This window comes from Lepidochelys kempii, chromosome 3 (assembly GCF_965140265.1).
Source record: "Lepidochelys kempii isolate rLepKem1 chromosome 3, rLepKem1.hap2, whole genome shotgun sequence".
In the NCBI taxonomy this organism is placed as follows: Eukaryota; Metazoa; Chordata; order Testudines; family Cheloniidae; genus Lepidochelys; species Lepidochelys kempii.
In genome coordinates this window covers 147,341,487-147,461,673 of record NC_133258.1, presented here as the reverse complement: position 1 = coordinate 147,461,673, position 120,187 = coordinate 147,341,487, and the positions used below count along the sequence as shown (strand labels likewise).

Here is a 120,187-nt window from a genome sequence, read left to right as displayed (position 1 = left end):
CCCTCTCCACCGCAAGCCTTTATAGCCATTCTGAAGGAAATGGACCCTTCCCACTGAATGCCTCTGTAAAAAATTGATTGTAAATGACAGCTTGTCTCTCTGCCTATAGCAGACTTGAATCATTTTACTATGGACGATTTAGTCAAAATCGCTAAAAGAGGGGTTTCCATTTGAGCGTGACTGCTTCCGAGTGTACAAGTAGGGAAGGATATCTGGGTACAGTTCTCTAAAAAAGTAATAATTAGAGCAATGTAAGGGGTATTGAGCAAAAATGTTTACAAGAAATACAGATACACTTGTGTAATTATGCAAAGTTTAAAAACCTAAACAAACACTCCTTGCTTGTCAAACCCTATTTTGTATATGTGAAATGAATGGGCTTTTAAAAGATTTCACTACAAATCTATTTGAATCTTTCATTTAAAGTTGCAAAACTGACACTTATTGCCAAACACAGGTAGCAGGTGTTATTTGGCTTTGTTATTTAGCATTTAACTCTTTGGGTACCTCAGTGCTTTTTTAAAGTTCAACCTCTTTCTAAATAAGGACTAGAGGAAATGGTCTTGACTGTGGCACAAGTGGCCAGAACCAGAATAGTGGGGAGAGACCCTGATTTATTATAATAAAGCATCAGCTAAAATAGCTGCAGGAGAAGAATGAAAAATCATACGACATCATGTATCTCGAGCAGCAGGGTGGGGGGCAGCACAAGAGAAGCCATATTAGGAACACTGAGCCTTAAGGAGGCTCTGGGTAATCAGACAGTTACTTTGATAGAAGTAACTGTAAGAACACAACCCACAGTTCCACTTTATGTGAAAAGTGATATGGCTAATATGACTTTATGGCAAATAAAAGATGGGGGTCAAAATATGGAAGGAATGTGCATTCCCACAGAATATGCAGCATATACTAGAAAACGTGTAAAAGAAATGTAAATATGACATGTTATTTAATTAAAATCATATAAAAGCTCCAAAGGGGAACCAGAGTCTGTTGTGTTTTCTTTTTCTGAGGGCTGTATGCTTTGACAGCAGAAAGCAACCCAGCATCAAGCAACATCAGCGAATATAAGAAATCGAGCTTAACCATTAAAAATCCTATCCGATCCAGTTTTGTTCAGCTATGGTGTAAAGTAAATGTGATGACGGGAGTGAAAAACATATGTGGTGGTGTTTTGTAAATGGAAAAAGAATAATTGTATCAAAACAAAAAAATAATATTTTTGGTCAATTGTATAAGAAAATGTAAAAAGAGAAACTGAAATGTGCTAGATTGGAAACGGGTCCAAATAATGGCTTAGGGTTAAATCTATTAAAGAAATATTGTATAACAATGTTCAGTTTATTCATGTACCAGTGTTATTGAATTTCACTAATTTGCATTCCCTGGAGTTTAGTCAAAAATTATTTAAAAACTATTAAAAGGACTTTTAAAATGTATAAACCTGCCAAGGTGGGCAGCAATGAAACCCAGAGGGGACTTACTAGAAATGGTATGGAAGCTGAACTGTTTGGGACTGGTATGTCGCTCTGAACCCAAGCTGACGTATAGAGACAATGTGGGAACATGACCAAGCATTTTAACAGAAGCTAACAGCAGAAGTACTGGATTTATTAAATAAGCAAGTGTTTTAGCAAGAATTAGTATCTAGAGAATTGCATTGCATTTTTAAAAATGAACAAAGCAAAGCACTGATTGAGAAAAAGCTTTTAAGTGTTTTATATGCATCCTGTTGTAAATGATTTTTTTACAAATTGTAAGATAAAATTAATTTGCTGTCATGAAAGGTAAAAAGCAGAAGTAATGACACATCTAGTATGTGGTATATATATGCTGTGAAATCAGCCTTAAGTGACAGAGAAAAGTTAAAAATTCAGTACAAGGGAATACTAATTGGTACACGGTAAGAAATTAACAAGGGTCCCATAAGCCTTGGTCAGAGTGTTACCAGTGAAATACTGGAAAATGCTGCAACCCATATGGTGTGGAAGGAGTGTGTTTTCCTTTCTCACATATTGTTGCAGACAATGACAAGGTCTGTACTGCTGTTTTCACCTGGGGGATACTTACACGTGCAGGTGTAATGTCTTACAAACAGAGTTGCCAGCATGTAGGTTCACTATGGGGGAACAGTCTCCAAATTGCATAGTATGGTTGAGACACTGGGAAGCTGATTAAGTAAGAGCTGCCTATGCTGGAAATTAAAGAGACAAGGGGGTAAGGTAATATCTGGGACTATGCTGTGAGAATGGCAAATATTGTGTGGTGACTGGAAACGACCACTTTCCGTATGGAACCAGCAAATGTTATTTTAATTGGCCTAAGTTCTGTTTCACACCTGAACTTCCCATGGCAATAAATGGAAATAAAATATTTTTGTACTAGTTTTTCATAATGTAATTGAAAATAAAGGCAAAGTTAAAATTGCAGAAAGGTGCTGTAAAGGCAGATCAATCTTATAATGTGGGATTATATCTATGGTGAAGGTTATCATTAGAAGTTTTGGTAATGATCAATATTATTGTGGTGATTGATTCTATACTGCAGAATTTAGCAGTTGTATTAACATTTTGCAAAATTGCAGAAGTCTGTTTGAAATGATTAATGTCCTAAAACCCACATTAGTGCATAGGGTTTTAAGGTGGGGAATGTAGGAATATAGGCCCCCATTAGATTTGGGTTAACTATAGTTTTTAAAACTATAGTTTTAAATAAAGTAATAGAAATCAAACACAGTTAAGTATAAGGTGCAGTAAATAATTGTCTATATAAGAAATTACTTCATCTGGCCTTAGCTAAAGTCTGATAATTGGCAATGGCTCCACTTGTTTGTTAAAGGGTATACAAAAGTAAACTCTTAAAGAGTGCATTGCTAATACCTGGTTGGAGCTGACCATTATAGGTCTGAACACCCATGGCGTTAGCCCGTTTGTAAGTATCTTGATCAAATGTTTTGTTACTGTTTGGATGTAATAAATTGCTTATTATTTAGGCTTTTTAGGCATGTTTAGAGCACTTGTATAAATACCATTTGGCCTTTGGATTTAATAAAGGAACTTATGGATAACTGAGTGTGGTGGTGATAGCCTGCATAAACAATAACTGCAACAAAGTGAGTGCAAAACCTTACCAGATCCAAAGAGTTGCGCTGGTGTGCATCACTCCACAAAGTGCTGGCAGGGCAACAGAAAACAAGGCCTTCTGTAACCATGTGCTCTGGTTACCATCCCCCTCATGCTGGCTCCTACCCCCACCCCCCCCATTCTGCTCGTTGGTTACACTCACTTGTTCCATCTTGCCTTTAATGAGGCTGCGATCTTGCAATGAGTTCTGCATAGTTGGACCCCTCCACCTTCACAGATCCCTGTGGAGTCAATAGAACACAGCGATCTACCTCCAGAAGTCCAGTTGCAGTACTTGGTAGTTCGTCAGTGAAGGAACTGTGTCTTACTATATGTTTGTACAGTCCCAGCACAATGGAGCTCTGATTTCAGATGGGGTTCTGGATGCTACTACAATACAAATAGTAAACATTAAAATAATAACTATGTTGCAACTTGCCACTGAATAAAGAACACAGGGAACTGACAAATGGATCCAGGGTGTTAAACTTCAACTACACGGTGAAGCCCTGTCCTGGGCAGAGGCTGGAGGGATTGTGTCTGCCTCAGAAAGAGCCTCCAGAGGTTCTGGATCTGTTACCTTTGTGTGAAAACTTGTTTAGCTTGTCCTGCTAATAAAGTGTTTGAAATGAACTGGGTTCAAAGTACACAGGGGTTCTCCTAGGGTTGCCAACCCTCTAGGATTGTCCTGCAGTCTCCAGGAATTAAATACTAATCTTTAATTAAGGATAATGTCATGTGATGAAACCTCCAGGAATACATCCAACCAAAATTGGCAATCCTAGGCATGGCTACACTTGCGGATGTAGAGCGCTGTAAATTAAACCCGCCTTCATACAGCGGGAAAGCGCTGCAGTCTGTCCACACTGACAGCTGCAAGTACACTGGCGTGGCCACATTTGCAGCACTCACAGCGGCATTGGGAGCAGTGCATTGTGGGCAGCTATCCCACAGAGCACCTCTTCCCATTCTGGCGCTGTGGCTTGTGGGAAGGGGGCGGGGAGTGCAGCGCATTCTGGGTCCTGTCCCAACCCCCTGTGATGCATCGGTTCACATCCCAGCATTCCCTTTGCTTCCATCCACATTTGGCGGTATCTTTCAACGGTTTTTGTACTGCGCTCTCTGTCTTCCCTTTTGGTCTGCGGGAACGGAGCCCGAACTGCTGAGGAGTATGCTGACGAGTCTTGCCAGCGCGTCACGTTTGGCAGTCGAGTTATTCCTTAAGATCCAAAGTGACAGTGAGGACTCCAACGATGATATTGACTTGAGCAAACAACATGAGTTTGCTTGTGGCATTCATGGACATGCTCACCATGGTGGAACGGTGCTTTCGGGCTCAGGAAACAAATACTGAGTGGTGGGATCACATCATCATGCAAGTCTGGGATGACGAGCAGTGGCTGCAGAACTTTTGGATGAGAAAAGCCACTTTCATGGGACTGTGTGAGCTCACCCCCACCGTGTGGCGCAAGGACATGAGATTGAGAGCTGCCTTGACTGTGGAGAAGTGGGTGGCTACTGCAATCTGGAAGCTGGCTAACCAGTTTGGAGTGGGGAAGTCGACCGCTGGAATCGTGTTGATGCAAGCTTGCAGGGCCATTAATCGCATCCTGCTCAGAAGAACCGTTACTTCGGGTAACGTACATGACATTGTGGCTGACTTTGCACAAATGGGTTTCCCTAATGGCAGAGGGGTGATAGGTGGAACGCATATTCCAATTCTGGGACCAGCCCACCTAGCCTCCGAGTACATTAATCAGAAGGGCTATTTTTCTATGGTTCTCCAGGCGCTTGTGGATCACTGTGGGCGTTTCATTGACATTAATGCAGGCTGGCCCGGAAAGGTGCATGACACACGCATCTTTTGTAACGCTGGCCTGTTCAGGAAGCTGCAAGCTGGGACTCTTTTCCCAGACCAGAAGATCACTGTAGAGGAAGTCGAAATGCCCATTGCGATCCTTGGAGATCCTGCTTACCCTTTGATGCCATGGCTCATGAAACCCTACATAGGGAGCCTTGACAGCAGCAAGGAGTGGTTCAACAACAGGCTGAGCTGATGCAGAATGACTGTGGAGTGTGCTTTTGGCCGTTAAAGGGTGGCTGGTGCTCTCTGTATGGGAAGCTGGACCTGGCCGATAACAACATCCCCGTGGTTATATCCGCGTGCTATACCCTCCATAACATTTGTGATGGGAAGGGTGGAAGATTCACTCAGGCATGGAACTTGGAGGTTCAACACCAGGAGGCTGAATTTGAAAAGCCAGAGAGCAGGGCTATTAGAGGGGCCCAGCACGGGGCTGCAAGGATTGGGGATGCCTTGAGGGAGCAATTTGAGGCAGAAAGCCAACAGTAATGTCTGGTGTGGTGCCCTGCACTGGAGTGAAGTGCGGTAGGAATCTGTGTTTGCTACATATGATACGCTGACTTTCAGTGCCTGTTGCTTTCCTGGGCTAAGGTTTCTTTTACATTATGCAATAATAAAGAATGTTTTCAAAGCCAAAAAAATCAATTGATTGAAAAGAAATACAACACAACTGTTTGGGAAACACAAAGGGCAAGGGGGTGGGGTGGGGAACGGTACAATCACAGATTTGCATATGTCCTGTCTGGAGTGCTGTGCAATGCGTGCTACACTTCAGGATGGCTACACTGCATGGTGATGGGGGTTGAGTGCCGTGGGTAAGGGTCGTCGTTTTCAGGGCTGGGTGATGAAGCTACAGGTATTGGAGGCAGCGGGTGGTGGTAAGAACTCGGATGTTGGGGAAAGTGGGTTGGAGGTGATATGGTGGCACAAGGGAAAGAGTTTTGGGACAAGGACTGCAGGAGGGGGAGGGCGGGTGCAGTAGTGCTCTGCCTGCATGGCTATGAGCGCCTGGATAGAGTCTGCTTGGCGCTCCATCATGCTTATCAACCGCTCCGTGCTTTGGTGCCAGGGATCCGCATTCTGCTGGCAGACCCTCCTTTCACTCTCCCACCACTCCTGCACTTTTTTATTTTCATTAGTTGAATGCTGCATGACTTCCTGCAGCATGTCCTCTTTGCTTCTACGTGGCCTCTTCCTGATTCTTTGCAGCCTCTCGGCTGTTGATAACATGGACGGCTGAGATCTCAAGGTTACATCTGTAAAGGCAAAATGCAACACTTAACAGAGGCAGCATTGTTCACACCAGACAGAGCAATGACTCCCCCATACTCAAGGGCAAGCACAGGCTACACAATAGCATAATTTTCCTGTCCCAAAGCGAGTGCACATAACCCATGGGAGCCCCAAAATTATGAGTAAGCACAGGGTCAAGCGTAACTGATTGTTTCATGGCTGTACTGTCCTCTGGATTTCTGTGCCTTGGGGAGAGACAACAGTGGCAGGGAGCCCCTATACTGAACACTGTCCCCACATTTTCCACAGGAGTTCATCCTGGAAGATATCTCGCTGCTGAGGTGACCAGGGAAGCAAGAGAGGGTCTTCTACTGCAATGTGGCTTCCGCCCTGGCCCATATGCAGCTTGCCTGTGTGCACCAATGGTCCCCCCACCCCTCATGGGACAGTGGTGCGGACAAGTTAGCCTTACTGGGACGAGGACAACAGTGGCTCTCCCGAAAAACCTGCGCAAGAGCATTGCCCAAGTTCTGGCTGAGACCTTTGAAGAGATCATTGAGGCCGATTACCACGATGTGAGAGAGCATGAAAACGCCCTATTCCGCATCTAGGCATGCATGCAGCCCTAACCCTTCTCGCCTCAAGAGCCCGCACTGAATAACTTCCTTCCCAAAATAAAAGCCGCTTACCGGGAAGCTCCTCTGGTGTTTGTCCTTCCTCAAGCACCAGCCGCCGCAACTGACTACCTTCCTCCTGGCTTGAGAACAGCTCCTGGCTGCATGCATCTAAAGATTCTGGGGTGTCTTCCTCTGCCAGAGCACCCTCACTCCAGCTTTGCTGCTCCTCCTACTCCTCCTCCTGCCTTGTTGTACTGGCCTCTGAGGTGTCCATGGTGGTACTCGGCATGGAGGCAGGGTCGCCCCCAAGTATCGCGTCCAGCTCTTTGTAAAAACGGCAGGTCGCAGGGGCAGCACCAGAGCAGCTGTTTGCCTCTCGGGCTTTGTGGTAGGCATTCCGCATCTCCTTCACTTGAACCCTGCACTGCAGTGTGTCCCGCTCATGGCCCCTTTCCAGCATGGCCCTTGATATCTGCCTGAAGGTATCGTAATTCCTGCAGCTGGAGGGCAGCTGGGACTGGACAGCTTCCTCCCCCCAAACACTGATGAGGTCCAGCACCTCGCCATTGCTCCATACTGGGGATCTCCTAGCGCATGAAGGCATGGTCACCTGGAGGCATGGTCACGTGGAAAGTTGTGCTGAGAGCACTCCACGCCTGGCTGAGCAAACAGGAAGGGGATTTTCAAAATTCCCAGAGAATTTAAAGGGCGGGTCTGACGGTTGGTCACCTGAGGGCAGGGCAGTAGAGTTCAAAGTGATGACCAGAGTGGCTAGAACAGGCATGGTGGGATACTTCTGGAGGCTGATCACAGTGTATTAATGGACCAGGGAGTCCACACTGGCGCCGCGGCCCTCTAGTGGTGGTGCAGCAAACGTTATTCCACTTGCCAAGGTGGGGTACAAGCAGCGCTGTAGCCACGGAGACAGAGCACTCTGCGAGCCTTGTCAGTGTGGACAGGGAGTGAGCTAGGGCGCCCGGGGCTCCTTTATTGCACTGTAACTCACAAGTGTAGCCAAGTCCCTAGTTCTCATCTGTGTGTGCAGGAAGGTGGCTGAGGTCTAGGTATGATGATGGGACTCACCTGTCTGCATACCCAAAGGGGGCTTCACCTGTCTGCATACCCTATAGGTGGGGCAGAAGAATCACCATGGGTGTGCAAAGGTAGGGGAGGCTGTCTCCTGTGTATGTTTGTGTAGAAGGTGGCTGCCTCACCTAGCTGTGTGAATAGGGACCAGGGGCAGCCTCACCTGTGTGTGCAGGGAGACGGGGTGCTTTCCCTGTGTGTACAGGGAGACGGGGTGCTTTCCCTGTGTGTACAGGGAGAGGGAGGTCTCACGTGTGTGTGTGGGGGGGGTGGTCCTGTTTACCTTTTATGATGATGTTATTCTGTAATGTGGGCCATCCATACCCGCAGCCCTGCACAGACTCAGGCATTGCCCTGATCCTTGTCTGTCCTGAGCATCTGTCAGACAGGGGTATCTGGATACCTGGGCTCCTGAAGAACCAGAGCTTGTCTGAATTTTTCTCCATTCCTAGCTCACTCCTCCAGCTTGGAAGAGATGTTTCTTGTGAAATCCGTAACACCGCTTTCCCTGGGGAGCCCTGGCTGTTGATAGGGACAGGTCCAGGCAGGCCAAGAAGGAATTACCTTTCCTTAGGACACACTTGGCGTGTGGCTGAGTGTGCTGGTTCCCTGCTTCACAAGAGTTCTTGAGGCCAAGGAGCCAGTCAGTCTGGAATCAGCTTCCTGCCTTACCATCTCACCCCCAGAGGCCTGGGCACCCCTAGAGCTTTGGCTGGAAATGGTGGGCTCCTCCTTATCGCTCACAGTGTCTGTTCTGAGCCCTTCTAAGGAGAGGCTGCAGTTGGAGGAAGAGAGCTTGGCATCTACTGTAGCTGACACTCCTGCCAGGCCTCACTGTGAGGGTGAGGTACACTTAGGGTGTCCAGGTGCCTGGTTTTTGACTGGAAAATCCGGTTGAAAAGGGGACCTCACAGTGTCCAGTCAGATCTACTGATGGGACAGCAAAATTCTGGTTACTGTGGGCAGGGGAGGCAGGGAGGCAGCAGGTCATCACCCATGCCAACCCCTACTTAGTCAGGGCTGCCTCCTACCTGTGTTGGCTGCAGCTCCCAGCCCCTGCTTCACAGATGAGTCCCTCCTGAGCCGGGCAGTGGGGTGGGGAAGAGCAGCGAGCAACACGGAGAGGGGGGAAGAGGAGCAAATGGGGCCGGGGCCTTGGGGGAGGGGGCGGGCCATCAGAGGGAAGAAGTGGGGAGGGGGAGGTTCTGGCGCTCCCACTGGAGTGTGTGTTTTTTAAATATTACAAAGTTGGCAGCCCTAGGTACACCAGCCCTCGTAGAAGATAGCTGGAAGCATGCTCTGCATACCACAAGCTCAGACGCCACAAACACTAGACTTGGAGGGGAATTCATTTTAGGGCCTCCAACAGGAAGAAGAGTGGGCAAATATCCTAGGAACCAGCCTAGAGATTACAATAAAAGATAAACACAGGAGCCCCTAAGCTAGCCACTGCCTGTGAGACTCCTCCTTTCTGGCATGACCTGAGTAGTCCATCCCTTGAGGGCAGCTAACCACCATCCCTTGAGGTGTCGCTAGGGCTTCTTACACACTGTTGCCCACCAACAGCGATTGCTTCCTGTCTCCTACTTGCAGGCTACTCCCCAGTGCTACCAACTTTCCTGAGTTCAACCTGAGCAACACAATGTAGGGCCCTTGCTGGAGCCAGTCTCGCCAGGCAAAAGCCCCTCTGGTCAGTCAGCTGTCTTCCCCACTTGCCTCCTCTCCTGGGGAAGAGCAGCAGGTCAGGGCTGCTGCAGGAAGCAAGCAAAGCTCTACCCCAGCAAGGAAGGAGCAGAAATAGCCCAACAGCTCAGGGGGCCTCCGCTCCCTCCTCCTCTCCTGTAAATAAGGGGTCAGTCTGATCCTCCCCTCTCAATCTCAGCAATGCCAGGCTTGAGAAGGAGGAGAGGAGAGTGAAGAGCCCACGGAGCTGTCCCCTGTCCCAGGCATGAGAATGGGGAGAGGGGACCCCACTGCAACTGCCCCCCAGGCCTGGGAGAGGGGAGGAAGTGCCCTGGAGCTGCAGGAGGAGCAGAGGTGGGACTGGGGGGATAAACTTTTAGGCTGGGGAATGGGCAGAAGTGGGGTGGGGGGAATGTTGGGGTTTGGGAAGAAGCTGGAAGCCCCACACCACCAGGCAGCCTGCAGCCGGGGCCCAAATCACCCTAGTGAGTATCTTTGGAAGAGTGGCAACATGAACTGTGTCTCTCACACACACTGGGGGTGGGCAGGGGAAGCTCAAAAATCAAAAGACGGAGTAAAAACCTCAGCCTAACCTTTAAAACAATCTCATGATTTTTTGCAGTTGGATTTGTGAACATGTGGGGTGAGAAATACCGCTTCCCTTCCCAGTCAGCTCCCAGGCTGCTGCCTATAAGCACCTCTGCCTCACTCCTGGAGCCTCAGCCTCTGAGCCCGCAAGCTTCCCTTTTCTTTTTCTGGTCCCTCTGCCCTCTCCTGGCTAGAGTGGATCTGGGGCCCTGCTCCTCCCAAAATGACCTATGACCCAGTCCTTCACTCCAGCTCATTCTAGCAAGGGTTGAGGCTACCCAGTATTGAGCAAGCAGGTTTGTTCGTAGGAACTGCCATACTGGATCTGCCCACAGGTCCATCTAGGGCCCAGTTAGTTTTCACCCTGGAGCCCCTTGCACCAGCCAAGCTACAGCATGGAGTCCAGAGAGCAGACATAAACCCCAGAAGGAATAACCCCAGCACAGGAGACCCCTTTGCCTGGTGCAGGGCAGACAAGAGGCAGGGCATGGGCAGGCCAGAGGAGGGAGGATTGGATACGGCTTGAACGGATCTTCACTTTTGGTGATTCTACACCCCTACAAAGCCCTGTGGGGCCATTCAAGCAGGGGTGCAACTTAATCACCATTGGCCCAAAGAACTTCTGAATATGGGAATTGCAAGTTGCCTCCCCTCCATTCAGATGCTGGCACCTATGCAACTGCATGGATGGATTTGCCCCAAGTCCAGAATCCTGTCTCCAACAGTGGCCAGTACCTCATGCTCCTGGGGAAGGTACAAGAATCCCTAGTGAACATTTATGGAATAACCAGCATATATAAACTGCTTCTTCCTAATGACTCTGAACTAGAGAGTGGCTTAAGAGCCCAGGAGCTGGAGGGTTTGTATCCCTCCTGGAACTATTTTTTATATCCTTATTATCATTGCCCTGGTTGTTCTCATTGTCCATGTAAATGTCCGATCCTTTTCTGAGTTCCACTGAGCTCATTGTCTTGATATCTTGTGGCAGCGAGTTCCAGGGGTTATAGACACATAAACTTTAAGGCCATAAGGGACCATCATGATTATCTGGTCTGACTTACAGCACATTGCAGACCATAGAACCTCAGCCACCCACTCCTGTAATAGGCCCCAACAGGTTATTTATGTTCTGTGTGGAAAAGGGTTACCTTTTATTAATTTTAAATATACTGCCTTTCCATTTAATTGGAATGTCCCCACCCTTGTTCTTGTATGGCACAAGAGGGTAAATAGAAGTGCCATCTGGAAGGGCCAAAAGTGATGTGAAGTCCCATGAACTAATGAGTCTGGTGCTGAGTCTAGGCAATGGCAACCGGGACGTCAAGGTCAGAGAGAATCTGGCACTGGGTTTGAACAACATCCCCAAGGACTTTGGGGTACAGAAAATGTAGCATTAGGTGGCCCGGGGGCGGGGGGGGGTTAAGATAGCAGAGAATGCAGAGCTGAGCCAGGGGGTGTCCCAGCCCAGTTCCTCTTATGCCAGTGTGCATACCACAAACCCACCATTGCTAATGGCATTAGTTGCCCCTTTGCTTGTCCTCAGTGGCAGCCTCAGCAGCGAGGCCAAAGGACTGAAAGGGCCTTGGAGACTGAACTCCATTTGTACCATCGGAGGACGACCACCAGAGCAGGCTGAGGAAGGGCAGGCAGCGTGAGGGAGTTAGTACTATCACTTAGGCCTTTCCCATTCTTCCTCCTCCCAGGATCTGCTCCAGGCCCCAACCACACTTGTCGGGTGTGTGCATAGTTGTATTTCAACACAGCCACTCTCCACAGGGTGACAGATTGTTGACATGGTGAAAATTACCCAGGAAGAGCCAGAAGCTGTTTCACCTTTGCCCTTAACCCTCTCTCCTGTTTCTGCCACCCCCCCCCCTCCCCAGTACACACACTCACGCTCATATCCCTGCTGCCCATGGAAGCTATTTCTAAGCAATCCCGGGCATCTGGGGAATGAGGCTCTGAACAAATATCGGAGCGTGCGCGTGCACGCACACACAGAGACACAGACACGTGCTGCTGCTGCTGCGGAGTCAAATATAGACCTTGGGGAAGGGGGAACAATGGCAGGGGGGTTGGGTTACATTGCCGCAGGGCCAGCGGGCTGCGGGTGTTTGTTGTGGGCCAGGGTGGAATGGGAAAAGCGAGGGGGAGGGAGAGAACATTTGTTTTAATATATAGCCCCCCGCCTGGTGCTGTGCTATGCTGTGCAGTGTGTGTGTGTGATTGACCTGGAGTGAGAGCCAAGCTATGGGATGATAAATTGAGTTGGCAGCTCAGTGGCTTTTGTGGTCTCTCTCCAGCTGGTTTCCGCTACTCCCCTGTCTCCTGGCCTGGAGGAATTAGAGGGGGCAGGAAGGGGTGAGTTTCACTGGGCTTCTGCACAGAAAAGTGTTTCTCTCTTTGCTTTGGAGAAAGTTTCCCCAGTGGAGGGGAAGCCGCAGCATCACCTGTTCCCTCAGCCCAGCATCTGCTTCATGCCCCTGATGTCCAGTTGCCTCCAAGGAACAGGCTCCAGACAGCAAAAGAAAGGGAAGCAGGTCCAGCTGGTTTTGACAGGTAATTTTTCTGGCTGTATGTGAGTGGTGATAGCACTTTGGAAGTGTGGCCTGGGAGGGGCTGTTTAGCTGGCACGTGCCAAAGGAGTGACAGGTCACCCCATTCCAACCCCAGGTTCCCACTTTGTGGGATTTCCTTGAACAGGGGAAAATCTCTGGACAGATTCTTATGGCTAGAAAAAAAATCCTTCCTAATTCTGACCCAGCAGCTGTTCAATGTGAGAAGCCGCTGGGGATGGTATAGCAGTGATCAGAGGCGAGCAGAGCAGGATCTAAGCCTGAGCTAGGGGGCAGGAATCCCAATCTCCAATCTCAGGGGCTGCAGAAAGAGTTGTCTTTCCTGACTAGGTCTCAAAGAATTGGACATTGTTATAGCAAGTCCTAGACCAAGGATTCAGCAGGGGAAGGTTGAGAACCCTGCACTCCTGGGAAAGTTTCACTCTGAGCCCCTAGTGCTAGACAAGAAGCTGCAGGTGTTCTCCCACTCCTTTTTCCCCTCTGTCCCCTTCCCCCACTTTCTTTACCTCCCTTCTCCCCATCTCTTACTCTCTGTAAGAATCATACAAGGACCATGGTTAAAAAGTGAAAGGAAAAGTGTCATTTGTTTAAATTCACCCATTTTTTCCTCTCTCAGTTATTGAAATGATTTCTGTTCCCTACCCTACTGCCTGTGAGTTTATATCTCCAGTGACCAAGTGTCACCTCATGTACCCAGATGGCACTCACTCAGTGCCACGGCTCTCACGCTTGAGAGGAACAGAATGGAGAACCCGGGGTCCTGTATTACTTACTGCAATCTAAGCCCATCTCCCCCTCTTACAGATCCTGGTGAGTTGTATGTACACGCACACGCTGATCTTAACATGGAGTGCTTCTCATTATATGGGTACACACACATTCACTCTGTCAGAGCAGACACACACACTGATGCCACCACGGCTACACAAATACATAACACACACACTCAGTCCAGCAGCACACACAATGCCACTGGCACTCAGAGGTCCTTATCACTCAAACTAAGAAAAATACAATGTAATTGTATGGGACCCTGTTCCCATAGTGGCCTCGCAATGCCCAGCAGTCAGTCCCAGGGCAATATCACAATAAGAGCATGTGAGAACAGGTGAGGACAGGGAACAGGGAGAGATGCGAAGAGTGAGTAATAGCAAGCGCCTGCTACACCAGGGTAGTGTCCGAGGAAGCTGGTGCAGGCAGTACCATTTGAAGGAGGAGGAGGGAGGGAGGTGAGAAGCCTAAGCCCCATAGCAAAGGTGCTAGCAGTGCCAGGCGCTGCCTGGGCTTGGCAGAGCAGAGGGAGCAAGTGGGGATATTGGGCAATGGTCAAAGAAGATTGAACAGCAAGGGAGTTCTTCCTGTTCTTTTAGCAGTGCCAGCCAGGGAGGGAGAGCTCTCCTTCTGCTTTTAGCAGAGGAAGGGGAGATGTACTCTCCTCCTCACTGCTCCCCTTTACTGTAATGCCTAGTATCAAGAGAGGTAGGGTCACACTTGTAGACTGAGTCGGAACACAAAGGGCCTTGAAGAACAGTGCCTTCCATGACTAGGTCTCCTAGGCGCTATGATAATACAACTACTACTACAAAGATGAGGCTAGTGACTTTGCAGAAGATGGAGAACCAGTGAAGGCATCCCAGGATAGAGCTGGAGCAGTTCTGTTCCATGCACATCTGAGCAGATGGCTGAAGCATCCTGAAGAGACTGAGGTATGGATCTGAGGGGCCTCTGGAGACCATGGAAATGGGTGCTCATGCACCTGACTTGTGAAGGGAGCGATTCAGCAAAGAAGGTCTAGAAGATAGATTGAGGTGCAACAGTTTGCTCAGAGACTAGGGGAACTTAGGGCCAAGAGGAGAAAAGAGACCAGTGAGAAGGGAGGTGGTTGAATTGTGGTTACAGCTGAGCATCCTTCTCTATCCAAGAGGGAAGGTGTCTGTCTTGTTGATGTTTGAGTGGAGCAAGTTAAGAGCCAGGTGTCACCGTGTGTGACAAAAGGGGAGGGAGATGCAAGGAGAGGGAGTTGAGGGTGATTAGCATAAAAGCAATAGTTGAGGTAAGTGAAATGATGTGCCCAAGTTGGAAGGGGTGGATAGAGAAGAGAATGGTGTCTTGTATGACAGACATATGAGGCACAGTTATAGAGACAGGTGAGATCCCAGGTAGGGAGGGAGCAGAGACGCCAGCCTGAAGTCCAAGAGGGATGTGTAGCCCATGTCAAACGCGACACTGAGGTCAAGTGTGAGGGAGCCCTAGACAACAGAGGGGAGGAGGAGAGTGCCTGAGGAGGGTGCTTTCAGTGCTCTGGAGTTCAAATTGAAATGGACCAAGGATGCTGTGGGCACTAAGGGTGTTGCAGAGATGATTTTCAAAAGTATTTTGCTTTGAAGAGTACATTTGATCTGGGGCCACACTTGACAGCAGTGGGGTCAAAAGTGATTTCTTGAGGAGCACTGCAGCTATGAGTGTGGTAGGGATAGAGCTGCCAAGAAATGAACGGACGATCATAGTGCTGGCAGAGAGAGCCAGAGTGGAGAGGACAGGGCCTGAGAGAAGGTAGTCAGATGTGATGAGCGTGGATATGGTGATTTGGGAGGATTGGGAGACAGGAAGCGCGGAATTAGTGGCTGTGTGCTTTTGTTAACTGATGCAGTTCTGGAGTGGTAGGAAGTGGCAAACTCTGGGCAAGAGGTGAGGGGAAGAGGAGAAAGTGGGCAGGTGGCGGAGCAGATTGGTAATGCTGAAGAGTGAAACTTGCCAGGGCCTTTGGATGTTACACAGCAATAGACAGGAAGGTGCCTTCCTGGGTTGGAGAGAGGCCTTGCAGAGGACTAGCTGTTCTGTCTATGTCTGATGAAGAAAGCTTTGGGGCACCAGTACCTCTCCAAGTGATCTCTTAAGGGCTTAGAGCTTATCCATGTAATGGAAGGTTCGGGAGGAGCAAGGAAATGTAGAGTTTTTAGAGAGGCAAGTTGGTTTGGAGATGCAGACAGAACAAACAATCAGATGCTCCCCAGGAGTCCTTGTCACCACACATAAAGATCCTTGTTATACACGCACACGCAGACACAAGCAGTCAGCTGACTGAAGATGGGACTGACACACCAGTAAGCTTCCTGGAGATCCTTGCCGTCTTGAGTGGATGGAGAAGAAGAAGTTGGTTAATGGCTTGTGGATGGTATGAAGAGGAGGGCTGGGATTCACAGAGCATTCAGATTGCTTTTCTGATGGGAGGTGACTGTCAGAATTACTCTGTCTCTGCTTTAAGCAATGGACTATCCCTTGGGGTGAAAACTGGAAGAGCTTGCAGGGCAGCCTTTAAACTAGACAGGAAGGGGCTGAAGGAGGAGCTTTTACTTAATTCAGATAATTTTGCATGTACTTTCAATATAAACATCAAAATAGAAGATGGAGACATTTTTCAAGAGATGATTGATAATGGCGGAAATGAGCACTGATGTATGAAAAGGTATGCAGAAAAAAGCAGCAAGTGTGAGCAGGAAGACTTGATCAAGGCAGGCCTAGATAATGCAGTGATTAAAATGTGGCATCTTTGTGTGGTTGATTCACACAAGGACTTCCAATGTTGCTCCTGTTGCTGGAGCGGTACTGGTGCTAGTGCCACTGGGAGAAGGAGAGAAATGCCAGAGAAGCCAAGACCCTGCTGTGTTAGGGGAGTCTCTTGCCCCATTCTCCATGTGGATCTGAAGCTGCTTGCAGTCCTTGGTTCTCATCTTCCACTCTCAGCAGGAAGCCTGGGTTGGTGTCTCTGCTGGTCAGTCTCCATGAAGCAGATTTTGGCTGGCTGCCAAGCAATATGTGCGTAGTTAAAATCTCCATGACCACTGACCAGCATCCTGTGGCATGGGGCAACCCAAGAGTTGTCCTGGGGGTTTCTCCTTGTTTCACGTCTGTTTCTCCAGCCCTTGGTACTGGTTCCTGGCACCCAGTGGTTTCTCCTTCCTTGGCTTTTCATTCCTTGTATCCTTCCCCCCCAGACGTCATTCCCCACTTCCTCTCCTCACTCATATGGGACGGTAGCACCCCATCAGTGGGAAGGGGTTGTCTATTCAGCCCTGCACTCCCTTTCAGTGTTTCCTGGGCAGACCCTAGAGGGCTCCAGTGCCATTCCAGATCACAGGGGGATCCTCCCCCCAGGACTGGGACAGAGCTAGGGGGCTCGGGCTCTGTAACAGGGCACTCTCCTCCCTCCTCCTCTCCCCTGCTCCTGCTTTGCAGTGGTGTGTGGCTGCCCCCCACCCCCTAGGTGAGCAAGCACAGGGACAAAAACCTTGGGGCAGATTCTGCGGGGGAGGCCGGAGGGGGAAGATCTCCTGGGAGGGGGCAGGGAGGCGTCAGCCCAGCTCTCGGCTCAGGCAGAGGCGGCTTCCCAGCTGCCAATCGGGCTGGAGCAGGTGAGAGGTGAGTGGGGCAGGGCAGGGGGCTGCCTGCGGCTGGGGGCTCTGGGTTTCCTGGCTCCCGCTCGCCGTCGGGCTGCGGGAGGCGGCATGTCCCGGGGAGGGCGCAGGGATGTGCAGCCACACGCAGCCCCTGGCAGCCGGCCTGAGCGCACGGCAGCGGCGGGAGGAGCAGCCGGAGCGGGGAGCCTCGCAGCAGCTCCGCAGCCCTGCGCCTCCCGAACCCCCCGCAGCCGGGCCGGGCCGGGCATGGCAGCCCCCCTCCGCCGCTCCCCGAGTTAGACCCCGGGAGCCAAAGGAGCCGCTGCGATCGCCGAGGTGAGGAGGCGGGAGGCGGGCAGGACCGGCGCGGGAGATCAGGGGGCGGCCTGCGGGCTGGGGAAGGAGTAGGGGGCGGTGGGTTGGGTGCGGGGCCGCGAGGGGAGGGAGGGAGGATCCGGCTGCCTACGGAGGAGGCGAGCAGGCAGCTGCGCGGAGGGCAGGAGCCGGCAGAGGTGCTGCCCCACCGCCAGCTGGAGTCCAGGCTCTCGGTGCCCGGCGGCCTTTGCTGGCTGGCTGGCTGGCTGGCGGGCGGGGGGGAGGCGCCCCCTGCCGGGCCGGGCGCCTGGGGAGGGGGATGTGGCTGAGGTGAGGCGGGGGCAGCACGTGTCTGCACTAAGCGAGCCCCTTGCAGCTGGCTCGGGGGGAGGAATGGAGGCGTCTGCAGCGATCTCGGAGACCTGGCTCCCAGGTCCCTCTCTTCTCGCTCCATCCCGCGGGGCAGAGCCGTTCTGGGCTGGGGGTCAGGCTGGATGCAGAGACCCTGCCTGAGTGCACAGGAGTCAGGGGGCTAGGCAGGGCTGACAGTGCTCCTCTCCCCAAAGCACTGAACCTCGAGGGGTGCACCCCAAGGGGCACCACCCCCTGCACACTCCTTGCTGCCCAGGGGAGATCGGGCCCTGGCCTCAAAGAGCCAGAACCTGGAGCTTGAGCAATATCAGGATGTGCCAGAGAGAGATTCAGGGCCATCCCCTCCAACAGCATCTGGGGGCAGGGGACAATCCTCCTACTTTGCTCTGAGGTGGTTGCTTTTTTCAGCTGATCCACTTTGTGCTCTGCCTTCATTTACAGCTAGTTTAGTTTAGCTCCCTCTCCCAGAAAAGAGAGAGCTGTAGGGAGCCCGTGCGCCCCCACCTCCAAAGTGTGACGCTCGCCTAGTGAGCAAACTCGTGTGTCTGTGAAGTCAATGCTAAGGAAGCAGAGAGGTCAGGAGGGCAGCTCTAGGTGGGGAGTGGAGCTTAGAGGTGTAAGTCATAGCCCCTGGAAACCCCAGCCACCAACCCCCCCAGTAACCGTCAGCCACCAATCCCCCCATCCACCAATTCACCCAGAACCCGCTGATCTGGTAGCCCACAGAATCCCTACTCAGCAAGCCTAATAAATACATGAGTACAGTATTGAAAGGAGAAAGTTCCTTCAGTTCATGAGAGTGACCTAGGGCTTGGAATAAAGACCTAGCCCCAGTCCAAATACTGCTCATACTGCCTTTGCATTGTCAGAACACCTTATGTTTATTTAGAGCCTTTAATCCCAAAGGCTCGCACGGTCTCTGCATGCTGCCTCCCCACTAGTGCTGGAAGGTTCTACCTGAGCTGCAGGTACAGCGTTGGGAATAATGTCCACATTTTGATGGTCATGCCTCAAACTGGGACACTTCATGAGAAATCTAAGGGAAAATGACCTTTTCAATGACATGTGGTATGAGGCTCAGCTCCTAATGGCCCCGGAGGAGCAGGCTGCCAACTGTTCAATCATAATCCCTAAATTATTTTATAAGATTCACAGGAATCACTTCACCCTCGCCTGAAATGCAGCAGCTGTTCAACAGCTCACACCAACACTACATAGCACTTTAGGACAGGAAGTGAAGGAGAATCCTGTGCCCAAATGTAAACTGCAAGGGGGAATTCAGGGAGGTAGAATGTAATTATCTGTGGTGGAATTTGGTCAGGCTAATCAGAAGTGCCATGGGACTTGTAATGGCCACAGGTGGTTAGAATCTTTGTTCTGCAACTCATTTGAATGATGCTTCTAGCAGCACCGTACCTCTAAGACAACAGGACAGTCCAGACTCAGACCAGCCCGCTGCTGAGGTACCAGTGTCACTTCCTGAAGAGTCTGTCCGCTGCCTGAATCCTAGGAAGTCTCCCATCCAAGCATTAGCTCAGCCCAGCACTGCATTGCTTGCAAGCCACCCTTAAGGTAGAAGAGCCCCTGTCCTTCCCATCCACATGTTTGGGTAGAGTCCCTCCATATGCTCATCATTCTCCTAGGAAAATTGCCTGGCCCTTCTGATCTGGTTATATTTCTTTCCCTATTGTGTCAATTGCTTGCCCATAACAGTCCCAATGTGCCCCAGAAAGCTATGAAGGAACAAGGCCTTTTTGGGAAGTAGTAGTGCTGCTCCAGGAGGGCAAGCAGTGGATGGAAAATAAATGGCCTCAGAAACATTGGAGCTACCAGTGGCGCTGCAGGAAGACAGGAGAAACAGGAAAGAATGAACTACAGTTAATTAGGAAGGGAATCTTTGCTTTTGCTTCTTTAAGCTTTAACCCCAAATCTAGGGGCTTTTACCCCACTCCCATGTCCTGCAAATGTTGCTCCTGGCAGTACTGACCGCCTGCCAGAGTTGGAGGGATTTATTTTCCTCCCTCCCCCTTTTGAGTCTGGCAGAGACAGAAGCAATTTCCCTGCTTAGCCATCAGCTTTATTAGGTTTGCTAGCTGCAGCTCAGAGTCTAGTGAGAGGACATAAAGTCACCAGCTCTACATCTGAGTGCAGTTGGCTGCACTGATTGCAGAGGCAGTGAGGACTGAGAAGCAATCTCCTCAGCACAGCCTGAGCTGCACCTCAGAGTGTGTCACCTGTCCATTCAGACTGCAGTTAAGATGCATTGGTAGAGTCATGTGGGTGATCTCAGTATTGAATAAAAATGGGTATGGTTCCCCTATGCTGGGGAAGTGGGATTGCTGGAGGGGAAGGCTGAGATACATGGATGGGCTCCAGTTTAATATCCTTAGTCATTATATACAGTACACAGATATAATTCTGCTTTATACATTTAAAGGAGGCTGTTTGGACCCTGGAGCGCTGGTTGTCCCCATGAGAGGAGGTAGCCCAGAAAGACCTGGTAGAGAGATGTAGTGAGAATGTGACAAGTGGACAATCCTTGTAAAAATGCATGTGAACTTAGAGAAATAGGATGATGGGGAGAAAGGGATGTGTGAAGCAACCCAACAAGGCTGCAGGGGGGTGGGTGTAGGGTTTTTCTGACTGTTCTCTTTATGTCTCTGTAGGTGTTCATCTCGGTGGGGCCACATTGACCATGCTTAGAAGTTTCTGTCTTCAGCTCATGTCCTTGGTTTGGATCCTCTTGGCCCATCACCATCTTGCCCAAGGTGGGACTCAGTAGACATGTGTCTTTCTCCTGTGTCCATCCTTCCAAACCCACTTTGGTGCTCCTGAAGTCTCCTCACATCACTGTTGTCCAGCAAAAGGAAGCTGATCCGACAGATGAGAGCAGCGGCTCTGCTTAGCCAGTAGGCGTACTGTGCATGACTGGCTGCTTTCCAGAAGTGTTATATCAGTGCAGTGCTAGGCAATGCCCAAAGGGACAGAGGGTAGGACTCCCTTGGGCTGCATAGGGAGCTCACTCACTTTCTATAAAAATGGCTGGATTATGGTAATGGACACAAAAGTTCCAAGAGGCAGGGAAAGGCAGGAGGAGTGCAAAACTCCAACTTGGATCCTGAATTTGCCCTAGTTAAGTGGTGAAGCCACAAAGCACCCACCATTGCAGAGTGCTTATAGACATGAAACAAGATAGTACTCAGCCACAGGCTGAATTGGCCCCTCATGCTGCTCCAGATTAGCCATGGCACATTATGGGAGTTTCTGGTCTTGGTCTGGGCCAGAGGGAGTCTGCCTCCTGCTTGCAGTGAAGGCCGTTAGGATGCAGTGAGGAGAACACGCCATCCCCTCTGACTTCTCATGTTCCAAAAGTCTCTTTTGCTGGCAGCCTGATATAAGCTCTGCTGATGGGATTCGAGATTCAGCACAGGCCAAGGGGAGATGGACTCAATCAGCTACCAGTCCTCCATCTCCAAGATGGGGGCTGAAGGAGGCTCAGTCCCCGAGATAAGAGGTCCAATTTCCTGATATTTGCTTCTGCTCTCCCATTCCTACCCCATGCGGGTCTCTCTTCCTGCTCTCTTTGTCTGACTCCAGCCCATGTTTCAGGTGTGCAGTGACACCTGCTGGACAGGGGGCAGGATGAGAAGCTGTTTGCTTTGTTCTTGCCTCTGGCTCTCAAAGCCTAAGAGTAACAATGATGGGGAGTGGAGCTCCCCCAGCTTGTCCCAGCCACAAGACTATGTGGGACTGAGCGCTCTAGACTGAGTCTAATGGCCACTTCTGAGCCCTGGAAAGCCATGTCTCAGTGATAATCAGTGAATAGGAAGAAGAGAGCAGGTGACCCGAGAGGGAGAGGCAGAGAGCAATGAACAGGAGGGAAGAGGGCTGGAGATGAAAGGAGACACCTGACTGAAGAAAGGAGGCCAGTGTTGGAGAGGAGGAGCAGCGCGGTCAGGCCATGGCTCAGTTACAGCCTTTGGGGCCTTTAAATAAATAAACAGAACTTGACACCTGTCAGGTAATAATGCCCCACTCTTGCCTTCCTCTCTGCAATAGAGTGAGGGATTGTTACTCAGAGCCTGGCCTTGGCAGAGCCTCGCAGCATAGCACTCTGAAAGCATCTGCAGCCCTAGGGATAGAGGCCCTGCTGGGGACTGAGACGGTGCCAGTCCAGCCTCACTCACCTCACATCCTGGGGAAACTTGGCTTTTCCCAAAGGACACAAATGTTTAGAATCTTTAGAATAGAAGGAATCCTTCTCAAGGCCCTTAAGCTCCTCACATTTCTGCTCGGAAGCTAATCCTAGACTTTACTATCATTATTATTTATTATATTATAGTAGCACCTGGAGGCCCCAGTAGGATGAGTCCCTATTGGGCTGGGTGCTGTAAACCCACAAGTAATACATATTCCCTCCCAGAACAGCCACAGTCTTAGGAAAAAAGAAAAGGAGGACTTGTGGCACCTTAGAGACTAACCAATTTATTAGAGCATAAGCTTTCGTGAGCTACAGCTCACTTCTTCAGATGCATATCGTGGAAACTGCAGCAGGCTTTATATATACACAGAGAATATGAATGGGTTAGTCTCTAAGGTGCCACAAGTCCTCCTTTTCTTTTTGCGAATACAGACTAACACGGCTGTTACTCTGAAACCAGTCTTAGGAAAGTGCCACAGACAGGGTGAAGGACATGATCCCAATATGTAATTTTCAAGCACATTGTTAGTTTTCTGAACAAAGACGCAGTGTTTCAGCCACCTACCTGCTGTGTCTTGTCACAGCCCTAGATTGTGAGCTCTCTGGAGCAGGGATTGTCTTGTTTATACAGCACCTAGCACACCAGTGCCCCTAATTCTTGATTGGGGTCCCAAAATGCTGTTGTCATACAAGTACTACCTGTTTCTGTGCACCTGCTCCTCACTGTCTGATCCTTCCCTGTGCAGATGGTCTCTTGTAAAGCCCTCACACCCCATGCGGTAGTGACATAATGAGGGGCAGTCAGAGATAAATGAAGGAGGGGGAAGTGAGCACTTGCAAGATAAAAGGGATATATCGCCCCAGGGCCCTCAGCGTGGATAGATCTGACCTAATAGGGGCCCTTGGCATGAGCAGTTCTGGAACCCTGGGGCTTGCATGCACTGGTTTATGCTTGCTTTTCTGACCTCCTTGTGCACTAACTCCCACTCTCTGCCCTGTCCTGCAGGTGATGACTGCAGTGAGCACTGTAACTTGGCCCACGGCTGCTGTGACCAGGACGGCAAGTGCAGGTATGGTGTCTGGAATTCCAGTGTGGGTGCATTTCAACTTTAACCATTCCTGGGACAGCTGATCTCTCGCTCCATGCACTGTTTCCCTGGGACATCCAAACCCTTTCCTAGGTCAAAGAACGCAAAGGGACTCATCCTACTCAACTCATCCAGATCTCAGTCCCCAGGGTCCAAGAGTCACATACTCCAGCCAACTGGATGGACCACCCTCGTTGTGGGAAAGGGTTGTGGGCTTTGCTTCAATGCCTTTAGATCCCACCTGAAGCCAACAAACTTGCACAGTTCTGCAGAGGCAAAGTGGCCCCTATAATCTCAACAGCAGTCTGATAGGCAGCACAGCAGTGTGAGAGACACTAGGGATCCTCAGGGCTTAGATATTACAGTGATGGGTATCCTAGACAGAGAACGATAGCCACCCAGACAGCAGGAAAAGGTTAATTGTAAGCTGCTTTAGACTCTGAGCTCTTTGGGGCAGAGACTGTCTTTCTGTGGGTGTGCAATGTGGGTACTTGCAGAACACATAACATACATGATAACAGAAGGCCACAGTAGCGTTGACACCCACAACAGAAAGAGCAGCATTAGCTAGAATCCTGGCTTAGGGTTCAGTTATAACAGTGTCACTGGAGCCGTACTCTCTCTGTGCTACTTGTTTCAGGTGGGAATGGGGGAACCCACTGTGGCTCAGTTCTGTAGTGATGGCCTCTAAGACAGTGATGTGGCTGGTTTCAGGGGTGGCAGGTTTGTATAATTTTTGGTGATGCCCAGAACAGGTTCAAGTCATGCTCCCCTCCCCCGCCCCACCTCCCTAAGGGTCTGGGAGGGCGTTTGGGTGCGGGCTCTAGGCTGGGACAGAAGGTGGGCTCTGGGAGGGAGTTGGGATGCAGGGGAGGGGTTGGGGCAGGAGGAGTGGGTGCAGGGGATGGGCTCTGAGAGGGAGTTTTGGGTGCGGGGGATGGGCTGGTGCAGGAGGGGGCTCAGGGCTGGGACTGAGGGTTGGGGTGCAGGATGGTGAGGGCTCTGGGATGGGGCAGGGCTGAGGCTGAGGAGCTTGGGGTGCAGACAGGCTGCCTCGGGGCTAGGGCCAGGGAGGAGGACTCCCCCCAACCCTCTCCTCCACTGGTACTGCCCCTCACTGTAGCCTCACTGGGGGTGGGGTATGGGGCTGCTGCTTGCCCAGCATGGGGCAGGAACAGTGACTGTGGGCGGGGGGGGGGGAAGGGTGTCACAACACTTACCCAAGCCCCAGCTGCTCAGGTCCAGGAAGCCCCCTCATCTCCCCTGTGGTTGCTGGAGGGGGAGGGAGCTGCCATCACATGTGGCTTCCTCCCCTGCTGCAACCTCCTGCCCCACACCATAGTCCTGCAGGGCAGGATCACAGGGTCAGACACTCAAGGAAGCCCTAGCAGCTGCTCAGGTGAATGAGGTCCAGACGTATCCCGGCTGGAAACCCACTCTGGGTCACCTCCCGGTGGGTGGCAGGGGAGGGGAGGGCTGGGCTGCCAATAATGTGTGCACCTCCTCAGGTGCAGCAGCAGCCAGCTGCCGCAGGCCTGCTCTTGTGCTGTAACCTAGCCTCAGGCAGCAGCAGCAGCCGGCAGGGCAGGTGAGGGAGAGCAGCGCAGAGCGGCAGGGCAGCCCCCAGCTTTCAATCAGGCAGGGACGCTCTGGGGCCCGGGGGGAGGCACGCGGGGAGGCACGCGGGGGGGTGGCAGGCAGGGGCCAGGCCGGGGAAGAGACCTGGCTCCAAACATTGGTGGAGCTGGGCCCCTGGCCTTGAATATTCCTGGAGCCCGGGCACCACAGACCCATGTAACTCGCTGCCCCTGGCTGGTTTGGGGCACAAGAGGTGGCAAGGGCAAGTCAAGGGTGCTGTGCTAGTCAGGATGGTGGTCTTGCTGCCTGTTATTGAGGTGGTTACAGAGGTGTTAGTTACTGCCTTCCCTTTTCAGGTCACCCTTGTTCTCTGAATCCTCCTACAGCTTGGCAGCCTCTTCTCCCCATCATCTGGTTCTCAGAGAGACTCTCTGGCTAGCCTGTGCTAGCTCTGGCTGCCTCTGTCCGGACTTTCATTGCCCAGATGTGGAGAAGCTCAGAGCTCCTGCTATCTTGCTGGAGCCTATTGGGATTGTAGGCGCTGCATTGAGTTTGTGAGGTTTAATTCTGTGATACGTTTTGAGTCCGATTCTTATATCTTCCCTGCTCTGTCACCTCAGCTCAGTTCTACTTTAATCCGGGTGCTCTCTTTCTCGGACACATCTCTTCTTTCCCCATTGGGGAGTCGGGCACTGTCCAATCAGGGAACACTTACAATCAATGCCCACTGTCCTGTTAGGTCCAGAATGCTGCTGTGTACTGCAGTGACTGGTTTCTCCATCACACTCTTATGGTGAGCTTGTAGAATAAGGTAATACTATACATGGATCCCATCTGGCATACTGTACATGGCTTCACATCTGGATTATTGTGCAGTGCCTTGAGTCCCACAATTCAGGAAGTGTGATGGGGTGTTCATCCCACATGTGCTGGGCAAGGGTTAATATGGGCCTGAGAGACCAATTAACCTGCCTGCTCATACTTGGAGGGTAGGCCAGGCATAATTAGAGATAAAGCCCAGCTGGGGGAAGAGCAGGGCTTGTTTCTATAAAGAGCTGGGTGAGCCCAGTTGGGGAGGAGAGACCCAGAGGAGAGGAGGTAGAAAGTTTCTGCTCTAGGAAGCAGCCTGACAGGAGGCTGAGAAGCAGGGCAGGCTGGTTGGCTACTGCAGGAGTGAGCTGGAAGCCAACTGGAGACAGGGACCCTGAGGTGTTATAGCCTGCCAGAACCCCTGAGGGAGGGAAGGGAGGAAGGAATGTGCTGCTCCCTGGACAGTGGGTTGTTCAAGGCATAGGAATCTGACAAGGTATGGGGACAATCTGTAGGAGATGAGGCAAATTTGTGAGGAAGAGGCAGCCAGCTGAGGGCTGAAGATTTGGTTTTGTTGATATTTCTTTTGTTCTTTGGTAAAGGACTCTATGGCCCTGGGAAGGGCAGAAATTTTCAAATTGTCCTCGCCCTCTGGTCAGACCAATCTTATAGCTGGAGTAGGCCAAAGGACAGTGAGGGGAAACTGAGGCAAAAGTTGCTGCAATGCCAGAGCCAGAGAGGAGGGGGTGAGTTGAGCTGGTAGCTTTGTTGCAGGAAGGAAATGGACACATTATACTAGTAAAAAGAAAGCAACAAAATGTACAAAGCTACGGGGCCCTGGGGGGAATTCTGCATCCCTGATGGTGTCTGTCACCTGCCCTTTAGCTTGGCTGGAAGGGTACAGGCATTTTCTTTCTGTCTAATTTGATACTTGGATACAGAGCAGATTACTGGGAGGAGGACAATGTGGACTAGCAATTAAAATCAAGGCTGTTAGCCAAACGTCTGGGGTTCTGTTACTGGCTCTGCCTCTGCCACCCTATGTAGCCTTGTTGGGTAAATCTTTTCTTCTCTGCCTCAATTCCCACATCTGTAAAATGCAGATAATATTTACCTCCATCCCTTGGGAGGAGTGAGGCATTAAATGTTGGGAAAGGGCTTTGATGCTGAAGTGTGTGAAAGCATGTGCTGAGTGCTGCTACTCCAGCTTTTATGGGAGAAAATAAATGCGGTAGTAGCGGTCGACATGTATGCACACAATGTCACTACAGCCATGTTACCAGACCAGGCATATGTTTACGCTGCAGTCACGGGTGTGATCGCAGCTCAGTGGACTTACCAGAGCTAGCTTTAAGTGATGCTGCGGCGTGATGGGCTAGCTGTAGAGGAATTACCCACGGTTCCAGGAATACTTACGCTGCCGGCACTGCCCTGGCTTTACTGCTTCTGGGACCCAAGCTGGCTACAATAAAGCTTGCTTGGGTACATCTACACCAGCTACAATTACACCTCATGATTAGAGTGTAGACATGCCCAGGATCTGTCATCTTTGCCTCCTCCCTTGGCCTTGATGGGCTCCCCAGAAGAAGCAATTTTCTGCCTCCTGGGGGCGCTTTGAGAGAAGACTTTCCAAGCACCCCACACACCTATAGCAAGCGCAGGACGGTGTGTGAAGATAGGCTTACGTAAGCCATCGCATAATCCACTTCTTGTCCATACTGTGCTACTATTGGGGAGGCTGCTGTGCTCGGACTGACCCTCCTGTATCCTCTTGCAGGTGCGATCCAGGCTGGGAAGGAGAGTACTGCGAGGAGTGTGTGCGGATGCCGGGCTGTCTCCATGGTACATGCCATCAGCCTTGGCAATGCATCTGTCACAATAGCTGGGCTGGCAAGTTCTGTGACAAAGGTAGGTCCCACCAGCTGGACAGGAATCCAGCTTGCTTCAGCAAAGGGTTCAGTGACTGGTAACTTGTTTACAATAAAGATCTCCAGGTGGGGAAAATGTGGTGGGGGGGAGGGTCCAAGTGCCCTGCAAAGCAAGGGAGGGGAATGTGGAGGGCACAGGGATTCGAGGCACCAGGTGTCAATCCAGCTGCCTGAGCGTATCCCCCATGAGATTCTGTTTTTTACCCTTTCACGATTAGGGTAGGAGCCCAGCACACATTCCCTAAATGAAAGGTTGATGTTGCTGTTTAGGTGACCAGCGTTTTCTCATTGTGATGCTTGCATGGGAGGCTGGGGTCTTACCTTTCTGTCAGAGATTTGGCCCATCCCTTTTCCTTTCTACAGAAGGTGGTCAGGCTGCTGGGCTCTGATTCCCAGTTTGCAGGGCCCCTGATGCTGTGACACTGATGGGCCTGAGGCAGTGGCGTTAATGGTATTCACTGGCTTTCCCTCACTGTTGGGTCTGCTGACAGTGCTTTCTATTTCCATCCACACTTTCTGCCTTTGGCAGCCAGCTGGGTGGGAGCCACTCACTCTGTCCACTTCAAATGGAAGTGAGTGATGAAGCAGCTTCGTGGCATAGCTAATCTGCCCTCCAGCTAGGGGTCTCGGGGTTCTGCGCTTCAGGCTGGAGGGTGTTCAGAATGCAGTACGCAGTTATACTACGGCGCTCAGAGCCACAGGGCAGCTAAGGGCCTTCCCTTCTCTGCATCTCGCTTTCCCTGCCATATAGAACAATGTAAAAGTGCGTTGAGAGCTGTCGCTGAAGAGTTTAAGGCCAGATGGGACCACCAGCTTATCCAAACTGTCTGACCCCTCTATACCACAGGCCATTAAACCCTGCTCAGCCACCCCCACTCCAAGCCCAACCACCAGAATTAGACCAAAGTTTTACAGCCCTCAGAAAGCTAAACTACTGTGTGCCACAGGCAGAGAACAGGCGGGACTGAGGTGCTCCAGTGCCTGAGGCAATGACAGGGAACTGACTGAGTTGTACCCCAGTGAGTTCTGTGTAAAAGCCATGCTGCTGGGACTGAGGGAAGCTGCAGCTCATGATTCATCTTTTCCCTTTGGGGTGGGGTTGACAGTTCTTGTTGGCACCAGCTCAGCTTACCAAATGCCTCCCCTTTCTCTCTCCTCAGACGTACACATCTGTGAACATGAGCTCCCCTGCCAGAACGGGGCCGAGTGCGTCTATGACGGGGATGGGGAGTATTCCTGCCTGTGTCCTGAGGGCTTCCATGGGAAGGACTGTGAGCGGAAGACAGGGCCATGTGAGAAGGCAGGGTGAGAGAGAGCGGCAGGGCAGGTGGAGATTACATAAGGCATTAGCTCCAGCTCCTACTCTATCAATCAATAGCCCAGCTTGGATCATTAGCTGTGGATTTCCTTGTTTATGGCACAAAGCCAAAATCTTCCTAGTCTTTAGGGGAGCTTTGGTTTAGCTAACTGTAATGGCAGCTCCCACAGTGGATGGAGTCTGAGCTGTGATCAGAGGAGATTCCAGTCACTCACGGTTAACGCAGTGACCCTGCCTCTGCTTTGCACTCAGGGAAACTTACTGGGAGTCAGCCTTCTCCTTTGTAAGGTTTGGCTTTAGGCTTTTCCTGATGTGGGATTGGCCAGTGACTTGGCCACAATCTCTAGAAGGGTGGGACGTAGCTGGGCTCCAGGTGTGTCTGTGTACGTCCATAGAGACATCTTTGGCGGCCTTTTTCCCCTCTGTGCACAGGGACCCAAACACCTGCCCTTTTCTCTCCCCCGCTTGAGGGTGGAATTCCCCCTTGTGCAGAGACCAAGCACAAGGCCTAGGCACCACTTAAGCCCATGAGTGCATTTCACCCTGAGAATGCAAGTCTATCTGGGTCCAGAGCTATGTCCTATCCAGGCCTGTGATCTGTTCCTGCTCTCTGCCTGCAGGTTTCCATGCAGGAATGGTGGCCAGTGCCAGGACGAGAACGGCTTTGCTAGGAACTTCACCTGCAAGTGCCTGGCTGGCTTTATCGGTGCCCTCTGTGAGAATGATGTAGATGACTGCCTGATGCGTCCCTGTGCCAACGGTGCCACCTGCCATGATGGCTTGAACCGCTTTTCCTGCCAGTGCCAGGTGGGCTTCGAAGGCCGTTTCTGCACCATCAACATTGATGACTGTGCCAGCCGCCCATGCAAAAATGGGGCAAAGTGTTATGATCGCATCAATGATTTTGACTGCTTGTGTCCTGACGGTTTTACTGGCAAAACGTGTGAGGTCTCCACTCCGGAACCGACCTGGGTCACCTTCTACCTGCCTGCTAACAGGGAGAACAACGGTGCTGTGAAAAGCACAACCAGCGAGCATCTCTGGGTCACGCAGCCCGAGCCAGTCAGGACTGTGGTTACTGGGAGGCGGGTTGCCAACCACAGCGAGAGAGCCAGTGGGGGAGGGCTGTTGAAAATTTCTGTGAAAGAGGTGGTGACCCAGCAGGACGCAGGGTTGAGTAAGTCCCAGCTGGTGACCGTGCTGGTGTTTGGGATACTCACAGCTGCGCTGGTCCTGGTGACCATACTGTTAATGCTGCGGAACCGGCAGAGAGGGCGTCAGAGGTCAAACTGGTACCAAAGCCCCTCACAGGCTGCAAGGAAGCTCCAGGAACAAGAATGTCAAGTGGGCATGTTAAATACAGTCATGGTAGAACCCAGGAAGACAACAGAGCTGTGAGGACTCTGGCACTCTTAGAGTGGGGCCCTGCCAGGCAGTCATGCCAATGAACCCTTCACACTACGCCCTGGGAGTCATTCTGGTTGGGTATCTCCAAAGTACTAAAGGTCTTTGGTATAACCTGGTCTGTGAATCAGTGGGGAGGGGGTTTCCACAAGGCAGCGAATTCGTATTTGAAAACAGAACTCTCGAACAGGGTGTGACCAGCCTGTCCTGGATCTAATGCATCTCCATCAACCAGGCGCACCTAGGAGTCCAGAGCAAGGGCTGCGTCCAAACAGCCCACTACTGGAAACGGCAGCACACTGACTTTGTCAGCTAGCACCAGAAGACATTGGTACCATCTTATACTAAACCACGCTAGAAATGAGACTGATCATGGCAGAGCAGAAGAGGGGCATGACCCTCTGAGAAACTCAAACTCTGCCAGGCCCCTGGATGCTTGGTAATTCCTAGTGCTGACACTAGTGCCATCTTTGGCCTACTGTTCACAATGGGGCTAGGGCTTCTGGAGCTGTTGGGCTCTGTGTCTGCCCTTCTGTAGTGCTGTGGGGCTCCCAGCTCTTTCTGGTGGCCATAGTTTGTCTGTTCCAACTGCACAGTCCAAAGGAGTGAGCAAACAGGCTCCCTCCATAGCCTTGAGGTGCTGTGAGCTGGTTGGGAGAGACTCCAGAGGTGGCTTGAGAGCCCATCTTGCCCTGATACCATGTCCCTTCTTGTGAGAGTGTTTTGTACCTTGCTGCTGCTGATCCATCTGTCTTTCCCCCTTTACCAAACTGGTTTGTGTGTCTTCTACTAGTAATGCACAAAGCTCCTTCCGCACCCCAACACATGCTTCTGCTTCCCCACTCGCTGATGGGGAGAGCCAGATGTGTTAAAAACACAGCCATCTCCCCTCCAGTGTTCTGGAGGACTGGGCTGGTCCCTACCACATGCCCCTGCAGGTGGAATTGAATTTGGAGGAGGCTGGAAGTAAGCTCTGGTTGGTTCAGAAGTAGTCCAGCTCCCAGTTCCTGACTGCCTCTCCCAGGCACAGAGCTGGGAGTAAGCTAAAACCAGCCATTGGTGCACCTTTCAGTAGGAAGCACACCTGTCCTGATCCCTAAAACACAGCAGAGGGAATGGGACATTTAACCACGGATCTAGGTAATCTCCTGGCTGGTCCAGTCCAATCACCGGTGACAGATCATTCACTCCCTCCCTGCCAAGGACAGCGTAGGGCTAGACACCATGCCTCAAACAAGGGTGAGAGAGTTTCCCTGTTTCTCACCACTGCCCCACAGCCTTGCTATGTCGTATTCAGGCAGGGTCCACAGAAGCCATGCCACAGCCAAGGTAAAGGAGCTAGAGCCCCAGGTGGAAGGGCGGGCTCCTGCGTGGGAATGAGGCAGAGCAGGCAAAGGGGCTAGAGGGAGAGGAGATTAGGGCTTTACAAGGAAGATTATTTTTTTTAATACACTGATGGATGATGTAACTTTATCAAATAAAATACCAGAACCAGCATGGAGCCTAACAAGCCCACAAGCAGAGCCCTTTGCCGGTGGTTTTCTCTCTTCTGCCCAAGTCCACCCTAAATCTTTGCCAGAGGAGCTTCCCCATAGCCCCTCTAAAACCTGATTCTCATGCTGTACCTCAGAGAGACCCTCTAACCCATGGAGCCTGCTGGGGGGGTCCTCAATCCTATTTCCCCCAAGACAGAAAGGCAGTGTTACAACTTGGGCTACAGCTCAATGAGCAAAGGGGGACCAGAGCACCCCGCAGGGATGCAGCTGGGTCCTGCAGCCTCAGGTGCAGGAAAGGGGCACCTGTGTCTCGGGTCAGCCTGGAGAAGGGTTTGCTTCTGCTATGGGCATCCTCAGAGTGGTGGAGAGAGGGGCTGTGTGGTAATGGCAGGGTCCCCAAACTGCACACTAGGAGAACGAGATGGGTTATGAGTCTGTCTAGCCTAACTATGGGCAGTGGGAGGGGAAATGGGGAGAGATCTCACACCAAAGGATGGAGGAAAACTCCCACCCATGGGGAGGTAAGAAAGGGAGGTTCAGCTTACATAGGCCAACGTCATTGTGTGGAAGACATGGATTCAAAACGCAGCTCTGCTGCTCCCTCATTCCCTGCCCACACCCCAGATCCCCAGGCTGGTAGGCTCTACCCTATCATGTGAGATACCCAGGCTTCAGTCTTCATTATAGGGGCCTCTCTCTATGGCCAAGCTGGAATCAGAGCAGTGCTGAGGAGCTTTGAGGAGAAGATTTCTCCAGCCTCCTGAACCAGAAGGTTGTGGAGCTGAGGGAGGAGGGATATAAGATCTCCTTTGGAATAGTGCCACCTAGATTAACTTTGGAGGCCTTTAAACACCTGAAGGGTGTGGGGTCCCCGAGCAGCCATAACGAGTACAACATGCAACACTGACACCATCTCTGGGCACTAGCGTATTTGTACGCACAGGGGGCCAGATCCTGTCCCTGACCCAATGCCCACTATTCAGTCTGCTGAGGCTGTGCCGTAAGGAAACCACAGCTCAGGGGAGGAGGTATCTGCAACCTGTGCTGGGCTCCCAGCATGCGAAAGGGCTTACTCCAGCAGGAGATGTAGGGACAGAGGAACCATGGCTCCTAAGCACTGCCTGTCACTGGTGTCAGTGTGGAGAGTCATGGGCTGCTTTGTGGAGGCCGGTGAGGAGACTGCACCTGAAGACTGTGTGAGTGAGGGAATCTTCTGACTGGGAGAGGGATTGTGAGGAGGCCTGGTTCTGGGGAAAGGGGAGCAGTGATGAGGGCCAGGGCCAGAGCCAGAGAACAAACAGAGAGCTTAACAAGGACATTTGCTCTTTATTTTAAACCATGAGTCCTTCACTGGGAGTCACTGATTCACTTAACAGTAGAGAATAAACCCTCATTACACCAAAGGGGATGCTGCCCCAAGCCAGGAGCATGTTTCCTCATCCTAGGACTCTTGACCCAGACCAGTAAGTCTCAGTCCAACCCCATCATGGCTTGGGAGACTGCTCCTCGTCCTCCCACGACTTCCCGCCTGAAACAAGGTCCACTCTGAGCAGGACCCAAGCCAAGAGCCAGTGTCACCCTCTGCTGTCCTTTGTGCAGGCTAGTGCATCCCCTATGGCAGCTCCTGGCCCAGCAGGAAGTAGGTAGTTGCCTGCACCCACCAGCCTGTTGGGGTCCAGCAGAGATGGGGGTTGCAAGTGTGCAGCCAGGAGGTGCTCATCACTGGTCTCAGTCCTTTAGCAGAGAAGTCATTGCTGCCCACTGGTCAAGAGTTGCTGAAACAAGGAGTCTTCCCTCTTGCTGAGGACAGCAGGTGAATCCAGCTCCGCCACCTTCCCCCCATGCATCACTAGCACACGGTCTGAGTCCAGGATAGTGTTCAGCCTGGTGAGAGCAAACATAGAAAGATGCATGTGTGTGTGTGCGCGTGGGTGTCTTGGTCTGTGCAGGGGGAGACACACCAAATACTGCTCCCCCATTCATTTGCACAGAAGCCTGAGACCCCCCCACATAGGCACCAATATCTACGGAGCCCTTCATCACAGTTGCTGAGGGAGCACTTATATACACAGGGATCACTCCTTCAGCACTAAAATGCAGCCATCTCTGGGGAGAAATCTGGGAGCTGTTTAACAGGAACGCTACACAACAACTTTCAAGACAGAGTGAGAAACCAGGAAGACAGCATTTCTCGTAGGTGAGAGCAGGAAGGCTGGGAGTCAGAACACCTGGGTCACCTGCCTGGCTTTTCCATCAACTGGCTTTGTGAACTTGGGTGAGTTATTTTGCCAATCTGAGCCTCAGTTTCCCTATCTGTAAAATGGGGATAATGATAGCCATTGCCTCCCGGGGGGCTGGGAGCCTAAATTCATTCCTGTCTAAAGCACACAGAGATACAGTGGGAGGATGTAGTATTATTAATGGTATTAGAATAAACTGCATGAAGTCACAGCACTGGAATTGGATCAGAACTGACATTAATAACCCAACTCTTACAGAAAGTACGAGTGGATCTTCACATGGACCCCAGGTGGTCAGGATTCCCATCTCAGTTTCCCATCTCCCCCAAAAGACAGAACCTCCTGCAGCCCACAGTGCCGGGCTGGGGCACGAGTCAGTCCTGATGGAGTGAAAAGTACCAACAACTGATTCTTTTGCAGCACCTGGATTTCCCTAAAGGTCTCCCATCCAAGTAATGACTTAGCCACATACATCAGAACAGCCATACTGAGTCAGAGCAATGGTCTATCTCCTATTATTTTTAACTTGGTGTCAGCAAACCTTATACTATAAGGCATTATCTGCGGCTGCAACATTGTTTTAAAAGCAAAAGAGCTTACTCAAACCAGCCAGGCCTGAATTCTATTAAAAAGGGTTAAAAAAAAGCCCTTAGGCCTTCAGCAGGAAGACCTCCTCCACTTCCATCCCCTCGACTTAACTAGTGGCCATGCCCTGGGGTCTCCAACATTATGAAAAGGGGTAAATAACACTTCCTTATTCACTTCCTCCACACCATTTCTGATTTTATGGACCTCTGTCATAACCCCCCCAAGTCGTCTCTTTTCCAAGTTGAACAGTCCCCTTCTTTTTAATCTCTCCTCAGATGGAAGCTGCTCAATACCCTTAATTATTTTTGTTGCCTTTCTCAGTGCCAGTTCCAATTCTAATGTATCTTTTTTGAGATGGGGCGACCAGAACTGCACACAGTATTAAGATGAGTATAGTCTACAGCCTGAGGTGGCCTGGCTGCAGCATGCTCTTCCTATCCATCAGTCCCTTCTTTCTCTTGGAACTTTTTAACCTAGTGGTAATGGCCCACACCAGGGGAGCAAGGGCATCCCTGGCCGGGAGGTGGCAGTGCAGTCTCTTGTCCTCTGCCTGTCCTGCAGTGCCCTCTACTGGGCAAGACCAGCTCCGTTTCATGTTCTGCACCCTCTCTGCTCTCCATGATGGTGGGGAGCTTTGAGTACAATTGTCAGGCTCTCCGTTTTCTATATTCTCAACCCCTTTTCACCCTCTGAGGCTACAATACCCCTGTTCCACTTGGCAGGAAATTCAGGGGCTCCCTAAGTCCCTATCAGACAGCTTCCAGCAATATATAGAACATGCTGGGTTTCCACCTGGCACCTACCAAAGAGAAGAGTTTGCTATTTGGACAGTATCTGGATGCTCCTGGAGACTGGCAGTCAGGTGGACTGGGGCCCAGGGGCAGGAGCTGAAGGGGGATGGTAAATGTCTGCTTCGCTCCAGAGCAGCAAAAGGAAACAGACAAGTTTGCACTTGAAAAATCTTGTCATGCTGATTTCACAGGTCAACTCACATATGGGGCTGAATATCAAGGTGGGGGCAAACACAATGCTGAGACTGTGGGTGTGGCCAGCACTGGGCATGGTGAGTGGGTAATGCTGGGGCTGTAGATGTGGCTAGTGGGGGAAGGCTGGCGCTGTGGGCATGGTGAGTGGTTAATGGTGGGGCTGTGGCTGGTGTGGGAAGGCTGGCGCTGTGATGAGGTGAGTTTAAGAGCAGAGGGCTGTCCCTTTCTCCATAAGGCATTTAGAAGGCTCACAGGGTATGTCTACACTGCCTCTGGCAGCCAGCCTCCCAGCCAAGGTCCAGAGACTTGTGCTAGCAGGGCTCATGTTAGTGCTCTAACAATAGCTGTGCAGATGGTGCTTCAACATTATGGTTTGGGCTGGGCTCAGGGTCTCACATGGCCCCCCTTTCTCCCCGCAACTTTAAAACCCGAGCTCTAGAACAAGCTGCAACATCTACACAGCTATTCTGAGAGCAGTAGTGTGAGCCCCTCTAGCACAAATCTGTGGACGGGGCTGGAAGGCTCTTTCCCCAATGCAGAGGAGACATGCCCTTGGTGTGAGAGGAAGCCGGCTGTACCTGTGAGCAATCATGAGCACAGTTTTGTCAGCAAAGCGCTGGCGGATGGTCTGCTGTAGCAGCTGATCGGTCTTCTGATCCACACTGGCTGTGGCCTCATCGATGCACAGCACCTGCCAGCGACACAGTGACAAAGTAAAGGGTATCCCAACACCATAGGAGGAGATCTCTGTTCCTGGCCCAGAGATACACCTAAGAGGGCACCATAAATCAGCTCACAGCCCTAATTCCCATACACATCAGACAGTCCATTTACTCACTAGGGCCTCCTGACACAGACTCCCTGTCCTGCCCTACTATCCCCACAATCAGGAACAGGCACCCCCTCTCCAAACAAGTAATTTCCCTGCTTTGAGCAGGGAGAATCCAGTTGGAGTTAGCAGCACTCACCTTGGCCTGGGTCAGGAGGGCTCTTGCCAGACACACGAGCTGCCTCTGTCCCACCGACAGACTCCTCCCTCTCTCCCCCAGTTCAGAGTCCAGTCCACCTGCAAGTAGGCAAGGACAGCTCTTATCTAGCAAGGCTTTGGTTAGAGCCCCTGCACAGCATGCCTGGGCCAGGAGCTTCCAGCTCAAGACCTCATCTCTGCTCAGTCCCAGCCCAAAGCCTTGGGATTTTAGACTCGGACAGAAGCAAGATTTGTCACTAACAGTGTGTGTGTGTATCCTCTGCTAGGATCACAAAGACTAGTGTGTGAGACTTGGAAGCCCCTATTCTTCCCCCACACTGGATCCCATTGGGGGTTGGCCTCCCTTAGTCAGTCCTGCAAGAGCCTTGCCTACTACCCCCATCAGATAAACTCACCTGCTTGTGTCCTTCCACTGGACCTTACAGGATTCTGTTTGGGCCTCACATGTCAATCCCATTGGACCCCACTGGGGTCTTGCCTCCCCAGAGCAGATCTTGCTGCATCTAGGCCCTTGACTACCACCTCCAACTCACTGGCTCTGCCCACTGCCAGAGCCTCCTCATCTCCTGCTGGCATTGGACTCACCCATCTGAGTAATCACCATCTGTAGGTGGCACTGCTCCAGCACCTGGTATAGGTCAAAGTCTGTATGTCGCCCCAGGGGGTCCAAGTTCTCCCGGATTGTCCCACTGAACAAAAATGGGTCCTGGGGGATTATGGCCAGTTTGGATCTGCAGGGAGAGGAGAGATGAAGGCTTAGCGGGTGGGAACAGCACGAAAGCAAAAGGCCTTTCCTCTGAGCCAATGGTAACCAGGCTGGCCCTGACTCTCCTGGGCCGGTCCCAGGCATGGGCATGTAAACAGGGCATGTTTGAGACACACTAGGGACCAGGCAGGGCTCTTCTCAGCCTAGGAGTCTCAGCACACACAACCAGGGCAGGAGGGGCTCAGGAACATTTCAGCAACTGATAGGAAACTGCCACAAGCAGCCAAAAGTGGCCAGAAAGGATCTCCACTAACCAACCCCCTCAGTATCACTTTGCTGGCAGCCATTAGAACCAGAGTCCTGTCTCTGGTGGAAGGGCTCCTGGCTGGACCCTAAATGACATTTGCTCCTCCTTCTGCTCTGCCCACCCTACCTCAGACTCTCCAGGCCCACTGATCGGCTGTCAACATTGTCCAGGAGGATCCGTCCCCCCCTCAGCTCCACCATGCGGAAGAGTGCCAAGAAGATTGTAGATTTGCCAGATCCAGTGCGCCCCACAATCCCCACTTTCTCTCCAGGGTAGATGGTGAAGGTCACCCCATCCAGAGCATTGGGCAGTCCCGGCCGATATGTCAGAACCACCTGCTGGAACTCCACGTGGCCCTGGCTCGGCCAGTCAGGGGCAACCTCAAAAGAAGAAGAGGATGAGACCAAAGTGTGACCAGGATCAACTACCAGCCCTGCCCCACTTGCCACCTGTCCCTTTACTTGGCTTCTCTGTTCCTGACCATCCCTGACTCTAAGCCTCCTCTGCACTTCCCAATCGCACAACAGCCCTGCTCCACCCACCCTGCCCTTCTCCCACTGCACAAGAAGACCTTGGGGGCGGGGGAAATGGGGGGTTGGTATTAGGAAAGGGCAATTGCTCTGAACAATTCCTGTAGATCAGGCCAGCAGTCCCCAGTGCCCACTCATTAGATCCCTGTAATCATCTCCAGCCACCGGCTCATCAGAGCCCTGTGGGACACCTGAGCAGATGGGAAGAATGCACAGACAGGAGAGAGAGTGCAAAACACAGATCCATGAGATGGGATGCAGGCCAGACCTGGAGGGCTGAGTGAGAAGTTTTACCTGGACCAGCTGCTCCTGGGGCTCTATGGGGATGTCTGTGGAGTACTCCTCTGCTCGCTCCACACTCACCATCATGGTCTCTGTCTGCGTGAAACTGGAGATGAGGCCTGACAGCAGGTTTGTGACAGACAGGGCATACGAGAGGGCCAGGCCTACAAGACCTGAGATGATAAGAGAGCACAGCAGGCATGTGAAGGAGTAGAGAAAGCAGGGGACGCAGCTCCAGCCAGGGAGGACTGAGGGGGACAAGGAAGGAGCCAAAGCACCAGGGGAAGGTTATAAGCTGGCAACCCATCTCTGAGATAGGGAGATGGAGGGGGAGGAGAAGAGGCTGAGGATCTACCTCCTGGGAAGGTGGACAGAGCTGCAGCTCTAGGATAGGGAACAGGATGGCCTGAAACCAAGTGCTTTGGGCTCTGTGTTAGATCCTGGCTAAGGACTGGACAGCCATGCTGGAAGAATGACTGTGGTGAGAAAACTACTTTGAACAAGAGATTCAAGTTTGTTAAGTTAGGTTTTAGTCTTAGAAGCATATTTTTACGTTTGTTTGTTTGTAACCATTTCTATCCCAATTTCCTTCTACTTAGTATCACTTAAATACCGGGGGCCATGAATCGGTGTTCATGTCGCACTCCCTGTTAGTACCCGGCCCAGGCAAGCTAATGATCTGACCCGTGGACCAAATTCAGTGACGAATCCAGGTCACGTGCCACCTGAGGCACGTTGCGTATACACTAAGAAGGCTCAAATACCTGTTCTTTGTTAATAAACCTAATCTTGTTTTATTACACAACCCTTTCAGTGCAGCATTTCCAACTGAAGAGTAAAATCCCCAGGCAACCTAACAGGCTGGTGCTGTCTCTTTAAAGAAGCAGAGAACTTGATCAGGTTTTGTGAGTGCTGCACTGAGCGGGGCTGAGCACTGCAGAGGAGATGGCTTTGGGGAGACTCGGGACTGGAAGGGCTGCTGGTGCCACCCTGCAAGGAGTAACCAGGCTGGTGGAAGCCAGGATGAGGTCACTGTGCTGCGAGCAGGCTGCTGGTATCAGGGTTCTGAGCCAAAGCTGCACAGCACAGAAGCACCCAGGGTTACTGGGCAGGCAGTGACACAATCCCTTACTGATCTGGGTGAACTTCCAAAGTTTCACAGCACACCTGGATTTCCCAGTTGCCTCTGGTGCTGGATGATGGCGATTCCTGCTATAGCTGTAACCACAGCAACTCCAATCATCTGCAGGCGGATGTCCAGCCACTGCATGGCGGTGTTACTGGCAAAGAGGCAGCGCTGGTTCTGCTCCAGTCGCAGCTGATTCTCTGCCTCAAATCTGAGCCGGGCACAATACAGTGGTTAATGTCAGGATCAGTCCCAGGGTCCACTGCCCTTCATCTGTCACCCCAGCCAGCCCCAGGCCCAGAAGCTCTAGGTAACACCCTTGTCCCTTACAAGAGTGAAAGCCCCAAGTTCTCCAGGTGCTGTCACCCTCCCCATCCGAGGAGCAGCCCTCACCTGTCAGTGGCCCGGGTGGCTCGGATAGTGCTCAGCCCTGTCAGGGTCTCTGAGAAGTGGGTGTAGATGGGGGACAGGGTGAGGCTGTAGAGGCGCTTGAGCTCACGGGAGGTACACCGGTAATAGCGCTGGATGGAGAAGTAGAGGGCAGCCAGTGGCAGCAAGATCAGGCCAATCCAGGGCAGCCCATAGGTTATCATCACCAGCATGCCCAGCAACCCAAAGACATTGGCCAGGAAGATGTTGAGGATGAAGGGCAGGCTGTCGTCCACACAGTACAGGTCCGAAGAGAAGCGGTTCAGGATCCGGCCCGTGGGCGTAATGTCAAAAAAGGTCACCGTGGCCTGGCAACATGGGAACCAGAGTGGTAAGAGCCACACTGGACTGGGACAACCTTGGAGAGGGAGCGGTGCCCCTGGAGTTATATATAGCTTGGCTGGTAGATGGCCCAGCAAGCAGCCACTATTCAGAATGCCTGAAGAGAAGCAGGACTGAACATGGACAAGGAAGGAATTCCCAGCCTGCACTGGTCCAGCAGACCCAGACTCCAAACCCCTCTCCCCCCGAGTGTAGAGGTGCCCTGCTGGAATGGGCATCCTCAATCCCCAGCAGCAGCACACATCTCACAAGGCACAGCCAGCCACCTTCACAATGTGGTGGCTTCAAGGTACCTCTTGCTGTGGAGAGTTGAGAGGCAGGCATAATGATTGCAGCCAAGGGGTGGGCGAGCAGGTCAGCACTCCAGTGAGCCGTGACTATCTCTGTTCCCCCTGCCCCCATTTGTGACTATCTCTGTTCCCCCTCCCCAGCTGAGCATGTCAGCACTCCACCCCATTTGTGACCATCTCTGTTCCCCCTGCCCCCATTTCTTTCCCCGAGCTGAGCTCCTGGGACCTCACTCTACCCCACCCTTATGACCGATACCTTCATCACTCTCTGGAGCAGCCGGCTGTGAATGACAGTGGCAGCGCGGATGGTGCCGTAGGCAAAGAGGAAGGCCCGTAGGATGGTGAAGACCGAGTTGGCCCCAGCAATGCCGCCATACACCATCAGGTAGAAGTTCACATCCAGTGTGCTATTGGGATGGACTGGAGCTGTGCCCAACACCTGGATGCGGGACCTGGGAGAGAGAAGGAGACAGAACGTGCTTCAGCCACAGTGCGCACTATGCCAAGGCTGAAGCCTAGAGCCCCTGAGACAGCAAACACAAGGGCCAGGGTGGGGGAGAAGCCAGGAGTCCTTATTCCCAAGGTGGGCTACCAGCTTCCTCCTGCTGTTCATCAGCCTTGGCAAGCTGCAGCAGACTGATCCCTACAATTCCAGCTGTAGGCGCTCTCCACCCCCAAGAGCCTTGTGCAGCCAGGGGGGTCTTCCATCTGCCTCAGACAGCAAATCCAGCAGCACCTCTTCACTACCCGTTTGCGCTGGGCTGGCCTTTTTGTCCCTATCTAGCTCGCACAACCATATTGGCTCTATGCAATGGGGGTGTTTAGCCAGCTTCTATTCACAGCAAGAGGCCTTTGCAAAAGGGGCACCAAGGAGCAACTTTGGAGACTATTGCTCCCCCGACAGCCAGACCACACCAGCTCCTGAGCCAACCTATGCCCACTTACACAAGCCCCGCAAGGGAGAAGAGCAGCAGCTGTGGGGAAGGGACAGAAGCTGACAGGGGCCTCGTGGAGATGTTCGCCATCTGGGGCAGGTTGGAGATCCAGTGTGACAACCACCAAACTGAGACATTCCCAGATGCTGCAGAGATACACAAGAGTCAGTGCAGGGTGGGGGTTAGACTCTGCTTCAGCCAACATGGGGGAGAAGAGCAGGAAGTGGAGCTGAGCTGGGGCTACTCTGAGGAACTGCTCTTACCACCTCACTACCCAGCCTAACCTATACCCTGCCGTCCATACATTCGCCACTGCGGTTACTTGAGCAGTAGAGATGACAGCCAGCAGCCATAGGAGCCAGGTACAGCAGGTCCCCTAGGGAAAAACAGTCTTCTATGGAGACACCACCCCACACCCCAGTGTCCCCCATGGTAGCAGGAGCACAAATTAGGACACAATGTCTTACCCTCACTCTGGCTAAGGGCTCTGGACAAACCCTTCAACTTGATGGGCAGGAAAGTGCTGAAGTGGCCCCGGCTGGAAAGTTAGGAGGATTGGGCCTTCCTCCTGCAGGGGCTAGGGAGAGAGAGAAAACCAAGTCTGCCACCCCCCAGGGACCCCTCATATATCCGGGGAGCACAGCAAGGGAGCAAGAATGGAGAATGGCCCAAACAGAGCATGGAGCGAGCTGCTGCCTTACCTTGCATCAGGAGCAGGGAGAAGAAGATGGACAATGCTAGGCAGCTGCCCACTGCCAACCAATATGCCCTATACACCTGAAAAGCTACTGCCCCTTCTTTTTTTTCTTCCTCTCGCTGGAGGAGGCAGTTGGCTTGGCCCAGTTCCTCTTCCTCTATCTCCATGTCCTCCTCCTGGCCTTGCTCAGCAGGGACTGGGGGAAAAGGCACAGGTCAGTGCAGCATCAATAGGACCAGCTCCTCACTGTAAACAGGGCAGGTCTATGCCAAAGGGAAGGCTTCACCATATTCCTAGGAGGCTTTCTAAGGTTTGTCCCCTCTTCGTTCCCTTTGCAACAGAGTCCATGCCAGCTGCACCCTGTACCATAGGCCTCTATCAGGAAATCCTGCAGCAGGTGGGAGTGCAGATCAGCTTACTGCTTCCTGGCCAGTATCCGATGGCTCCTTTACCCCAAGCACAGAAAATACCCCTGGCCCACTGTGCGAGGTGTGGGAATGGGGGTTCTTTTCCAAGCCCTACAGCTATCAATTTAATTACCCCCATTTCAGCTCATAACTGCGGATGTGATTACTGCTAAGGCGCCAGGAGAACTCAGAGAAACCTGTGTATTCAGACCTTTTCCACATATATTGTATGCTCTTATTTCTGCCACAAAAAGAAGGCAAGGCCTAGTCAGCAGATCAAGCACAGGGCTGGGAACCAGGAGTCTAATAATCCCAACTCACCCTGTGATGTTAGGCAAGTCACTTCCTCTGTCTCCCTCAGTTTCCCTTGGCTGTTTTCCTGCTCCACCCTGTCCCATTAGAGCAGTTGTCTTGAACTCCTGCTTGGAGGTCAGATAGTGGCAGTAGGCGGTTACGCATGGATGTTTATCCTGAGCCACAGTGACCCCACCCACCCTCACCAAAGCCCCTCAAACTGCCATATATTGACCTTTATTCTGCCTCCTCTTATTCTCATTGACTTTGGGAGTGGCTTCCACCAGTGGCAGGACTTCAGATGGGGTCCCTGGAAAGAGAGCGAGCGTGAGGGCTTTATACACTGCAGAGATCCTAAGAACCGTATGCTAGCTGCAAAAGTTCAGCTAGCTATTTGGTACAAGACAGCCCAATTTACTTCTACCTCTGCCCTCCTATTCCTCCATTCAGCACCCACAACCCTACAACCACTGCTCCACAGCTTCCTGTCCATGCACTGTGTCTTACCCCAAGACCCATCTCTTCAGATTCCGTCTGCTTTATCCATACTCCTGTACATTCACCATGTCCCAGTTCTCCCAGCTTATCCAGTGTTCATCTTCCCCTGGGCTTCCACTAATTTACCCCAGCCTCTTTGCAGCTGTCTGCTTTGATCCTCTATGGCCATTTTCCATCCAAACTCACAGCCCATCTGTCTGTTTGATAAGGCTGGGACAGAGTTCTTAGCCCTCTGGTACACAGACTGAAACAAAAGCAGGTGTGCCACTGTACCTGTCTTGACTATTCTGCCATTGTCCATGAGCAGCAAGGTGTCAGCCTTCTCTAAAAACTCCGTCCTGTGTGTGCAAAGAATCCTGGTCTTGTGTTTGAGAACTCCCAGAATACATTTCTGCATAAGGTGATTGGCTACATCAGCATCAACAGCTGCCAGTGGATCATCAAGAAGATAAATCTCCTTCTCCTGAGGAAGAAGAGACAGTGATACATCTCCCAGTTCCATCAGTGCCAGCTTTCCCCAGAAGGTGGTGTTGTAGAGAAAGGTGCATTGGCTTGGGGCTGTTCCCAGCTCCTTTACCGCCAGCCTGCTTGAACTGGAAGAGCTGGAGGATGTGCAGCAGGAGCTCTGGCTGTTGGACACTTCCTGCTTCTCTAGCCCAGCCTTGGCTCTTGGATAATGCACCTGCAGCAACTGGCCCTCTGTAGGGTCACTCTCCTATTTACCTGATAAACGGCTCTAGCAAGGGCGATTCGAGCCTTCTGTCCCCCACTGAGGGTCACTCCATTCTCACCTACCTCCGTCTGGTCACCTGCTGGTAAGATCTAGAAATGAAACGCACAAGATAATCCATTTAAAAAGTTGCTTCACACAGACAGCATGACATAGGGGATGCAGAACCAGGACTCCTGAGTTCTATTCCTGGCTCTGACACTAACTCACTATGAGACTTTGGACAAGACACAAGTGGCCTGATTTTCAGAAACTCTGAGCACCCACAACTCCCGCTAAAATCAAAGGGAGCTGCCAGAACTCAGCATCTTTGAAAAATCAGACCATAAGCCTCGTGTTTCTGCTTCCCTGTCTGTGCAATGGAAGGACAACAATCCCTCCCTCCTGGGTATTGTAGGAGAGTTCATCAGCTAATGTTTCTAATGTGCTTCCTGGATGGGATGTGGGGATTACTGATTGGAGAAGGGTGAGGGCTTGAATCAACCTAGATGAGCAATTCTTTCCTTCCAGGTCTCTTTAGGGTTGAGGCGTGGAGCATCATCAGACCTCTGAGAGATTTGATGCTGCCTCATCTCCCAAAAGGAGTCTGCTTTGCAGTTCCTTGGGACATCTGGGGCTCCTGCCTTGCTACTACCAGCAGTCCCACATGGAGGACACAATTTCAGGCCTCTTCTCATCCTGTGTGGCTCCACCAGATTCTGGGGAAGGACTTTCTGCTCCAACAAAGCATTGGCTTCTGATAGTTTCCCTGTAGCCAGAACCTGACTGCTTATTAATGGGAGTACTCAGGCAGCCTCAAACAACCTCTCCGTTTCTTGGGATTCAGAGCTTTCTGCTCCTCAGGACAAGTCTTAGAGGAAACAGTACAAAGTGTTGTCAAGCCAACCTCACACATGAGCCTCTGCCCAAGGGAAGGGAAGTGACTCAATGTCAGGGACCAGTAATGAAAATGAACAAACAGCTAAGCTGTGTGAGACACATGGCACATTTGGCTTAGGAAGGAGGGAGAGGCTGGGGAAATAGGTTCTGTGCCCTGATGGAGAAGTTAAGGTTCAGGCTGAGATTCATGGCAGGGCACAGGGAAGCCAATGGGATGTTTTCATCACAAGGCACTCACATTCAGATCATCGGAAAGTGCACAGCCCTCAAGCACCTCGTGGTACAGCCTGGCATCATAGTCCCTCCCAAAGAGGATATTCTCACGGACAGTGGTAAACTGGATCCAGGGCTCCTGCGTGGCCAGGCCAAATCCTCGCTCCAGATCCCAGACATACACTTGCCCGCCAAGTCTGCAAACACCCCAGAGCCGGGTAGGGGAGAGAGGCAGAAAAGGAAAGGAGAAGAAATAACATGGGGAAAGTGTGCCTGGCAAATGGGTCTACCCATGGAAAATCCCCTGTAGCAGAGGTGCTGGAAGGTGGGACAAGGGGAGAGAAATGTCTTTTGGCTATTTACCTGTTGAGTTCTCCAGTGATTGCTGCAAGCAGAGAGCTCTTCCCACAGCCAACCTTCCCAACAACTCCAACCAGCGCCCCCTGCAGAGGGAAACAAGCAGCAGAAGATTTATTGGATTAACACTTGGTCCTTCTGGTGATGGCTCCCTCTTCCATATTCCCTGCACCCCCACTCACCTTTGCCACTGCCAGGTCCTGAATGAAGATCTGCAGAGTCCCTCTGGACAGGTGCTGCCTGGTGCTCTCCTCCCGGGCCGGTGACCAGGAGAAGATGGAGTGACGCATTTCCAGTGCAGAGGATGGGTCTGTGGGGCCATCTGGCAAAAGAAAAGCAGCACAGCCACTGCATTAATCCTCAAGGATCAAAAGTGCACGGGAGACACTAAGCTGGGCTCAGTCACTCGGGTAGTATGTTTCCGAGAGAAGGCACCCAGACAATCTCAGATGCTGGTAGCACCATCAGCTCCACTCCCAAACAGAGTAGGCAAGGATAAGACACAGCTCTGACACACTCCCTGCAGCTGTACAAGGCCACTGTGTGACACTGAGACACTTCCCTGTTGTAACCTCACCTTAAAATCCTTCCTTCTTTCTCTCTTCCACCTGTCTCTGAATCCCTGTAGGAAGCAAGTGGAGACCCAGTGACTCCCATGGAGTCATTCCAAGAACAAACTGGATTCCCTGTGTCTGAAGGTGGAAGGAACAGCAGGGAGCTGGCAACAGGGAGTCGGGGGTGGGGGAGAAGGGAAATATGGTAGAGGGCAGTGCAGAGGTTCCACCCATTCTGCCAACCAAAGCCAACAGGGCTCATGGCTTCAGTGTCAAGGGAGATTTTTGAGAAATGAGCAAGCAGCCTTTGCTTTAGGAATATACAAAGGCTGGAATCAGCAGGCACAGGCATGGTTTGTTTGGTGCTGGTGGAGAGTAATACTACTGCTCTGTCCTCTCCTGGGGACACTTCCACAGGTCCATGGTGTGCGCTCATCTCAGACTGACTGAAGGAAGCACAGCTCACTACTCAGCACTCTAGGGAGTTCAGAGGAGGTGGAGCAGTTACCTAACTGCACTAGGGCCAGTGAGCCCGGTTCCTATAGGCTTGTGCCATATACACCCCAAGCACCTTCTGTGTTCAGACTTCTCCATTCTCTTCCCACCCCACACATGGAAATTCCATACAAAAGCCTACAGCATCCATTCCTGGTTGTGTCCCATCTCTTGTCTCCATACCAGTGGTGTAATAAGCATGCAGGTCCTGGTCAGAGAGCTCGAGGAAACACTGGATGCGATCCAGGGACACTTTGGCATCCAAGATTCCATTCAACACCCAAGGGAAGTTATTGAGGGGAAGAATCAGCATCCCAACAAGCGCCAAGGCTGTAAATACCTGTGTCAGAGAGGGAGACAATAAAGAATCGGGGGATAGTGACCCTTTGGCACCCCCCTTACATACACAAAGAAGAGTTTCACAGATTAGAGACTATCATGGGGAAGGGGAAGACAGCATGGACAGATGTCCTTGCATCTGTGGGAAGGTCATGGCTTACAGAAGGGTACTGAGCTCTATTCTCAGGGTGGCTACAGCTGCACTCAGCATGATGGGCTGAGCTCTGTCCCCAGGGGACATTCCAGAAAAATGCAACCCCATGCGGGAGAGGTGCCCCCACTGTCATTATGCTTAGAATAGTTCTGAAAATTCCCCTCCCACCTCACACATCAGTCTGAGCAGAGCAATGGGGTTGCACAGGTCTCCCCTGTCATTCACCTTGGTGGCAGTGAGTTGGTGCCCCAGCAGGACATAGGTGATGAAGATGACAATGGAGACGACTACTGGCAGTGCTGCCCACAGGTACACGCACACGGCATCCAGGTACTTGATGGCTCGCAGCTTTTGCAGCTCCTTGGCTCGGCAGGCATTTATCCGGGCGCCGAAGTGCTGCTCCCAGGTGTAAAACTTGATCACTCGCATGCCACACAGGAACTCTGTCATTAGCTGTGTCAGAGAGGCAAGCAGAACAGAACAGTCCCAGAGCCATGTCACACTAGACACTAGCCAGACAGATCTGACAAACAGGGGACAAATGATGGAGAAACAAAGGGCTAGGACATGTCTACATGTGGCAGTAGCAGCAGTCAGGAGTTCTGACCCCTCTTCCCTGATGATACCCCCTTCTATTTGAGCTCTGTGGTGTTCAGTAAAAAACTAAACACTGAGTATTTAACGTCTGAGCAAAACAACTGGCTCCTCACATAAGGTTCATCCTGCAGAGCAGTCCCAACTTATCTAGAGAAGACCACCGTGCACACTGGGGGAAATATAAACTAGATATAACTTCCTTCAGGAACATATTGCAAAAGCTCCTACAGATTTGCTGTGTGTATGGGAGTGAGACTTAAGTTTCTATGCTTCCAAAATATGGGTTGAGAGTTGCCAAAGGATTGGAAGGGCTGGAGAGAGCTCTGTCGCCATTGCAGATGCTAAATTAAAACATTACAATAAAATCCTATCACTCTGGAGCCCAGGACACTTGGATAGTAATCCCAAGAGGGAAGAGTCAGTGGTGGAGATGCTCACATGACAGAAGCAAGAAAGTGGATGACACTGACTCTGAGGTTGCCAAATCAGAGAGGCACAAACCCACCATACAAAGGTGAACGCATGCACGCACTTTGAACCAGCAGTGGGCAGGGGTCCCAGAATTAGAAGGCATCAGCGGGAAGATGGGATGGGAGTGTCTCAAAGGAATGGGCCCTGGGTTCCACAGTAACTGCTACTCACAGGACAGGGATCTATTGGAGAGACTGAACATGTCAGGGAGGCAATGGAACATCTGAGAATGGTATTACAGAACAACTTCCCTCTAGGTGGAATCACAATGACATTGCTTTGCACTGAGCTCCTTGGGTATCTCACCTTTCTGCTCTCCCATCAGGGTTTTCGAGGTCCCAGCTCATTAAATGGGTTCCACAATATGTATCCAAAGTTCTAAGAATGACCAGGAAAAAAATGCAGCAATGAACCCAAAGACTGCCTCACCTTAACTCGTGTGTCTTTGTGCTTCAGCATCTCCTTGTTGTTCTCCATGATACGGTTTGCTATGACCTTGTTGACAGGCACAAGCAGCAGGGCCAGGGCCAGGCCTCCCAGGAAGGCCACCCCCACCTGCTGGTAGAGGAGGTAGAGGGTGATGGCAAACTGGAAAGGGAGACTCCAAACCTCATGGAAGCTGATGCAAAAGTTGACCAGCCGATCGGTGTCTGTGCTCATGAAGTTGACAATCTCACCCATGGTGAAGCCAGCCAGACTGCTGCCGCTAACCCGCAGAGCCTTGCGATAGATGGCAGAGATGACTGCCGCACGCACCGTCAGCATCACCTTATTCACCTCATAGCTGAACTGGTTCCGCAAGAGAGCACCCAGGAAGGAGCCAGCAAAGAGGCCAAGGGCATACAGCACCCCATGGCTCAGAGGCTCCTGGTGCGACTCCATGAAGCTAACCAGCAGGTTCAGGAGCAGGGGACCTGAGAAACCCAACAGGCTACCAGCCAGTTTGAGGAGCCCTAGGGAGTAGTAGCGGAGCCCAAAGGCTGCATGCAGCACTGAGAGGAGTTGCACAGCCTGCTGGGCATCACAGCGGCTCCCTGAAGAGGGGGAGGCATCTCCACTCCCATCACTTTTGGTGACAATTGGGCTAGTGGAAGACACTGTATCTTCCTCCTCTTGGATGAGAGCTGCTTTTTCCTGCCAGCAGGAGTAGAAATGGTCATGGACCCTGGCAGCCTGGAGCCGTCGAGGTAGCAGATAGACATCCTGTGGCCGATTCAGCATCCACTGATAGCCACGCTTCATAAGAGGGTTCATCCAAGCATAAGAGAAGCGCGAGAGCCAGCTTTCACCATCCTCTGCCACTCCCTGCCAGTTAGGTGCTGGGATCCCTGACTCTGTGATGAGAGGTTCACGCTGCCAGGAGTCATTGATGGAGCAAAAAACTTGCCTGCTGGCAACAGGAGTAATATACCCGATCACATAGATAAGTAGAGAGGCCAACTGCAGGCAGAGGATGGAGAGTCTGCAGATGTGAGCAGCATGGAGGTGGGGCCAGGCCACCGCATTCTGGCAGTACCATACCAGTGTGATGATAAGGGCAGGGACAGGGAAGAGGGCTAGGAGCACCATGCCTGCAGGGCCACGGGAGGAGCCGTACGTAGACCTGTAAAGCATGAGGAGTGCCAGGCTATGAGTGAGCCATGCCAGCAGAGCAATGCCACTTGCCAGCACTACCAGATACAGGGTACCCAACTCCTGCTGAGTGATGGCTGCTGAGATTATATCAAGGATGGGGAGGCAAGTGAGTACGAAGGAGGCAGCAATTCTGCATTTCCAGCCAGGTCTGTGGGAAGCCCCTGGGACAGGAGATCTAGTGGAGAGAAAGGTGGTGAAAGCTTCAGAGTGGAGCCAGCTACCATTCCATCACCTCTGACTCACTCCTCCTCTTCTCTTCCCACAACTATCCAGTCACCCCTAGTTCTCACCCATACAGAGGGTGGCAGGCTCTGTGTCCCATTCAGAGCTTTTTAGGAAGATAAAAATTGCCATACCTGATCAGATCATTTGTCAATATACTCTGGTATCTAGTCTCTGACAGTGGCCAGTAGCACATACCTCAAAGAAAGATGCAAGAAACCCCACAGTTGACATTTATGGGGAAAATTTCTTCCTAACCTGTGATACTTGGTGGTTGAATTAGGTCCTGAACCAGGACGGTTTAAATCCCTGCTAAATATATATTTTTATCCTCTCTAATATAACTCTGGATAATATAACTCACGTTCTTCATACAAATTTCTGATTCTTTTTTGATTCCTCCTAAACTTTTGACCTCAGTGATGTCTTGTGGCAAAGAGTTTCACTGGCTAATTATCCACCGCATAACAATTTCCTTATCAGTAATATATTTGTGGCCTTTCAATTTCATTGACCATTCTCTTGTTTGTGAATTATGAGAAGGAGTAAATAGGAAACCATAATATAATTTCTGTACACCATTTGTTACTTTGTATATTCTCTCAATGCCATGTTGTATTTATATCCTCTCTAACCTAAATAATTTCAATCTCTTTTCATACAGAAGTTTTTTTCAGGCCTCTAATCCTTCTGATCACTAGTCTCTGAACTCCCTCTATTTCTACTCAATCTTTTTTGAGAATATAGCAACAGCAGCTATATACAATACTTCCAGGTGAGGAAACTGATTAGTGTAATGGCATTATAATATTTTTCTCTATCCAATCCCTTATACAGAATAAAGGATGCATTTGTTTAACAATCTATCATTGCAAATTGAGCAGATGTTTTCACTGAGCTGTCCACAATGATGAACACATCTTTCTCGAGAGGTTACAGTTAATTTAGAACCCAGCAACATGTAGGACTTTTCTTGTTTTAAAAAATAATACAACCTAAGGGACTGGAGGGAGTGAGATACAGAGAATATATGTGCTTGGCTAAGAAATGATTCAGGAGGGACATGATAACCACCTACAATTATGAAAGGAGCCGGAGGAATTGTTTAGGATGGTACCTAAGGTATAACTAGGTCAGGGGTTCTCAGACTGGGGGTTGTGACCCCTCACGGGGTCACGAGGTTATTACATGGGGGTCACTAGCTGTCAGCCTCTACCCCAAACCCTGCTTCATCTCCAGCATTTATAATACTGTTAAATATATAAAAAAAGTGTTTTTAATTTATGGGGGGGGGTCGCACTCAGAGGCTTGCTGTGTGAAAAGGGTCACCAGTACAAAAGTTTGAGAACCACTGAACTGAAGAGGAAGGAGAAAAGACGTACAACTGGCTTAGCTATGGTGTGTAATGCAACAAAACACAAACACAGGATAAATATAACTTTTTCAAAAGGGAATATGTCAGCTGAATATCAGGAAATATTAGCGACAATTAGGCTTGGGCATCATCTCCCCAAGGGAAACGGTGGAATTTCCATTGGTTGGAATATCTGAAACTGAACTGGACAAAACCCTGGGGAATAGACTATACGGCTAGATTCTACACTGGCCCTGAGAGATACGGATGGACTAAACAGGACCGAATAGTCTTTTTCACTCTGCATATGCTCCAGCACTCCTCCCAAAAGGGAGTAAACACAAGACTGTCAATGTTTCCTGCAGGCAGCTGCCACGTGACACAGAGAGAAATGATTTCCACCATTCAGGAGCCTTTTCCCACATTCTTCATTACAATGCAGAAGAGACACAGATGGCTACCGTACCTTGGAGTGCCGAGGTAGCAGGCGCTTACTAAAGCAAGGATTGCGTGAGGGACAACATTCAAAATCAGCTGGTTAAAGCAGTGACCAACACTACCATGGACCCACACAGGAAGTGGGTCTTCCAGCCTGGTACCACACAGATCAGCCAGGATCTCTTCCATCTTCTCTTAGGAGCCAAGTGCAACAGCCAGAGAGCTCCTAGGGAAGAAAACAAGAAAGAGAATGAGTTAGGCACACAGCTAAATCAAACACAGCTTGAGATAGGAAAGGAAGATTCCTCCTTTATTAATAATAAACTCCTTGCCACACTGCAGGTCCCTTGTTATGAGGATCTCAAACAATTTTACAAACATTTATTACACTTTACTGCCTTCCCCTTATCCCCGTGAAACAGGTAAGACACACACAGGATTAACTTCATCCATGACTATAGCCAGATGAAATTTTTCATGTGAAACTTTTTCTTGCTGAAAATTGTAGATTCAGGTTGATGGAAACCTAGGGAGGTGGTGGAATCTCCATCCTTAGAGGTTTTTAAGGCCCGTGTTGACACAACCCTGGCTGGGATGATTTAGTTGGGGTTGGTCTTGCTTTGAGTAGGGGGTTGGACTAGATGACCTCTTGGGGTCTCTTCCAACTCTAATCTTCTATGATTCTTTGAAACATCTAATGAATTTGTGTCAAATTGTTTTGGTCAAAATCCCAACCCCTGCCAAATCCACAAAAGATCAAAACATTGTTTTGACATTTTTGAAATGAAATATTTTGATGTTTCAATTCAAAACAACTTTTTGTTTCTAAATTCACTTCAATTTTACAAAAAATAAAAAATATTGAAAATATTGAAAACAAAACATTTTGTTTGACCCAAAACGACATTTTCCCCCAAATTTTTGGTTCACTAAAAATTAGATTTTTTTGTTTTTGTTTTGGGTCAACCCACAACAATTCCCTCTCCCCTTGATTTTTTGGAATGGCCAATGAACTGAAAAGTCACTTATTCGTACAACTCTCCCAATGACTGCTATGTGACTATGCCTGGAGTGGAAAACAGCAGTTTTTTAACAGTGCACAGCAATATTATGCAACGCTTTAGAACAGGAAGCAGAAGAGAATCCTATTCCAATTGAAACTGCCAAGGGAATTTAAAGATTACCTACAAAGGAAAAAAAATTGAACTTGTGCTCATTTTTTGCCTCTTACTGATACGTACAGGGGCCTGGAAATGTTTTGTTATGAAAAGGGTTCTTTTATATTAGCAATTCCGGTCCTGTGCATCATGATAAGGTTGACAACTGGAGAACTAGTGAAACATGACAGCATGACATTACAACAGTTAAAAGAGTGAAAGCTGCAGTAATTAAGGGAAAGGGCATTTTAGTCACTGTTTTAAACACTGGGTTTTTGTTAGCGCCTATTTAAAAAAGTATGGATAGGATGAATGGACTATAAGGTGGATAGAAAACTGGCTAGACTGTCGGGCTCAATGTCTAGTTGGCAGCCAGTATCAAGCGGAGTACCCCAGGGGGTCAGTCCTGGGGCCAGTTTTGTTCAACCTCTTTGTTAATGATCTGGATGATGGGATAGATTGCACCCTCAGCAAGTTCACAGGTGACACTAAGCTGTTGGGGAGAGGTAGATACGCTGGAGGGTAGGGATAGTGTCCAGAGTGACCTAGACAAATTGGAGGATTGGGCCAAAAGAAATCTGATGAGGTTCAACAAGGATAAGTGCAGAGTCCTGCACTTAAGACAGAAGAATCCCATGCACTGCTACAGGGGGACCGACTGGCTAAGCAGCAGATCTGCAGAAAAGGACCTCGGGATTATAGTGGATGAGAAGATGGATATGAGTCAGCAGTGTGTCCTTGTTGCCAAAAAGGCTAACGGCACATTGGGCTGCATTAGTAGAAACATTGACAGCAGACTGAGTGAAGTGATTATTCCCCTCTATTTGGCACTGGTGAGGTCACATCTGGAGTACTGCATCCAGTTTTGGGCCCCCCACTATGAAAAGGATGTGGACAAATTGGAGATAGTCCAGCAGAGGGCAACGAAAATGATCAGGGGGCTGGGGCACATGATTTCGAGGAGAGGCTGAGGGAACTGGGCTTGTTTAGTTTGCAGAAGAGAAGAGTGAGGGGGGATTTTATAGTAGCCTTCAACTACTTGAAGGGGGGTTCCAATCAGGGTGGAGCTCGGCTGTTCTCAGTGGTGGCAGATGACACAACAGGGAGCAATGGTATCAAGTTAAAGTGGGGGTGGTCTAGGTTGGATATTAGGAAACACTGTTTCACTAGGAGGGTGGTGAAGCACTGGAATGGGTTACTTAGGGAGGTGGTGAAATCTCCATCCTTAGAGGTTTTTAAGGCCTGGCTTGACAAAGCCCTGGCTGGGATGATTTAGTTGGTGACTGGTCCTGCTTTGAGCAGTGGGTTGGACTAGATGATCTCCTGAGGTCTCTTCCAACCCTAATCTTCTATGATTCTACATCAAGAACTAATTAAAATATTGTAGACTTTGAGCCCTCCCCAGCAAACCAGGGAAAACTAGACTATGGCTATGTCTACACAACAGCCTAAGTCGTCAAAACTTAGGTCACTCAGGGGGTGTGAATACTGTTGTAAGGAGAGAAGCTCTCCTGCCAACATAGTTTCTGCCGCTTGTGGAGGTGGGGATTTCATGCCGATGAGAGAGCTCTCTCCTGTTGGCATAGAGCATCTTCACTACATGCGCTGCCAGCTGCGCCACTGCAGCGCTTTAAGTGTAGACATGCCCTTAATGTGCCTGAAGATATGTCTGCACTACAAGCGCTACATTGTCAAAACAAGTGCTGCAGTAGTGTAAGCACTTGCTACAGCGACAGGAGGGGTTTTTCCATTGTTGCAGTAAATTTGCCACCTCAAGAAGCAGCAACTAGGTCAACAGAAGATTTCTTCCAGCAACCTAGTGGTGTCTACACCAGAACTTAGGCTGGCTTAACCACATCTCTCAGGGGTATGAAGTTTTCACACCTCTGAGGGACATAAGACAAACCATTGGTCCATCTAGCCTTGCATCCTGTCTTCCGACACTTGCAGTGCCAGATGCTTCAGAGGGAATAAAAAGAACAGAGCAATTACTGAGTGATCCATCCCCTGTTGTCCAGTCCTACTTTCTGGAAGTCAGAGGTTTAGGGACAACTGGAGCATGGGGTTACATACCTGACCATTGGCTAATAGTCACTGGTGGACCTAATCCAGTTATACTTTTGGCCTTCACAACATCCCCTGGCAATGAGTTTCATGGGTTGACAGTGCTGTGTGAAGAAGTATTTCCTTATGTTTGTTTTAAACCTGCTGCCTGTTAATTTAATCAGGTGATCCCTGGTTCTTGTGGTATGTGAAGGGGTAAATAACACTTCCCTATTCTCTCTCACACCATTTACGATTTTATAGACCTCTATCATATCCCCTCCCTTCTCATTCCTAAACTGAATAGGCCCGTCTTTTTAAATCTCTCCTCCTATGAAAGTTATTCCATAACCCTAGTAATTTTTGTTACCCCTTTCTGTACCTAGAAGTAGCTAGGTTAATGTAAATTTTACATGTAGACCAGGCCTTCCATATCCAAGGTTAAGAAAATAAGCAAAGCCTTCCCCCACCTCACCCCCTATTTTTATTTTTAAAAAGGTTAAACCCTCTTTCAGGCCTCTTCCTCCATCATAAAGCAGCAAAGAAAGAAAGAAAAAAGGCACCAAGCCCCCTTTCTACAACGATCCTCAGCAGGTCACAAACTTGTTTCCTTGGATGGGTGATGGAAGGGGGCCAAAATTATTTTCCCAAGCTGGATTCAGCGAAACACTTGGTCTCAGCAAATCTCAAACCTAATTCCCATCACTTTGGGTACAACCCTGACTGGGCCCGAAAGGAGAGAAAATGCAATTTACTAGGGCAGCGAGGCAGTTTTCCAGCTCCAAAAAAAAAAAAAAAAAAAAAAAGTCCCATCCTGCCTGGGGCCGGGGAGAGGAAAGCTGGTAGGGATGGAGCATCCAACAAATCAATCTCCGGGGAAGGGGGGTAGCAGGGTGTCTCCCTTGAGCGCAGCCCTCGCTGGTTGAATGAGAGACACGTTCACTGGGAAGCGAAAAGTCCCTTCCATCGAACCAGACACCGGCCCCGTTTCCCGCCCTCGCACCTTCCGCCCTTGGCCGTTTCCTCCCCAAACCCCGCCCGGTCCCGCGGGGAGTCGGCCGGGCTCCTCCTTCCCTCTCGCAGCGGCTGTCCGGGGCGGAGCGCTCGGGAGGGATGTGGCCAAGGCAGCGGGCCCAGCCCGGCTCTGGGAGCTTCCAAGCGGAGCCCGGGGCCCTCTGGCCTCGGCTGAGCCTCGCACACCCGCCCGGGCCGCAGCGCCCGCCCCAGCCGCCGCCCGGCCCGATGCCCGGAAAGGGAAGGGTCCCCCGGCCTACCCGCCAGGGGCAGGCAGTGAGGACAGGGCCGGGGCCGTCCACAGCACCCGCCAGGGGCTCGGGTGATGTCATTGGCTGCCGCCCCCTGAGCGGGCGGCCTTTGACCCCTGCCCCCGCGGTACCTGAGCGCGTCCCTGTCTCCGCTGGGCTCGCGAGGACGAGCCCGCACCCATTTCCTCGCGGTTGCGCTCCCTGCCGCCGGGAGCGCGTACTGCTGCCGAGCCGGCCTGGCGACGGCGAGCCAAGAAGGACAAACCCGGGCCGTGTCCCACGGCGGGCCTGGGCGCAGTGTCCGCGTCAATCCCGAGCCGCTCCGGTGGCAGCCGTGCAGGGCCCTAGGGCGGAGCGGGCAGGAGGGGAAAGCGCCCGTCCATTGGCTCTGCACAGGGGAGTGTCAGACCAGGAGGAACCTCGGCCCTGGCCCTGCAGTGAGACGGGTGCAAGCAGACCCCTGTGCTGGTGCAGAGACCTCTGGAGTTCAGCTGGTTTTTGTGCAGGTGTAAGGGTCCACCCGCAGAGATCTGATTTCCCAATGGGTACCATAGCCAAGGGTGCCATTCAGAAGACAAACATCCAGCATTACAAAGTAATCGCATATGTTATTCATCAGTTAAGTAAATCTATGCCTGCTACCATAAAGTTGATGGAGAGACACTACAGAGACAGTCAAATCAACAAGGCAAATAATAAAAAATACAAATTAGAAAGCAATAGAATTTGAGACTCTTGACACACAAAGCAATAACCCCAAGGAATATACAATTTGCCAATGACACTACAATGAAAGGAGTTGCAAACACTAGGTTAGAGAAATGTAATACAATGGGGGGAACAGAGATAAAAGAGAGGTAGAAAATATTTAAATAAATTGAGTTTTAAAATATGCAGCTAGTATGTCTGGGGAAGGGTAACATATGGGAAGGAGCAACCTGGAAAGTAGGAATGGCTGAAAGAGATGTATGAGTGACTGAACAACAAATAAGACATGGCCTTGCAAAGTGACATAGCAACTAAGCAGGTCAATGCAATTTTGGGCTACATACAGAGCGTCGTATCTTGGAGTAGAGAGTTCACAATCTCGCTCTAATCAGCTCCACTGCAACGGCTTCTAGAATATTGTGTGCCATTTTGGGTACCTCATTAGCAGAAAGATGACAAATTGGAGGGAGATCAGAGAAGTGCATCAAAACACGTTTGTGGGTCAAGTTATGAGGAAAGGATAAAATATGTGCAGCTTAATGAATCTGAGTTCTTTAAATATTTGCCTAACTAGTACACTGGGTACATATACAAATACTATGCAGCCTTCCTTCTCCTCCCACCCCCCAGAAAAAATGCCTAGAAAGCAGATCGGTGTCCAAGAACAACAATAATTGTTTCCCAAATCCCATTAATTCCCTCACAGGTTTCCCAGACATCCCTCCTGCTCCCCTCATCTTGGTTCTCAACGTCAGCCACCTGTTGTCAGATTTGTAGATTTTAAGGCCAGAAGAGACCATAAGGATAATCTAGTATAACTAGGCCAGAGAATTTATATCAATTACCACTATATTGAGCCCAGGGGTTAAATTCTCAGAACTTATTTCCTGGAGCCCCCCATGCCCTCCCAGCCCCATTCAGGGCTCCAGACTTCAGCTGTAGGGTGGGGTTCTTGGGGCTTTAGCCCTGCTGAGGGAGGCACTGGGGCTCTATGCCCATATGGGGCACCAGGGGTTGGGGCTCTAGCTGCACGGTGGGGCACTGGAGCTCAGGGCTTCAGCACTGTGAGGTGCACTGGGGCTCTGGGCTTCTGCCCCATGGGATGCACCTGGGCTCAGGGCTTCAGCCCCGTGGGACGCACCAGGGTTCGGGGCTTCAGCCCTGCGGGATGTGTTGGGGCTCAGGGCTTCTGCCCTGTGGGAGGCGCCCCAAGGCTTGAGGCTTCTGCACTACAGGGCAAACCAGGGTTCAGGCTTTCAGCCCCGGAGGAGGTGCTAGAGCTCCTGCAGGTTTGAAAATATTTACTGGAGCTCCACTCCAGATGACTCTGGCTGAAAGTAAGCCCTGACTGAGCCCAATCACTGTATTTGACTAAAGCATGTATAATGTGAGGCAAGCAGAATCAGGAAATACAAGACACAACTTTTAACTACAAACACACAGGCCCTTAGCAGATGAGATAAAGGCTCAGCTTCCTCAAGTCAGACAAGAAGGAACTGATATACACATAAGCAGGTCCAACATTCCCATCTGGGATGGGACAGTTGCATGCACATACAACCCATCTATAACAGAATGATAGGTGGGTGTAAGGTCACCCCCACAGTATGAGCACTCTGGCTGGTGGAGAAGGGAATTGTGATTTTCAGTACTGAAGCTATGAGTACACGCCTTTGCCAAGGTCTCTCTGACCCCTGACTCTGCCAGAGTTAACTTCAGGGCCAGACAGGCTGCCCCCTGCAATTCTGTACAAAGTGGTAATTCTATCATCAGATACAAGCAATTCCTTGTAGATAGCAAGTGTCTTTCCAACTCCCAGCCAGTACAGACACACATGGTGAAGAGTCCTCTGTGCTTGTGAGAGTAAGTGTCAATGTTATCACTGGTTTCAGAGTAACAGCCGTGTTAGTCTGTATTCACAAAAAGAAAAGGAGTACTTGTGGCACCTTAGAGACTAACCAATTTATTTGAGCATGAGCTTTCGTGAGCTACAGCTCACTTCATCACTGGGGTGCTGGAGAAACAAAACACCAGCAGCATTCCTGTCTGGGAAAACAAAACAATCAGGCTGAGGGAGTTTGAGCTGTAGCTCACAAAAGCTTATGCTCAAATAAATTGGTTAGTCTCTAAGGTGCCACAAGTACTCCTTTTCTTTTTGCGAATACAGACTAACACGGCTGTTACTCTGAAACCTGAGATAGAAGAGGCAGAAGTAAAAGCTGTGAGGCCAAAGCACCTTCTTATCTTAGGCTCCTTGAAAGAGAGAGAGGGAGAGAAAGGAGAGTCGAAGCAGCTGGCACTCACCAAAGGTCTTTTGCAGGTTTTAAGGGGATGGAGAATGACTGAAGCCCCAGGGTGGATACTGAGTGCCCCCAGTCCCAGATAGTTTGTGCTCACTGCCAAGACTCCTACTTGAGCCTATTTGGTATTTGGATTCCTTTCACTTTGCTCCTTTCTTATCCTGTTTTTGCCATGCTGTGAAAGATGAGAAGAAACTGTGTAAAGGATCAAGGTTTCTCTACTATGTTCCCATTTAGGGTGACCAGATGTCCTGATTTTATAGGGACACTCCCGATATTTGGGGCTTTTTCTTATGTAGGTGCCAATTACCCCCCACCCCATGTCCCGATTTTTCACACTTACTATCTGGTCTCCCCTTCTCCACAAGAGATAGTACCTCTTCCCCACCATTAGCATCTTGTGCTGTTCTTTTCACATCAGAACACTGGCTTTCAGCTGGAGTTACTGGTAGATTGAGTGAACTGGGGTCCTGCCCTTCCTCTCAGACAGAGGGACCCAAAGGGCATGAATACTGTACTGTAAACAGGGACAAAAGGAAAGAACTGGCTCTGTGTAGGCCATGACTGTGAGCCTCTATTCCACTCACTGGCCCTCTATCAATGTTAAGTATTATTACTAAGGGGCAAGAAAAAGGTTTATTTGTCTATTCTGGTCCGCCTGGTTGCATAAAGCAATTATTGGTATATCTATATGCTTGTCCCATTCTTCTGCCCATGTATCCTGGCTCCTCCTGGTCTTAAATGTAACACTTACCTGCATGTAGAAGTCAGAAGGTACCTTTATCATGCATGTATTGCCGGCCGTTGATTCTGTACAAACTGTGTGTGTGTTTGGTGGGTTCTTTCTTGCCTCTACCATACTGTTTTAAAGGCTATGAAGAAAGATTATGTTGACTTTAATAAGTAAGTCAGCTTCCATGTAGAAGACATGATGATTGGATTTCTGCTGTTGCTTTATGTGCTCTCTCATCAAGGAAGGTACAACTGAGGAAATGTTGTGATACAAAAGGAATCTCAAGAACACAAATATGAAACATCCGAGCTTGTATCTATCCTTGAATAAAACATTACAGCTCTTCATTGTGCTGAAATCTTACTTAAGTTCAAATGCAGAAGCTTCTCATAGCTTTATAAGGCACCAAGAGAAGTTCTTAGATATCCAGAACAAAGCATGACTTTATGTTCTTCAAACTACTCTCCCCAGATTTTTTCAACTAGACCTTCTAGTGTCTCTTGTCTCCTTCTGCTGCCCCTATTGTGCCCTCATTCTGCCTACTCTTCTCTCCTGACCTCTCCTTTTGGACCTGCTTCCTCGGGAGTGAACGAGAAGCAGTTTTCAGGGACCACTGATCCTTCTTTACTTCAGCCAGTGTTGTCTACCCACTCACACGATTATATATATATAAAAAACTAATAAAGCGAACCAGGAAAAGAACCAAAAAAACACCAGAGTCCAACATAACTGATCTGAACTTATTGGTCCAAAGTCTGTACCCTCTGATTGAAGTCAATGGCAAAACTCACATTGACTTAAGTGGGAGCAGGGTCTCATTACTAAATAATGCTTTTTTTCCTCTGTTTTCCATCTTCTTGTAATATCATCATGGCTTGTTCTAATTTTCCATTATGTTTCTGTCTGATCTAGGCTCTGAGCAACTTGGAGCAGGGGCTTGTGCCATATTCACGTATAAAATACCATGCACACCATTTATAAATAATAACACACCCTACATTTATCATAGAATCCTAACACTAGAGATGGAGAAAAAGTTAGGACTAGTCCCTCCCCCAGGGCCTAGCACAAAATTGTTCCCAACCGTCTATTCTCCAGGGCTTTGACCAATCAAGATTAAAATGTCCCAAATGATGAAGCGTCTCCTATTTTCGTTGATAATTTATTTTTGGACCTATTACATAGTGCCCATAGCAGGGCTTGTGCACTGGGAAGTGACAGAGGGGGGTGTATGACCATCTCACCTCCCAAACACAGGTAGGTATTGAATTCAATCAGGAGGAGGCAGACCCAGACAAGGCTCAAACCCAGAAATATCAGTGTTTTCACCATCATCCACAAATGGTCTTAAAATAACTATTTGGCTGCAGTTTTGTTCTCCCAGCTGGGGCTTTACTATCAGTTGAACTGTCTTAGAATTCTGTGATGTCACAAGAAGGGGGAGGTTTGAACATTCCCTCGCTGGCTCAGTCTGGAATATTTTCTTGACCTGTTTACTTCTGGATCTGAAGACACAGAATGTACACTTCTCTCTGCCCTCCACAGAAAAAACTAATGCCAAATTCTGGAGACAGGGGATAACCTCCAACACACCTCATATGGGTGAATGCACACACAGCAGCAAACATGCAACTCTGCCTAGGAAGAAAGAAAAGAAACCACATTTTCTCTTATTAATATTCCAGGGATTAGAGATACTGGGGCCTGCTGTGTGCTGGTCTCTGGTCTTTTCTCAGACTTATGAAGGTAAAACAAATTTAAAAATAAAGATTTTACATGTTTCCTAGCCTTTATTCTTGTCCTTGTCACTTAACAGCTTGTCAGCCAAACCCGATTCCTGATGCCTGTTCTTATTTACTTTTTTAATTCTCTCTAACTTCTGTTGGCTAATTCCCTTTCATGTTACTCTCTCCCCTCCTCTTTCCTCAAACTACTTTCTTCTGCCACATTCTCCCTTCTGTTTCTTTATTTAAGGCTTCTTGTATCCAGCTCTGGGTATCTGGCTACCGACTGGGAGAAATAAGAGTGAAAAGACCCCTTATTTCCAAACACTGCCATCTACATCTGATTGGTTAAAATCTCTTTCTTCAAGGATCAGCTAGTTGGAAGTTCCTCAGCCCAAAATGAGCCTCAGGGTTCCAAAGGACAGTTTCAGGTCCCAACAATTAGCACAGAAGGCTGAGTGGCAGCCCCTTTGTCCTGTGAAAGCCTGGAGCATCAATGATGGGACTTTTTCAAAAACCTCTGCAAAGCAGGTAAGGACCTTGCTTGAGTATTTCAATCACATGACAAAGCTTAGGGCCTCATCCTGTGAAGTGCTGAGCATCCACATTTTGCTCTGCACCTGGAAGGACTGAACCCTTATGGCCTTATTTTTAGAACTGCTGAGCACCCATAAATTCCATTGACGTTAAAGATTGTTTAGCCCCTTTGAAAAAAGGGTCAGTAGTGTGTATTCTAGAGATGGAAATATAGTGCAGTTTCTTAACTGAAAATGTAAAGAGCTGCCCAGTAGGATAATAGGACACTATAACATTAGGTTGTAATGCTTCTTTAAGACAAGATGAGTTTTTCTACTCTAGACTGTTTCAGACCCATGTAATCTCTCGTGTCTGCATCCTTTTTATTTGCCATTGAGCAGTTCTGTCATCTGAATGGAGAAAGAGGTTTTAGTCTTATTATTTTTCATTTGCATTTTTGTAACATATTATTTATTATTTTTATTATCATTATATTGAGGAGCCCATGGATCAGGACACCATTATGCAAGGCACTGTATACACACAGAACAAAAACATAATAGCAATGGCACCTGGATACCTTCTGCTTCCAGGTTCCACTTACTACAATATAGTCACCAGGACCTGTTCTTCTGTCTAGAGGAACAAAGTGAGAAAACATTTTGGTGTTCTGGGTTTCTGTGCAGCATTTATATGCCACAGTAATGAATGTTATTTAAAAGCCTGAGAGAGAAAGCTTTCCTAGGGTTTTTATATTGGTTGCTTTAAAGTGACTGTCTTAAGGGTAAAATGACTACAGAAAAAGGAAACAAATTTGTCTTTTTTAAACCAAAGATTCAGGACTGTTCTGAGGAAAGCAAGGGGATGGAACAAATATTCAGGCAGCTGGAAACCAAAAAAGGACATTTTTCTCCATCACTGGAATCTATTTTTGCATTTTTAAAGTTTGTGGCTCGCATCTTTCCTTGACTTTCAGACATGAAGATTTTTTTTTTAATTAATAAACGAAGTATATTTGTACCTATTACATTGTCCTGGTTGCAAATTTTAAGTGCTGTAGCGGTTTCATAACATTGTCACAGAGCAGTACTCAGTGCATTGCTGAGTTTGAAAGATTCTGAGCTCTGCAGAAATAATTAGTTAGAAATTATTTACCTGGTCATTTTCCTTATTATTAATTAGTTCTATTGTGTTGCACACTTAATCTCAGTTAGGATCAGAGTCCCTTTACGTTGGGCACTGTACAAATACATGCAATGTAGTCAAAAGTCACAAGTGAATCTTAACAAACTTTGAGAGAGTAGTGGGTAGGGTGGAGAAGGGTAACAGAAATAAATTCACGTGATTATGCAGGGTGCTGTGTGTTGTGCATGCTTTGATGGTTTACACATTTAAGTGTATTTCCTGAATTAGTATAGCAGAGCACTCATTCAGAAACAGTTTAAAGGTGAGGCAGTTGGATGTAGTGTGCCATTAAAACTCAGTTTACCCCCTCTGCACATGTGCCTTGTTAAGGTGTCAGGGGACCAATAAGCCTGAAAACCTTACTACAGCTACAGTTGTCTGATTCAAGTGTGCTCTGGGGCACGAAACCCCAGAAGTGGGCAAAATTTGAGCTGAGCTTGCAAAGACCTAGAGCCCTGCAAATCTGCAGATATCTGCAGAACATGTTTGCAGAGCAGATGCGAATATGAATTTTGTATCCGTACAGGCTCTACAAACACCATCCCTCAGATCCCAACCTGTTGTTAACCAAAGACTAAACTCATCTCAACTCCTAATCAACAAAGAAGGGCAGGGATTTAGAAAGTGGGGATTTCCACTGCAACATTAACTTGTCTGCTTTGACACAGGAAAATATGATTTGTCACACTAAATTAGGACAGCAGTCCCTCAGTCCAATGTCCTGTCTCTGAGAGTGACCAGTACCAGATGTTTCCAAAGAAGCTGCAAAAGAGCCTGGACACGTATGGAATAATCTCCCCGTAAAGGGAGTTTCTTCCTGACTCGGTTGTATAGTGATTGGCTTACACCTTGAGGCAGGAGACTTAATATGCTTTCCAAACTTTTACAAAACTCTATCTAACGTAGCCAGGAGCATTCCCAATGCCCAGCTAGCTTGGTTTGAATCCCGTTAATCTCTTGGCCGCAGCGGTAGCTTTGGGCTCGGCATTCCACCGGTTAATTACATGCGTGTCAACATATTTGCTTCCAGCACATCTACATTTGGTGCGTCCCCGGTTCATGACACGTGCCTCTGTTCCTGTAGCACGACAGGGGGAGAGGGAGCCGGCCGCCTCCTCTCGACTGCTCGTTGCTGGCGAAGCCAGCGGTCTCCTCTCTGCACCGGGCGCTGGTCGCGGAGAGGAAGCTCTGCTTCTGTGCAGCTACAGGCCTCACCCCGCTCCGTCCCGACTTCGCTCCAAGGAGGGCCGCCTGCCCGCCAGCTCCGGCGCCCCGCGGCCGCACGCGAGGGGTTACAGCTCCCGCCCCCGGGCCGGCAGGGGGCGCTGCAGGGCAGGATACCGCCAGAGACGGGGCTGGCGCCAGTGCTGCGGGAGGCAGGGAAAAAGAGGCGCTGGCCCTAGCGGGAGGTGGGCGATTTTAGGCAGGGTCACCCGCGCAGCAGGGAGACGCTCCCGCCGGCCTCAGATCACGTGACCGGGGCTCTGCCGGCGCCATTTTGTTCGGGTGTCTGAGCGCGCCGCCTTCGTGACGGTGGTGGTGTCGGGGACGCGCACGCAAGGGGGCCCGCGGGCAGAGGAGGAGAACAGCGCCGGGAAACTGAACTGCGAGGCCTCCCGCCCGGCCCCTTGCACCACCACCACCACCACCGCCGCCGCCGCCGCCGCCATGTACCGCTCTAGCAGCGGCCGCTCCGGTCCGCCGCCCTCCTCCCACCGCTCCAAGGAGAGCAGCTCGTCGGGGTCCCGCAGTTCCCGCTCGGGTACCTCGGGGTCCGGGCCGGGCCCAGGCCGCGGCCGCCCCCCCTCCTCAGCTTCGCCGCCTCCCCCGTCCCGCCGCCACCGTTCCCCGTCCGGCCACCGCGCAGCCTCCCGCCGCTCCCCGTCCCCGCACCGCAGCAAGAGGCTGCCCTCCCCGCCGGGGGGAGCGGGGCCCGGGAGGAGCCGGGCCCGACGCGGGGGCGAGCATGGAGACAGCAGCAGTAGCCGGGTAATTACCCCTCAGGACACCCTCGGCTAGGCCCCGGGTAATTAGCCGCTCCGCCCCCTCCCAAGGCTGGGCGATTGCCCTGCGGATCGGACAGTCTGTGGTGTCCTAGCGCTGCCTGCCTGGCGCTGTGTACTTGTCCCCGCTCCCACTGTACCCTTCCCTCTTACTGGGGTAAGGACACCCTGCTCTGTATGTTTCTCACCTGTCCCACCATGGAGGGACAGCCGCAGCCAGGAAACTACTCCTGAATGCCCCATCTCCCTCATCTGAATTCTCCCAAATAACCCCCGTTTGATTTCCCCTCAGTAATACTGATTGTCCTGCTCCCCTGAAGTCTTTCTGATTCTTCCATGAAATAATCCGTTCGGAATCTGACACCTCTTTCCACAGAACAATATTTTTCCTGACTGACAGAGTCCATGGGGATCAGTCCTGTGTTTTTAGAGAAGTGGACAGGATGGTCTAGTCAGTGAGTGGGGCACTGGAGTGGGTGTAGAGAACTGGCTCGGTTTCAGATTCTGTCACAGACCCACAGTGTGCCCATTCGTAAATCACGTAATTTCCTTGAGCCTCAGGTTCTCCATCTGTATGTAGAGTAAGGATAATCATTCTCACCTACTTTTGAGATCTACAAATTAAAAGCAGTTGATTTTATTTACTAGGGATCTTTCGTTTCTAATGTCTAATGATTTCTCCTTTCATCATTTATCCCCATCCCAAGTAATGCCCCTTTGATTTTTTCCCTTCAGGCTTTTATTCCGCTTCAGAGTTATAGCTGGCCAGAAACCTTAGCCATTTCAGCTAAGAATCAAAGATCAAACTATCTTTTAGCTAAGCAAAGGCTCCTATGGGTAAAATAGAATATTTAGCTAATGGGATTAGTTTGACCATTTAACAGAATCTTGTACTTATAGATCATTTATATGTGCAGAATGCAGAGAACTTTCTAAATCAAATGTCTAATAAACATTAAGTTCTTCCTGTTGATATAGAGAGCCAGTTAGTGGTTCATCAGATTCATTCTCTGAAAGTTGTTTAATATGTTTTTAAAACTTCTCATCTCAGCCTAAGCAAAATATTCAGATTTGTGCATGTAAAACCCTGTTTTTAAAATTCTATTTCTGATGTGAATATCTTTACTGTTTGGTACTGTGATTGTATAAGGAGTATTCTATATAGTAAATAGTAGATTATCTATGAATATGCTTTGCAGTAAGAAAGAGGTTTTTGTCTTGAAGTGTAAGAGCTTCTCAATGTGGAGAATTATTCTGGAATAGCTATTCCTGATTAACTCCATGTGTGGATGCCCTTATTCAGGAATGAGTGCGTTTTTCCATATTAGTTTTATCCACTGGGTTTGACAGCAGTCCAGTGGATTAAAATAATTTAGAAAAAGGTACTCTTATTCCAAAATAAGAGCATCTGCACATGTAGTTAATCAGGAATACTTAATCCATTTTAAATTCATACCCTACCTTACTCCAGATTTTCTTGGGTAGACAAGCCCTTAGTTAATAATATACTTGCAGAAGAGATTCCCAAATGATTGTAGCCTAGCACCAGCTCTGCTAGTAAAGTTAATAATTGCTTTTATTATTCTGAGTGCTCTAAAATCCATATGCTTACTCAGTTTGTCTTTACACTTGCTATGTGTCTTGGGGGTGCTGGGTAGTGTTAATGCTCCAATTTTGGGGTCATTTGAGTAAGGGGTTCATGAGGTAGAACTGATCGCAGTCACTCAGCATTTTTCTCAGCTTGGGCATAGTACCCACCTCCCCTTTGGAGAAGCAATACTGGGAAAAAAAAGTATTGACCTTAGATTTTTGGATCTAGAGATTGGCGAACTGCAGAACCAAAGAAACTGAAATGTGCATTTGCAGCTAGACTAGGGCTCTATTGAAGTAAGAGGGTTTCTAGGCAAGCTATTGCCGCAGTGACTGAGTGGCTCAAGACGATATGCTATGGTCGCTGACCCAGAGCTACACCTGTGCACTGAGTATGAGCCCTACACTTGATAGTTTTCATAGCATTGTGTACATTCCTTGTTCTCTACCTGCATTCTGCAGGGGCTCATTTTGGAAGTTTTGCCCTGAGACCAAAACTTCTGATTTAAAAATGATATTTTTTCAAAGTGCTCTAAAATTCACATGCATACGCTCATTTAAATTTAGGTGTGTTCTCAAGAAAATTAGCATTGATCAAACAGAAAAAAGATGAAAGACAGGATAATGTGCTCACACTCAAAGTTCCCATTGTTCAGGAAGCATGATCAAAGGAGAGCAAGTCACTGGGTCATTTGGTCAGGACTTTTTCCTAATACAGAGTCCCCCTAACATGAGCTGTTCATAAAGTTTTCAGATCCTTATAATCTGTTGGTGCAGACCAAGGAAATAAGGGGGGGTTATAGCATTGAGAGGGAATGTGGGGAGGTTGTTAGAGCAGTGTGGGAATGTGGAGATTGAGAGAGGGTGTTAGGAGGGAGATGGGAGAGAGGGGTTTGCAGTTGCAATGAGGAGAGGGTGGGTTATGCGGTGGGGAATAAATGGCAAAGGGAGAGGGGTTGGGAGGCTGAGAGGGAGCATTGGGATGAGTGGCAAGTGGAATTGGGGGATTAGCATGGTGGAGCAGTTTGAGCCATTCTTCCTATGTCCCTCTGCCCCAGTGTGTAAGCCAAGATCAGGGGGCCCTTCCCCTTGTGAGGGTAAACCCCTCTCCCTGCCCTGTTGTGAGCTGGGATCTGGGGTCTTTCTATTGGGGGTGTGGATCTGAGCCCCTCTCCCCTCTGTGAGCCTAAAGGTTGAGGGAGGCAGTGAGAACACCTGCTGAGTTGAATGGAGCAGGTCACAAATCTCAGAGTGATTGTTTCAGGCTGTATTCATCTCCATTGGTTGTACTTATTCATTTGAGATGTTCTCAGCTGAATATGCTTCTTTATACTTCTCTAAGGCTATGTGTACGCTAGCACTTTTTTGGTAAAACTTTTGTTGGTCGGGTGTGAAAAAACACACTCCTGATCGACATAAGTTTCACCAACAAAAGCACTGGCATGGACAGTGCTATGTCGCTGGGAGATGTTCTCCCACCGACATAGCTACCGCCACTCGGGGGGTTGTTTGATTATGCTGACAGGATTGCTCTCTCCCATCAGTATAGAGTGGCTACACAGGAGACCTTACAGCAGTGCAGCTGTGCCGCTGTAAGGTCTGTAGAGTAGACATAGCTTAAGATTCCCATGCTGTAGATGGCTTTGTAGATCTCCTTCCCCATACATTAGAACTAGATATGGGAAACTGCATCTCCAGTTTCCTGCCCCTTGCTGTGTCCAGCATTCCTGGCAGCCCACCACCTCCCTACAAGCTCTCCAAGCTTAGCAGGGGCATGGAGTGAAAAGGATGAGGTGGAGTGAGAAGGCTTTACATGATATAATTGGCGGGGGAGGGAGGTGGAGATGAACCTCAAAGCAGTGGGGAATATGTGAGTAATCAGAACAATGGGTGTAAGGGAGAGACTGTTGGAGGAGTTGGAGCTCTGTTGGAGCAATGGATGGGTCTCTTACACAGTTGAATGGAATATAGGCAGTTGCAGCAGTGAGAGAATGCGGGGTGTTGGAACAGTATATTGAAAAATGGGATGGAAAGCAGGAGTTCTGAGCTGTGCAATGGGGAATGTTAGGGGACTTCTCTGTTTTCCCCCAAACCCCCTACGTCCATGCCCCACATGTCTGTCCCAATTGACTCCATGCTTGTCCCTGCACTCTTCTTGCATCCTCGTCACAGCTCCTCAAACTGCAGGTCCTTTGCTGACCCTTTCTTTTCTGGGGGGAGGAAGGACCAAGTCTTTGTGGATAGGCAGAGAGAGGGGAGACCAAGACAAGACGCAGGGCAGTGAAGGGATTAACGTGCAGCCAGTGCATTCTGTGGCTGGAGGAATCATGGCTAAGGAGCCTGGGGCAATGGAGGGGGAGAGATGGGCTGTGGTACAAGGGGGTGCTGAGAAACAATTATTTTTAAAACTGAAGGCAATTAAATGCCCAAAAATATAAACACAATAGTTAAGGTTGCCCAGTGATGCCTCATGTCCTTCCAGAACAAGGGGAGTGGCTAAACTTAAAACTGAAAACCAGAAAATGAAGAGTTAAGGTAATGCAAACTTAAACATCTGGAAACCAGGAAATACTAAGTTAAGGTACATCTTATCCCCATTATGCATCTTTACTTCTGCCCTCTGAGCAATGTCCCCCCATGGCAGTAACATATACTCGCACTCTACCCTTCAGGTGCTACAGAACACTTTGGGACCAGAGCACATGAGCACTACAGGACAAAGTTCCAACACCTCTTTGTTAAGGCAAAACTCGGGTTTAGGACAGGTATAGCAATCGGGAGCTGTCTTCACCAGGCCTACCTTGAAACACTAAGTCTATTCCATACAACTCAACTCACCGCCCCGCCCCGGTTGCTAAATGTGGTCCCCCAACACCCTTGCCCTGAGGATTCTTTCTGACACATTGCCTTTGCTTACCCCTCGGTAAGCCCTGGAGAATGCTATCATCTATTCTACCAGACCATTGAGAATGCCCATGGGAAGAAGATGTCCTTGTGCATGTTTACTGACATCCTACAAAACTCATTGCAGAAATCAGGTGTGTTTCATCCTTCAAAGTATACAGCCACCTCTCATCATATCACAGTAACAGCTCTGTCACACTGCTCCAACAAAACCCTCCATCATTTAGTACAACTACACATAACGCAGTGAAGGCAATTGGAGTGCATGCAGATAAATGCTGGAATTCAAATCTGTGCTATGTAACAGAAACAGTGGCATATTCTCTTAGAACTTCCTTGTCTGCTTATTATGGCATCTCCCTGGCTGAACCATTCCCAGTGGGTGTTGCTAGCTAGCTCAGGGTCAGAGTCAAGGTAGTGTAGTGCAGGTGGCATATACCATAACTTTTTTATGTCCTGATTTTCTGATTTTTAGGTTTAGTCATCACTCCATCTTCTGGAATGCCTCACTTGGCAACCTTAACTCTGTGTTAATGAAGTTCTTGGGTATTTAGTGTTCTAGGGGGAAGTCTACAAAGATAGCTCACTCAGACCTTGCCTACCTAGATATACAGAGATTTTTTTTTTTTTTAAACTCTAGCACAACTGTCAAGTTGCAGTGGGGGAGGTTTAGGTTGAATATTAGGAAAAACTTTTTCACTAGGAGGGTGGTGAAACACTGGAATGGGTTACCTAGGGAGGTGGTGGAATCTCCTTCCTTAGAAGTTTTTAAGGTCAGGCTTGACAAAGCCCTGGCTGGGATGATTTAATTGGGGATTGGCCCTGCTTTGAGCAGGGGGTTGGACTAGATGACCTCCTGAGGTCCCTTCCAACCCTGATATTCTATGATTCTAGTGGTAACAATGTGGGTAATGCTAATGTACATGAAGCGGTTGTGGCCGTTGGCACTTTTAACACTGTGGTGTTTATAGCTGCTGTAAGTACGTTAGACAACAAGGAAGGTGTTGAAAATGCCAGTAGATAAAGAAGCTTTGTTTTTACTAAGGTTCACATTGGTACTGCTCTGATAGAGTTGCACTAGCAACGTGTGGAAATTTCTGCTGAGAAACCCCAGTGCAGGTGCTGCTCAGTCCTGGAGATAGGAAGGTGATTGTGCCCTTCAACAACAATCCTTCAGCCATTCAATTTGTTGATGGGCTTTGGAAGATCTTCCTGCCCACTCTTCAGGTAGAATAGCGATTGCAATCCAGGGCTTTGTTTTGAACATGGTCTTCAGGGCTCCATCAAATAATAGGTGGCTTGTTGAGGAGCTGGAAATAGTATTGTTTCTTACAAAACAACACAGAATGGGTACAGTGTGTTTGATAAAAAGAAATGTGTGCTGTACTTCTTACTCCAGACTAGTGCATCTTCCTTCCCTTACAGAAGTAATGTGTTTGGGGAGACATTACAGCTTCTCATCTCTAACCCATCACCAGTGTTCAGTATCTTGAACTGGCCAGCTCATGAAGATTAACCGTCCTATGTAATAGCGGAGCTCCTTCATGTAGAGCAGTGGTTACCTTTCCAGAGAACTGTACCCATTTCATGAGTCTGATTTCAGCTCCGGGCAGCAGAGCTCAGGCTTCAGTTTGAGCCGTGGGCAGTGGGGCTTGGGCTTCTGCATGTATCTTAGCTTTGGGGGCCCCTGCTTGCCACCTGCTAATGCCGGCCCAGCACTTGTGACTCTCTAAACTCATCCTGTGACCCCCCCCCACCCCTGCCCCGGGGTTCCCACCCCCAGGTTGAGAAACTTTGTTATAGTATATAGAGCAGTGTAAACATGTCATTGTCTGTATGAAAATTTTAGTTTGTACTGACTTCACTAGTGCTTTTTATGTAGTCTGCTGTAAAACTAGGCAAATATCTAGATGAGTTGATGTACCTCCAGGGGAATGCGTACCCCTGGTTGAGAACTACTGATGTAGAGCATTCATTTACTACTGAGTCAAGTAGCAGAGCCCCTTCTGGAACACTTTCCAGTTTTGATAATGGGCTTTGTCACTGTCATTGACCCAGGCTCTCGTTAAGCCAAGAGGACCTGCCCAGTAAGTGTATCTGCTATAGGTGCACAAAAATTCCTTGGCACTGCAGGGTATGCAATTCATACAGTTGGCTGTCCCCAAGCAAGAGGAGAGCACAACAGCAGCTTTGGAATTTATTGAACAACTTCTTTTTCCTCTTCTTCCTCTCTGTTGTTCTACCTCCAGAAGTGCAGTTCTTCAAAGGTATTTTCAAATTTAAAAGTTCCTGTGGAGCTAGTGTAAATACAGAGTGACTGTTAGTTGCATGTAGGATTAGAAGTAACTACACTCAGTCCCTTTCTTTTTTTTAAATTGCATAGTAATTTATATAAATGGAGAAGATGTACAATTAATTTATTTCTTACGATCCCTGCCCCCAAGTCTAATATGATGAGGTGGACAGACTCAGATGCCTGTCTTGTGGTTGAGGGGACAGTCCTGTGCTGGGCTTTCATTCTCTCTTCAATTACAGAGACGTTCTCCGAGCCTCCGTTCTGAGTCTTCACTGGAGCAGAGTTTGCGGATCACTGTTGGTAATGACCGGTATTGCATTGACACACCAGAGCGAAGGAGGCTGCCTGAACGACTGGGCTCACCAGTTGATAACCTCAGTGACATGGACAGGTATGGTTCTCTGCAGACTGGGATCCCATAGAGTGAGACTATGGCTTAGCTCCCCAGGTTCTTTAAGCAATTTTTTTGGAATGCCCTACTTGCTTGAGCCATACAAAAGCCCAGATAACAGCCCTAGAGTGAAATGGGTGTTCTAGCTGGGAAAAAGCCGTTGCAGTGGCTGGAAGCTGTATGGAGTGCGCATCAAGATGTAAAAGCAGCCTTTGGGAATTGAGCAAGAGGCCATGCTTTGTTGCTAGGACATTGAGAAGGAGAGTGTCTCACACAGGACAAAAATTCAGTGAAGTGCTAGGATTTCAAAAGCCCCAGTGATGGGACTTGGAGACAAGTACACCTAGTTCAGAGATTTACTGGAAGTGATAGATAGTACTGTGAGGAGCATGGTATAAATATAGATAGACATCTATATTTTAAAAGTGTCTATTACAGAAAAGCAGGTGAAACTGGGCAGAGGAAATAAAGAACTAATACTCAAAGCTTGAATCGTCTTTTCTCCACTGAAATTGTTATCTGCTTTGACATAGGAACACAGTAGTCAGAGATGGAAAAGACTTTACATAGTCTGTGTCCCTCCTCATCATCATCACTGGAGCCACTTGTGTCTTCAGGTGAGGGGTTAAGCAGCAGGTGCAGAGGAGGCACTGAAACATCCTCTTTTCATGCAAATACCCCAACAGTAGTAGCACAAAGGAGGGGAACTGAGCAGAATTCTTTCATTATATTTCCTGTCTCGAGAAGTATATCAGCTCTTTAAAGTTGTTATGTTCCAGCAGGTGCGGTAATTAAAATTAGGGTTTAGTTGGTAATACTATCACTTCTAAGCCTTCTGCTCAATTCTCTTGTAATCAGTGTTTCATCTGTAAATCCCCTTTGCAGGGTACTAGTTTTCCAGCCAGAACTGGTGCACATACACAGGGGATAGCAGCATGTCCTGGAGGTGGAGGGAAATGATACAAAAGAGAAATGTGAGCATAGCCACAACTTTAAGGCTTGTCCTTATTTGCCTGTTGGGGCTTCCCCACTGCTTTCTTTTCTCCAGTAGGTGTATATATATATCATGTTTTGTGGTCATGCTTTAGGGTTAGAAGTGGCCTAGTTTATTTTAATGTGAAAGTGAAAATGCCCTGCTGGGAGGGACATTACCTCCCTCAGACAAATTAACCGCTTTCACTTAGACTCCCTGATAAAGCTTTGTTATTCGTTTGAAATGGTAAAAGAAGTAGTGAGGAACATGGGGCTAAAAAAGTATGAAAAGCAACAGCTAAACCAGACTAAGATAAGAAGGAGAAAGGGAGATAATATAAACTTACATTCTTATTTGAATGCTTTCCCGTATCTATCCACTGTTGGCATATATGCATCTCATGTACTCCAGTTCAAATTCTTTTGGTCAGCAGTCTCTGGGCTGCATCTGTGCCCTGAGTGTCCTCATGCCTCCCACATCCCACCTGAGGGCATAAAGGGCACAGTGACCCCAGCTGTGTCTTAGATATCCTCCCCCCAGCTACAAGTCGGAGTCAGAACTTGTAGTGTCCAAATTTCTTGGTTACTGAGTGGTCTATGCATTGTATTGTACATAGTTTGGTACTTAATAGTTAGTTACTTGAATTAGCTTTAGAGTTTTTGATTTCTTCCTTCAAAAGGAGAAAGTAAAGTCAGTAAAGGATACCATTATCCAAGACATATTCATTAAGTGGGGTCATCCATAGACCTCTTTGCCACTAACGAGAACAAGAAGTGCCACAAGATCTGCTCCAGAGATGGGCATAGTCAGAGTCTGATGCATTCCTGATCCCCTGGCCCTTGGACGTAATTAATGTTTACTCTGATATTTTATTGATCCCAAGAACTTCAGAGAAACTCAGGCAGGACTTTCACATTGATCATGATGGCATCAGCATGGCTGAGGCAGCTCTGGCTCTCAGACATGATGAATCTCTCCATTCAACCTCCAGTCCATTTGAGCCTGATGTGATATCCCAAAGATGAGGATAGATTCTTCATCCAGATCCACCTTCTGGCACCTCACAGCCTGAATGCTGTCTGGTTAACATCCGTGGAAAGGACCTGTATCTCTTAAGTACAAAACATCCTTATCCATAGTAGAAAGGACTCTGACACTTACTTACACAGCCAAGTGGCAAAGATTCACTGTACGCTCAGCAGCATCAGTTGACTCCATTTAGCACCTGCCATACTGGAATACCTTCTGTGCTTAACTCAAATAGCCCAGAGTTCTTTCTCTTAGGGGCCACCTGGCAGCCATCTCAGCTTTCCACCATCCAATTCAGGGATATTCCATATTTTTACATCCTACAGTATCAAGGTTCCTGAAAGACCCTATGGAATTATATCTTCTAGTCTGAAAGCTTCCCCCTTGTTGGGATCTCAACATTATAATGATAGGTTTAAAGGGTCCACCCTTTGAGCATTCTGCCTACAAGTTCCCTGTTTTTTCATAAAGATAGTAATTTTGAGACTTCACCCAAAATTCTTGCCCAAGTACTCTGTAAATTCCATGTCAGCCACATAATACATCTGCCTGTTTTCTTTTCAGAGCCACATTCCAGCAAAGGGCAGACTAAACTTTACACCCTAGATGTTTGTAGGGCACTTTCCTATTGGAACAGGACTCAGAGCTGTGAAATAACCTGAGGAGGAGTGGGTGGGAAGAGGCGGAGGAAAGAAAGCCAGGGCTGTTGGACCCCACTCCCTGGGGATGAGATGCCCTGGGTGTCTTCCCCCCCATTCCCAGTGGGGAAGGGGGAGGCAAGAAGCCTTGGGTGGCTTCCCCCGGGGAGGCGAGGGGCAGGGGCAACACACCTGGTGAGGACACACACCACTGACCCAAGGAGGGTAGTGTGGATATGCACCACTGCAGTAATTCCTGCGGTGGCTGTAAGTCGACCTAATATAGGTCTACTTAAGTTTCTAGAGTAGACATGCCCTAAATTGTTTTTGGAATCCCCTACCCCCAGATTATTTGTAGTTTAGGGAGATAGAGTAAAAGGTCAGACCATATCCACACACAGACTCTTAATGCTGGATTTCTACAATCATTAAGTTGTGCTGTGAAGTAACCAACTTAGATCTGCCATTGAGTGTTACAGCACATTCCACTAGAGCTCAGGCAGTTTCTTTAGCTTCTTTGAGAAATGTTCAGTACAAGAGATACATAGGGGAGCTACCTGGGGTTCACCATTACTTTGTGGTAGAAGCATCAAGATCTGATCCCCATTTCGGTAGGGCTGTTTTATAATCATTGTTTACATAGGCTCCTAGCACCCACCTACTGTGATCTAGGTCAGGGGTTCTCAACCTTTTTCTTTCTGAGCCCGCGTTTCTTCCCCCCCCCCCCCCCCCACTATAAAAGCTCTGTGGCCCACCTGTGCCACAACAACTGTTTTCTGCATATAAAAGTTGTTAGGGAGTAGCAAGCCGGGCAATTGCCTGGGGCCCCACGCCAGAGGGGCCCCCATGAAGCTAAGTTGCTCAGGCTTCTGCTTCAGCCCTGGGTGGTGGAGCTCAGGGCCCTGGGCTTCAGTCCTGGGTGGCAGGGCTTAGGCTTTCTGCCCTGGGCCCCAGCAAGTCTAACACTGATCCTGCCTGGTGGACCCCCCTGAAACCTGCTCACAGCCCCCGAGGGGGCCCTGGACCCCTGGTTGAGAACCACTGATCTAGGTCTCTGCTAGTGAGTCACCAACAGTGGAATATATATGGATAAACACTCGAACATAAGAATAACCATTCTGGGTCGGACCAATGGTCCATCTAGCCCAATATCCTGTCTTCTGACAGTGGTTGGTGCCAAGTGCTTCAGAGGGAATTAACAGAACAGGGTAGTTATCGAATGATCCATCCCCTGTTGTCCAGTCCTAGCTTCTGGTGTCTCAGAAGCATGGGGTTATGTCCCTGACCGTCTTGGCTAATAAACACAGATGAACCTATCTAATTCTTTTTTGAAACCAGTTATACTTTCGGCCATCACAACATTGCCTAGTAACAAGTTCCACAGGTTGACTGTGCATTGTGTAAAGAAGTACTTCCTTATGATTGTTTTAAAGGTGTTGCCTATTAATTTCATTGCATGACCCTTGGTTTTTGTGGTTTATGAAGGGGTAAATAACACTTTTGTCACACCATTCATGATATTATAGACCAGTATAATATCCCCGTTAGTTGTCTCTTTTCTAAGATGAACAGTCCCATTCTTTTTAATTGTTTCTCATATGGAAGCTGTTCCATACCCCTAGTCATTGTTGCCCTTCTCTGGACTTTTTCCAATTCTAATATACTTTTTTGAGATGGGGTGACCAGAATTCCATACAGTACTCGTAGTATGAGCATACTGTAGATTTATATTGTGGCATTAAGATATTTTCTGTCTTATTATCTATCCCTTTCCTAATGGTTCCTAACATTCTGTTAGCTTTTTTTGACTACCATTGCACATTGAGCAGATGTTCTTGGAGAACTGTCCACAATGACTCCAAGATCTCTTTCATGAACGATAACATCTAATTTCAACTCCATCACTTTGTTTGTATGGTTGAGATTGTTTTCCAGCGTGCATTACTTCGCATTTATCAACATTGAATTTCATCTGCAATTTTGGTTGCTAAGTCACCCAGTTTTTTGAGATTCCTTTGTAACTTTTCACATTCAGCTTTGAATTTAACTATCTTGAGTAGTTTTGTATCATTGACAGATTTTTCCATATAGGTGTGAACCCCTTTTCCAGATCATCTATGAATATGTTGAACAGCACAGGTCCCAAGGGGGCATTGCTATTTACCTATCTCCACTGTGAAAACTGACCATTTATTTCTGCCCTTTGTTTCCTATCTTTAAGCCAGTTACCACCAGTCCACGAGAAGAGCTTTCCTTTTATCCCATGACTGCTTGCTTTGCTTAAGAATCTTTGGTGAGGAACCATATCAAAGGCAAAGAAACTGTTACTTACCTTACAGTAGCTGTGGCTGTTTAGGATGCACTGTCCACAAATATTCCATGATCCATCCTCCTCCTCACTACTGGGGAATCCTGTAATCCCTGGATTCTTTATTGGTGAAGGAACAGAGGTGCGGTTGGGGTTGCCTCACCCTCTATGCTCTCAGGATGGGAGGCTTGCGGACACTCAGGGCACAGGTGCAGTCCCAATGGAAACTGCTGGCCAAGTGTGTGGGATGCAGGCACACCCACAATGGAATGTATATTGACAGCATGTTTTGAAGAACCAGAGTTACTGTAGGATAAGCAATTGTTTCATATATCCCCAGCCCTGTACACAGGTGTGTTATATCCTTTGCTCTCCAGTGTGGCTGTCTTCTAAATCCATGTTTCTTTGCTGTCCAGAGTGTATTTTTGGTGCCTTTGCTAATTACGCCGATGACACAATTTCAACTCCATCCCCTCTGAGATATCATTAAATGTTCCCCTTAAGTTGGCTGCTATAATCAGAGTTCATAAGGATTGTTGATTGCTACTTGGCTAGTGAGAGTGACATAGTTAATTGCAGAAAAAAATCAGCTGAAGGTATTTTGTAACGTGAATCAGTTACTCCCCATGACATTTTCATGCATTTTTTCTGGGTGTAGTGAGATCTCAGGAATAGGAGGGGGTGGTACTGAAAAGGTGTTTCCTGAAAGTGAAGAATAAGTTAGTCAGCTGTGCCCTGTAGTGGTGAAAGTACCAGCTTTTATATGCGTGCAAGTTATTTTCAGTTACTGTGGTATAAATATTTTGGTGCTTATTTTATGTACGTTGCCAGAAGCCAAAGCTAGAAACGTGATCATATAGTCAACTTGGGTGTGTTCTACTTTAGGATTACAGTAGAACCTTGTTAATTCCTACTTCCACCTTAACTCTGATCCAAAGACAGTGCTAATTAACTTTTTCAGTATATATCCATCACTAAATTTGTATGTCTCTGACTTGGGGGGGAGGGATAGCTCAGTGGTTTGAGCATTGGCCTGTTAAACCCAGGGTTGTGAGTTCAATCCTTGAGGGGGCCATTTGGGGCAAAAATTGGGGATTGGTCCTGCTTTGAGGAGGGGGTTGGACTAGATGACCTCCTGAGGTCCCTTCCAACCCTGATATTCTATTATTCTGTGTAAAGCATCCAATCAGTGACCTATGAAGTGTGTTGAGAATTGTCTTGTGGCTCAGAGTTGAATTACTGGCATGAGGAAGATGAATTTTCACATATCAGTGTTGTTATTAACAATGTATAAACTGTAAGAGGAATAGAATACTTATGCAGACTACCTTATCTAATAATTTCCAGTCATTTTAATGCTTAGGATTTTTAATGGTAATGATTTATTTGATATCTTTAGAGATGGGAATATATTTACTGTAATTCTGATTCTTTGAAGGTGTCTTTTTGGCAAGAATCACATGCATTCACCAAATGATTCAATCACATCTCCGATTTCTGGAATTTTTTGAATAGGAGATGATATGCTTGGGGTTTCATCCTCTAGACAATCATCTATCCATTGTCCATCCTTTATGTGGCATGTTGATTACTTGAGGGAGGTTTTTCCCTATTCTTTTTGTTTCATTAGAGGCTTACAGGGCACTTTTGTTTCCTGCTGTTGAAAGGAACTAGCTAGAATGTTTGGGTACCTGAAGTTGAACCATGCTCAATATGACAGACCCCTCAAGCTACCCTACATGCGCTTCAGAGGGTCAAAAGTATTGAGAGATGGGAATTTCCCATGACTCCAGTGCATGTAATGTATGAGAATCCTGCAAGATGAATTCTTCAGAGAAGCAAAATTACAGGGCAAGTAAATTCCCAAATAAGTTAGTTGCCTTTTTAATATTGCTATTTAAAAACTACCCAATACATGAGACTTTTAGAGCTACCTCTCCTGAAAGTTTGAACTGTTAAGTCTTCTATAGGAGAGGGATCCAAAGCAGTTAGACACCAGCCCTAAATTTCTCTAAGGGGTCACATGTCAGACTTGCATAAAAAAAAGTACTCTAGAACTTAGCCTAACATCAGTATTTGTTTCCATGCTCAATGAGGATTTAAATAACACTTAATTGAAACCTGAACAAAACCTTAATGCCACTGAAGAAATAGTTGCTACTGACCCATCCATATTAGAGAAGACTACTCTCACATGCAGCTCTTGGGAGGAGGTTCTGGATTCCCCAGACTCTTGTTCCAGTTTCATTTTGCTTCCAGCGTTCTTGCCAAAATATCATAATTTTACTGTGTCAAATACTGATCTATATAGTAAGCTGTAATTAGCAGTGTTTTACAAAAAGTCCAGTACAGGCATCAGTTTTATGTACTGTGAAAATGTTCCATCTTCCCAGTAAGAAGAAAATGGGGAAATCAGGGGAAAGCTTAACAGGTACTTACTAGATGGAAGAGATAGAGATACATCCAGCAGCTGCCAGTTGCAAAATGGCCACTTCAGGACTGCAGCTGCTTGGCTCTGTTAAAGGCCGATCCCAGAAAGGCATACTGGGGGAAAAACATTCTTAAAGTCCTCCCTTTAAACATCTTCCGTGCACTGGGGAGTGTTAGTAGGGAGCAGTCACCAAAGAAGGTGCTGATTTGGTGTTGTACTAACTATTAACATATCATATAAATATATACTCTTCCCATCTAAACTGAGGCTAGCACAAAGGAGTGATTTTCTTACATGTACAGACTTCACTGCTTTGGTGTCCTCGTGAAGTTTGAAGAGGTTCCAAAGCATCTTTTCTGGTACACTAGAAATGTGTTCACTGATAACCCATGTACAAAATCTGTCTAGAATTCATGGCTCAGATCCTCAGCTAGTGTAAATCTGCATAGCTGATTTTAAAGCACTTGAAGATCTGGCCACGTGTGCAATGCAAAGCTAAATTATCCTGAATAATTCCTATGTAACACAACCAGAGTACCTAGCAGAGGGTGGGAGAAGTCTTTTGTGGCCTGAAACTTAGTAGTAATGAAATTTAGAAAACATGTATGTAGCCTTTTTCCTTCACAAAACCAAAGCTATCCTTTTGATCAGTTTCCTATATTAAATCTTGGCTGTCCTTCTGCAATTTGTGTTTGGACTTCTGTATTTGAGAGTGATCCCATAGGAGGGGGGTGAAGTATCATATGTATATAATACTGGTGGTCCTCTTCCCTGCTTCTGAGGTGCTGCTTTTCACTTATGCCATGAGTTCATATTGTTTTCAAATGGCAGCGTTGAAGTCTTGCTACTGTAGAGTAAGAGACTGAAAAACTTTTCCTCTAACTCACTGACCTAGGTTTAACTCCATGTGCCTCTCTTACCAGGGATGACATGGCTGATGGTCCAATATTTACCAGAGGCCTCCCATGCCCTCGAGGCCTTGAACGCTATCCCTCTCATGAAGATCCGTCTTCCAGTCCCTACATAATGAGGCATGATGAGGACTACCGCAACAGAGATGTATTCCTTCACCGATCAGACTATAGTCCACACTATGGTCATCGTGAAGAACTGTCAAGGGGACCTGACAGGGATAGTGATAAACTCAGGAAATCCTCCTACCCAGCAAGGCCAGAGGAGAGAGGGCGAGAAGCGAAGCGCCCTCGGTACGACAAGGATGAGAAGATGCATGGCATGAGTGGTGATCATCATGGTTTCACACTGGGAACACGAAATTATCGCAGACGGAGCCGTGGCCGAAGCCAAAGCCCATCATATCTGGGTGAAGAGTTCCGGGAGCTTGACCGTGCCAGGAGGAAAAGAGAAGAGGAAGAACGGAGCAGAAACTTGAACCATGATCTGTCTGGTAGTGGATACATGATCCCTGGCTTAACTAGCACACTGCAGTCTTCTGAGACTCGGTACTTATACAGACCTGATGAAGCGCCATCTATGCCCAAAAAATCTATCCTGAAGAAACGAGTGGAGGTGGAAATGGAGTCCCCAATGCAGGTTTGGCCCTTAACTATTCCTCTACTTCTCAGAACAGTCCATTTGCACTCCACTGCATTAATTTGATCTTCAGTCTCTTGCCTTTTCCTTTCTCTGACAGACTGAATTAAGGATACTTGTTCTGTCGTATTGGTGCGTCTCTTGCAGGTTGTCCTCCCTGTTTTGGAGTTTGATCCAGCACAGTTAATTACAGAAGCCGCAATTGCTCTCTGTACCTCTGTAACCACTTGTGACCACTTCCCCTAGTTTCTTATGTCTCAGGGCATCAGATCTGTGTGTCCTCCCTTTAAACATCTTCATTTATGTGCAGAATGGAACTCTACCAAGGATTTTCCAGAGAAGCGATAGCTATGGGGGGAAATCTTGTGCTTTAGTGCCATCTAGTGGGGTCACTGTCATTGTCTGCATAGGTCCAGAATTAAGATATACTCCCTTCCCCACCCCTTAAACACGCGCACATGAGCTGAAATTCTAAAGAAAGTCCCCACAGTTAAATAAGTGTTAAGTCCGGAGATGTGAAAGGTCAAGTAGCAGCAACATTAACTCAGCCAAGATGCACATATTCTATATTTTATGGTACAGATATATATGTAATAACTTAAACAAATATACTAAACCTGTATATTTAGAGAGGAAAAGGAGGAATAAAAGATGTTACATGTATTTAATGTGACCAGGTTAACGTGTCGGAACCTGAATCTTTGCATTGCCTATTTTTTGTGTGTGTTAAATTTTGCGTTATGTTAAAGCTATGATAGCTGGGTTTGAGTGAATGGGTGTACAATCAGGAATAAATGGTGCATTAGCATCTAGGTTAGATATTCAGATATTCAGCAGTTCATGGTAGCTCCATACGATAGTTAGGGCAGTTAATGAAGACTCTTGTATGCAAGTAGAATTTAGGGAGGCAGAATGAAATACCCTGGCTGCAATTTAGTCAGGGCGCTGGGATCAGCGCCAAGTTTTACAGAAAGTGCTACAGTATCTTTAGTAACACAGGCAGTCAGTATGTTAATTGAGTGGCACCTCCAGCTACAGTGCCCCCTAGAACTCTTTGCATCAAAATGTTAGATTGGAAATGGCTTAGCGGAGTGTTAGATTAGAAATGGATCAGTGAAGAGAGCCACCTACTGAGTATCAGTATTACTTTTTACAAAATCTTGCATTTTTCATTGGTTTCCCATTCAAGTACTGATCAGGCTCAACCATGTTTGTTATGAGAAATAAGATTACATAGTTCAGTCACCAATTAAGGCTAGCAATAAAAACTCATTGGTATGCATTTAGCATTTAGTAGAGGATACTTTGAGCTGTAGCTCACGAAAGCTCATGCTCAAATAAATTGGTTAGTCTCTAAGGTGCCACAAGTACTCCTTTTCTTTTTGAAAGTGAAGGGTCTCGGCTAGATATATTAGAGGAAGCCCTATTCAAGGGAGAATGAGTTGCATGCATACCCTGTATATAAGTGATTGAAAATAGCCCCAATCCACACAGTTTTACCTGTATTTGAGATTGATCTATCTAGATACATGATTAAAACCTGTGGCATAGTTCTCTATCTCATAGAAGTTCACAGAAGAAAACTTCAATTTGTGAGGCTGCTGAGAACTTGTAATAAAATGCTAAGTGGTTGTGCATGTGTATTCTCTTAAGCACCCATAAAAACATCTTAATGACTTCCCAAGTAACTACATGAACTTTTTTATAATACTTACCTTCTTTTCCTTTGTTCCCTTTCCATGGTTTGTTGCTCTCATGTGTTGTCTTTTCTAAATTTTTGATTGTAAATTCTTCAGGTGAAGTGACCCTGTCTTTTTATTTGTACTCTGAGGTGCTTATCCCCCTTTTGGGGTGCTGTAATAAACATTCTTTTCTTTTTCAGCTTGAGGGCTTTCCAAGCAGCTCTCCATCCAGCAAAGATCTCCCTCTTCTTTCAAGTCATTCATCTTTGTCCCAGAGCAGCAGCAGCACTCCTTTTGCCTCTGAAGTGGAGAACTTTCTCAAACGGTTTAACACAGACTCTGTGGAATCGGCAAACAAGGAATTGCATGATGGTGTATATGAGTGGAATTCACTTCCTGGGCTTCCCAATGACAACTTTACATTTGAAAAGAAGTTTGGAAACTTCTTAAGTCACAAGGAGAAGTTGGAACCAAAATCAGAGCCTGCAGACCGTCATACTGACTTCCTCCTCCCTCATGAGAGGGCCAGTCAGGATGGCAGTGGCTTCTCGCGCATTCTGGGCATGATGGCTGATTCTGCCAGTGCTCAAGAAAAGAGAAGGCGCAGCTTTCCTGACATTGAGGATGAAGAAAAATTTCTTTATGGTGATGAGGATGAAGACTCCAAAACAGAATCTTCCTCTGTTCAAAAGCCCCCAGTGAGTTGTGGGAGTGAAGTTACAAGCCAGAAAGTGAGTCCCCCTCCTTCTCCAGCTGTAAAGCTAGATTCTCTGGAAGAGTCCAATACAGAATATGCAAAGATTCATGACTTGCTCAAAACCATTGGGCTTGACATTGGGGTGGCTGAAATTGGCAAACTGGCTGTCCGCACGCAGGAACGTCTCCATGGCAAAAAGCTGGCATCTCATTCTCCTGATCGTCACTCTTCAGATTCCCGCAGACTGGAATCCTGGGAGATGCGCCGCAGCCGGAGTGACACTCGTTCTCCAGAGTCAAGCCAGCAGCGCTCTGCATCACCTCCTGGCTCTTTCCAGCCATCCAAAGAGACATCCTCTCTCCAGAAATCAGAATATTCTCAAAGCAAAGCTGTGGGTCAGGAGATACCTGCTTGCCCACCAGAACAGTCTGTTCCTTCTGTGTCTCTAATCCCTTCTGCGCCGCCTGCTCCTGCCAGTTTGCCCCCTACCTCTGTTTCCCAATACCAGATTCCAAACTATCCACAATTCACTGCAGCTCAGATGCCACAAAACTATCCACCTCCCACAATGGCCCCTCACGCCTATGATGCATATGGGCACTATATGGCTTATGCAGCCTCTGGCTGGCCCATGTACCCCCCTCCACAGCAGCCTAACCCTACACTGCCAGAGGCTCATGGGCTTCTCACAATGGCAGTGCCAGCAAACCCCACACGCCCAAACCTCCGGGTGATTGAGACAGTTTCCATGGGCAAAAATCCCCCTAATATCAAGAGAGGTGACTCTGTGCTCATGCAAATCCCCATCACGACTACCACTTACTCCAAAATGCCCCTTCGGCTTGCCACACGCCCACTCAAAAGTACCACGGAAAAGATCTCTGATGAAAAAAATCGGGCAGCTCAAAAGCAGAAGGTGAGTGTATTATTTGGAATTATAAATATGTGGCTAAACCACTCAAATTTAGAATCATAACTTGTATCTGTGTTTGTTTTTCAATCCTCTTTGACACAGCAAGGTTTCTTGGTTAGATTGCTAGTTGCTGCTGATGCTCTGATGAAATAATTGGCTTTTCATCTTCAGAGGCATGTTTTTCCGTGTGCTTGCAGTTTAACAATATTTATACTGAATTCACTTAAACCGCAACAAGTCATATGCTCTTGGGCTGTTGCTGAGCAGTTTGGGAGGGAGGTGCAAAGCTGATCACCTTCAACCAGCTAAGAAATGGCTGAGGAATACATGAAGATCACTATGTTATGCTTAAAACATTACAGGAGCTTGGAGTATTGACAGTAGTAGGCATTTTTTTTGTTTTGTTTTTTTAAACAGGTGAGTTTTTTATGTATCAGCGGGAAAAATAGTTGTTAGAGAAGACTATTTTCTGGTGAGATGGGGAACTGTTGAGCCTTTGAAGGTAAACAAGCTTTTCTGATTTGATTTTTTTTTTTTTAAATACAGTGTAGTGATAGCACAGTGCTGGATGCATTAGAAATTCTTAAATAGGTATTAAAGGACCAGATTAAACATCACATTTAAAAAAAATTTTTTTTGCTACATTTGTTTCAAGTAACTCGAAAGGTTCTAAGAAGTGGAAGAGATAGGAAAAAATATTGTTCTTTGCTTTTTAAATTTACTTAGTGCATTTGACAGCATTTTTTGTGTAGTTAATTTCCCTGTATCTTTTTGTATAGTCAGATTGCCTGTTTGTGTGGGCCTTCCACATAAGATCAGGGATTGAAAAATGTTTTTAAAATAGCCTTACAATCATGTTTTTCTGTTTATGCTATAGACTTCTGCCAGCATAGCTATATAGTGTGAAGAGGAGTGATCCCTGGCTGACATAGCTGTACTGAAAGAAGCCCCTAGTGTTGATGCAGTTATAGTGGCAAAACTATGCTTTTACCAGCTTGTTGGGGCAGGGTCTTAGTGTACTGGAATAAAGCACAGCTTTGCTGGTATGGCTGCATCCACACTAGGAGTTCTTTGCCGGCATAAAGTACCGATATTCCTACTGATAAAGCACTCCTAGAATAAAAGTATAGTAGCATAAAACTTTGATTGTTAGGGGGACCTGAAAATACTTCACTCTTAAAATTTGACTGGTTGTCAAACTGATGGTGTCCTTTCAGCACTTTATGGTTACAACAACATTAAGACTCCTTAATGTTAATTTGTATCCCATTTTGTTTTTGTACGGGAGGGACCAGTGTTACCCTCTTAGAGGGTCCTTGTATGCTGCCAGATTCTCCTAGGTAACAAAACCTGGTGAGTCTGTTTAAAAAACAAAGCTGGAGGGGATGAGGGGAAGCTGAAAAAAGCTTCCAAATTCATTGTAAATGTTTTCCTTAGAACAGGAACATTGTTTTCTAAATGGAAGCCTATTTACATTGAAAATAGGCGCTATGAATTCCCCAGTCCCCATTTCTGTCTGTGTTATACAAGAAGCTGACAGCATCCAGGGACTCAACAGATGTCAGTTGTGTTTCAAAACATAGAGCATTACAAACTGTTTGGTAGCACTGAAACAAAAACTAAATGGTTAAATCCAAGGAGAGTGTAAGTAGTGAAAGCCAGATGTAGGGCTTGGCAGTCCATTTTTCATTTGTTTTCGTTGAAGTGTGCATGCTGTGAAGATATAGCGTGGGATTTTCAAAAGGGCTCTACACTGGACTAACTGCACTCAGCGAAGTCAGTAGGCCAACACCTGAGTGCTTTTGAAAATCCCAGTCATAATGTAAAAAGAATTTGTAAGCTAATGGATTTAGTTTATTCTCTGCCAAAAGGCTATATTCTACAAATAGATGTCACTGGCTTGCAGTAGATTAGCATGAGCCTTGTACTCTCTCCCATAACTTACTGGTGATTGAATTCTTTAAAAAGTTAAATTAGATTTTCTGAGAATAACTGCATTTACCAGTGCAGTAGCAGCAACAAGAATTAATGCAGTTCAAGTCTAGATATAGTGGTGACTTTTTTCTTGGGTTTTCGTTGGATTGAAAAATTGACACAGATACAAAAAGTAACTCAAAAATGCGAAAAAAAAAGTGGATTTGTTTATTATATTAAAAAGTTAACAGCAAAAGATTATTTTGAGAACAGTGATTAGAATAAGTGACTGACATCCAATGAACTGCAAAGGGGTCCTAGCAATCACTTTTGCAGTATTGCTTTATCTGTGCTGGAAGGAGATGGGAGTTTCATGCCCTTCTCTTCCCAATCTTTTTAGGTCATAGAAGAGAGAGAGAAACTGAAGAATGACAGAGAAGCAAGACAGAAGAAGCTCTATTATCTCAAGACTGAATTAGATAGGCTACGTAAACAACAAGGTACTATTGCTTTCTTCTCCTCCTTCCCTTTTCTCTCAGGATGTACTCCAGAGGCCCTATGTCATAGTACAGATCAGAATAAGTACAGATCAGAAATAATAGTTTAGAATATGAGTACAGATCAGAATAATAGTCTAGAATATGAGATATAATGTTTTCCCACCCAGGCACCCCAGAATTTTTTTTGAAAGCAGTGACTGTAACATTACCATCGTGCGTGTAGGCAAATGAAACAGCCATTCTGTAACCAGCAGTTGCTTACATGTCTTTGGAATTGGAATCTCTCTGTAGTGACCCAAAGTATGTAGGCCACGACTTGTGCCCAACTTTCTGAAATGTGCCATTGAGCAACTTGACAAATTAAATTTACTTCACTCTGTACATTGCAGTGTGTTAATGTAGCAGAAATGGGGGCCTGTCAATTTACCCTTCACTTACTTGTTTTTATTAAATTTAGTCTGGAGAGAGAGGATAAATTCCTCTTTGGGGAGGCAAGATAGTTGAGGTAGTATCTTTTATTGGACCGGTTTCTGCTGGTGGAAGGTACAAGCTTTTGGCTACACAGAGCTCTTCTTCAGGTCTGGGGAAAGAAATCCGAGTGTCTGAACTAAATACAATTACAATCTATCCTAACCGGTATTTAGTGCAGACACTGATTTCCTTCCCCAGACCTGAAGAAGAGTTCTGTGTAGCTTGAAAGTTAGTACCTTCCACCAACAGAAGTTGGTCCAGTACAAGATACTACCTCGCTATCTTGTCTCTCCCATATCCTGGAACCAACATGGATACAACAACAGTGCAAGCAATCTCTTAACAGAGTCAAACATATTTTTGGGTAATTTCAAACTTTTGTTTAACCAACAAAAGATTGAATTCTTCCTTCATCCCAGGAAAAAGTGTCCTTCAGGACAGAGTTTGAGATCCATTTGTGGAGCAATGCAGGGAAAGCCAAGGACTGCTTGTTTGCTCAAAAGTAAGAGGGAAATTTAAGTTTCTCTCTTGGGGTGTGAGCTGACTCCATTGTGGCTATTTCCCAAGAGCTCAGCTTCATCCTTCTTTCCTTTCTGGTCAAAAACTCTAACCTAGATATTTCCTAGATATTTTATAAATTTAACAGTTAATTATCTGACTGGAATAATTGTACATGTTTTAACATGATTTTCCTCTTGCGCTTCCTACTCCTCTACCTCCTCATTTGGCTCAGGGGAGATGCTGCGGAAGAAAAGGCGGGAGAAGGATGGGCACAAAGACCCTTTACTAGCAGAGGTGAACCGGCTGCAAGAAAACATTATGAAGGAGATTTCTGAGCTGCACAAGGAGTCTGATGCAGCAGAGAAGAAGCAATCTGAGCTTGACAAAGTAGCCCAGATCCTGGGGATAAACATTTTTGAAAAACCCCGGAAACCATCCATGGAAACTAAAGAATCCACTGAAAAAAACAGCAAGTCAGAGAATGCAAAAGGTCTGGAGAAAACGCCCTTTTCCAATAAGGTAAAATCTTAGACTTGGGTGAAAAACGATTTCCCCTCTTTGAGAAGAGGGCACTGAGGAGGTGTCTGTTCCCAGCCACTCACTAGGAGATCAGGGCAAGACTTATTAAGCTAACATTTTTATATGACATTATTGGTGCACACATACATACATGCCTGTTCACTTTTGGGGAATGCCACCACTCTTCATATGGGCTCTCTACATTTAAAGGGGTAACAATAACCCCAGAATAGATTACCTACATTCCAGAGGACAGTCCTAAAACTTTTATGTAGGTCACATGTACAACAGCCTCTGAAGAGGGGTGTATATGTTTGGGAGACGTATGAACCTAGTTTCTGAATGGGTAACATATATTTGGAGGGGAGATAGTATTCACCATAAATTTGTTTTGTTTTGTAGGTGTGACCATATTGTGTATTTTGCAAAGGGGTTGGTGGGGTTGCGACAGTTCAGACTATGGAGCATTCCACTCTTATTACTTTGTCTTATGTTGTTTGTACTCTGTATACTCATAGTCAACTGATTTCCTTTAATGGTTGCTCATTTTAATTTGGAAAATTCTACACCCTCACCAGGAACAGCTGGTATATTCTTACAGGCACATGGAATACTGGGGTTAATCTCTTAGATTCACCTAGGAGTTCGGATTGGTAGCTTTTTAATAAAAAGAAAAAGAGAAAAATTGGTTGTGACCTTTTCTAATCTGACATGAGGATTCTGAACATTTTTCTTGGCCTTGGGCAGGGCTGAAACAAACTCTCCATGGCATGAGTGTATCTGTCTCTGTGGCAATATTTTACAATCTATCTGTCTGCTGAGACTGGATAGTCAGTGTGTGGTGGCACAAACCCATTGCAAATATGGAAGTTGAAACATAATACTAGTGGTAAAGAAGTGAAGCACCAATTTTGCAGTATTGCCTGTTAAACAAGAGGCCCTAATAAGGCTGCTCTCCTGCATGAGCTTTTTTCCTTTACGGTTTCTGTTGGTTTTGAAGAGAGATCCTGTGATCTGCATGCTGCTCACTTTCAAGCGAAGAAGCATAAAAGGAGGTGAGAAGTGACTGCCATCTGTCATTGGGTCAATATGATCATTCCAAAGGGATGTGACTTATTGGGGTCTGTCCCTGCCATACAAAATGCCTTGTAGGACCCCAAATATGAGAGTGTATATAAAATTAACAGCATAAGCAATCCCACTTCTTAGATACAATGGATACACTTCCTTGTTCTTTTGACCAATCACTTGTTGCCCTGTACATTCTCTGGATGAGAGAATGCTATGTTCACTCTGTTCCTGAGCAGTCAGTAGTTATGGAAGTAGCCACTAGGTGTGTAGATCTCTTCCGGCTCTATTATCAAAGAGAACTTCAAGTAGGGATCACTAATGAGAAGATATGGAGTGGTCATATAGTTGGATTTGTTCGACACTGGGAACTGAATAACTTGGAGATGGTGCAACAGATCCATGCTTTGTGCCATCTCAGTTACCTTAAAATGTTAATTTTTGAGACAGTTGCACAGATTAGAAATGGTCCTATGATGCTGTTTCACCCAATCAGAATGTAAAGCACAAACTCGGTATTTACTAAATGGCAATATCTACAGGTCATTGTCTGAGCCAACAAGGCTGACTCAATCTTATGTCCCTCTTGGGTATTGTTTGATTTTTTTCACTCTCAGATTTTCACCTGTACCTCAGATACTCATTTTGTTTATTTTTAAAAATGGTGGGAGTCTTCTGCTGTATGACTTTGGCCTTTACAGGTCAGTGTCCATTAGCATAGACTTCAAAGCGTAAAGCGCTAGCGTCTATTCCAGGATGTATCTGAGCACAAGAGACACGTTGTATCACATAAACTTGGGTAAAAGAGGCTTCTTTTTGGCTCCTTAGAAATCATGAGCCTGTTGGAAAATACAAGGCGCTTGTTTAGTTTTGCAGGGTGTTGTTCTTTGCCTGTTAAATAGTTTTGAGTTAAATGATTCAATTTCTTTTTATTCTGTTTCCATCCAAGTTATTTTTACAATAACCGCAGTATGGCAGTAGGGAGTTTTTTAGATATTCCTGGCAATGTTTAGCTGGTACTCCTAACTGGCACCACTCGGGTACATACACTTACCCCATAAAATGGGGAGGATGCTTACCCTGGGGGTATTTGCTCATTTGGTTCCTTAATTACATACCTACTATCTAGCCATTACATCTGGGAATCTTATTGGAAGCTCTTCATTGGCCACACAGCATCTGAGTCTGCAGTGCCAGCTCACTGAAACGGTGGACTTAGCCTGAGCGTTGACTAGCAGGTGATATATATTTTTTGTGTGTGTATGGTCTCTGCTGGAGGCAGGTTTTGAGTTCCAACACATCGTGTGTCCTTCCATGTCTTAAAGAAACGTTTCCTTGTGTTCCATTTAGGAATCAAAAACAACAAATGAAAAGTCCAGAGGTAAAAGTCCCAAGCCTGCAGAATCCTCTTCTCAGTCGTCCAAGCATCCTTTCCAGTTGGCCAATATTTATGAATATTATGATGCAGGGAACCACTGGTGCAAAGACTGCAATACCATCTGTGGGACCATGTTTGACTTTTTTACACACATGCACAATAAGAAACACAGACAGGTATGTGTCAAGCCTCCTTCATTAAGTAGATTTCATGTTATAAGGAATTACACACTGAAGTATCAGTCACAAAATTATCCTTTGCAAGAGAGCCTAAAGTGATATTGAACTCAAGAGCAATTGCCTAATGTAATTTGCTTAATGTAAAGCTTCAGCAGTTTGTGTAACTTGTTTATGAGCGTAAATGGGGCTTTTGTATCTAGTTCAGTAGGGCACCAGTTTTTAAAATTTGCATTTCAAACACCACCTACTTGTTGATTTGATTTATCTGTTACCTTTTCACAGGTTATTTTCTTTATAACAAATCACAAGGAGGGAAGGGGAAAGGGAATAGAACATAGTTCGTGTACATATTTGTATTCTGATTTTGGTTCTCACTGTATTAAAGTGATGTAAAAAGAAAAAACAAGAAGGGTGTATTTGACTTGTTAGTGTAATGAATGAGCTTGTATGCCTCTGTCACTATGCAAATAGACCCTGGATCCTTACAACAGACCTTGGGCTTCGAAGACCCAGAGTGAGGCCAAACAAGACTTCGTAAAACGCATTGATAAGATAACGGTTCCCGCCAAAGGTAACTTTACTTCCTTTTCTCCTACATATGATCTTGATCTGCCCTCCAGCAGGTTCCAGCTGCTCTGGGAGAGGAAGTCCAATGGTTTTGATTGTGGTTCTAGATAGTGTGTAAAACCTTGCTATGTATGGGAGGAGTATGGTAACCATTCCAAGTTAGGTGGGAATGTTTCATTACCTGATTATCAAGTTTAAAAGAGCATGGAGTGAGATTGTAGGGAAACATAAGCTGTTTTTAACATTTGACTTTTGTGGTGGTTGCTTCTTCTAAGCGTTAGGTGGTTTGTTTCCTTCTCTCCAGACGTTCTAAGATCTGCTGCTGAAACAGTGGGAGTAAGAAAAAGGTTGTAAAATTTAGTGTTTTGGGGGACTTTAGTATTTTAGCTGCTCTGAAGCCTGTAACTTTCCTTTATATATTTGCTTTGGTCCTGGGAATTGCCCCTGAGAGGCCTCTGATGTAAACTTGTTGGGTTCAAGTGACAGAGACCAGAGGAAAGGATTTATAGTGAATTGGGAAGGTATAATGTTTGGATCAAAAAATACTACTGCACACAAGTGATGTACTTAACAGTCCTGCTAGGAATTGATTTACTGACTTGTGTATAATCTTCTCAATCTGGTGTGTTGGATAATGGCACTGGAGGAAGGATCTGCTGTATGTTAGGTTACAGTAGGTGGTTTCCTGTGGGCACAAAGACCCAATGAATTAAGCTTTATTGAGAAAGTTGCCTTTTTTCCCCAGGCATGCATTGTGGATTTTCAGTGCTTTCCTTTAGAAGGCTTTGTAGTTTTAGGTGGTGATTAGTATTTGAGTGGACTTCGTGTTGGAGATGAGAAAGCAGACAAAAAGCACAAGCACTAGCAGTTTAATATTTTAAGAAATAGTAGTGGATGAGGGAAAGAATTGAAAATAATTCTCCCAGCCATGATGCTGAAGATAGATGTGTTAAATCTAAGGAGTATTCCCGATAGTGCAAGTTCCCATACTGGAAGTGTAAAGAATAGTTTGTCCAATTCCAGGAGCATGAATAGGAACATTGCTGGAGGTTCTACATCACTGGTACCTGTCATGGATTTTTTTTTTTGGCTTTTATTAAAGGTTAGGCATTTTCTTCTGTTTTATTTCTATATTTTCTTTTGCCTTTTCAGGCTCTGAGTTTCTGATTCCCATCACTGGATATTATTGCCAGCTCTGTCATGAATTTTTTGGAGATCAAATCTCAGGAGAGCAACATGTGAAAAGTCATCCCCACAATGAGAAATACAAGGTTGGTACCTGGGGTACTGGCAGTGAGCCATTCCTTGGTTAGCTTCTGATTCTCTCTGTTCCTTCCCTTTGAAATAATACTTGCCTCATGGTTGAGTAGTGTGACCATTTACGACTGAACAAATTAAACACACTAAGAGCAAGAAATAGAATTTACTAGCTTATATAGAGGCTCGTTCATCTGTGTGGTATTGAAGTCAGGCTTTAATCCCAGTGCTGACTTTCAAACATTTCCGTAGAATATAGGATTTAATTTTAATGTTTTCTTAGCATTGAGTTGCAGAATTCTGGGCGTGAAACCCCTATTTCCTGTTTCTTGGCAGGAAGAAGATCTCTCTTCTCCTAATAGTGTTGAACTGGCAAATCTAACAAGTCAGAACCGTTCCAGAGCAAAGTTTTATTTCTTTAGTAACAGCTGCTGAGATTGTGCCATTTCTTTTCACAGAAACATGTGGATGAGAATCCACTTTATGAAGAGAGGAGAAACCTGGACCGTCAAGCTGGGTTGGCTGTGGTCCTGGAAACAGAGCGCAGGCGGCAGAATGAGATGAAAAGGAAACTGGGAGAAAAGCAAAAAGAGGAGAAAGATGAGAAGAAGGCAAAAGTGGCAAAAAAAGAAGAAACAAAGAGCACTCCAGAGCTGGGAGAAGGGGTTAGTGAAACCAGTAGTACTCAGGGCAAAATGGATACTGCTGGACGGAAACTTGGTATTAAGCTTAAATTGAAGAAGGAAGAGAAGAAGGAAGAGAAGAAGGAAGAGAAGAAGGAAGAGAAGAAGGAAGAGAAGAAGGAAGAGAAGAAGGAAGAGAAGAAGGAAGAGAAGAAGGAAGAGAAGAAAGAGGACTCAAAAAAGGAATCGCCAACTCAATCTTCCTTTGGAAAGTTCAGCTGGAAAAAGAATGAGAGAGAGGATAAAAATCCAGGAGCAGTTGCAGCTCCCCCAAAGGAGGAGAGTGTTGAAGGAAGTAAAGATAAGGAGGAGGGCAAGTCTCAATCTGGGAAACCCCATGCTAAGCCCATTGAAATTAAGCTCTCTGGGAAGACCGTTATACCACACACTAGCCCCTGGACGCCAGTCGCTTCCACTTCAACACAAGCAAAAATTCGACCCAATCTGCCAGTCCCTACCATGATTTTCAGGAAGTCTGCAACTGCAACAGTAAGCAAGCCAGCACCTTTAAACACTTTTTTGTCTATAAAATCCTCTGGTGCCACCACCAAACCACTACCCGTGGTGAAAGAATCCAATGCAGATGTTCTGCTGCCTCCAGATATAATCTCAAAAGCATTTGGGGGAGAGGAGGTAATTTTGAAAGGGACACAGGAAGATATGAAAGTGCCAGAGAAGAATGAATCCTCTGAGAAGCCACCTCCCCCTCCACCCTCAATTCCACCCCCAGCTAAACAGGCAGCAGTCATCCTAGCAGATGAAGTGGCGCCAGGGGTATCTGAGAGTGACCAGGAAATGCTGGCAATGCCAGTGCGCCCCCCTCCACCACCACCTTCTACTGCTTTTAGTGACCAGGCTAAAAAAATAGAGAAACGGAACTCTTGTCTGGCCACAGCAAATGCTAAAGACCTCTATGATATATTCTACAGTAGTGGTGGAAAGAATTCATCTGACAGCAAACTTGCAAGTTCCCCAGTTCCAAATGGAGAAAACTTTAACATAGCAAAAACAGAGAGAAGCATAGATATGCCAGCAAACTCTAAACCAAGTGGCAGTCCATCTTCCATGAAAGAAACTTTCCAAAATATAGCTACTTACTCAGAGGTTAGTCAGGTCTACTCAGATGAGGGGGCCTCAGAACCTGAGAAAATAGAAGTCCAGGAGACTTCAACACCCTATACAGAAAAGAGCACTGAAATCCCAAACAGAGTTCAGGGGGAGGTGAGCTATGAATCCCAAAATGTTCTTGCATCAGATTTTCAGGCTAAATCCAAAGAGGAGGAAATCGCGCAGTCTAAAGATCAAGCAGCAGGTGCTTCAGTTCCCTGGGAGAATGAGTTAGAAATGGAAACTATTGATCAGGCAGAAATTAGTAAGAAACTGCCAGAGCCTCAGATACCAGAAATGTCAGTCACACAATTGTCAGAAATTAAAACCGTCACCCATATCCAGAAATCTATAGAAATGAGAGACATGGGTAGAACAAGTGGAGAACAAGAGGTCTGCCAGGAATCCCAAGATCCACAAATAATTGAGGTCCAAGGGAAAACCAGAGAGGAGAAGAGAGACAGTACTGTGGATGCCAAAGCAGATATATCTAATGCTTCTGAAAAAGATATAGAGATGGAAGACTCAGAGTTAACAGGAGCTCAGTTTGAACTTAGTCTCAGGCACCCAGAGAATCAGTTACCTGAAAGATGCAATGAAATCCACAAGGTGGGAGATCCCAGTTTAACAGAGGAAAAATTAAGTGATGACAGCCATAAAACTAATACAGAAATTGACAGCCCAGAGTTGCCATATGTTCAGGGTGAATTGGTTCCTGAACAACTAGACACATCAAATAAAGTCAGTGAGGAAAAAGTTTCAGTAGCGATAATGATAGAACATAATGCTTCCTTACGAGGTATAAAACTGGAAAATGTAGTCTTGGAAAGGTCTCAGTCAGCAGTCATTGATGAAGCCCTCCAGACTTCAGAGATCCAAAATAGGGTTTCAGAATTGACAGCAAAATGCCCAAGTGAATTGGACTCCTCTCAAACTAGTAATAAAAACAAACAGGTCATCTTGGTTAGTTCTCAGTCACAAAGTAGTCAGGAACTACTATATACTCAAACAGTAGATAATCCAGAAATAAACAATGGTTCTAATGAAGTCAGTGTCCCTGTCACGTGTCTCACCAATGTAGAAATGAAAAATAGCATATTAGTGGTACAAGAAGAGCTCAGGCATGAACATTCAAGCTGTGCGACGTTAGACATCCACCACCAGGAACAGGATGTCACAGAGCTAGTCAGCACCTGCACTGCAAACACTGTTGAACCCAATTCCAGCCTAGAATTAATGTATGATGTTGAAAATAATACATTGAGGGGCCCTGAATCAGATATAAAGTTAGGGAATTTTACTGCAGAGAAAGATGCATTAGAAATAGGAGGTGTTGACTTTTCTAGTGCTCAGTCTGATATGGTTCAAGAGCCACTAGATGCTCTACCAGCAGACTTCAGTGTGGGTCATCTTGGAGGAGGGACCCTTACCCACACAGAAATAAACCAAGAGGTCTTAAGTACCTCAGCAGCTAATGACTTTGACCTTAACACCACTTACTCAGAATTTAGCTTTGAACAATCAGAAACTCTCACGCTAAATTTTAATATGGAAAATGAGAAAGATTCCTTAAAGCCAGAAGATGTGAAACCTAGTGACACTCCCATCCTGAAAGCAGAGTTGGAGTTAGAAAGCATTGATTTCAGTTTGGGGGACATTGAAGTGGAACGTGAACATCTTGGTATCCTAACAGCAGGAATTCTAAATGAGGATACTGAAGATCTCCCCAAATTAGAAACCATTGCATCCATCGGGCTGGAGCCCAGCAAAACCAGTGAACTGAGCATTGAGCATCCAGTGGATGAACCAGAAATTATTGATTTTGTTGCATTAACTTCTGGTGATCAAGAAGACAAATTTTGCACCCTGATCTCTGAAACAGCTGTCCCACACCTTGAGTCACGCTTATCAAATAGTGACACTGCCGAAGTGGGCATGCCTGTTCTAGAAATACAGGGCATTCCTCCAATCTCTGAGATCCTTCTGCAAGTGGAGGAGAGCAAAGACAGCACAGCAGACATTGCTGAAATGCCATCTTTGAGCTGTGATGGAGACAGTGTGGAAAACCAGGCTTCTGGCTGCATTGAAACTGTCCTCCCAGAGCTCAAGGAAACACCTGCAAAGGAGAGTGGCTCAGGGGACAATGGATTGTGCATTGTTCAGAGCAAGACAAAAACTGCTGACGGTAGTTTGGAAACTAACAAGCTAGTTTCAGTAACTGCTGAAAGCTCAGCAGAGAGCCCAGTGGGTTGAAATGGACCCAGCCAGTCTCAATATTTGAGGAGCCAGTGCTGGGACTTTGTTATGTATATTCTTTGTTTCAGTTTAATATGGGAGTATTTTGCATCCTGCAGTAGATACTGACTAAAGCTTACACTTGTTTTACCAAAAACCAGACACACACTTTATTCTGTACATACTGAATTGTGTAAAATGCTTTTCTTGTGAAATTTCACCAATTTCTTTTCTGTACTCTGCCATTAAAATGGAATCTCATAATGTGTGATTTGGTTGTTTTTGTTTATTTTTTGTCTTTTATTCTTTACCATTTTTGGATGGTTTCCAGTTCACACGTTTCCATCAGTAACATTCCATGACTAGTCTGTGAGACAAGCTCAAGAAAACCCATTCAGAACTTAAGGAAACGGACACTCTTGCAGAAGAATTGAAACTAAAAGTTTATTTCAGATGTAATGCATGATTTTGATTGCTCCCATTGTTTGAAATGCAGAAAGTGTGAATAGAGTTGACTTTGTTTCATGTCCTGTGGTTTGTAATTACTGTTGTATTACACCTGTACTTAAATGGTCTCATACTGTATTGTATAAACACATGTGGATACCACCTCACTAAGCAAGGGAGAAAATCTGTCAACTCACTTTTGAAGAAGAAGACTAATCGGTAAGGCTCCGTGGCCTGACACCTGGACCAGACATTTTGAGGTCACTTACATGATTTGAAATGGCCTTTCTTTCATTGTATTGTGATCCAGTAACTATTTGTGTTAAATCATTTAGCAGCTGCCCTGCTCTGAAGAACCAGAAGATCTGAACCCTGGTCTCAGGAATTGGACTCGCTCGGTGTGCCACAGCCGCATACATGCCCACCCTGAATGGTCCCTGAGCCATTAAACCTGTAGTGTGATGGTTTTCATTTGTACAGTTTGTCAAAGATTAAAGCGTTAAAATGTTTGCTTGCATAAATCTAACATTTTTTTATTTGTTAAATCATTTAAAATAAACTTATGGTAATCAAAAATATATTTTTTCTAAATATTCATTGTTTTATTTCAAACAAGTATTTCATTTTAACCATCTTCAGGTGATGAGAGACACTAATATGACCGCAGTAGAGAAGTAACATCTCCACCATTAAGCCTGACCAGTAAAGGCTTGATCTAATTCCCATTGAAATCAGCAGAAAGGCTCCAATTGACTTCAGTGGGAAATTGATCAAGTTCTGAATTATGCAAGGTTAGCAGAAAGGAGCAGCAACTTACCATTTCATATTTCTTGTTTTACTCCACGCCAGCCTGTAACTCTTTATTCTTAAAGGTGGACTTACAAAGGTAAAAACGGACTGGTGCCCTTTTTGCTTTTTAAAAAAATGCGTGTAAAAGCATGAATTTTTTTCAAAAGTTTTTGCTTTATTTTTATGTGAGAAATTTAGGTCCCATCTAGGCTGAAAAACTGGAGAGCTAGTGTAAATGGTGACATCACAAGAAAGCAGCAAGATAATGAAAATTAAGCTGTTAGGGGAAAGGATTTTTAGTTAAACTGCCTAAAACTATTTTTTATTGACACTTAAGCGTTTACCATTTTGAATACAGGAAGCCTTTGTGAGTCATCACCCTCTCCTCTTCAATTAAAATGTTATATCTGTTGTAATTGCTTATCTTCCACTTCCCAAAATGCCTCCCAACACAAAACCAAAGAAGACAATATTATGCATTCCTGCTATTATTAAAACACAAGCTGGGGCAGGGGGAGAGAGATTGTTCAAGTCGTCTTCATACATCATAGAGGTACCCTTTCAAAGTTGTGTTTGGGTTTTGTTTGAGTTCTATGCTCTTGTCTTGGGATTCAGTCTCCCTTCTGTATTAGCTTCTGTTCCTCCAATGATACGTTCTCTGAATGCAACTGATTGCAAATGTCAGTAGATGTTGTTTTTCCTCCTTTCTTTGTATCAGTTTCTTCAGAGAAGTATCCTACTCCCTGGTATCTTTTTTGAAATCTCCAGTGAGAAGGAGAAATCCATTTTCTTGCCAGCTTTGTATGGCGTTCAGAGTTTGTCGGCAGGTGAGGGGGAGGATTAGCTTCAGAATATTAATGGTGACTTTGAACATAGTGAGGGTGAAGTTTACTCTCCACTTTTCTGGGGGCTTAGTCTTCACCTTTCTGGGTCAAAAACACTGTGCATTGGAATTCAGTGGCACTTTTTGGTTACTGCCCTAGTCCAGAGGTTTTCAAAGCCTGTCATCATATGGATGACTAATGTATGAGAATTTAATGAACAGTTTCCCACTCCATACATCTCCATTCTGCACCACAATATCCCTGTTGCAAGTAGTGTACTTGGTGAATTAGTAAATGCCAAATTACATTTTTTTGAGAAGAAATAATTTGAATCCTGTCTTCCTTTTTTTCTTTTCATTTCCTCTTTCTCCAGCTGCTTCTACAGGCATCAGTGTTCTGTAGTGAGGAGCTTATTTACCCGTAGAAGACACTGTAAATGAGCAGCTAGCACAAGCTGAAAGCAAGAACCCTTTGCAAGCCATAATTTGAGAACTGCTGCCACAATATTTTTCTCCACATGTTGAAACCTGATTTAAATTACATGTGAAATGATTTTTTTTCTTACTGTACTCCTTAGCAAATATTCATCCCAGAGTGTGGTACAACTGACCGTCTTTGTTCAGTATGCCTAGATTGGAATAGCAGGATGTTAGGATTGAGATGTACTGACAGACATTGGGATAGGTAGCAGTGGGAGAGCAGGAGCTGCTCAAGAGTAGGATGAGGGTATATTTGCGGATATGTGGAGGGCGGCAGGGAGTTTGTATGGGTCCCTTCACTTTTGTAAAATGGCATAAGTTTTGTTTTTGCTGTGGTTTACAGATAAATACATTTAATGGGTTATCTACTGTACTGATCCCTGCTGCTTGTAGATCTCTAGTCCTCTGACTTGGAAGCCCTAAGTCCTAGGCTGACTTTGGATTCTTGACTCAAGAGTTTCAGGAGGAGGGTTGAGTTTGAGAGGTGTTTTGTTTGTGTATGGTGGGTGAGTGGTGCCATACTTGGTTACCTCTCCTCCCTGAGATGGCTGTCTGAACATTTTATGTGAAGTAGGAAGTTGCTTTTCATTTCATCTTATAAAGTTGTTGGTTCTATTCATCTGCTGATAAGGTGGAATAAGTAAAGCGCTCTGGAGCATGAATAATATTGAATACGCAAAAAAAAACCTTTCAGGCACAAGCTTCTTGTAAATTCAAAGAGCAATGTTTGAATGGTACAAGAAGCTGCATGTTTCATTGTACTATACTGGAGTGCAGCAGAAATGAAGAGCCCTTGCTGTAGTGAATTTAGATCAAGTTTACTGCAAGATACATGGGGCCTTACTAAGCTGCAATGTAACAAGGAAATTCCTTGTGAAAGCTGCTGGCCTTCTTCTTAACACTTATCAATGAGCCTAGTATTGGACATCTGTAACATCTAACAATGCATGTGGAAAGAGGTAACCCCTTTCAAATAATCTGAAATTACTTGGATTATTTTTGTTAAATTAAGTTTGACTTTCTTGATATAACACAATACAAGAGGACAAACCAGTACAGTTCTTCTAAGGATAAATCTTGTCTCTAACTTGTTGCAATTCTTCGAAATGGTTAACTAAATAATGACAAAAAATTTTATTTAAACTTTAAAAAAGCTTTTGAAAAAATGCCTGTCAGCCATCTTCAGACGTGAATTCTTCCTGACCACATTTGTGTTTAAGGGATAAAGGTAGGCAGCAGAGAGCTGAGATGTAAGGTTTTGGTATAGATTAAAAAGTAGTTAAGGGTTAGGCAAAAAGAGGGAATAACTGTCTGGTTTTCAGCATGGAAAGGGCTTAAAGGAAACCTACAGATAAGTTCTAGGATTGGTGTTTAATATATTAAATATTTGGAAATTAAGGGTGAATAGAGAGGTGGCAAAATATGCCAGTGAGGTACTAGTTAGGTTCCTCAAGCCTAAGGAGTGTTGAGGAACTTCAGAAGTACCAATCAAAGCCAGACAATGTGGCAACCCATGAAATTCCATGTAGACCAGTGCAACATAAGGCATGTTAAAAGAAACAATTTAAACTTCTCATATACACTGATGAGTTCTGAATTAGTGGTAACCTCACAAAAAAGATCTAGGTATTGTATTTTAGCAAATATGTACACTTAGCACATCATAAATAATTTAGTGTTTTGCCCGGGGGAGAGAAAAGGCAAAAGAAAAGCATGGACTAGGTACTTGTCCAGCACTTAGAGTACTTGGAGTAGGTACTTGTCCAGCACTGCTGCAACAATGTTTTCATCTTGAGGCCAAACATATTCCAAAAAGGTGAAGGCTAAAACTAGTACTCTGAGGCAGAATCTTTGTAGTGTGCCACCCTCTTTGCACTACTCAGATAGCACAAAGGCAGCAGAAACCACCCATGAGAACCCAGCAGCCCCAGAGATGACACAGCTCCTTTCTGGGCCTCATGTTGCATTCCAGCTATCTCCAGCTGACTGATCCATTGTGGCTTATAGCTGGCGCAAGTTAGAGCCGCCCTCAAGCTGCTGTAACCTGCACTAGAGCTGCAGCACAGACTCCAGAAGCCATATTTGGTGATTGGTTCAGTCCCCGCTTCCTCCCCTCTCTCCTCAGCTTCCTGGTGCTTTTGTGGGGGATGGGTGCTGTCCTTTGCTAGGCACTCCCCTAGGCTCAGTTAGAGCTCCTCTACTGCTCTTGGAGGTCCAGTAGTCATCAGGGAAACAGGTAATGGAGCAGCCAGATTTATTTTCTTCCTCTGTGATGCAGCAAGTAGCTAGTGAGGAGCTGCTAAGTAGCAGTAGCAAGGAAAACATGCATCAGAGCTGCTTCAGGGGAAGTGGTGGGAAGCAGTCATGCTAACCTATTCCCCTTAGTGATGGGCTGATTCAAGACACTTCAGATTCAAAGTTGCAGACTAGCTCAGAGAACACAATTTTAGGACTTTTAAATGCAATTTTTTCTCCTTAAAGCAGCTCCCTTTGAGAGCCATGGAGTAGACACAGTGCACTGGAAGTCACTCAGATACAATGATGAGTGTGGTATAAGAACCTAAACAGAACAAAATACACAGTCTTGCAGTAATAGAATAAGTTGTTAGGCGCTATTATGAAGATAGAGGTGATGGCAAATCCATATTACAGCTGTTACATAAATAGATGGTGCTGGTGTCATCTTGATACCTCTGTTGGTTCTGGTTATCTAAACTCAAATGGGGAAGAGCAGAAATTGAAAGGCAAAATGATTGGAGAGGATTCCCATGGGAGGAGAGCTGAGGGATAGGTGACGAGGACTGTTTAGTTTGGAGAAGTAAATAAAAGGAGATAGGTACTCCTGCCAATTCATTTATACTTTAGTGTTTTTATTGCCATTTTCCACTATACAAGAACTATGTTGCCCCTAGGTAATTAAAGAGCAACATTTTAAATTGATTTTGAGGATTTATACATTGTATAATTAACGTGTGGAGCTTGCTGCCACAAAGTATTATTTCATCAAATGTCTTTACAAGCTCCAAACAAATGTGTTCTTGATTGCATCTGTAGTCACATCATCTAGGAGAAAATTATAAAGGTCAGTCTGTATGCTTCTTGACAAACTTGTCTACTGACGTCAGGAAGGAATCCCACACCCCATCTGGTATGGTATGTTTGGTGTGTTATGTGGGGATTACACCTTCCTTGGAAGCATCTCACATTGGCCACTTGGAAACAGGATACAGGACTAGATAACTGGTCTATTCTAATATAACAATTCTTTATAAGAGCTAGATATTATTGTGTTCTTAGGTACAAACTGACTCTTACAGCTGATCCCCAGTCCAGATTCCTGGAAGGACACGAGGGACTATATCCTGTCTCAGGTTTGTAAAGTGACCCGAGGGTTAGCATCCCAGATTAAGTAGCATAAGGGACAAGACCAGAGTTGCTTATTTTCCCCAGTAACACTTATCCCAGTGGTTACCAGTTGCCTGTTTACTGATGTTAGCACAATCCACGATTGTGTCTAGATCAGTTTGTTTGGCTGTTTTCATTCTGCTCTGAGTCCACTTGCCTTTTTTCCAGATGGCATTAAGAGAACTGTATGCCAGAAGGTTTTGATGTGGCTGGAAAGAAAAGTAAAGGGCGCCACAGGGTTGTGAGTGGTATAGACTTAAGTACTCAGCACATGTGTCTGGGTTGACCACCCAGTTTGCCCTGCTCTGTGGCAGACCCTGTCCCCTTCCTGGCTTTTGGTTAATTTTCCACAGGAGTGATACAAATGTTTTCTGGAGCTGTTTGACTGCTGGAATCCTACTCTGAGAAGGTGGGTATAGAATTGCATGCTTTATACAGTTCCTTATTTTCCCTTTCTCTTTGATGAGAGGGCACAAGGTCTCAGGCTGGCTTAAAGCATTGCTGTAAAAACGGAGCCCGTTAATCAGCGCTGAGGCTTTTACCCCCAAGTCTTCAGATGTGCTGTCCATGACCTACCTGTGTGTATGTTTGTTCTTTTGATGGCATCCTAGAAGGGTGTGTATATGTGGACACTGCTCTTTCTAATATTAAGCAATATATTAAACAGTTAATGTGAAATGACTCTGGACCTTGTGTGCTGTTTATTAAATCTTATTTTCAGTGAAGGATTTTTAAAAACTTTTATTTCATGCAGGTTATTTTAAAGGAATATTAAAAACTGTGTCTGTTTTAGGTGCTGGAGGATGCAAAAGCTGCCTCACTCCTGTTGCCTCCCAGGACCTTTGCTTGTGTGCTGAACAGAATTTGACAGTCGTGTGTATGTACTCTGTGGAAGGACTGGTGGTGGCAGGGACAGGATATTTTAAACTCTTACCTTTCTGCACTTCTTGGGTATTTTCCATGCAGCGTGAAACTGACAACTACTCTTAAATTCTTTTGTAAGTTGCCTCTTTTATGTGCTCAAAGCACTTGCAGGAAGTTATTTCACCTGCTTCTGAGGGGGATGCTGCTGCTTTTCACCAAGAAAAATGTCTTGTAATGAAAGCATCTTAATCTGTGGCTGGCAAGCACATAAAAGAACAGAAACAAATCCAGGGAGAGGACTTTTTTTATTAAATTCATTTATCATAGGTGTTAATTATCCCAGAAAATATTGCACAGGAGCTTGCCTTATATTGTGTGTATATATAATGCAAGTTGAGCTAGTTCTGCTGTGAGAAGAAATAGCTGATCTCACTTGTCTTTGCTGCATGGAAGAAATTCTCATTGTGAAAAACAAATGTCCTCTAAAGTAACACCTGGGCACCAGCCATACTCACTCCTCTTTGTCCCTCTATATAGTCTACATACTGAATTGCCAAGGCTGTGCCTGCTTCTGCTCCACAGATGGTGAATTTCCCTGACTTCTTTGTTAATTTGTCACTACAGAAGTTGAGGATTGGCTAAATGTAACCACAGAAGCACTGAAGTCCTTTCTATCTGGTTAATATTGGAGTAATCCAGTGATGGGCTCAAACAGCAACAGCTGCTCTCCCATCTGTAGGAAGTGGATTCTGCTGATTTTGCTGCATGTGTCGTGCTTGTAGATCATGTGGTGAAGACCCCATATATCCCTTTTCATCAGAGATGTCCAATATCTGGCCTACCTATTGTAGTTGTGGACCCCAAAACAATTTAGGTTGTGCAGAATGTCAGTTTTCATGTATTTAAAAAGAACAATAAGTTTCTAGCCTTCATGGTTGCAAAAATAAGCTTCCTAATGTGAACGGAGCATGGACCAATGCAGAGATTTATTCCTGAATCTGCAGGCAGTCTGAGACAATAGCAGTGAGATGTAAACTGTCCTATCTCATTAATCATAGCAGGTGCTGGCTATAAAACCTGCTGCTGATGATTTAAGCATTATTTACTTGCTGATCACTTTACCAGGTGGAATGAGATAGGAGTGATGCCCTAGGAGTGGGAATTGAGAGCTGCTGCAGTGAAGGTAAGTGCATAAGGAAGAACAGAAGAGTCAAGGCCAGTGAAGGACAAGAAACATGAGGCAGAAATAGCAGTAGTCCTGAAGCTAAGTGATGCTGAATTTGGTAAAAAGGTATAATACTGATAATGAAAAATATAATTGCTAACTAAAGGTCATATTTTACCCTGAATCTTTGTGAAAACTTCCCACTGACAGCAGTGGGAGTTCTGATGTGGGGCATCGTATACAATCTCATGGCATTTCTCTTTTTGTAATGGGATAACTTTGGTATGCCACATCAAATTAATTCCAAAACTTCAGGGAATGTTCTAGGTATCAACAGGCACAACCCTTTTGATTTTGGTGCAAATCAGAACACAGGAGAAGCCTCATTCACTGAAAAAGCAGGTCCCCAAGTAAAGAAATCTCTCTGCTGCACCTTCTGCTGCCTACCTGTGTCAAGCCAGCAGCTTAATTTGTTACATAGGGAGATTGTCTATAGGCTGGACTCCAAGAGAAATGAGACCCTTACAAGGAGAGTTTGTAGAGGAGATGGGGTGGGAGAAGCAGAAGGGATGGGGCAGTGGTGACGAGGGAAGCAACAGGGGCTGGAGGGAGAAGTGGAAATGCAAGCTGACCATCTGAGTTTATGCTACTACCAGGAGGAATAGTGTTTTAGAGCAAAACTGGATTGATGCTTTAAGACAGAATGGAATAGAGAAGGACTTGAGCCAATCCCTTATGGGACCAAGACTAGAAGTAGTAGTAAGAACCACTACACCATGTCCCCTTGTGTTATTTATTTCGCTATTCCTTGTGACCACAGTTGGGGGTTACAGAGTAACAGCTATGTTAGTCTGTATTCGCAAAAAGAAAAGGAGTACTTGTGGCACCTTAGAGACTAACCAATTTATTTGAGCATGAGCTTTCGTGAGCTACAGCTCACTTCATCGGATGCATACCGTGGAAACTGCAGCAGACTTTATATACACACAGAGGATATGAAACAATACCTCCTCCCACCCCACTGTCCTGCTGGTAATAGCTTATCTAAAGTGATCATCAGGTTGGGCCATTTCCAGCACAAATCCAGATTTTCTCACCCTCCACCCCCCCACACACAAATTCACTCTCCTGCTGGTGATAGCTCATCCAAAGTGACAACTCTTTACACAATGTGCATGATAATCAAGTTGGGCCATTTCCTGCACAAATCCAGGTTCTCTCACCCCCTCACCCCCCTCCCAAAAACCACACACACAAACTCACTATCCTGCTGGTAATACTCATCCAAAGTGACCACTTTCCCTACAATGTGCATGATAATCAAGGTGGGCAATTTCCAGCACAAATCCAGGTTTTCTCACACCCCCTCCACCCCCATACACACACAAACTCACTCTCCTGCTGGTAATAGCTCATCCAAACTGACCACTCTCCAAGTTTAAATCCAAGTTAAACCAGAACATCTGGGGGGGGGGGTAGGAAAAAACAAGGGGAAATAGGCTACCTTGCATAATTGTTAAAATGTGCGGCGGTGTAGGAGTGTTTCACAGCTGGCACTTGTGGCACCAGGCAGGCTGTTTGGGATTGTGAGATGAGCACATTCGCTGAATGTTTATGTTATAATGATCAGTAGTGAAACAGTTAATGTTGACATTTAAGTTTTTAAAGTGACAGCTGTGGATGACATAACAGATAACAGCTGGGACAGTTCACGCATCTCAGAATGGTTGTTTCTGACTACCTGCAAACTAGTCAGATATCCCTCTCTTGGTTACACTTGCTTCATAGTTTCAATGTTTTCTTTGCAACCAAAAGGGGCTAGAACCATTTCAAAACTAATGCTTAGATTCCAGATCGTGATTCTGATTCAAGGGGTAGATGCAGATAGTGGCCTTGGAATCATTATGTATGTAGGGCCCTGTATTTAAGTACTGTTAATACAGACAAAAGAAATGTAAAAGAGGATGTCAAGAAACCACTGGTGGAAGGACTCATGGAAGAAGTGAGTAGGGGATTTGGAGGAAGGTGGAAGAGAACATGAAATAGTAGACTTCGGAGTAGAGGGGACAGCAGTTGCTCAAATATTATGACGACAGGCACCATACAAACCCTTAGGAAGAGACACTGGATGGGTATTGGATTTGTCAACAGGGATAGAGAGGGGAGGCAGTGAGAGAAAAGTTGAGCTTAGTTCTGGAGACTGAGGAAGAGACAGAAGAAGAGATGTGAAACTGGCAGGGGCTAAACAGAATTCTGGGGAATCCTCTGCATAGAAGAGGGAGCTGAAACCATAGCAGTTAGTCACCTAAGAAAAATATAGTAATACTTAGCACTCATGGTAGTACTTCAGACTTTTTACACAGGTGGGTGTTGCTAACCCCATATGCACCTATGGAAACTGAAGCCCCAAGAAGCAATGGCCCATTGCCAAAGGTCTGAAGAGTCATTGACAGAGTTGTGAATAGAATTCAGTCTTGGGGAAGAAAATACAGGAACAAGGACAGAACCTATATTGAGCAGTGACAACAGCTACAGGACACAGCATGATGGTGAACTGCCACAGGAGATAGTGAGGTAGTAGTCAGCTCGGTAGGATGAAAAATCAGAGTACAAAGGACTAGAGAGGGGAAAGTGAGAAGTGATCTAAGGCAACAGAATGAGCAAGAACAGAGAAATACCTCTTCACTTTAACCAAGAGGAGCTCATTAGTGATCCTAGGGAAAAGTCAGTCAAACTTAGAGCTGGGGCACTGGATAGAAGGAAGGGGGAAAGATTTGTGGTTGCAAGCATAACCGATTAGATGGACACTAGCTCCAACACTGACATTTCCCTAGAAATAATCCACCAGACTTTTGGTGGTCTGTGTTAAATGAGCTGCAGGTCTCTGTCCAGTTACCAGTACACTGGAGACCAGGGTAGTGTATACAGCTTATTAACAGTCCCAACTCCCCTGCATACTGACCATCTGAGTTTATGCTACTACCAGGAGGAAGAGTGTTGTAGGGCAATGGATATTACCTAAGAGGGTAAGATCTCTAGGACAAAGACCAAATTGTAATTGTAAAACACCAGGCAGCTGCTGTAGAAATAACCTTGGCTAATCCCCTACCAATGCTGCAGGCTCAAAGGACAGATTAGAAATAGTATCTGTGCTGCTGCATCCCTCTGCTCAGAGACTGAAACAGCATGCTGCTGCCACCCGGTCATTGAAACAACAGCAGGAACCAAAGGCACCTCAAAGCAAAGAAACCCAAATCCGTATTTGAACTATAGGGATCAGCTCAGTTCTTGGAGATGTTTTGTTGGCACCAATTAGACCAATAGAGAGACTTTCTATCAGATCACTAACATTGGATCCTTTACAGAAGCCAAACCTTCCTTCTCCAGGCCAAACAGATACATTAACTAAATGATAATATGTTTGGGTGTGTTTAAACTTGTGTAAATGGAGAGGGTGGTGTAGCAGGGAAAGGAATTCCCAACAGTAAGAACTGAGTATCCCCTACTTTTTCATATTCACTCTTAATTGCTTTTCCTACTGCAGTACCTCCTGTCTCCTCAACATACGAGTTACCCCCATTTCCAGCTGTGTACATTACATTTCCTTTGTCTTTATGCTACATACTGTATAGGGCTGAACCTCAATCCTCTGACATATGAAGTGTCCAATCCAGCCCAAGTAAGGGAATTTGATCTTTTACTGGTAAAGGGAAATGTAATGAATTGTACTGACAGGAAGTACCACCTCTTATTGGTACAGGGCTCATGGCTAAAGATTATTTCTAGATCCCTTTGTTTCAAAGGCCATCCTGTCGTGTTCAGATGCCTCTCTCCTTCCATAGGCCTATCCTACAGTTTTCATATAACTAAACTGATTTAGAAACAAATATAGTTAAATCGGTACAACCTCCTACTATGGACACAGCTATAACAGTGCTTGTATTGGTATAGGTCAGTGTTTCTCAGCTGGTGGGTTTCAAAAGGCAATCAGGGGCATTTTGTGAGGCACTGAAAATTTTATTACAAATCTAAAGCAAAGAAAACTGGGATTACAAAAGCCTTCAAACTGTGTGAGATCAAATATAGTAGTTTGTATTATAGAGGTATATCATTATCAATGATATATTTGTTACGGTTACTGTTTTATAGTACATGAGGGAGATAAAAAAAATTGACTTTGAATAAGGGGCCATCAACCTGAAAAGGCAGAGGAACGTAGGCCAAGCTTATTTCCCTAGGAATGCAGCTGCATTGAGATAAGACCTACATTTTTGTTCCTTACTGTTCATATGACCAAATTCTGGCCCTACTGAAATCAGTGGCAATCTTCTTATTGACTCCAGTGGACCAGGCTTTGGTCCATGAAGATTAGACAGAAGGTGAAGCAAACATTAAAAAATGTTTATCCTTGGGCCTGACAAACCATTGTGGACTACAGCTGTCCAAAACTTTCTGAAGCCTAAGGGCATGTCCAGATGAAGATGTAGTGCATGGCAAGCCAAGGTGTAAATCTACAGTAGGCTATTCCAACATGCACTAACACGCCATGTGGACCCCACTGTTCCCTCTAAGCTGTGTACATGTACACACACAGATCCTAAACCCTGCACACATGGTGAAACACTGCACGCACAAAAAATGAAATACTACTTCGGAGCCAGGCCGAAATATCATTTACGGGTGACTTTTGACATTGTTTGCCAGCCATCTATCAACACAGCAAGATTCTACTAGCTGGCAAGGGAAAGGAGGTTAAATTTCCTTTTTCTAAATATTTAAAAATGACATAAAATAACATGGTGTAAAATTATCACAAATTAAAACTTTTAAAATGTATAAGCATTTTACTTGCTTGGGCGCAATTGCCTCCTGGTGCAGAAATTTGAACTTTGCTTCAAAAATTTGCAAAGAAATTTTTTGTGCACACGGCCTGTCAAAAATTAGAGGGAACATTCACCCAGCTACCATACACTAGAAGTTCTGAAGCGTGCTTTCACGTACAAACAGAATTATGTCAAAGTATGTCTTCAAGGGGCCGTTTCTGCTAATAAAACAAAAAATTGGAAATTAAAAAAACTTTAAGAATTTTTTAGTAGCTAGATCCACGTGGCTAGTTAGTGTGCATCAGGCTAGTAGGCTGTAGATTTACACCTTGTCTTTCTGTGTACTAAGTCTCCATGTTGCCAAGCCCAAAATCTAAGAGCCTGGACTATGGCTACTGAGCCTACCACAACAGAGGCAAAGAACTTAGGCCTAGATCTGCAAAGGTATTTGGGGCTTCTAACTTAGAAAACATCCCCCAAGAACTCTATTAACCAAATATATGCTTTCTAAATCTGTTTCTATAAGGAGCCTGGCCAAGTGCCCTACCCCAGTTAGATCACTCCACAGGTACCCCACTTGTGTGTTTCTAAATCTGTCCTTTTCAGGTATGTTTTGTGTATATTTTTAGAGTAGTTAGGCCTGGGATGTGAAATGTCCTCTGGGCATGGAAAAATAGCAGCAGGTAAACTTGGGGACTTGCACATCTATACTGGACAGATTACAATTAAAGCAATGCCTTGATCGTTCCTATGACCAGCCAATCAGCTCTTGAGACAGGGAAGCACAGAGTACTCACAACACATCCATATCCCCAAATAGCTGGCTACACCACCCTTCAGGGATATTTAGCTCTTCAGTAACCTAAGCTCCAAGTGAATCCTCATCTGATTAGCTGAGTTCCACAGAAGACAAAGCTTTCTTGCCAGCTTCCCTCTTTAGCGCTGCTTCTGAAAGGGACTGGATGAGCTCAAGATCACTCGTTTCTATGTAGGCCCCAAGAGCACCTGCCTTGGTAGGGCTCAGCTTATCTCACCTGAAGAGCAGCCTAGGTGGAACTTGACTCTATGGAGTATTCTCCCAAGCTCATCACTGTTCCAGACACACCAACCCCCACGCAGGCACAAAGCAGCTAATGTACAGTAAGGTTTTTTTCATTGCAAAATAACACATACTGATCATTTTTATTACAAGAAATAGGAATAATACTCTCTTTCTGAGGACCAGTCAGTCTGCAGCTCCTGAAAACCACCAAATACAATAGAGAGAAAACACATGCACCACTCAATTCACAGCACAGTACCAGCTTCTCAACATGGCTTCGCTTTTTACCACCTAACATTGTCTCATCCTTGACAAGCCACCCTTTGGGGATTCATGGACTCTCTGCAGGACTGGCTGCAGGACCCTGGGTGCCTGTCCTGTGGCAAAACAGCCTAGCAGTACCAGAGCCAGCAGAGGGAATTCTTCCCTTCTCGACGGGTTCTTATTCCCTTGTGCTTTCTCCTCTTTCTGTACCTTTATGCACATACATAGTTTCCCCTTTGAGGATGTTGGCAGAATCCACTCAGAATCTGTCCTTCTCACAGGATTTACCTTGACTAAAAAATAAGGTTTTGTTAGAACATGACCTTGAAAAATTATGTTAACATGATGTTAAACAGTTTGTTTCCATTTGCACTGGTTGCAGAGTTCTGTTTAACAGCAGTAGTCTAATTTGCTATGGGGCAAGGGCCCTTTCCCTTTTTTGAGGTCCCCCCACTTTTCATAGGTCTATATTACATCTTCCACTTTTTGGTCCCCTAACTCCAGGATACCATTTAACCACCGATAACACTCTGTGCTGGCACGTTTGTCTCCTCCCCACAGAATTTTTCTGAAATGACACCCTGCTTAATATCTTGAAAAGTCATGTTAAGTAATATGATGATCAACAGGGCTTTGCAGCTACTGTAGGCAGGGACTAATCGAGTTTAACATTGTGTTAATGGGCTTGACTGCTCAAGATTCTTCACTCCCTCTTCCTGGCAACGGGGCAGTCTCTAATCTCCACACACACCTGCCAACATCCTCACAGGGAAACATGATTTATTTGCATAAATCTACATAAAGAAAAAGAAGGGAGCCCGCGGAGTTTCATTCTCTCTCCAACCTCCCCTCGCCAGCAGCTTAAATTCGTCACACAAGCCTGCAACCGCATTTCATTACAAACACCCTGCTTCCGTTTTAGAAGGCTGAGGGAAAGGGCCCCTTCCCTGTTTGATCTCCAAAATCCTGAGTCTCCTTAAGCCTGGGATGGGGAGCAGGGGACCTGGCAGTGTTGGGAGCTAGAAAAGTTGCAGGAGGAAATTGCCATTCCTGTAGTAGGGAGCACTGCCTGCTGAGGTGCTGAGAAGCCCAGCAGCCCCTCAGCAGAGACAGAGACTCTAATTGGCAGAGGAGGGTCTTCCCCTGGAGGCAGGGTGGGAATGGGGAAGGCCTTATTGGAAATCCTGGGAGGTGCTTGCCTATGTCTAAAGGCCCCTCCCCCAGCCTTGCAAGGGGGACCACTGGCCCCAGGAACCAAGTGAATGTGGGGGACAACTAATGAATAACAGGGTCAGGAGTGAAGGTCACAGGTTCAAAACTAGGGTTCCAGTGGGGGAGCAGAGAACCCTGAACAGTGCCCACTGCTCCTCAAAGCTATCTAGTGAGTCAGCAGATGCTGCCTAGAGGAACTCTGCCGGGATGTGTGAGACCAGGGAAGAGTAGAAATAGGCCCCAAAGTCACAGAGCACTCCCTCGTTTAGCATCCTCCTCCTGGTGTTGAAGATGGTCACTTTGGCCAGGGCCAGGAGGAGGTTGACGAGGCGGTCTCGTGACTTGGTGGGGCTGCGGACAGGGTGTGCGAAAATGAACAGCTGTGGGGAAAAGTGCAGCCCAAACCTCAACAGGAGGCTCTGGAGGAGCCACAATAGGGGCTGTAATCTGATGCATTCAGTGTAGGCATGTGCCAGGTTTGTCCTCGTGCTCCAAAAGGGGCAGGCGTCGGAGATGGGCAGGCAGTGGACCGTTCAGCACAGGATTTTGCTGCAGCCTGACTCTGGTCTGGCCCATTGAAGGGGCTGCAGATGCGGACCCACAGGGCTGGACGTTGTTCCTCCCGCAGGTTCTCTTTTCTGGGGCAGCAAGATGTGGGTGGGCGGCCGAGTGAGCACGCGGCAGTTGGCATAGGTGGCTGCCGGACAGCTCGGCAGAGCATGGGAGGTAGCGCTGTAGCTGGAGCAAGGCCCGTTCTTTCCAACCTGGGTTGCTAATTGATGCACGCTGAGCCATGACGAAACGTGCGGATGTGGTACCTAACGGCCGCATAGCTCCAGCTAGTGCTTGGCATGATGGGACTTGTAGTCCTAGCACAAGCACCCACGGCCGCCATCTGCTGAAGTTTGTCCCCTTTCCCGCTCCATGTCTCCTCGTTTCTTTAACTTCATCGTCTCCGGACGGCCAGAACCCTCCACATTCCAACGTGGGTTCCACAGGAGGGGGGTCCTTCCGCTCAAGGCTGCCAGACGCTGCCTGACAAAAATATTTTTCTTCAAGGGGCCGTTTCTGCTAATAAAACAAAAAACCAGAAATTAAAAAAAAAATCACCCCTCACACTGAAAGAGAAACGGAGAGTAGCGGAGACGTTAAAAGAACACAAGGTGGTGATGTGAATTAGGCACCGCGCAGGGCAGCTCCCGGTGCCGGGTGAGAGGTCAGGCCGGGGGCCTGCTCCCCTCCTCTCCCCTCCCCCCCCCTCCCGCTCTGACATGCCAACCCGGCAGTCGGCTTGGTAGCTGCTTGCGCAGAGTGCGTCGGGGGAGCCCGGTGGGGCAAGGGAGGGGGCAGGCCTGGAGGAGGGGGCGGGGAGCTGACAGGGGTGACCCCCGGCCTGGGCAGGAGCGGTAGCGGAGGGCGTGGCTGAGGAGCCCGGGGCCCGGGGTTGCCGCTGAGCGGGGTGGGGTGAGGTGGCCTCGCCCCGGGCCCGGGGCTGTAGCCGGGGCAGGGGCTGGCGCGCTGGTGACTGACTCCGCTTTGCTGTGCAGGTGCCAGCTTTCTCCCTCGCAAGGAAACAGGCCGGTGGGTGCCCGGGCAAAGGATGGAGTTCGAGCTCATGGAGAGCGACATCCTGGAGGCGCTGGAGGATCTAGGGTAGGTGTCCTTCCCCGGCCTTCCGCGGGATACACGTGTGGGACCGGCTACCCCCTCCCGGCTCGCCCAACCAGCGCTTCGCTCGGGGCGGGGGCAGGTGGACCCGTATCTGGTGGGTGACTTGGCAATTCCCGTGACGGGGATCGAGGCTGAAAACTCCTTGTGCTCGTGTTTCCATGTTAGCTCCGGGTGGCCAATGTGACACTCGCCTATTGTTCCCTCTTCCATAGGCACACGTGAGGGGCTCCTCTAGTGGCAGAGGGAGAGGTGGGGTTTAGGGATTCAACTTCTTCAACGGAAAATCTTTGTTCTAGAAGAAACCCGACTTTGCAGGTTTTGAAATCTTTCTTACAGCAGAAAAATCCTCTCGCAGAAGTACAGCATGTCTGTTGTGTTCTCAGACTTAGTTTCCAGGGCTATTGTGTTGTGTCTGTTGATGGTTTCAGAGTAGCAGCCGTGTTAATCTGTATCCGCAAAAAGAAAAGGAGTACTTGTGGCACCTTAGAGACTAACAAATTTATTTATGCCACAAGTCTTCCTTTTCTTTTTGTCTGTTGATGGTACTTATTTGGATTCTGTGAGTGCAGTATCTGAGAGATGGTCTACACTGGGAACTTACATTGTAATCGGTACATCTCTCAGAGGTAATGAAAAATCTAAGCATGTGAGAGACATAGCTATACTGACCTAACCCCTGATGTCAAATTCTTCCATCAATCTAGCTACCGTGTCTAGGCCAGCTGGATTGCCTACACCAGTGGCCCCAACCTTTCTGTGGGAATAGCACATTCCTATTCCTAGAAGACTGTGGTGAGCACCGGGCACCCCGCCACCGAAATGCTGCTGAGAAGCCGCAGCGAAAAGAAGTGTTGCCACCAAAGTGCCGCCGAGAAACGGCAGTGCTTCTCAGCGGCATTTCAGCAGGCGGTTCTCTGGTGGCTGCACTCAGCAGCGGCATTTCAGTGGTGCGGTGTCATGCGGGCGCACACAACTGCCCCAAAGGGAACCATTGCGCCTGCGGGCACTGCATTGGGGACCCCTGGCCTACACAGATGGGAGAACCCCTCCCGTCTGCGTAGGTAGTGTCGACACTGAAATATTAGTAGGAGCAGCCGCAGTGTTTTGAGTCATCACTTATCCTTGCAGCATCATTGTGTGGTGAGGGAGTACTATTATACCCATTTTACAGATGAGGGAACTAGGCACAGAGAGACTGAGATCCAAGGTCATACAGGAAGTTTATGGCAGAGCAGGGAATTGAACATTGGGTTTTCAAGTCCCAGGCTAGCACCCTGACCAATGGAGAATCTTTCCTTTCTAGTTGAATGTTTAACGAAGGATGCCTTACTACAAAGTGTTCATTAGGCACTGAAGTCAAACAGATGTTGTTAAAAACGAATAAACCAAACAGCTTTAATATGTTAAAAGTCTCTGATTAAAATTCCCTTCTGCTTTAAGTTACTCAGCTTTAATTCCCTTGTTTCTTGTGATGTCCTCACTTCATTAGTTCTTTGATCAACATATGCTTTCATGCTAACCGGGGCGGGAGAACCAGGAGTAAAACCTTCCCTTCAGAGAAGGGAGGAAAACAAATATGTAGGCTCTGTACATTATGAAGAAGAATAAAAGGACACAAGCCCATTTTTCCTTTTTCAGGTCATCTTTATAGCACTCTGGGCCAAATTCTTTATTCAGGGTGTACATTGATTTAACTTTCAATGTCAATAGGAGATTACACAAATGTAATGGAGGGCTGAATTTCGCCCAGTGTGGCTTTGTTGATCCATCTGGACTAAACAAAAATGCTGTCAAACTGTGGATTACAAGAGGCTGCAGCAGAAAAAATACATCAACCAGAGCAGGGACATTACTGGAGGGAAGAGGAGCAGAAGTATGTGTATTATGGAACATGGGGAGGCACAGATTGAAGTTTCAGTCAGCAATCCATAGATTGGATTGCTAGCTAAAGAGCTGAAGAAGTGGAGCCAGGTTATGAGAGAGATGTTAGCTGGGACGGCATTTCTAGGGAAGGGGGAATTGCTAGGAGAATCAGAGAGTGGGCCTTTCTCTTGACAAACTATTTAGGCTCTAATCCTGCAAAGATTACTTGTGTGTGTAACTTTACACCCTGTGAGTAACAACCCAAATCTTTGCAGGATAAGAGCCCTCGTATGCTGGTTGAGACATCTGTCATCTTTGACATCTATCAAGAGTTGACTGCACCAATTGTCAAAGTGGACTCAGTCATTTGAAGTTTTACTTCTTCAAGGTATCAGGGTAACTTCAATTGTTTTTGAGGTTTCTTTGATCCCTTTTCAGATGGGTATATTACATCAAAACAATCTAGCACCTTTTATATTTACTAGAGTACAAGCTGTAATTTGTGCCATTACCGTGCTGGGGGAAATTGTTAGGTTTTCTGGACAAAAAAACCAAAAACCTCCGATCTTCTAAAACCAGTAAATAACTAAAATGTGTTATATTTAGAGTTGAATAAGATTCAGCTTTGACATAGTGCGTACAACTCTCATTATAAAATCGTGCCTACTTATGCCAGGCCTGAATTTGTCCCATAGGTCTCCATACAGAGACAACTTTTCACCTCTTTAATGTCCATATTAAAGTTTTTATTCAACAGAAAATTATTCCTCCTTCACTACTTATATAACATCTTTATCCAGTGTTTCTAATTTGCATTGTCTGGCAACCCAGTAAAAATATGAAAACAAATGACATTTGGGCAATTAAAAAAAAAGGCAATAGAACAGTCAGGCATTAGTTACTCAACATATTATGAAGCAATAATTCCAGAGAGGTACTTTAGAATTGCAGAAAGAATAGATCAATAAACTAATATCTATGATAGAAGTTGCACTCCATATTTCGGTAGCATTGCTCCGAATGAAAACATTTTGACTCCTGTCACATTTGTTTTACTCAAACATTTTTAATGTCCTGTTTCCCCATAGTTAAATTCATGAATTTTTATGACATTTCCCTGTATCTTCAACACTTAAGATATAATGGTGATATTCCTTACATGTGCACATAGATGTTAAAAAAAAAAAAAAAAAAATCTATAGCGGAATTCAGTCATAATATAGATGCTTAATAAGTTGTGCTTTTAATTTTACTTGCCAGTTACAAAGGTCCATTGTTAGAAGATGAAGCGCTGACTCAAGCAGTCTCTGGTGGAGCCAGTTCCCCTGAATTTACCAAACTCTCTGCTTGGCTGGTATCTGAGTTAAAGCTATACTGTAAATTAGAAGAAAATGTGCAAGCTACTAACAGTAAGTAACCACAGCCCTGAGAACAAAATTGTGCAGTTAATACCCTTTTATAGATGTGTGTTCCATAGATTTGGTCTGACAGTTGTTAAATCAATTGTACCACAGAGTACTGTGCGCATCCTATCAGTTTTTGGATGATTTCCACCTCATTTTTCAAGCTGACCCAGTGTGCATCCAACAGAAGCTGAATTCATTGTTGGGATGAACTTTCTACTGAAGTTATTTTTTCCTTTAACTGATTTTCACAGAGAGGAGTGTGTTCAGTTCTCGAATACCTTCTTATTTTTGGAGGAAAAAGTTTTATTTATCAAAATTTCAAAATAACTTTTTTACAACTTTTTGAGGATCTGATGTATTAAATTATATTTAAAATTCCAGAGGGGATGCTCTAATAACTAGAGATTTGCCTCAATTGTCTATTTACTCTTGATTATCTTAAAGGGAAGACAAACAGTGAATTATGAAATGCTTTGTGGGGGAGGACTTGGAAATCTAAAATTTTTCATAATTTTTTTAACTTTAATGGGGAAAAACTAAATAAAACTTTCAAGAAAATGTTTAAACAATTTTATTGAGTTTTTAATGAGCTCTAATTCTGGCATTCTTCAGACTTATACTTTATGTATCAGAATCCATATTTTATCTTAAACAGGTATTCAACATAATTCTGAATATTTGTGGAATTGTATACACTTTTTAACCTATTTTTGTTACAATACCTAATCCTAATATTTTTCTTTAATTTTTCAGTTACAGACTTTTCTGTATTTTTCCATTTGTTTACTTTGTGCATTAATTTTCCCTGGTACAATTGGTTTCCCCTTTGGTTAATGAAAGCATTTAACACTTCAACACAAGAGACTTTTTGTGTGTGTGTGTGTGTGGAAATATAAAACCACACAGATTGGCAAATGGACTCTTAATGTAAAAAGAGAATTTTAACTTGTAATCTACTCAATGTCCCTATATATCTTTTTGTTTCTCAGCGTCCTGTCTCTTTCCGTTCTTTTTCCCACTGTTCCTTTTTTCAATATTTTCCATCTCTTCTTCCTCTCTTTAGTGTGCTCTTTCCAATAATCCTTTTCTCCCTATATTTTATTCATTTTAGTGAGAATACATTACTAGTAGAGGCAGTAAAAGATCTTGCATGTTATAAGGTTCCCTCTTCAGGGGCTGAATCAAAATAGAACTAAACTGGATCTTCGTGCCTGTTCCTAAATTCTCAGGAACTTGGGCAATAGATATATATCAAGGGTTTATATATTTATAGTGCTAGTAAGTGGTATCCTAATTTTGTCTGATTTGGTCTTATAATATTTTCGAGTTGATGTCTCTTTTTTAAATGCCCTAATTTTAAACTTTTTTTTTCTATTCACATTTTGTACTTCACTCAGCTTGGATGATGAAAAGCTATCTTAGTTTCACTCTAGTTCTTGGGCTCTAGGACAAGAAAACACATCTTTTGTCAATCTAAATGTTGCACCTAAGCTACTTGACTTTCCCTCCTACTAAGAAAAAGCAAGTAGGTGAGGGTCATAAATGTAAACTTAAAAGGGGTAGGTTTGTGATACTCTTGACCTTTCTTACCCAGCAGTTCCTAATTATTTACTAAGAGTACTTCAGTCAAAATTGTCTAAATCTAAGATGCCTATCGCTCTGATATTTAAGTGACACTAAGATTCCACACGGATTCCAGATTGGTATCTGTGATATCATTAGTTCCAACTTCTGTACTTTATATGGCTACTAAGTGAAGAGTTCCTAGACTGGGGGAGAGAGCAAATGGAAGCATAAGTCTGCAATCACTGAGGAACTACTTGTCCTCAGATCAGTCATGCTGAGTCCCAAGCTTTGAAAACCCAGAGGACTTCGTGGCTTTCACCCACAGCAATATTTTCATTTTGATACTCCTTTAGCATGAATAACTTTCTGCTGTAGCCACAATTTTTTTTTTTACCAAATCACCCTGGTCTCCAAAGTTCTGTAGTTCTTAATTAATTTATGATCACAAAATCAGGAAACTAAATATTTGAACTGATTAAACAAGTTGCTTTTTTTTAAAGGTCCAAATGAGGCAGAAGAGTTCCAACTTGAAGTGAGTGGGCTTCTGGGGGAAATGAACTGTCCATATGCATCACTAACATCAGGAGATGTGACAAAACGCCTTCTCAATCAGAAGAACTGCCTCCTGCTGCTCAGTAAGTTAAAGGGAACATTTTCGTAGAGGCCTGCTAATGCAAAGATTTCCGCTCCTGTTCCTTTTTATGATTCTGAAACAGAATAGTGGTGGTATTGTGTTGTTTGTTTCCCATAAGGAGTGAATAATTTTTCAGTAATTCTTAAGTAGGCCAAAATCCAAACAAAAGAATTGAAGGAGTCACATTACACTGCCACGTTTTCAAAAAATTTACCAGTCAGTATCCAGTAGAAAAGATTTGAGGGTGGGAGAGCACCTGTGAAGACCAGAGGCAATGACCTGGTGAAAAGCCTATTGCATTCCTCTCTACAAAGGTACTGGGAAGAGGGAAGCATGTTGAGATTCCAGTCAGGGTAAAGACCTTGGACTTTGCTCAGAGGGTTCACTTTTTGTATCTCACTCTGACTGGTAGATCTGTCATTAGTTTGAATCTTCTATCATGGCCTTCTACCTGACTCTTGGGATGTGGTGGATGGTTAAGAACTTTCCCTCTTCCACACCCCTAAAACCGATCTGAAAGCCTGACTTTTGGGGAGAGAAGGAGCCTCAGTTTTT

The 120,187-nt window shown here is 46.7% G+C and overlaps 4 protein-coding genes across 12 annotated transcripts in view; 3 read left to right on the top strand and 1 right to left on the bottom strand.

Annotated features, from left to right (window-relative positions):
• Positions 1-13,827: 13,827 nt before the first annotated feature.
• On the top strand, positions 13,828-31,706 carry DLK2 (delta like non-canonical Notch ligand 2). Its single transcript, XM_073336688.1, has 7 exons — positions 13,828-13,880; positions 17,348-17,505; positions 20,523-20,624; positions 23,064-23,127; positions 27,311-27,441; positions 28,622-28,766; positions 29,400-31,706. Exons 1-7 carry the CDS (start codon positions 13,828-13,830, stop codon positions 30,175-30,177), a joined length of 1,431 nt encoding a protein of 476 aa, XP_073192789.1. The 3' UTR covers positions 30,178-31,706.
• A 1,279-nt stretch (positions 31,707-32,985) lies between these two features.
• ABCC10 (ATP binding cassette subfamily C member 10) lies at positions 32,986-56,551 on the bottom strand. 7 transcript variants are annotated; one of them, XM_073338441.1, is made up of 23 exons: positions 56,359-56,551; positions 51,791-51,988; positions 48,543-49,923; positions 47,271-47,498; positions 46,736-46,892; positions 45,686-45,825; positions 45,510-45,589; positions 45,172-45,343; positions 44,048-44,146; positions 43,598-43,787; positions 43,062-43,136; positions 42,130-42,321; positions 41,439-41,574; positions 40,750-40,945; positions 39,826-40,169; positions 39,474-39,643; positions 38,319-38,479; positions 37,621-37,874; positions 37,067-37,212; positions 36,462-36,559; positions 36,072-36,184; positions 34,176-34,299; positions 32,986-33,563 (listed from the first exon to the last, which is right to left on the bottom strand). In XM_073338441.1, the coding sequence occupies exons 2-23, from the start codon at positions 51,949-51,951 to the stop codon at positions 33,408-33,410; spliced, it is 4,773 nt and encodes a 1,590-aa protein (XP_073194542.1). In that variant the 5' UTR covers positions 51,952-51,988; positions 56,359-56,551; the 3' UTR covers positions 32,986-33,407. The 7 variants fall into 7 exon arrangements, with proteins under 7 accessions (XP_073194542.1, XP_073194548.1, XP_073194544.1 ...); XM_073338447.1 differs by having other exon boundaries at positions 39,826-39,953; XM_073338443.1 differs by lacking the exon at positions 56,359-56,551 and adding an exon at positions 56,237-56,347.
• Positions 56,552-64,825: 8,274 nt separating this feature from the next.
• Positions 64,826-101,000, top strand: ZNF318 (zinc finger protein 318). The gene is made up of 10 exons (XM_073338440.1): positions 64,826-65,382; positions 72,426-72,577; positions 80,880-81,507; positions 83,390-84,802; positions 87,114-87,213; positions 88,418-88,704; positions 91,123-91,326; positions 91,801-91,900; positions 93,049-93,167; positions 93,612-101,000. Exons 1-10 carry the CDS (start codon positions 65,062-65,064, stop codon positions 97,194-97,196), a joined length of 6,909 nt encoding a protein of 2,302 aa, XP_073194541.1. The 5' UTR covers positions 64,826-65,061; the 3' UTR covers positions 97,197-101,000.
• A 12,724-nt stretch (positions 101,001-113,724) lies between these two features.
• Positions 113,725-120,187, top strand: part of FAM98A (family with sequence similarity 98 member A) — an 18,835-nt gene continuing 12,372 nt past the window's right edge. The window contains exons 1-4 of one of the 3 annotated variants that reach the window (XM_073338437.1): positions 113,725-113,803; positions 114,040-114,145; positions 117,287-117,435; positions 119,499-119,633. In XM_073338437.1, the coding sequence (XP_073194538.1) occupies positions 114,093-114,145; positions 117,287-117,435; positions 119,499-119,633 (337 nt within the window). In that variant the 5' untranslated portion in view covers positions 113,725-113,803; positions 114,040-114,092. Of the gene's footprint in view, positions 113,804-113,879; positions 114,146-115,037; positions 116,037-116,301; positions 116,415-117,286; positions 117,436-119,498; positions 119,634-120,187 lie in introns of those variants that run through there. The other 2 variants (XM_073338438.1, XM_073338439.1) reach the window with 2 other exon arrangements.

Bases quoted from the DNA above. Each gene is read 5' to 3' on its own strand.
- DLK2 (XM_073336688.1), top strand. From the start codon at position 13,828: ATGCCCAGCAGTCAGTCCCAGGGCAATATCACAATAAGAGCATGTGAG. The intron at 23,128-27,310 runs GTATGGTGTCTG...ATCCTCTTGCAG, and splicing joins GACCAGGACGGCAAGTGCAG to GTGCGATCCAGGCTGGGAAG. The intron at 27,442-28,621 runs GTAGGTCCCACC...CTCTCTCCTCAG, and splicing joins TGGCAAGTTCTGTGACAAAG to ACGTACACATCTGTGAACAT.
- ABCC10 (XM_073338441.1), bottom strand. From the start codon at position 51,951: ATGGAAGAGATCCTGGCTGATCTGTGTGGTACCAGGCTGGAAGACCCA. The intron at 47,499-48,542 runs GTGAGGCAGTCT...TCTCTGACACAG, and splicing joins ACAAAGACACACGAGTTAAG to CTAATGACAGAGTTCCTGTG. The intron at 45,826-46,735 runs GTATGGAGACAA...TTCTTTTGCCAG, and splicing joins GCATGCTTATTACACCACTG to ATGGCCCCACAGACCCATCC.
- ZNF318 (XM_073338440.1), top strand. From the start codon at position 65,062: ATGTACCGCTCTAGCAGCGGCCGCTCCGGTCCGCCGCCCTCCTCCCAC. The intron at 72,578-80,879 runs GTATGGTTCTCT...CTCTCTTACCAG, and splicing joins AACCTCAGTGACATGGACAG to GGATGACATGGCTGATGGTC. The intron at 93,168-93,611 runs GTTGGTACCTGG...TTCTTTTCACAG, and splicing joins CCCACAATGAGAAATACAAG to AAACATGTGGATGAGAATCC.